The sequence below is a fragment of the Cimex lectularius genome, unplaced genomic scaffold (genome assembly GCF_000648675.2).
Source record: "Cimex lectularius strain Harlan isolate CLEC.00 unplaced genomic scaffold, Clec_2.1 scaffold5, whole genome shotgun sequence".
NCBI lineage: Eukaryota > Metazoa > Arthropoda > Insecta > Hemiptera > Cimicidae > Cimex > Cimex lectularius.
Genome location: NW_019392993.1, coordinates 603105 through 714229, shown reverse-complemented (window position 1 = coordinate 714229; position 111125 = coordinate 603105). Strand labels below are relative to the sequence as shown.

At 33.9% G+C, this 111125-nt stretch overlaps 5 protein-coding genes across 8 annotated transcripts; 1 reads left to right on the top strand and 4 right to left on the bottom strand.

Moving 5' to 3' along the window:
• Positions 1–2059: 2059 nt before the first annotated feature.
• Positions 2060–23822, bottom strand: LOC106666169 (zinc finger protein 2 homolog). Of its 3 annotated transcripts, XM_014393149.2 has the most exons (14): positions 23214–23822; positions 23012–23152; positions 12012–12157; positions 11688–11934; positions 8761–8819; positions 8532–8697; positions 8302–8420; positions 8052–8208; positions 7704–7813; positions 3501–3651; positions 3250–3438; positions 3095–3171; positions 2886–3032; positions 2060–2700 (listed from the first exon to the last, which is right to left on the bottom strand). In XM_014393149.2, the coding sequence occupies exons 1-14, from the start codon at positions 23299–23301 to the stop codon at positions 2356–2358; spliced, it is 2142 nt and encodes a 713-aa protein (XP_014248635.1). In that variant the 5' UTR covers positions 23302–23822; the 3' UTR covers positions 2060–2355. The 3 variants fall into 3 exon arrangements, with proteins under 3 accessions (XP_014248635.1, XP_014248636.1, XP_014248637.1); XM_014393150.2 differs by lacking the exons at positions 23012–23152; positions 23214–23822 and adding an exon at positions 19426–19768; XM_014393151.2 differs by lacking the exons at positions 8052–8208; positions 8302–8420 and having other exon boundaries at positions 23214–23821.
• A 6610-nt stretch (positions 23823–30432) lies between these two features.
• LOC106666255 (1,5-anhydro-D-fructose reductase-like) lies at positions 30433–35570 on the bottom strand. The gene is made up of 7 exons (XM_014393324.2): positions 35402–35570; positions 34875–35301; positions 34649–34816; positions 34424–34597; positions 34106–34362; positions 30745–30898; positions 30433–30678 (listed from the first exon to the last, which is right to left on the bottom strand). The coding sequence occupies exons 2-7, from the start codon at positions 35085–35087 to the stop codon at positions 30526–30528; spliced, it is 1119 nt and encodes a 372-aa protein (XP_014248810.1). The 5' UTR covers positions 35088–35301; positions 35402–35570; the 3' UTR covers positions 30433–30525.
• Positions 35571–37762: 2192 nt separating this feature from the next.
• Positions 37763–61720, top strand: LOC106666074 (very-long-chain 3-oxoacyl-CoA reductase-like). Of its 2 annotated transcripts, none has more exons than XM_014392967.2 (6): positions 37763–37978; positions 60478–60600; positions 60677–60784; positions 60839–61059; positions 61152–61400; positions 61468–61720. In XM_014392967.2, exons 1-6 carry the CDS (start codon positions 37810–37812, stop codon positions 61561–61563), a joined length of 966 nt encoding a protein of 321 aa, XP_014248453.1. In that variant the 5' UTR covers positions 37763–37809; the 3' UTR covers positions 61564–61720. The 2 variants fall into 2 exon arrangements, with proteins under 2 accessions (XP_014248453.1, XP_014248452.1); XM_014392966.2 differs by lacking the exon at positions 37763–37978 and adding an exon at positions 48216–48418.
• Positions 61721–67203: 5483 nt separating this feature from the next.
• On the bottom strand, positions 67204–70077 carry LOC106666243 (Kv channel-interacting protein 4-like). Its single transcript, XM_024229647.1, has 3 exons — positions 69982–70077; positions 67658–67870; positions 67204–67592 (listed from the first exon to the last, which is right to left on the bottom strand). Exons 1-3 carry the CDS (start codon positions 70075–70077, stop codon positions 67482–67484), a joined length of 420 nt encoding a protein of 139 aa, XP_024085415.1. The 3' UTR covers positions 67204–67481.
• A 21526-nt stretch (positions 70078–91603) lies between these two features.
• Positions 91604–93289, bottom strand: LOC112127973. The gene has a single exon (XM_024229646.1). It carries the CDS (start codon positions 93287–93289, stop codon positions 91604–91606), a length of 1686 nt encoding a protein of 561 aa, XP_024085414.1.
• Positions 93290–111125: the final 17836 nt, after the last annotated feature.

Below are 111125 nucleotides of genomic sequence, written 5' to 3'. Positions count from 1 at the left end.
TTAAAAAATAAATCTGCATGTATTTCAAAATATTTTATAAAGAATGCTGCATATTTTCAAAAGAACTTGGATGTATTAAAAAAGAAATCTACAAGTATTAAAAAGAAATTAGGTTATATTACACAATAAATCTTCATATACTCAATATTACTTTTGGGATATCTAGTTTATAAAAGAAATCTAAAAATATAAAAAAGGAACTTTTGGACATTTTGTAAAGAATTCTACATGTATTCAAAAGGAACTTTTGGATGTATTAAAAAAGAAATCTACCAGTATTAAAAAGTAGTTAGGTTATATTACAAAAAAAAAATCACATACTCAAAGCTTACTTTTCAATATCCACTTTACAAAAAAAAATCTACAAATATAAAAAAAGGAACTTTTGTACATTTTATAAAGAATTCTGCATGCATTAAAAAGAAACTTTTGGATGTATTAAAACAGAAATCTACAAGTATTGAAACGAAACTAGGTTTTATTACACAATAAATCTTCATATACTCAATATTACTTTTTGGATATCTAGTTTATAAAAGAAATCTAAAAATATAAAAAAGGAACTTTTGGACATTTTGTAAGCATTCTACATGTATTAAAAAAAAAACTAAACGTATTCAAAATAAACTTTAGGTGCACGTATTCTAAAGCAATTTTTGACATTTTCCAAAAAAAATCTAACCCTATTCAATAGGATCTTTTGGAGGTATTAAAAAATAAATCTACAATTACTCAAAAGAAATTTTTTAATATTTTTCAAAATCTGTAAGTATTCAAAAGGAGCTTGTGGATGTATTAAAAAATAAAGTGGCACTATTCGAAAGGAACTTTTTGATATTTTCCAAAGAAATCTAACACTATTCAATAATCACTTTTGGGAAGAGTTCTCGTAAATCATTACTGTAAGGTCTGCAAACTGATGAACATGACCAAGGTACATAACTTCTGGTTTTAAAGTAAATATTATTGCGGAATACGGAATTCGTTACCATACAAGAGGAATATATTTTTGAGGACTTGCCATTACCATGATTCATTTTAGAGGTAGAAAACCTACCCAAATTAATTTGATTTACAGGGTCAGATAAAAAAAAAAAAAAAAAAAAAAAAAAAAAAAAAAAAAAAAAAAAAAAAAAAAAAAAAAAAAAAAAAAAAAAAAAAAAAAAAAAAGAGATAAAAGCTGAGATCGGAACAGGGTGCTCTTTTGTTTAAAAATTATTTAATCTTTTTACTTACTTCTATGAGCTTTGTTTGTCAATTCTTGCTTCTGGGAAGGATAGGCAGACCAGAAAGATCAGATATGACCAAACAATTAATAATCTTCATAATTATTTCAATTAATTATTCTTTTTATGCAAGGTCTTGGTTGAGATGAAACAGTTAATGCCACAAGCAGGATTTGAACCCAAGCCGAATGTTCAAATCCTGCTCGTGGCATTAACTTTTTCATCTCAACCAAGACCTAGATAAAAAGAATAATTAAAAATGGTCAGTTAAACCACAACATAAATGGATTAATCTTCATAATATTATATTTTTGTTATCGCAATGTTGGGAAAAAGAGGAGGGAGCAAACAAAATACTTGCTTAAGAAAATCGTAATTTATTTAAAACTAAAAATATTTTTGTCCTAATATTTAATAATAATATAAATTTTATCTTCATAAAAAATTAATTTCAAATTTTTTTCTTTTTTACAAGAAAATTGGACTTAATATCAATTAATTTATTGCTTTTAAAAAACAATAAATCACCTCTTAAATACACTTTTTACACAATCCAAAAGAATTAAAGAAAAATCTAAAAAATAGAAAAAGATATATAAATAGATTCATTTCTCATTTTAAAAAGGAACCATTTCCTTTGATGAAAGGCTACGAAGGAAAACATTTTCCTTAAAAAAGATATTCTTTTGGATTAAAAAAAAAGTTAGATATAAACATGTAAGAAAATATATCTCTAAAAAAAAATATTCTAAGAAAGCTTATCAGAATTAAAATAATAATAATATTTTAAATGTGGAAAAACTTAATTTACAATTCAAAGCTCACTTTTGCCAAAATTAATTGTTGTCGATTGTATAATTTGATAAACATATTTTGTTTTATGTTGTGCTAAAGAAAGTAAAAACAGTCAGTGGTAAATTCTATCACAATTATATATATTTTACAAAAAAGATACTCTTAATATATTAATTGATACAATTATAGAAATCAGCGAGTTACAAAAAAGTTATATTTTGTATTGAAATAAAATTAGATTTAAAAACAAATTAATATATATATTTACAATTATTTTCGCTTGAAAAACAAAATCCAGATTAAAGCTTTCTTGAGTCAAATTAACTTGAACGAGTTATGATTTGGCTAATCTGAGTACATGGAGTATTACTTCATCGACGGATTGGTTGTTGAGTAGTGCTTTGACAGCTGAGTCATCGATGACAACGGTGAAGAGTAACTTGATGTTGTGCCTGAGACGTTCGTGATGAGGAATTGACAACGAAGCTGGTTCGTGACCGCATCGTCTTATGACGGCTTCGAGCAAAGCTTCAACGCCGGCTTCCGGCCAACCTAGGCCTCTTAAAGTAGCCTCATCCACGAGCAACGTCAACAATTCCCTTACAGCATCGGTTAATCCTTTTTCGTCCAGTTCAGCCCTGTCTTCCAGCCCTTCAACTATACTCGCCTCAGCTGCCACCTTTAAAATAAAAACACCATATAAAATATATATATAAAAAAAAAAACTACTGGCTAATTTATAAAGATATTAAATAGTATCATGACTAATAAACGGCCGAAAAAGTCGAGTATGGTCTTTGGTAAATTTTGTAACAACTTTTTTTACTGTAGTGGTGTAAATTGAGTCAATTTGAAATAAATCACCTGGAGCAATTGTTGCTGGAGTTTTTTCTTTTCAGCCTCCGATCTGATTTCTTCCAGCATGTCTCTGTGTTTGTTCCTCATGTGCCTGAGCAGGCAGTCCTGCCTAATGAAAGCTCTTCCACACTCGTCACACGACCTCGGAGGTTCCTTTACAACATTTCAAGTATAAATATTTTAAAATAAATTTGAAAATTTACAAATGAACTTACTTTGGTATGTGTTAAAAGATGGACTTTGAGGGAAGATTTCATGGCAAAAGACTTGCTACAAATTGGGCACTGGTGTGCTGAAAATTAATTAACAATGTATAATTAAGTGTGGATGGAAACAGTGAACATTTATAAAAAAAACAAAATAAACAAACCTTTTATACCAGAATGAATGATCAAGTGCCTATTTAAATCTTCTTTCCTTATAAATGTTTTACTGCAATGGTCGCATTCAAACGGTTTAGCCCCTAGATGAACATATTTCACATGTTCGTTCAGACGCGCTCTTCTATTAAACTTCTTTCCACACAATTCGCATACAAACGCTTCGTTCTGCTGTAAAACTGAAATAAAACAATAACATTAGGAACATATACATTTTCTTTTCCGCCATTTTTGATATTACCATTTTGCCCAGTGTGATAGAAAAGATGGGACCGAAGCTGTGAAGACTGGATGAAACGTTTTCCGCAATAATTGCAACAATGCGGCTTGTAGCCAGTGTGAATGCGAACATGCCTGTTTAGAGTTTCTTTTGCAGCAAAACGCTTGTGGCACTGGAAAATTGTTCATAATATTATCAACAAAATAAAACAATAATATCTATCGAATTTAATTCCAAAATGGTTTGAAGTAAAAATTTTTTAAACTGTTAAACATCTCTTCAAAATTTACTTCATGCAAACAATTATTGTAAACTAGACACATATCTATCTAAACAGCATAAACTTAAGCAGCATAGTAGCCCAGCCATTCAAAAAATAAATATTTTAAATTTTTTTAAGTATTAGTAAGAAACAACAAAATTACTTTTTGAATCAGTAGGTATTAATCAACACATTTACTGCGGTGACTATTTCTTTGATGTATTTATTAGGAGGATATTTTCACCCCCATGGCGTCATCCACAAATCCAATCCAATATATTTAAGAATGTGTGATTTTTTTGTGACTGGTTGTTCAATAATTTGTTGAAGTCGTGAGGAGCGACTAATATGACATCACAATAATAGCAAAACACCTTAACTGAATATGAAATACTCGGTTCAATATTTATATTTACATCTGCATTGCAGTTTATCCAATTAATATATATTTTGTAATTCACCCAGGCCCTGAATTTGACCCTAATAAAGGTTGAAACGTCGGCAAAAAGTGTTTTTCTAAAATACTTCATCTCTGATTGTTCCTCACTTCATCAACAAAATATTTAAGAATTTGAGAACATTTTTTGTGGGTATTGCTTTTTATCCAGATACCTTTAAATCCATCATAAATATTAATACGCATGTATTTTTTTAATATGAAAAAATGCAATTTTTTTAAAAGCCTGGCCAGACAGCGAACTGTCACGCAGGAAGCGATATCTGATCAAGAAGGTCTGTGACCTGACCTAGTTGTGCTATACAATTTACATCATCTCTCAGATTATCACTTCCCTTGCACTTATTTTGTCACAATGATAGAAACAAACGGGACCCAGTTGTACAAAATCACAGAATGCCCATGCGATCGCCCAACTGCTTTGATCCTTTGAGGCACAGATTTTGTTCTAGGTTAAATTAAGCGATCAAACCAGAAATTCATAATTGACTAAGTTGTAATTAAAACATAATTAAATATTTTTAATAATTAAGATAGTATCCCCATTTTTTCTTATTGTCATCAACATCGTATTTTCTTTTTCTTTGAATTTCACAATGCTTATCAAAGTTATCAAAGCTCGTATTAATACAGTAGAAAAAAAGTGTGAAAACACCGTGACAAAAAAAAAAAAAAAAAAAAATTAGGTTTTTATAATATCATTATTGTAAGAGAGGAAAGTGGTTTTTTTTGCCCCAAAATCAAATTTTTATTTTCTCACCTCGATCAGCTTCCTTTTCTTGTGAGGAGGTATGTAACCAAGTTATAAGATGGATAAATTTTTATTAATTAAAAATAACCAGTGTATGTAGGAAATTGGTGAAAATCAACAATGAGTGTTATTATTAAGAGTGTGTATTTAGTGCCGGGGATTAAGTGATAACGCGATTGGACCGAGCCAGAGGTCGCCGAGGAGAAGAGTGCGGTAAACACCTACGAATGGGCAACTGATAGAGATTCTCCGGAAAATGGCTCGTCCGGATTTTTCTTCGTGGGAATTTCCACCGGGTGCCTTCCTCACCAGACCACGGCGAAGAGCAAGGACTGTCCGTTCGTGGTTTTCTGAAAGGATATAGAGGCGGCCCCGATTCTCCGGAGATTTTCTCTTTTCTTTCTCCCAGGAGGACTCGGCGGATGGTCGTGGCTGGATCAACGATTCCCAAGTAAAATTGTTGGTTTATGGAAAAGACTGTATGAAGAAGGAATTTTTGTTTATTTTAGTTTTAACGATTCATTATTGTTAATTTAGATTATTAAGTTTTAATTTTTTTTAAGTTAGTCCAGATCTGGTTTATGGTTTATTTTATAGCTCATTAAGGAAACAAAGTACCTATTTTAATTTTACTCTGTTTAGGAATAATAAATCGCCCCATTGTTAAGCGGATTCTCATTTTTTTAAAATTTTATTTCCCTCCTTATTAATCTACTTTTTTGTTTGGGTTGATTATTTTGCACGGCCAGGTACCTCGTAAATACATAAATAATCATTTAAGCAGAGGGAACTTGAATGCGATAAGGAGAAGGTACGGTTGCTGATCAGGACCCGTCATGTTAGGCTGGCTTTATCCTGGCCCAAGCCTAGTGGCCTTGCCTGGAGTGCCCCCCCCCATGGCGAGTGTCCACCATGTAATAAAGTAAATCATTTATATTTTTTATAGAAAATATTACACTACTTTCCTCTTATATATTGATTATTTATTTATTTTTATCAAATTTATTTAGAGTACAAGCAAGAATATACTTTTAGTTAAAGGAGTTCCCCATTACTCTGGACGCATAAAATGGGGTGGTGCCCAACTCACCAATATTTCTTTGGTCTTTAATATTTATTTTTTTTTTATTTTGTAAATTGTCCCTCCAGTCTTACCCCCCCCACTCACGATGAGCTACCGGGAAAAACTTTGCTCTGACCCGAAATAATTTTGGGTGTAACAACTATAGACAAGCTTCTCATAAGTGGACAACACAGGAATGGAATTTTATTTGCTTGATAGAAGTGTTTGCTTAGCAGCAATAGGAATAATTGTAATAAGAAGGGTCCATAAAATGATTATTAGGTACATTAAATTAAATATTTTTAGTGAATTCAAACAAATATAGCAAGAACTGTAATTTTCTCTTTCAAATGGATAAGGTAAGGAGTCGGCCCCTTCACGAACTTACGAACTATGATTGGTCTATCGTGCAGTTATTACCTAGAACAGGGGATTGCAGTGGTTGAGCGGTTACGGAGCCCAACTCATATTACGAAAGCGGTTCTGGGTATGAATCCGGGCAGATCCCTTGGCTTTTTAGTTGGTTTTTTGTATGAAAAATTCATTATAAAGTGGTTTGACCCCTCGTCCGTGACACCATGTTGGACTTTAAGCCCTGTGAATGACAGAAATTTCTTAATTTTGTTTACCTAGAGCTCTCCGATAAGCTTAACCCATTCAGAGTGGCCTGGTAATTCAATTTACGGCAAAATTTCCTATTTCTAGAAACATTACATTTCATGACCTGCATGCAGGTCACTAAATGTGTTAAGACTTTATCAGATACCAAAGTTTTGTTAATGGATCCCGGGTGTAAACTTCAGGAGTAGAAATCTTAGCCTGCCCACATAGAAGACATGCTTTTACTGTTTCTTCTTCTTCCTGGCAATTCTGCACAGGCTTGGCTCTGCTGCTCCGAGTCTATAATATTCTGAAGACATTGCATCCAGTCAGCAGTCGTACTACCATTCTAACCTTAACGCATCCTAGTTTAGTAGTCCTGAATACTATCCCATTGAACGGAGGACTTATTCCTAACCCATTTGATGGATCTACATTTTTGGCAATTTGTTATGCCATAAAATGGTTCTGACTGAAAGGTGTTGTCATTGAACTTTCTTCGCCTGATTTATCGGCCTCCTCGCCTCTCGGCCCTTTTTCTCTTTCTCACAATTTAACTGGACATCTTGCACATTCTGTTGCATTATGTGACGACCCCATATTGGCTTCTGGTTCACTTTCTGTCTGGCCAGGATTTAAGGTTCAGAAATGAGGTTCGGAACACCCAACTGATTATTTTTAAACATACAAAAATAAAACTAAAACAAAAATCTTAAAAATGCCTTTCTATTCAGACTATTTATGTTTGGTCTGCCATATTGAAAATACAAAATGCCTCTTTTTGCACTTTACCCTGAAACTATCTACAAAAGAGCTTACATGATTTTTTAAATATATAACAAGAAAAAAACAAAACAAAAAAACAAGGCATGCCACATGTAGACGTCTAGTTCATGCTTGATTTGTCAGCCGACATTTGTGCATTATGTTTCATTCCCACATGAGACCTCTTACCTTTTATCAATTCCATCTTTTCAGCAATAAACGAGATTTAGTTAATATTTATTTAAAAACCTCATGTTTTATAATATGTTTTTTACAAATTTCATTTTATAAATAGTTTTAATTTTTTTAAATAATAGAAAACTTACAGTATCACATTCGTACGGTCGTTCACCAGTGTGAGTTCTTCTGTGTTTCTTCATTGCGCCACTTGTCGGAAATCTTTTCGGACAGAAATCGCAGACGTAATGCTTCTCCCCTACAAGGATATGATTTTTAGAAACTTAAAAAAAAGCAAAAAAAAAAAAAAAAGCGCAAAGCAGAAAAAAACCTTTAGTAAAAACCAATAAAAAAGTTATTTTAATATCAGGAAAGAACACCTTGAACTCTCTAATTGGGATTAAGTGTATCATGCAGGATTGCAGGTCTTCGCAAAGCTTCTAGAAGATGCGATAGCTTTGAAAGCATGCTCGACTCAACTCTCATCTTTAACTTACCAGTATGTGTTTTTTTGTGGATTTGAAGGAGGTTGGTTCCACAAAATTCCATTCCACAAAAATCGCATGAGAACAGCTTTTTACGTTTGGTCTGGCCTGCATGTGCTCTCAGATGTTCCCTGAGGTTGTCTTTTCTATTAAATTCACGACCACATACCTTGACGGAAATCAAACAAGTTATTCCTCTCTTTCCTAATTCCAAATTTTCCCTCGCATTTGCTAAATTTTTTTTTTTATATCATTAAATTACCTGACAAGGGAAAATGGGCTTTTCCTTCCCATCACAACCAGTTTGCATATTGTGCCTAACTAGATGATATTTCCTGCTGAATTCCTGTTTACAAACAGGGCAGGAATAGGGTTTAAGGCCTAAAATAACATTTAACCTTAAAAATACAATATCTTACCAATTTTCCCATTCCTTTCTGGCACGGAATTTGGATCTAATATAAAGTATTTAATATGACTTTAATGCAATACCTGTGTGTGTGTACATATGTCTAGCAAGAGTCCCTTTGTCGGGACACCTTGCACCGCATTGGGGGCATTTGTGGCTATCTCCTTGATGTATCGTCTTGATGTGTCGCTCGAGTGACGATTTCAAAAGGAAAAACTTCTTACATTCGTAACATTCAAAATCACCAGACTGAAAAGGAAATTGGTATTTTTCAACTACATGAATGAAATTTAACAGGCTCAATAAACTTACGATATGAGCTGTCTCTAAATTTTCGCCGCAGCATGTGCAGAGACTGTCATCAAGTTTTACTAAAGGAAGAAAATAAATTCACTTCATTTTTTATTTATTTTTTTAAAGAAGACTAAACAGAGGTAAAGCATATTTTGTTTCTTTATTTGTTCAAAACAAAATACACTGCCCATCAAAAAACCAACCACCTGGTTTTTGCATGAAAAAATGTCCAACTTTGGAAATGCATGTTTTCTCAGCCTTTTAAGTCACAGACCTGCACTTGGTCTCATTTTTTATAAAACTTACGCTGAATAAGATGGCTTTTTTAAATGTTTTCCTAGCTTCAGTCATTCATCAGTAAATTCAAAAATTCGGGAACATGTCAATTTTTGCACTTTTTATGAAAACATGAAATGAACTGTGAAAACAGCAGAAACATTCCACATCCCAAAAGGTCAATGTAAGAAAGCCAGAATTGTCGCTACTCTTGAAAAAGTCTTCTGAACAAAAGTGCAGGGTGTAAAACTTGCAAAAACATTACAGTTCAAAATTTATGCATTCTTAAAAATCAAGAAAGAGTGTTTGGTTTTTCCATGAGCACATAAAAAACTAAGTTTTTTGCCCAAAAATAATTCGAAAAGAGTTCAGAAATCGGGTAAAGTGGAAGGTGAGCACTTGAAAGCTTATTAAATTTTCCTATTGATTGCTACATCTGCTCCTGGATGATTATTTGGCTCCGTGTTCCAGAATTTTTGCATTTACTGATAAATGACTGATGCTAGGAAAACATTAAAAAAACCCATCTTGTTCAGCGTAAAACTGTCTAAAAATCAGACCATGTAGTCAGTTTATTTGATGGGCAGTGTATTTGCACAAATCTTTTGTGAGATTTTCTCTTGTGGCCTGTGATGAACTTGCAATTTGGTTGTAACCAATGATTTTTGTTTGCTAATCCTCTTCAGTGTGTGTGTGTGTGTGTGAAAGAGACTGTATAAAGTCAGACTCTTTTATAAATAGGGAGTGGGAGGGAAAAAAATGCTCGACTTCATAAAATCACATAAACACATTGAAGACGGAAGACACGCTTAAATGTGTCTGATAGACAGCAATGATAGGCAGAGCAAAATTATCAGTAACGATCACATTACAAATATTTTTGCTTGACAAAATTATTATTGCACTTTTTTTTGTTAAGTAAAATCAGAAAAATGTCTAGGCTCAATATTTCTTACAATTATTGGAATAACTTAGAAAAATAAACTAATGACTAACTAAATCATGATTCAAAATAATTCTATTTTTAAACAGGTCTTCTTTTCTGTTATGAATACCACAGAACATTCACAAATGCTGACAGGTTTTTGAAAACAGTTTAGTTTACAAAGTTTACTTATCTACTTATGGGAAGGGCGAAGTTCAGATGGTTACATACTTTCTCAAACTAGTATCAACAACAAATTTTAAATTCACTAATTTCGTGGTCCGCTTGACCAATTAATATATTTATAATTAATTAAGGTTTTTAGTTGAGATAAAAAAGTCAATGGCACGAGCGGGATTCGAACCCCCCCCCCAAAGGTGCGGTTGAGAAGAAGAAGTTGGTGCCCAAGTGGATCGAGGTGGTAGAGCAGCGGCGTATCAAGCCGAAGATCGTGGGTTCGAATCCCGCTCGAGCCATTGACTTTTTAATTGACTATTAATTATAATATATTAATTGGTCAAGCGGACCATGAAATTAGTGAATTTAATGATTGAAAATGAAGTATACTTCACTAAAGCTCTCCGTGGCCATTTCATTTGTCGTCGAGAATCCAATCCGATTACACATTTGAAAAATGGCAAAAAGGAGGGAAAATTCAAAAGGTGCGGTTGAGATGGGAGTTGGTGTCCGAGTGGATCGAGGTCACGATAGCTCAAGTGGTAGAGCAGCGGCGTATCAAGCCGAAGATCGTGGATTCGAATCCCTCTCGTGCCATTGACTTTTTATCTCCACTAAAAACCTTAATTAATTATAACAAATTTTAAATTAAATTATAAAGGCAGTGACAGAAATTTAACCCAGGATGCTTTATTAATTTTAAGTTTTTCCCTTTTTAAACTAGTCCTGTTAATCCTAACAGCCCTGTTCAGATTAAATTAACGATAGATTTATAGATACAAGTTGAAAAACCGGTTTCGTAGACACACCAGAGCAGGTGATATTACAAATATATTGAACAATATGCTGTAAGTTGTGGAAAAAAGAAGGAGAAGAGTGATAGTGCAGTTACAGTTTTATGTCAGTTCATCCTCGCTCTTATCGGTTTCGTTTCGGCTTTTATGTTACAATTGTTTTGGGTAAAACTGACTAATGAAGACGAAAAAAAGTCTAAATACATCTGACAGACCAAAGCAATGTTGTTAGGCAGTACAAACTACAGGCCCATCACCCTGCAGGTATCACTATTTATGGATGAAAGTGCAGTGAAAAAGCGATAGTTGTTTGAAATGGGCTGAACACAACGGCTCACTATAGTGGTCGTAAAGATGGCCACCGCCTTTAGTGAATAGTTGCTGAGCCATCTTGAGTTATTTATGACCATCCACACATTAGTTGACAATGGACATCTTTTTTTGTATTTACAATGCTTTTACACAAATAAATATCTTTGAGAAATGATTCCACTACATCATAAAAAGCCCATGTGGGTTTGTAGATATCATCTTCCTCGGCTTAAACTGTGCTCTAAATGATGACTTTTTTTAAAGCCTTTTATCAGTATACCTTTAATAACAACTGCAATGCACCCCCATGGGGTTAACATAACACCTGTGAAAATTGGAATTAACAACTTTCTACGTCATTTTCTCAAAACGGACGATTTTAACATTTGTAGTTCAGTCATTTCCACTCAATTTGGTAGGTTTTCACAATTAAAATATATTTAAAAACAAAGAAATTATACCTATCATTTGATCAAAGGGTTGGGATGGTGTATTTCTCTCATATTCTTTGTCATTTAACATCATCTCTACACCATTTTGGACTTCTTGCGATGAAGATTGGTCCATTCCATTAGTACACGGCTCTCTGTTCACCACAGATGATTTGATGCCATTCGTCTGTAATTGGGTTGTTTTTACCACTGAGATCCTAGCTTCGCCGTTTTCTGTGGGTTTCAGTTTACATTTCTTCTCATGTATTTTAACGCCCTAAATTGCAATAATGATTATTAAAAAAAAAAATAAATAAATAAAATTTGGTTGAGATGTTTTGTATTATCACTCACCACGATAGATTTGAATGTTGTCATACAGTAACCACATTTCGCCTGTTGGGTGAATTTATTCTCTTCATCGTTGCTAACGCTCCCAGGGCTCTCAGGGTTTACCTTTTTACTTCCCGTTGCTCCCACAGACATCTTCTTTTTTATGGCTGGAAAAAAGTTAACATAAATAATGGGGATGCTAAAATAATTTAATATGGAAATCATTTGATGATTTCTCATCATCTGGGTCTGATGCATGTTGGAGCAACTGATGAAACATTCAAGTCTGCAGACAAAACCACTGAGAACAGGCAGACCAAGATGATTGTTAACCATCTAGCTACATACATTTATTAAAGAAGTAAACAGAAACAGAATAACATTATTTATGTATACATTTTTATTCAATCAATTTTAATTAAATCACTAGATAATAAAAGTAATTTTTGTTTATAGAGGGCTTAACGCCCAAACCTGTTGGGTATTAGACAAGGAGTCGAACCACTTTTTTCTCTCTCTAAATTATTCTAAAATAAAATTATATGGGGATAAAATTCAGAGCCGCTTATGTGGCAAATACAGGACACCCTAATAACTAAGCCTCCACATATATCTCTGTTCAATAACTTGAATTAAAACTGAAGTTAAATAAGGCAGGAAAGGCTTTTTAAAAAGAAGAATTTTTATAATAAAAGATTACAACAGAGAGACCAACACTATAACGGACAGAGCGTTACAATAAGAGTAACATAGTAAGAGTTCCCTTTCTAGTTGATACAAGGGTTTATATACATATTTATCTAATTGGACTAATTGGCCTAAGGGCTGAAGTGTTTGATTACAGATGCTGCTTTGCTTTTTTGCCTTTGGCTCCTAGATATCTGGCACGTCTGACCCGCTCGACTTATCTGTCGTGCTGGTTATCTACATGTAGGATGTTTCTATAACTCCTCCGTCCCTAAGCTCGAAGCTCCTGCAAGAGAAAAAGTAGTCTTGAGAAAGCGGATGCAGGTGTAGTCTGAGCATTTCCATCTTGGTGAGGGTCTTTTATTTGTTGAATCCATCTCTTATGAGGGTCGATTATTTTTCTTTTGACATCAGCGAAGATACGCAGTCATGTGTACAGCTGACAGGATATTATAAATATATATTTGCAACCTTCAAGGGAACATCCTCTAAAATATCCAACAGTTGCATTTTTATATTTACATGTACATTTTCAAAAGATATATTGGTTTTTGCTTGATCAAACACATTGTAAACAAAACTTTGGTTTCTTTAAACATTGGTATTGTCTTTTCATTTAACAATCTTTCATTGCTGCCTAATTTCATAAGACTAGTATTAGTTAAGAATAGTTTCTTCGGTATTGTTTCTACAAGTACAATTTTGTTGGTTTCATATGCTAAATAATGGTCGATAAAAGCTACATATTTAATAAATTGGTCTGCTTGATGTAACAACAGTCTTACAATTAAGAAGATTTAATCATTATTAATTTTTATTTATTTGTACAATAAGTAAATTCTCTTATTTCTAAGCATGTAGGAGTGAATAAGTCATCCATCGCTTTGAGAATTAAGGATGGGTAAGTGTATATTGTCGTTGCTTGATAGGTTTTATGAACTGGATAGGATAGCAGGAAATAGGCATCAAAGCTTTGGCTTTGTAATGGTATATCAATAAAATAATAAATATTATTGACAACAAAAGAGCAATGTAGTACATGTTTAGTCAGTTGCCAAAGTGTACTAAGATTAGGGGGATATAAATGTAATATTTTTGGTTTTCTTTAGAAACTCAAGATCATCATATGTTAAAATAGAAAATGTAATGTTTTTAATTTACAAAATTCTACAGCGTTTTCTATATCGTCAATTTTATTTTTTGGGAAAAGGAGTATAATGCTTAAAGTTTGATATTTTCTAAATCATTTAATAAAGGATTTGCTAGTAATTTTATTTTTCTATTGTTTTCTGGTATGGTATGCATATCGTGATTAAATTCATTGGTTAATTTTTGTTGATTACCATTTGGTTTTTAAAATTGTGTTGCAAATGAAAGGAGTTGCTCTGGATTGCATTTATTGCTTTGTCGTATCTCGTCATCAGTCTATATTTCCAATGATCCAAGATATTGCCTTGCTTAAACCATTAACAAGTCTTTGTGTTTTTGGTTCATTTATAATTAAGTAATCAAATTTCTTTTTCGTGTGTAGATACATTTTTGATAAAGATTCTGGTTTGCTAAGTATGAATTTTAGTGTTTTTTGTATGATCTAGTTTTGTTTTTATTAGTTCTAAGTTGATTACATGAATAAACGTGTAAGATTTGTCTGTCATTTGCTTGTGGCAGTTGTATGGCAACAATCCCAGGTCCACGTGTCAGATAAGTTATTTTAATAGATTCGACTCGTTTTGCCAGTGTCACGAGGAATAGTGTGATTAACAACATTTCCATCTGTAACAGAGATAGGCTTTGCAAACTTACTGTCTTTTAATTAGGTTAGGGTGTATTTTTAATTGTATTCTGTGCATTATGGCTAATTTTGTGTTACTCGAATAGTGTGCTTTTTTATATTTCGGTTTGGCTTTACCGAATTGTTTATCTTTAAAATAGATTTCTCCTTTTGGAAGCTCTATTTTTTCACGCGTTTGATTTAATTTATTTGTTTTGACTTCTTTTTCTTTATCAATTTGTTATTTTAATATTAGTTAATTATAAGTTTCCTACTATCATCATTATTTTCTTATCTTTTTGTTTAAATATAATATCTTCTGAATTGGTGTTTTCACTTGGTCCAAAAGTTATTTCCTTTAGTGTCATTTTTAAATTTGAGATTATAGCATTATTGTATGCTATTAGGGAAAGTCTTAACGTTTTAATCAATGTGTAATTTCTGTCATGTTTTTTGATGTTTGAGGAAATTTTCAATTAATATATTTTTGAATTCAGTGCCATTATCGAATTGGATTATTTTCAGACCAGGAAATGTAGTTAAGTATTGTTCTGATTATTTCATCGACATTTGACGCTTTTATCAAATATGCGGATAATCTTTCACAAAGCAATCTATCAATGTAAATATCAATTTCCCTTTTAAATGAAAAATGTCACCTTGCAATTTTTCAAAAGGTATTTTGAGAGTTATCTCGTTAACTTGTATGATTGGTCGCCTATTGTATTTGATTTCTTTGTACAGAGAGCAATTATTAATTACTTTTGTTATCTCATCTAGCATATTTGGCCTTATTATTTGCTGGTAGACGTCATGAATTCCTATATCAACGGTTTTTCCGATATGGTAATTTAAGATTATTGTTTCTTGCCTAGAGGGGTCTGAAACGTGGAACTTCTTTTTAAAATATCTTTTAATCTTTATAGTAGGATAATTCTTTTTAATAACATTGGACAGGTGACTAAATATTCAGTCATAGATCTTTTCATCTATAGCCTTTTCTATTACAGGAGAAAAATATATTCCATATATTTTTCCTGGTTGTAACAATTCCATGCAATTTTTTTCTAAGTCTTTAGAATGTGGATATTGTGTGTACCAAAGGTATCTATTTTTATTAAATGTTTTTCATAATGTTATATTTTTTTTTTTTAATTTCCCGTAGTGATAATTTGGCGTTTTTCCACGTTCACACATTTTGTCTGGTCGTCAAGATGAATATTTGGTCGTCAGAGAACTCTTGTGAATGTTGCGTTTGTAAACTGTCCGTGTCGTCTCTGTATTGTTCACCAAATGTCTTATTTAGATCTTCCACCATGTCTCCGATATCTGAAGGCGAGGGAGAGGATAGGAATTTGTCGACTACCATGTCAGGATCTGGGCCAGCATTTTCAATTGCATTCATGGTTTTTATTGTTGGAGGATTACGTGAGAGCATCGGCTACAAAATTTGTTTTGCCTTTGGCATATTTGATATCGAAGCCAAAATCTGCTAATTTCCATCGTAACAACCTCGAGTTCAGCTCTTTAAGGTTATGCAGCCATTGTAATCATTAATGGTCAGATTGTAAATCGACTACCACATATGTATGGTCTAAAATATTTACATGCCCATACTATTGCTAGTAATTCTTTTTCTATCATAGAGTAATTCTATTCTTGTTTATTTAGTGTACATGAAGAATATGCAATTGGTAGATCTTTTCCACCTACATTCTGTGATAGTACGACCCCAATGGCATATTTGGAGGCATCAGTTGTTAAAAGGTTGTTCAAAGTTTGGCATTTGCAATATTATATAGATTTTGCAATGCTTCAATTAATGTCTTGAAGGCTTGTTTAAATTTGTAATTTGTACATTACCGTTTTTTCTTAAGGGTACTGCTAAAGGTTTTTCAATTGCTTTATTTGTTTTTGGAATGGGAATTTAGATATGGCTTTGAAGTTTTCAGGGTTAAGACATATGCCTTTATTCGATAGTATGTGTCCTAAGAACAACAATTCTTCCATGAATAATTCAATCTTGTCTAATTGAATCTTGAAGTTTATTGGCTTAATTTCTCCAGAACGCTCTTAATGCTAGCCTATGCTTTAGGTGTTCTGTCAGATTGTGTAAGATGATGATGTAAACTAAAACGTTTGTAATTTTTTTTTATACGAAGGTTCGCAACAGCAGAGGTTACATCAACCCTTGGGGTGCCGGTTTTTTTTTTTGGGGGGGGGGATTATTTGTAAGTATGTCGGGTACTAATGTAGGGCCGCTGGATTCGAACCCGGAACTTTTACCTACCACCTAAACTGTTATGGTCATCGACGCCCCTCAACGTTTATAATTCTTGTAAATGTTATATTCATGGCTCTATGGAAGGTTGGCAGAGTATTTTTTAAGCCAAAGGACATTTGTAGAAATTCAATATGCCCATCTTCCACAGAGAATGCTGTTTTAGGTAAGAATTCTGGGTCCATTTCAATCTGTTGGAACTCTTAGGAATATATTGCTGAAAAGTAGGATGCATGGCCTATTTTACCAACAAGATCGTCTATGTTCGGTAATGGGAATTTATCCTCTATTATTATTATTTATCCTCTATTATTTAATCTTCTGTATTCTATTTCCATTCTAATCTTCCTTTTCCCAGAAGCATCGGCTTTCTTGGGTACTGCCCAAATCGAGCAATTGCAAGGTGAATTAGCATGTTGAATTATTTTATTTTTTAGCAATTTATCTACTTCCACTTGAACATCTAATGGTTCACTTGAGGATACCTACAATGTCTAGAATACACTGGTTTTTCATCTGTGGTTAATATTTTATGTTTTAACAAATTCGTAGAAATTAGTTTATCATTCTCCTCCTTTATTCTTTAGTTAATTAATTATTAATAGTTATTCTTTTAATAAATTGATTATTTTAAACTTTTCTTTGGAATATTCTCATATTCTCCGTTCAAATTAAATCAGGTATTTCTTCCCTCATTTCTTTTGAAGCCAAACATTTTGACCTTTCTGTTGGGCAATTGGCTATTACTTAGTCTATATAGCTCATAAGAGTGCTTATTTTGTCTAAAAGATTAGGGCAAATGGCCATTACCTGTTTGGATTCATCACAAATCATCTCGTTCTTCGTGGCTTCAACATTTATATCTATATATTTTTCTAAAGATTTATTATTTGCTTCTGGTGGCTTGAAAGAGAGTCTCAGTGGAATTGTGCCACCAAGGTAAAAAAGAATTTGCACCGTAGGCAGTTACAAGTATTTCACAAAAAAATGCTAGGAAGGGTTCCCATCAAAGAAAGGAATGTGGTCATCTTCATTTGCAATTTTATAGTTAATTTTCTGAGACATTTTAGTGGTTAGGTGATGAGGAAAAATTAATTTGGAAGGCGAAAGATAGCTACTCACTCCTACGTTGTTATTTTTTTCCAAGTCAGCTGATTTCTTCTTTCTTCTTGCTCCGTCTTGAGACTACTTTCACGTTTACTTCTGGATGGGACAAATGGTTGCAGCCGGAGATCACTTCAGTCTTGATTTTGTTCTTGAATCCCGATTTATAGCACCGATATGCTTGCTAAACATTCTTTGGGTCAATTGAACGCAACTGCTGGACAAATGGTCACGACTTTTTGAATTTTAGCTTATTCGCAGTCCCTGTTTGGGCGCCAGTTAAATAATCACCCTGCGGGAACGGCTTTTCCGAATGAAAGGGAAAAGCAGAAGTTTTATTATAAAAGATTACAGTAGTGAGACCGACAGACAGAACGCTACAGTAAGAGTAAGCCCATTTCAAGTTGATACAAGGGTTTATATATATGTATGTTTGTCTAATTGGTCTAAGGGCTGAAGTATTTGATTGCAATAATAGAAGGGTGCTTTTTTGCCTTTGGCCCCTAGACTAATTGGTTCCTAGATATCTGGCTGGCAGATAATCTGGCACCTCTGACCCATAGACTTAACTGATATGCTGGTTATCTACATATAGGTCGTTTCTACAACTTGGATAAGTTATCAAATCAAACTTTACCAATTAAAGGACTTTATTGAGAACAAACTGACATTTCATCTGAATTGAGGATTGTAATTATATTGTATACTGCTATAAAATTATTTGAACAACCAATTTGACATAAGTTGTTTATTTTTTTCATTATATCAAAAAATGACGCAAAAGCTGATGAATCACCAATTGGTTATTTAATTCAACGTCTTTCAATACACAAAATAATTTTGATTTTTTTTAAATTACACATGTTAAAAGACATATGATTTCAGTTTCTATCTTTTGATTTAAAAATGAAAAAAACAAACAAAAAAACTTTCTGTTGATAATTATCCAAAATCCGATTATTTTGAACAATAAGCTACAGCATAAGGTAAAAAAACATTTTTTCTTATTTGGTTTGATTCCCCGCCAAACTCAAACTATTGCGTTGCTACAAAAATAATGCAGGTTTTACGATGTTCAGTAAAATCAAGCTACAATTTAACTTCGATAAAATATATTTGGCTTCTTCACCATTTCTCACACAATAAGTTGTTGAGATGTTTAAAAACGTGATAATCTGTTGAGTGTGGTGGATGTGGTAAAGCCTCGTAACCAAATTCATGAAGTTGTGCCAAGTCCGTTGTGCGACATGTGCAAGCATTGTTGGATAGGACCCTTCCAATTGATTAATACTGACTATAAAAGTCGCAGTTTTCATTTTGTCTCATTAATTTCATTAGAGTTCTTTTCAACAGTGATAGTTTCATCTGGATTGAGGAAGCTGTAACGAATGAATCCTGACCACCAGACAGTGACCACAATGTTTTTTGGATATAAGCTTGGCTTTGAGAAGTGCTCTGGTTTTTCACTCTTATCCAGCCACTGTCTAAAATGCTGTCTATTGTATCATATCCATTTTTGGTCACACATTACTGTACGATTGAGAAATGGATCATTTTTGTTGCATATGAAAAGCATTAAACAGATTTCATACCTGCGATCCTTTTGGCAGTTGTTCGGCTCATGCGGAACCCACTTGGTGAGCTTCTTTGATTTTTGTGGGGTCAGCTTTAACTACAGCCCTTAACTGGTCATTGTCAACAGCAGGCCGGCCACCACCACCTTTGCACATGAGGTCATAATCTCCATTTTTGAATTTTTGAAACCAATGCTGCACATTTATGGTTCCTTGCCCCATCATTAATGTTTCAAGCGGTTTGCGCTAAACTTAGCCCTACTTTAAATTCATAGAAATAAATTTGCCGAAAATCACTCTTAGATATCATTTTGATTGAAAGTACTGAACAGACTGAATTAAAGGATTCTAAGAGAAAGAAAGCGAGATAAATAGGCTTTAAAATGATGTGTATCCCTTAATATAATGGATTAGTTTTGTTTACACTATTGGTATTAAAGTGAAGCGAAAAGGAAAACGTGCATTTATTTTGCATCAACTCAGTATAAAACTTTCAGCTCTTTACCATGCCTGACATTTAGACATGATTAACACAGACCAAAACAAAATTTATTAATCTACATTGTTCTACAATATTTTGTAATTCTGGGAATAGATAGGAATAGTGACTATTCAACTCCTGCCCATCAAACTCCAAAGAATTATGACCTCATGGTCAACCTCAACAAACTTACAATACTTTGCTGAATTTTAATCATTTAATATTTTTTAAATTTATGGAATGGGATAGAATTTTTTGTTGGATTGTTTAATCCAAATTCTCCCTGGTGTAGTAACTATTTTTTTGCAAATAAAATCATAGAAAAACAGATGTTATTATTATTTGAATTATTGAACTAAGAATATTTGCTTTTGACGGATTTGGTCAAACAACATAAGATTAAGAAAAAGAAGGCAAATTTGACATTTATAATTGGATAATTACTCCTTAGTCAATTAAACTTTCTGTCGAAATCCCTTTACCTTCAAAGTTACACTAAGACAGACAGGCTTAGCTCCAGAAAAATTGGTAGATTTTATTTAAATTGGTGCATTCATAAATATTTTGATTATTAGGTATAAACATCATAAAAAGGGGCGATGGTGGCCACAATGGTGTTGACACGGCACTCACTCACGTCCCGGGCTCAAATCCAGCGACCCTGCATTCATACCTGATGCACTTACACAAAAATGGGCTTTTTTTCTCTCAAAAATTCAGGCACCCAACTTATTGACGTTGAACATGTTGATCTAGCACTGGGTCCATCTACACTCGCACATTTTTTTGATAATGCTCAATGCATTTTGGTTTTGTGCCTTCTTCACTGATGAACAACCACTGGACCCCATGGTATATAAGGGCCTACAACGAAACAGATAACTCCTTACTGAGGAGGGTCCAAAGCCGAAAGGTGTTTGAGTAACATCACAAAACATGTGAGTGTAGAATATTGTATTTTTACATTAGCAATTAGAATGCACAACTGATATCGTGACAAATCCCCCCTGATTTTAACTTAAATTACAAACTTCTTTCAGACATTAGCCTATTTTTGCATCCTTTGGTGCTGGTCATCATCCTAACCAGGGTCTGTCACATTCAGGCTTTTGCTTAACAGACGAATTTGTTGGATAAAAATTGCTGTTAAGGAAAAGGTGAGGAACATTCTCGGGAAACTGATTGATCCCGAGTCCCCTTAACGCCTTCTTAGTGTGCTCAGGTATGCATCCTCTTGTACTCACTACTAAATCTGTTAAAGAAATTTTTGTAGTTTAGCTGTATCAGGGCCTCCCTTAATACTCCATATTTATGTGCATTGAGGTCTGCCACCCAATTAAACGTGCCTACACTCTAGGTCACAATATTCCATCCTTGTTGGTGGCAACAATATCTGGCATGAGACACATCTCGTCCAGTAACTGGTGGGGAGTTTAGAAAGAGACGTGGTATCCTGAGTCATGGAGGCTGGTGATTAGGACTTGGAGGCACTTATTTTACTTTCTTAAAATCTTTGCGTGATTCACTGGGAATATATTTTTATGGGCACTTGGAAAGGACAAAGTGTCTCTCGCCAGCCCCACATTTGAATGGTAAGTTCTAGTCTGTCATTGTTGCCTCCCCTGCACTCACTCAATTGGCAAGCATTGATATACCCAGACTCCTGAGACTGATGAATGTTCTAACACCAACCCAGTGCAATCTACAAACATCCATATATTTGCTCAAATTAAACTTAACTAACTAGTTTTGAACTAAGCTTGAAAGAAAAAATATAACTCCAGCACCACAGATCCATTCCGTGTACTGTCATCCTAGCCAGGGCCTGTCGCATTCAGGTATTTTGCTCAACAGTCGAATTTGTTGGATGAAAAGCGCTGTTAGGGAATAAGTGAAGAGCATTCTCGGGAGCTGTTTGATGCTGAGTTTCCTGAATGTCTTCTTAGTATGCTCAGGTATGCAGAGGGTATGCAGGCATGCCCCCAGTACTAGACCCGTTCAATATATTTTTGTGATTTAGCTCCATCTGGGCCTCCCTTAATACTCCATATTTATGTCCACTGAGGTCTGACAACTAATTAAATGTGCCTGCAGTCAGGTCAGTCAAAACATTACATCTTGTTGGCAGCAACAACATCCGGAATGAAATCCATCCCGTATATTAACTGGTGTGGAGTTTAGGAAGAGACCTGGCGAGTCATGGATGGCGATTAGGATCTGGAGGCACTCTTTGTACTTCCTTAAAATCTTTGCATGCTTCACTGGGCACATTGAATTGGTCTTAAGGCGTTGTATACCCAAACTTCAGAAAGACTGGAGGAGGATCTGCAAGATCATACATGGGCCCCGAACCTATACTTGTATAACTAAGTATTATAATACTTAGATAACAAAAACAAACATAGAATCCTCCATCGCACAATGGATTCAAACAAAACAAAAGAAATTGACAAACTCCTAGACACAGTAAACTTATGATGAAACAACCCTCACCAAGAATGGCAAAATCACTGCTGCAATTGGAGAGGGCTACACTAAGAGGAGTGGTAGGACTACCAACCGGTCACTGGCATCTGAGAAAACATCTACACAACATGGGCATATACAACGATGGTCCCATCTGCAGATTATGCAATGACGAGGAAACAGCCACCCGTATAATCTTTGAATGCGAAGCAACAGCTCAATGGAGATTTAACATAACATACTGAAAAAAATCTAGGGAAGAAAATTGTACCAGCAACAGTCGATGCTTGATAATTGTAAGAAGAAAGATTGAGTCTATTGCACTGAAGTAAGGAACTAGGAAGGTACAATAAGCCAAAAGGCTGCAGTGCCTGGGGAGCACAAACCCGCTTCCTAGTATCCTTATGAATGCTCTAACACTAACCCAATACAATCCACATACATCCATATATTTGCTAAAATTAAGCTTAACCAACTAGTTTTGCACTATGCTTGATAGGAAAAATATAGCCCATTCATGATCTATTAACTACTCTATCGATGACCATTATCTACAATTTAAATTTATATTAACATATTTATAAAAAATAAATAAATAAAATGAGATTACCATTTTTCGCTTTGTGGACAGCTGGAACTTAGTTGGAAACGACTTACCTTTCTTGGGTGTTGGTTTCTTCGGTGGATCTCCTTTGGCAGCGCGCGGCTTTCTCGCCCTCGTCATCTGCACGGGCGATTTGTCCTTTGCGATCTCGTTTTCCTTCAAATCTTCTTTTTTCGATTCTGTTTCCAACGGATCTGGAGGAAAGAGAATCGTTTAAGGATATCGCAACCTGGCCAACGTATCGAAACCGATTACCTTTGAGTAAGTTGTTGTTCGTCCCTCTCGTCGACTTGGGCTTCAACGGGGCCCTTTTCGCGGCCGCCTTCACACCCTTAGGGCTCATTTCGGATCGTTTTTAAATACAAAGGGACACCCTGGAAGGATCAAACGGTCCGAAGACGTTTTCATAGAGGAAAACGAAGCTGCCTTTCGAACTGTCACCGACCGAGAAAACCTCGTCCGAGCGAAGGTTTCACAGGTGGATTTTTACATTTTTTAACAGAACGGGCGGATCCGGATTTCTCTTGGAATATTATACGAAGGAAAACGCGGATTTCACAGTGGAAAAACCGTTTTTTGTTGTTGTTTAAAACAAGGGGACGGGTTCTTCACTGTCCGAGGGGAAAGTACAATGATGGCGGATCACGAATCTCCCCGTATTAAAAAAACAACCCGGCCACTGAGTTAAAAGCTCGACTCGTTTAATAAAACAAACGCGGTTTTAAAATAAAGACGGTAAAACGATTTTTTTCTCTTTAAATTATTTATTCGAGTGGGAATGAAAACGGGACTTGGGCGGATTCGGCCGACGACACAATCGCCGTCCGACGGGGGAAAGGCCGTGAACACGTAAATAGGTTAATTCGGAGAGTCGCCTCCTCCCAGGGAGCCTGCAAAGGGCGGGCATGCTAAAAATTCCAGCACACGCGTCCAACTGTGATTGTATCCTGGTGCCCCCAAATCTCTTTTGTTTAATAACTTTTTTTAATAAATAAAAGGGCCACGAAATCTTGCGTTAAACCAAAAAATCTCTCTCGTTTAATTACTCTATTTTTCATTCCTTCGAATTTTTATTTCCTTTTTTTTACATTACTGGCCGAGTTCAATGTCGTATACAATCCGACATGCAGCCCAGGATTCCATGAGACAAAAGTACGATATTTGTTTATTTCAACGATGACGTGGAATGAAAGGATATTTTCTTCATTTTGACGTCAGCTTGCCTTTGTTGGACGAGTGGGGAAAGAAAGGAAATGTCCCCCTCGTCGGTGCACTAATCCATTAAATTTATTTCTACGAGAATACTAAGAAATGTTTATTGTTTGGAACGTCAAGGATTATGGAATTTATGTCTAAGAGAATGTATTATTTATAACTAAAAACAAGAAAAATAAGTACTGTGTATAGATTTGAACATTTGTGTGTAGGTGGTATTGTATATAAAAATACACTCAAAGATTAAAAAAATGTTTATTTCAAATTATATGTATTTTTATGTAAACCATTTTTGACTTATTGAATTTACATTCTCCCGCAGACGGTCTTATTCCTTGCTTGTATACATGGTGACTGGCGATAAGTGTCGAAAATTTCAGGTGGTGTTTCTACTCACTATATGCAACAAAAAACTTCCTATGAACCCCTGTTGCAATCTGAACGGTAAAGAAGTAATTTCAGGTTTTTTAAAAAGATTTTTCGATTTAGGCCCACTAAATTGCTTATAAACTTCAGACTGTAGATCTTGATTGTAGAAAAATCTGTTTTGTGCCACCTGAAAGAACGTCAAATTTGATTTAAGGAAACCTATTTATATTGCAGAATTGTTGAAAAAATTCGGCACGAAAAATTCAGAAAAACAAAAATGTTGAATAATTTTGTGTTGTGATTAGTGACCGTTAATCGATAATTATTAAGAGATCGTGAGATGCGGTCTGGTGTGATGTAGGTTTCAGAAAAACATTTAAGTGGACAGTATGCATCTTTTTGATGTGTGTAAAATTGTTTTAAAATGTGTAGGTATTATGTTGGCAGCACTGAGTTTTAATTGGTGTAATTTTTGTGTTAATGTCTTATGGGCACTCTCAACTCGGCACGCGAGAATGGCACAATTACACAGAAAACAAACTCTTTGAGCCCTGAAGATGATCTCAATAAAGATCGAAACGTAGGCACGATAAAGAAAATGTTTTCCTGAAACCTACATCACACCAGACCGCATCTCACGATCTCTCAATAATTGCTGTACAAAAAAAAGCTTAAGTCCCATCATGGCCCAACTTAGGCTTGATATAGACCATGTTCTCTGGCACAGAATAGGCCGAGGGAGGTCCCACTGGCTCGTGAGACTCGTATCTTGACGACGAGTCGAAAATTTTCTAAGTCCCATCATGGCCCGACTTAGGCTTGATATAGACCACGTTCTCCGGCCCAGGGGAGAAAACTGCAATCCTCTCATAAATTTAATACTTAATATTTAATAAAATTTCAAACGGATTGTATATTTTTAATGAATATTTAATTTACACTTCAAATCATATATATCAGGTAAAACTCAGGCATTTTTAATGAAACAGCAGGGTATTATTTTATTGGCTGATTTGTAAAAGTATGTTGATTTTTATGAAAACAATGGCTTGGTTTCATGAACGTAGGTTTGGTTTATCTGTGGTCAGTTTTTTTAAATGTAGAACAAAACAACCAGCTTTTTTGATAAGTTTTAATTGATTTAATTAGTTATTAATTCTTAATTTTTTAATTACTTATTAACGAAGATTCGTTCCATCTTTTTAAAAAACCTGGCAAAAGTTACAAGAACAACAACTTTAAGAAAAAACGGGATAAATATACAAATTACATTTGTTTTAGTTACGGCGTTTTAACATAGTATAACACGTTTTCTAAACATTAATACATGTACAATGTAATGTTTTGTAATGGATATTCACACATTGCAGAACATAATAATATGCTGTGTTGACATAAGAATTTAAATTAATATTTAAACATTCCTTCAATTGAGCTAAAAACGCGGGACGGTCGTTGTGGTTATATAGTCACAGCAGGACCTAACAGTCGCGCGGGTTGTACAGACTCAGCACCTGAATTTTGGAGTTGATAAACAAATGCGTCATTGCTTAGATAATAATTACACAGAATGTTACATATTGTGGACATTTGTACATCAAAGAAGTTAAAAAAGTGGACAATTATCGCATCAATAAACGGTTTGTTTCTATACTATTTGTCCAATGGTATATTTTATTTTTGACGTAAGAAACTGCTTTTTCTTATGAATTTATTTAAAATTAATGGGAAAATATATCAATAAATTGCTATATTTGTTATAAAAGATAGGTCGTTTATGTGGTGTAATAAGTATTTTCCATTAAGTCTTATCGTTACCGACGGATATCGATTCTCTGTACATTGTAACTTTTATTAACAACGAAAAGCAGGCTATAAAATAAATATAAAACATGGAAATTATCTGTCCATTAATGCGCTATAACTGTGATCAAAATTGCAGTTAATTATTGAAACAGCCAATTAAAGAACTACTGAACGCCAGTAAATACTGAATAGATGGAAAAACGACCATTATAAATTGGCGAACAAACATAAACATGTTTGGAACAACATAAATATGTTAGGAAAGATACCTTGATCAAATAAGCTAACGACGAATGTTTTGATGCGTCAATATTTTCTAAACCTTAAGCGAACTCTGGACGATCAATTATATTGTACAATATTCCGAATTGCGCAATATTTTTGGACCTTTAGGGTTAGTATTGAAGTTCGCTTAATGATGGAACAAAAGTTTGAGCAAGTTTAACTGTTATGGCACCATATTTTTTTCATATGGTTTTTTTATCATATGGTATTTTCGTGTAACTTTCTATGTCTAGCGTTCGAAGGTGTTATCTAGCAACACTAGGTCTTGCTCAAGCGAAAACATCGACGCTTATGGGCTGTGGCGCTTATGGCGTGATAAATTAGGATCAAGATGTCATTCAATACTATTGCACAATGCCGGCCGTTGGTTTTTGCTAACATATTAACCTCATTATGTTGGGGTGATCATGTTTAAAGTAGATTATGACCCATAGTGGTTCGTTGTTGCACCACCTCCTGAAGATTGCGTGAAGAACGTCTGCTGATAAATATACGAGTAGGTCAGCAAATATGATGTTCTAAACTCTAAAGGAAAGTTTGTCACCCTAAAAGTCCTGAATTAGCTGGAGCCGAACGAGAAGGGCCGATGCGTTTTCAACATTGATTTGGTCTAATGTATTTTCGACAGATATTTTTCGTACGCGCAACGTTTGTATTTGAGACAGCAGTAACATCAATAGGACCAAAATCCTTGAAAAGGCTTGCAACTTTTTTTTTTTTTTTTTAAAGATGGTTCTTACTCACAGTTTGTTGTTTTCAACAATCCTATTTTCGAGCATTAAACGCTCATAATCAGGTTGAAGTAGTTACGTCTCTTCACATCAATTGTAACGGTCGATTTCCACACATCAGTGACGTGACAGTGTCGTGACCGGCATTTTGTTTCACCGGCGGGTTTATTCTTAGCAAATTATCCTTCTGTTCCACTCTTGATCCAAGCTTGATCGATCCACTTCCTCCTTTTTTCGGGTTTCTCTTCTTTATCCAAAATCAGTGCGATCAAAAGTTCATCATCTGGAAACATTGCCATTTCGGCCACTCAAGTCCACTGCAAGGCACGAATGAAACACTGACCAGTGTAAATAGAATGCCCTGTTTGATCACAGTGGCCGGGAATAAGGGCTATCACGACACTGTCACGTCACTGACGTGTGTGAATCGACCTTAAGTGTGAATCCGTCGATCCACCGCCAACGCGACGTTCCAATCAGCTTTTAAAATCAAAAGTTTTAATGTCGCTCAATTTTGAACGTGCGAAAAACGTGAATTACAACACAACTATTATACTAATAAATACTGTAAGAAAATGAGTTTAATTTATTGGTTAATTTGTGTATCAAATATTATTTAGGTACATGTTTTGAAATATGAGGTAAATCAAAATCTATTATATTATTTATGCATTTATCTCCATGTGTAATTTTATTTTTTTTAAATTCCAAATTTCTCAAACCAGTCTAGTTCCCTGCTTTTGTTGAGCCTGGGTAACACTGTTGTTTTTAAATTTAGATTGAAATAGTGGTTTGTTTCATTTAGTTGGTTCTTAAATTGAGAAAATTTGTTCTATTTAGGCAAGTATTCTTTAACTCTCGTTTTAATTTCTCTGTCGTTTTGTCCTTTATATTTAATATCGTAATCATTTCAGTTAAGTTCGTAAACCCTGCTTTTTGACAAGTTGTCAACCTTGTCGTAGGTTTTAAGAGGAAATATCTATGTAAACACGCACCTCTAAATGCTACTCTAAAACCTTCTCGTTTAACGATTTTACCTACTTTTTCTGATAGTTCCCCAATTTACGGCAAGCGACGAAAATTTAATGATTCATTTTTGGTGTGGTGGCTGAGCCCGATCGTTGCTTCTTTTAAAGTTAATTTTTTTATTATTTTTATTAGCAATCTATCAATAAATATTTCTTGATGTCGATTGTTTTTAGCCAAGGTTTTAATGGTTCGTAATTCTATTTTATAATTACCAGGGGTTAATGGGAGTTTCAACATTCGGTATATGAGCCAAATAAATCCATCACCTTTGAGGTGAGAAGAATCTGCTGGTATTATGGTGTCTGTAATTTTGGGTTTTGTATGTACGTCTAATTCAATTGGGTTGTTTATCACAGACTGTTTTAAAAAACCATGTTTATTTATTGTCAATGTAAAATTTATGTTAGGGAGTAAAGAATTAATTAATTGGAGGAATTTTGTAGATCGTCTAGTGTACCCGACCATAAAATATCGTTTACATAGCGTTTTCAAAAAAGAACAGAATTAATTAATTTTTATTGGCATAATTGCATAATTATATAGTGTAGGCACTTATTTAAGAGGTCTGTTATATAATTTTTTACAAATTCGTTAATAGAGTTTTCCACAAGATTCTGTTTTATTAATTTAGTATTTCTTTCATTTAATTAACCTTTTTATGTAAGGTTTTGGTTGAACTGAAAAAAGTCAGTGTAACGAGTGGGATTCGAACCCACGATCTTCAGCTTTCAACGACTTTTTCATTTCAACCAAAACCTTACATAAAAGGTTAATTAATTGAAAGAAGTAATTTGGTCAATCAGGCTACTAAATATGATGGATTTAGTTTAGTATATTCTTTAACAGGGATATTTGTAAATAAGTTACTGACATCAAATTGAAATGAAAAAAGTCAGTGTAACGAGGGGGATTCGAACCCACGATCTTCAACGACTTTTTCATTTCAACCAAAACCTTACATAAAAGGTTAATTAATTGAAAGAAGTAATTTGGTCAATCAGGCTACTAAATATGATGGATTTACTTTAGTATTTTCTTTAACAGGGATATTTGTAAATAAGTTACTGACATCAAATGACACTTAAACAGTTATTACGTATATTTATGTTCTTTAACTAATTATCAATTCTAAAAAATTGTTAATACCGAAAAATTTGAAATTAGAGTGGATTTTAATTATTTTATTTATCCAATGTGGTCGAGACATTCGTCCATGTAAAAACTGTCTTTTAAAAAAGTGAAGATATATTCACTCGACCTTCATCATTTCAGTACTCAAATTTGGGCATATAAATTTCACAAAAAAAAAAAAATTGAACCGTATTCTATTTTCATTGAAGCCATACAGCATACAACTGGGAATGACTCTAGATGTTAAACTGTGATGAAAATAATATGTGAAGAAAAAAAAAAAGAATAGAAATAGGTTTAAGGAAGAGACAGCTATACTGGTTGTGACATATCTCCTGTTTTTTTAATATAAATTTGTTGTAATCACAGACAACAAACAACTGAAGATGGCGAGAAGCCTAAACGAGTGGGAGACAAGATGTTACTTAGTGTACCCTGCAACGAAAAGTTTATCATATTTTTTTATGAATTGTAACCTAAGGGAATAATCTGAGGAAGTCTACAGTTGAATCAGCACTACATGAAAGCGGAGATGACGAAATTCGACACGAATATCGTTACTTACACACTTAAATGTTAACATTGACTTCATACGGTGGCTTTGAAAGATCCAGCGATATGATTAAAAATTTTTTTTATCTCGTTATTACAAATATTTTAACTATGTTTGTATGTCAAACCGTTTATCGGGATTTTAACTGTTATCGGTTATTTTTTTAAATCGAAAAGTAATCGTAGATAGCTTTTTGTTATAATTTTCACGGTAGACTTAGGCAGTTTTATTAAAATCTATTGTTACTATATAATTCTCCCTTGCAACCAAAACTTAGATTCGAAGTATTTCCTTCTTATACAACTTTTAAAAGAAATGTATTAAGTATTACCTGCTACGCTAATTCAACATCAAATTTGTTATTCGGTTAGGACGTCAAGTAATTTATTTGTGACTTTAATTCTGGACATGGAAAGAAAATTGAGCACAAAAGACAAACAAAAATCGATTAGTTTCGTTTGTCGGAATTCGGAGGCGCGAATGGATATTCCGGGTGGTCCTCCGTTCCGTCCCAGACGTGGAGGAACATCTGGCCCTGTTCGTTCATATCCAGGTTCGAAAGAGCAGTGACATCTTCCGCGTCTAGGCTGAAATCGAATACCTGAAATAAAAATGAAAAATAAAAAGTAAAAAAAAAAATGAAATCGGGGATTTAAGTTAGACTCACGTTGAAGTTTCGGACGATCCTGTCGGGGTTGCGGCTCTTCGGTATGACGCAAATTCCGTTTTGGATAAGGAATCTCAGTAGTACGTGAGCAGGAGTCTTCTTGTGCTTCCTGGCTATTTTGACGACTGTGGGGTTTTTGAGAGGCATCGGAACGCTGTAAATATTTAATATCACATTTTTTTCTCTCATTTGTTATTTGTTAAAAAATCAAACTTCTGCAATTAAAATAGCAAAAATTATCAATAAAAATAACTCTTTTTGTTTTACAATGTTTTATATANAATACTTTTAGCTTAAAATCTATAAGGTAAGAATTGAATGTCAGATTTTTCTAGTTCGATCTGTCAAAAACTTAATTTTTCTGTATAATTATTATTAATTATTATCTATTGTGTTGCAAGTTGTGACATTAAAAAAAGTAGTGAGAAAGGAGATTTATTGTACATGTGGTTGGAGAAGATTTTTTTTTGTCTGAAAAATGAACTAGAACAAATTTTTTGTCAAACGTATAATTAACTGCCCGACGGGTCTTGCTGTGTCAGACTTACAAAGTTTTAACAAACAGTACGTTAATTGTCAAAGAATTTTTCAAAGGCAATATAAGAATCGAAACCAGCAGTGATACGTGACAAATATGACTTGGTCACAGAAAGACAAAACAAGCTGTGAAATGAACCAGAGCCAACTTACCCTAAAATTAAGTTTCAATCTGAATTAGAGCTAACAGTTATAGAGCGATAGAAATTGAAGAGATGGCCATTCTGCTATTTAAATTAATGATCGAAAGATCAGGTTGATTGGTTCGGTAAATATTGCAAATCAATGATTCATCACAGAATGAATACCTTTATGTACATTAAACTACAAATGCATTAAAAAATTTGCTAAACTTACCTCCATTGAAATATTCAAACAAGGAGAGGCTAGGAAAAGCTCACTTAGGCTCCAGAAACAATTAAATTGGAAAGGAACTAAACAATTCGGGCATAAAACCATAATCAACAAAATCAGACACCCATTATTAGAAATGGGGACTGATGATATGATCCCGGAAACAATCTTCACAACTTCCTATAAAGTCTCAATGGACTATAAAGGAGAGGAAGAACACAGGAGAGCATCAGATACAATCGTATACAGATGGCTCCAAAACAAACGAAGGAACCGGATCAGGCGTTTTCTGTACAAGCTCAAAACATGAGCAAACTCATCAGGGAAATACACTTCGGTCTTTCAAGCAGAAATACATGCCATCAATGCTCGTGCCCTGGAAAATCTTAAAAGAGGTTACACGGACAAAAAATCGTCATAAGATCAGATAGTCAAACAGCCATTAAAGCATTAGCTTGTAAAAGGATCACATCAAAATTAGTCAGTGAATGCATCCCAAATCTCCAAAACCTGGGAAAACACAACAATCTGATGCTATCTGAGGTGCCAGGGCACAGGGGAATTTTGGGTAACGAGAAAGCAGACAGTCTGGCCAGAGGAGGATCTGCAAGACCATACATAGGCTCTGAACCTATACTTGGGATAACAAAAACAAATATAGAATCCTCCATTGCAGAATGGATCCAAACAAAACAAAAGGAGAAGTGGATAAACTCTAGCGGTGCTAGACATAGTAAACTTATGATGAAACAACCCTCACCGAGACTGGCAAAAGCACTGCTGCAATTGTAGAGGGCCATACTCAGAGGAGTGGTAGTACTATTAACCGGTCACTGGCATCTGAGAAAACATCTACACAGCATGGGTATATACAGCGATGATCCCATTTGCAGATTATGTAATGATGAGGAGGAAACAGCCACTCATATCATCTTCGAATGCGAAGCAACAGCTCAATGGAGGTTTAACCTAACCGTATGGAAAGAACTTAGGGAATCAAATTGCAGCAGCGGCAATCAATGACCTGATACTTCTAAGAAGAAGGATTGAGTCTATTGCACTGAACTAAGGAACTGGGAAGGTACAATAAGCCAGAAGGCTGCAGTGCCTGGGGAATGCGAACCCCGCTTCCTAGTATCCTTTTCTACCATACCATACATTTACACTGTACCGTTTATCAGTTGATTTTTCTGTGTATTTTAATGAAAAAAAAAGGACGATAGAATGTGACGAGAAGAAACACTAAACTAAAAGGTTCCCTGTTCGCTTATACTTATTTTTTTATGTCTGGTTTGTATTTTTCATCATGAGAGAAAATAAACACCGACTGACTCAGGCCTACAAAAACTTCTAATTTCTTGAATGAAAAATAATGATTAACGGTGACAATACTCAAGCCTTTTTATTCACCACAAGGTGAACCACACTGAATGGTTTCATACAGTAAAATACTTATGGATACAATTGGACAGAAGACTTACCTTCACCCAGCATACTAAATACTAAAGTTGTTAACGAATATAAAGGTTTAAAATTTGATAGTACAGGTAGTTATTTTCCCTGCTCACTGAACTCAGTGCTTAATGTTAACAGTAAATTATTATGTTATCAAGTATTGGTCAGATTTGTATTAATGTACGCAGCAGTCGTGTGGAGTTTTACCTCTAACACAAATTTTATAAACGTAAAAAGTGCAGAATAAATGTCTAATATCAAGGAATTTTGAAAATATACTCGTGACAACCGAAAATATAAGCGTTGATTTGTACGCAAAAAAGCAGTCTTTTAATCGTTGGAATATGATTATCAGAGCATAAATGAATCCATTGCAATAAAAAAACCAACATTGTTTCCAAAGAGCTACTACAAAAATTATAAGACTGGCATAGCAAATTGGTATCAGTAGATAAGTAATTGACCAGATTTTAATGTCAGGTGGTCGAGTTCTTAGGACGTCTACTTGTCTTTGCCATGCTTGCGGTTCTGGGTTCGAATCCTGGTATAGTCCTTGGAATTTTATTTGGGAACGATTTGCCTAAATGTAAATTTATTTTGACCCCTCGCCCACGACACCTGACATTGGACGTCTCATGTAAGGAAGGAATTACTTTACTTGTACATTACTATACTGAACAACAGGCGTCCATCAACTATCTGACATTCTAAAGGAATGGTAAAGAATTCTTTATCTAAACCATGATTATCATTATACTGTTGTCAGAACACTGTCATCAGTGCAGAAGAAGTCAACGTTAACTATGAAGCCCTTACTAAATGAAGGCCCAAATCGGAATAATTAGAGGACCTTGTCAAATGTGATGACCTAAGAGTGGATCTTAGGGAAAACCGAGTAGTTAGAAATAATGGGTTTCACCTATTAAAAAAACACAGCGATAATCCATCGTGTGGAAAATCCGATATATACAAAAATCGTTAAATAGTTTTAAAAACTTATATGATAAATGCGTACTCTGAGAAATTGAGGTCATGGGACACCAGAAATTGATCTAGCCCAGGAGATCCCAGGGGAGCATAGGCTGTCAGTGCGATCGCGTTGTCCGCACAAAACGACAGCATCTCCTTTTGCTGGTGGTATAAATGCAGTTCTACTTGAATATTTGCTGGTGCTATCTTGGCAAACTTCAAGATCTTCTTCACCTGGGGTATATTGAAATTGGAAACGCCGAGATTTTTAATTCTCCCTTTGCACACCTCATCTTCTAGAGCCTGAAACGAGCAGGTTTTGGTGTATTAATTTTGATCCGGAGGTTTTTTATAATTATCGTACCCTCCAAATTTTAACGTGGTCTGTTTCAGGATCGACGGTGAACTGTCCGTCTTTGTACCGTACTCCAACTGGATAGTGGATAAGGTACAGATCCAAATAACCGGCCTTCAAGTTCTTCAGAGTTTGCCCGACAAAATGCCTCACTCCTTCGGGAGACATACCGTAGAACGGAAGCTAAAAAAACTCTTTTGTTTTAACACGTCAATATTAGTACGACAGGCTTACTTTTGATGTTATGAACAGTTCTTCTCTGTTCAATGCATCGGCTTTAAACATGTTATTTAACGCATGCCCGATAGCGGCTTCGTTCCCATAGGAATAGGCGGTGTCTATGTGCCGATATCCGGCATCCAAGGCGTAAGACAAGCATGACTCTATGTATATCGGTTCTATCTAAATTTGATAAAATAACTGAAATTGAGAAGAAGAATGGAAAATCGTGTAGACTTACCTGCCATGTCCCTATACCGATTATCGGCATGGACAAACCTCTAGTCTCGATCTTGGTCGTGCTTTCTATTTCGGGCAATTGGGACGCGGCCTCCTCGACCGTCGGCTCCGTTTTGGACACGGATAAAATCTCGAGGATTCGTTTCTTTGCCTGTTTCGATAATTTGGATAATTCACCTAGGCGGACGATGGATTTAGCCGGCCAGAAATTCATCGCGATGCTTTTTCACTTAAAATTTGGGACTGTGGTGAATTTGTATAATAAGTGCTTGCTAATCTTGATACATGAGGGTGTTTTATGATTTTTGTCATGCGCCAAAACATGTGGCAGTCATTGTGAAGAAATTTGATTTTCCCAGATGTTTCTTTTCTTGCAAAGAGTGTTCTCACATTCGGCTGCTACAGTGTTTTTAAGTTTTGCAGACTATCTGTAAGCACATTTCTGAAATGAATCCCTCAAAGTCCATTTTCTTTTTTTTGAATAACTACTAGATTCAGTAATGACAATCTTTACGATTTCATTTGTACCTCATTTCATATTTCTTTCCTTCGTAATTAGCCATCATTTACAAATTGTACATCGTGAAATTTTCATACCATTGAATTTTAAGTATTTCGATCTTGTGTCACTTTCTAGGCAATTCTAAGAAAACTACTGTATTAAATTTTTATTTATGTTTAACGAAACATATCATACGGTTAATCGTATTTTTTTGAAAATATTCAGTTGTAATTTATACGACTATTTTTATAGAAATGTGTCAGGTAGTTGGTGGGAATTTAGAATCAAGATTCTTTGACAATCTGAATTTAGATGAATCCTCAAACATCTGCACTGACTGATAAAAGTGCTACAATCATTGAAAATTTGGTAACTTCAGCGTATAAGCCAACAAAAATGCGTATTTAAAACAAACTTTATATCATTCAGAAAAAAATGAAACGTCAAAAACCAACGATAAAAAATGTCAAAGAAGATTTTTTTTCAATATCCGAGGTGCGACTCGGTAGAGTAAATTTTGAACTTGACGAACTCAACACGAAAGGTCGACATAGGAATATATTCCAGTTTATCACAAGTTTGGAGAAAAGACAAATTGAAAAACTATGAAATGAATGTCAGCAAGGATCTGATCTTTTGATCTGTTTCTATCGGCTTTCTGATATCACATATGTTGTACGAGTATCGGGGAGGAGGCCAAAAAAAGAACTTAAAAATAGTCGTCAAGCTTTCGGCCAAACAGCAGATTCAGTTTTACGTTATCTCCGAGGTTTACAATGACTTTAAAATTTTTTTAATGTTAAATGCGTTCTAAAATTGTTTTAATTAAAGTGATAGTCTGTAATCCTAATGGAGGCATTAAACAGGCCGAAAGCTTGACGGCAATATTTTTTTTGTTAGCCTCCTCCAAGATACTCGTACAACTATGTAGGGAAGTTTATTTTAAATTTAAGAATACCCTCTGGTTAATGCCACACATTGATGATGAAATGTCAAATAAAATCATTACCCAATGATCCGAATCGAGGGAAAACGAATCAATCAAGCCTTAGGTGCTTGAACTTTGTCTTTTCATACACAAATATATTTTAGACTACTTTGTTACGTCGCTCGGTTAGAAATTATGTATTTCAAGATCAACGCCATGACTAGATGTAAAAACAAAAAACAAAGTTAATATTCGTTTTTTTCGCTTCGAAAAACCTCTGAATACAAATTTTTGTGAAAAACTAAAAATAATTGTTTGCGATAAAATGTTTCAACTAAGATTTTTGTTCGAAAATCAAACAATAGTCAATTTGAAACGACTCTCACCAATCTACCGGAAAATTTGCAAGAGTGTAGCGCTTTAAAAACCATACGTAATAACAAAATTATTGTCTCTATAAATAAATTAAAACGGAAGATATAAAATAATACGATTGAGGTGTTTTTGTTTATTTCATCCTTTTTTTTCTAACAAAGAGGAAAAATAAACAGTCTATTGTCTCAGAATTCAAATGAGAATTAAATAAATATTTTCAATTCATATCTTTTTTTCAAATCTAATGTAATCTGTTTGATTTCAATTAATTAAGATTTTTAGTTGAGATAAAAAATTCAGTGTCACGAGCGGGATTCGAACTCAAGTGGTAGAGCAGCGGCGTATCTAGCCGAAGATCGTGGGTTCGAATCCCGCTCGTGACTCTGCATTTTCTATCTCAACTAAAAACAATAATTAATTGAAAGATATTAATTGGTCAAGCGGACCACGAAAACTAGTGAATTTAATAAGTTAAAATGAAGTATACCTTCACTAAAGCTCTCTGTCGCCATTTCATTCGTCGCCGAGAATTCAAACCGATTACACATTTGAAAAATGGCAAAAAGGAGGGAAAGTTCAAAAGGTGGGGTTGACAAGGGAAGTTAGTGCCCGAGTGGATCGAAGTCACGATAGCTCAAGTGGTAGAGTAGCGGCGTATCTAGCCGAAGATCGTGGGTTCGAATCCCGCTCGTAACGCTAACTTTTTTATCTCAACTAAAAACCTTAATTAATTGAAAGATATTAATTAGTTAAGCGGACCACGAAAACTAGCGAATTTTCAAATCAGTAAAAAGTAAATATTGAACAAGCCTTTATGCTTGTTTTGGATTAAGGATTAAGTGTATTTACCTCCCAATTTAAAAAATAGCATAAACAAATATTTATCGGTAAAAACAATAAGACAGATTAAGGGAAAAATTTTCTTTCATTGAGAAAATGCAAAAAATCAATTGGGTCGAATTTTTTGCCTAGCAGTGTATTTATTAATTTTTAATCTAGTCAAGAACGAAGAGGCCCTAATCTTCAAAGGTTGTAGTGGGGGGTGACTAAATCCATCTTAATCTGGTGGGGCGTTTGTTGAGTAACAACAGAGCGGTTCATTGTCATTACGCCGCCGGCTCCCGTTCGAAAATGTTCTGCGATGAGTACATAGGGAAATTCCTTACGATCCTCGGCGGCCTCTACCTTTTGAAGTGTACAGTCTCCTTTCTGTTCAAGTTCTGGTTCGGTTTTAGGGCTTATTTGTGGAGCCGGATCGCACCGAGAGCTGACTTGAAGTCGAAATACGGCCCCTGGACTGGTAAGAAATCAACTCATTGTTAGACTACATTCTTATTGGATCTAGCGAATTAAAAAAATATGTATATTTATATTTTCTGAATATCAACAATTATCAATTAATTATCAATGAACAACGATAAAGAAGATATGCTGGCTGTCCCTTTTCATACCGACCAGCCACATTTATTGTAAACAAAGCAAGCTATAAACAAAATTAATTGTAACCATCCTTTATGTTTTGTAAATCTATTTTTATTTTAAGAAAATTTTTTGTTTCTACCACAGATATACAGGATATCACAAATTAACTTTTTTTTTTTTTAATTCAACCCTGTTTTTTTTTCTGCACACTCTTAAAGCGCATTGTTTTTACTTTTGTATGTTGTATATGAATTTTGTTTATTTATTTTTATTTTAAAAATTTCTTTTTTCTACCGCAATATACTGGGTATCACAAATTAACTTTACTTTTTTTAAATAAAATTCAACCCTATATTTTTTTGTTGCATATTCTTAATGCACATCGTTTTTACTTTTGTATGTTGTATATGCATTTTGCTTATTTATTTTTATTTTAAAAATTTCTTTTTTCTACCGTAATATACTGGGTATCACAAATTAACTTTATTTTTTTTAATTCCACCCTATATTTTTTGCTGCATATTCTTAATGCACATCGTTTTTACTTTTGTATGTTGTATATGCATTTTGTTTATCTATTTTTATTTTTAAAAAACCTTTTTTTTCTACCGCAATATACTGGGTATTACAAATTAATTTTTTTTTTAATTCAACCCTATGTTTTTTTTCTTCACGCTCTTAAAGCACATCGTTTTTACTTTTGTATGTTGTATATGCATTTTGTTTATCTATCTGTATTTTTAAAAAAACTTTTTTTCTACCGCAATATACTGGGTATCACAAATTAATTTTTTTTTTAATTCAACCCTATGTTTTTTTCCTTCACGCTCTTAAAGCAGATCGTTTTTACTTTTGTATGTTGTATATGCATTTTGTTTATCTATTTTTATTTTTTTTAAACTTTTTTTCTACCGCAATATACTGGGTATCACAAATTAACTTTTTTTTTAATTCAACCCTATGCTTTTCTGATGCACACTCTTAAACCACATCGTTTTTACTTTTGTATGTTGTGTATGCATTTTTTTGGCCAATATAGGTCAAGGATTTTGCAAGATACAATTTAAAAAAATTAGCACATAAGTTCTATTTTTTACTCTAATCCTTCTTTTCTTTCAACCAGACGTGGGACTGGCTTTGGCGGAATTAAGAAAAGAAACTTCGAAAATTTACATAATAAACACAACCAACATAGTACAAAATTTCAGAAAAGTACAAGACGAAACTACAACTATTAAAGATAAAAACGAAAAGTCTATAAACTAGAAATAAAAATTAAATGTAATGAAAGTTTCAAACTACCTTCCGCTTTTTAGCCACCCCGCTCATGTTTTCCATCCTTCCGGTAAGGATTTCTCGTAATTCCAGTAGACTATTTAGGGGATGTAAATTTCCATAAACTTGATTTTTATGATATCCCCAAAGAAAAAAAAAATGGAATGAGATTAATTTGGGTGAACGTGCTGGCCAAGAACAGGGCCTCGGGGAAATACTTGACTACCTTGGCGTTGTTAGCAGGAAATCCATCGAGCTATACACAAATGTATCAATGTAAAATCTTAAAAAAATGGATGGCGGATATCACTTATAATGAACTGTTCGCTATTTAAACTTTTTGATCATAAATGCCTGTTCCTATGAACACCGTATATCCTATTAACCCACAACCAAATCTTGGCTGCAAAACGGAGAGGATAAAATCCATTTTTCATTAAAAAAACTGTCCTTTAAGAATATGCAACAAAAAACATTAGGTTCTTTGAGCGCGATCCTGTACGCTGCCATAGAAAAAAGTACAGAAAAAAGTAGATATTTTACAAAAAATAAAAGGTTACAGTTTAAATTTTTTTATAACATATGTGATTAAATGTAATAAAAGTGTTTGGTCCGTATGAAAAGAGACATCCGTGAACAAACGTTAATATTTTATGAGGTTATCCTACATGTAATACTGTACTAAAAAGTCCCTATTGTTCCTAAACTTCAGCAGATCTCGTAAATTGTTAATTCTACTGTAAATTTGTTTTCACTAATAGCAAGAGCATTGAAAATTGCTATTAATTTTTTTGTCACCTGAAGCAAACAAAATGCAAAATTTCCTTGCATAAATTATAAATTTTTACGAGTTTGCAAAGTTCCTGTTTTAAGTTTAAGTAATTGGGAGCGTCGGTGGCCGCAACGGTTTAGCTTTGACAAGGCGCTCATCACTGTGAGGTAAAGGTCCTGGATTCGAATCCAGCGCCCTGCATTCGAACCCGACATAGTTACACTAATTACTTTTTTTTTTTTTTTACTTCATTTATTTGTATCTACAACTGTACATGTATAATATATGAGATGGGAAGTTAGTGTCCGAGTAGATCGAAGTCACGATAGCTCAAGTGGTAGAGAAGCGGCGTATCTAGCCGAAGGTCGTGGGTTCGAATCCCACTCGTGACACTGACTTTTTATCTCAACTCAAAACCTTAATTAATTGAAAGATATTAAAATTGGTCAAGCGGACCACGGAAACTAGTGAATTGGACATAATAATACAACAAAACTTTTCAAAATTAAATTAAATTTTCAAAATTTTTACCTTCTCGAGAATGCAGCCTCACATCGTTTTCTGACAGATTTTGAACATTAAATTTATTTTTTTAAGCTTTGTAGTTACTTCAATTTTGTACCTACAGTCTTGTATGTTTATTTTGTACTACTCTCATTTTTTTTTTTAACAAATTGTCAAAACTAACGATGAATGATATTTTTAAAACCGTTTGGTGATAATTAAGTGCATGTATTTAGTATTCATTAGAAGGAGCAACTTTTATGTTCGCTCAATATCTGCCAGTACTTACACAACCAAGATAGTCTTACTTAAACTTTACGCAAAACTTTGGAAGTAAGTAAAATTTTATCTTATTAGTGAATTTTTTATTCTTTGCTTAAGGTTACAGTAAAAAAAATCTCATGGGGATTTTAGTGCTCTTTCCATAGTGAAATCTAATTTACCCAAGGGTGAACATTCCAAGAGATACGGGGGACTTGATGGAAAAAAGTTGTGAAAGGTTGAAGTAACCTGAAAGTGTAAATATCTCGAATACAATTGATTTTGGACAATTAGAGACTTTTTAGTTCAGTTTGACACGTAAGATAATCTTTTGAAGAATAAAAGTCTGCTCACTAAACACCCTATATACTGTGAGACCATGAGTTCTATATTCGATCCCTTTATTTTTTAATACTATAAAAATTGGAAAAAAGTGAAAGCCACATTTACCTAGTTTATTTTAAATTATGTGTCTCACTAGTATCTCTTAAAATGACGGAACACCGAAATAAAACTTGTGTTTTTTAAGTACTTTTTCTTCAGAGAACAACCCAAAAAGAAATTTTAAAATCTGTCACGTTAAACGAACCACAGAGTCTAATTTATAAAAATTGTTATTTTTCTCCTGAGTGTTTATGCTATGTCATTTTTATGTACAGATAATTTTGTTTGATTAATTAGTCACCATTTTTGTTGGTTTTATTAAAAAAATTGTGTACAATTAAAACAAGGATGCGTCACTAGTGTCACTATCACTGTCATTGACTAGAGATCTCGCGGGCATCGCCTCTATCGGCGAGGAGGGTTGAGTGAAATCGCCGGGATGAGAGTTTTTGGATATGAGAACTTAAGTAGGTTGGGGGCGGATTTTTCGGACTAAAGAAATATTTAGGTCTGTATAGGTAGTTTTGTTGGTCACATAAAATGGAGCGAGATTTTTCTTAGGATTAAGGATGGGGAACTTTGGATGCGGCGGATGTTAAAATTGTTTATTTCATTTACAGCAACTTCCCAATTATTATACATATGGATAATACAGTATAATTGAAACATATAATTGTTATGTATACAGAACAATCAACAATATAAATTTCCTTGTATAAAAAAACCCTCTCTTTCTTTGTTTTATTTATGTAACTATAAATATCAATAATTTGACTTCATAATTCACATTTGTTTGGGTTTGCTTTTAAATTGACAATATGTTGGCCAGTAATATTTCTGCTAAGGAGCGTCGGTGGCCGCAACGGTTAACTAAGTTAAGCTGTTGTATTTCGTCGCGGTGCGTATTTGTAAAAGTCTTTTAAAAGCCTTTTTGTCTTTTTCACTTTTTCTGCTTTCGACTTCTGTAGTTTACATGACATAATTTTTCTTGAAGGTAAAACTAAGAAATAATCCTTAATGTACTATGACACACACACATAATTTTATATTCTTCTTATAATTTTCATCAATGTAGACATCTTTTTTTTCAACATTGTGTTTCAAAATTCAGGAGGCTACTTAGATATGTAACCGGTCAGTTGTTTTAAATATCCACAGTTGAAGCATAATACGTACATTTTTGTTGTTTTTAATAAGCTTAAAACATCTCGCCAATTTTTGTCAATGAAAGAAGAACTGTGATTTGAATTACTAATGTCATATTTTTTTGTTGTTATTTTTTTCCGATTATTTGTCCATTCAATATAAAGAAGCAATCTTTCTTGTTGTCTTTCTTCTTTATATGAATATGTATGAAAAAACGTAGTCGGCCTTTATTTATATTTTTTTATACTTCAAATTTCCACCAGAAACGTTAAAATGTTTTCGGGCTTTATAAACCATAATAATGGCAAAAACCTTTCCTCGTTAAATAAATTAAAACCGGATAAATAAAATTAAATATTTGAAGTTTTTTTAATCATCTTTATTTTTCTAATTTATAACAAGATAAAATCGTTCAAATTTTATAGAATTTAGAAAAGTTATTTTGATGTGGAATATAGGACATCGTCGAGAAAAAAAATTGTCCCAGGCGAATCCAACCCAGAAAGATATATTTTCTTATTACGATAAACATTCTTATTTAAGGTTTTTAAAGGGTAGCTGGGAAACATTATCGAGCTATATTTTCCAACATTCAAAATCAACCCTGGTTTGCAGTCGGGGGTAAGGCGTTCTACTCCAATATATCTCGCCTTAGGACAGGGCACGGTATATGTGGAGCATATTTGTATAAAATAAATTTAAGCCCCACCCCTAATTGTGCTACATGCGATGAGGTCGAGGATCTCAAACACATAATTTTGATCTGTAACGAGTACGAAGTTCAGAGAGCGGACTTATTACGGAATATTGCTGGGTGTAAAAGTGTTGAACGGCCTTTCAATTTGAACACTTTAATTGGTACTAGTGATATAGATATATATACTCATATATTTGATTTTCTGGTATCATGTGGCATTGAAATTTAAATTTAAGGATTAGGCTAGGTTGGGTGTGGCGGTATTGGTCGGGGGCGAGTGGGGGGGTCATTGACGGGGGCTTGATTTTTATAAAGCCCTTTTTTCCCCGCTGGGTTGGCTTGGGCGGCTTTGGTCCTCCTCCTGGCCCCTTTGGTCGTCTCCGCCTCATCGGGTTTCGTATAGTTATTTCTTTGGCCAATGCATAAAGTAAGGTAAAAAAAAGGAAAAAAGTGTACTTAAAACGAACGCAAATAGTTTTTCTACCAAAATAAAAAGTTTTTTGTAACTTTTTATATAGTTATCTGATTTCCTTATTAAAATCTGTAATCCGACATCCATAACCTGCCTTTGTTAATATATTTGATGCTCTGAACAATGTAATACATTTTTGACTTGCTAAAGAGGCAATTTTTCTAACACTTTTAACGGTAACATATTTTTAGTCTTACCTCAGTGTTTTCTTTCTCCAAATCTCTCAAAATTTAATGGAGTTTTTCACATTAAAGTAAGTATCAAAGTAAATCTTGCGATTTTTGTAATTTTTTGTTAGTTTTAATATATGAAAGTTCTATTTTACACCGCGATGCGATGCGAAAATATGTCTAGTCAACAACTAGGTTCCCGGAATCCGTAGGTCCCGGAACTTTTCTGTAATATTTCAAACTGCCACAAAAAACGGAACAATTGCCGAATGGATCAAGTTAAAGGCTCATAGTTGGAGTATCAATCTTCATAAAATTTGGTCAAAATATCCACAAACAATTTATGAAACTAAGCAAATATCAAAAGTCTAAAAAAAAATTTGAAAAGTATATTTTTTTTCGATATATCCAAATTGACGACTCGGTTGCGAGTTAGCGACTTGGGCCTGTTGCTACTTCAAATTGATTCCCTGTATCAATCATCATAAAATTTGGTCAAAATATCCAGAAACAATTTATGAATCTAGACGAGAAGAGGACCCAAAGATTCGCCTAAACTTAAAAGAGGCTACTGATCACAATTCTGTAATTAATTGTTAGTAATTATACAGCACAGTAAGTAATAAACTATTATATTTTATTTTTAATATAATTTTTATATTTATTTCTTCATAATCAAAGTATAGATAATACAATATGTGGTGATTAGTGTCCGTTAGTCGATGATTATTCGGAAATCGTGAGATGCGGAATTTACGAATTTAGAATTTAGAAATACTTTGATGGAATATAATTTAAAAAAAGTATTTGTTTGCATTGTATAAATTACCTTTTTTCCACATCCTACATTTATTTGTTAAATTTAAACAATGTTTGTAAATTCCAGTCCCTGAAGATGATCTCAATAAAGATCGAAACGTTGGCACGATAAAGAAAATGTTTTTCTGAAACCTACATCACACCAGACCGCATCCCACCATTTCCGAATAAGTATAGATAGAGTTTGAGAATTGTGGGTTATTATAAATAAAATATTTAAAAAACACTCGTTCAGATCACACACACAAAATGTTTTGAATACAAGCTATCGCATGGGATCGCACGGCGTCGTCCGACTACACGGCGGTGTAAACCGGTGGCATACTGATCCATGCAAAAGCAGTAACAGCGCTTTTATTTGCGATTTTAGCTTTTTCTCGTACGATATCAGTTTCAATGAACCCTTGCACTGGTTTATCTATTAATAGCGGAATCTACTAGAAAGATTTGTTATGAATAACTGATCTGATGAAGTACTATTATCGAGTTTTTTAATTCAATATTTTATTTTTTACGATTATTTTCACTTTTATTTATATCTTAAATTTTTTGAGGTTTGTACGGAACGATTCGATGTAATTTACTGCTTTCGTATCGTTTTTCACGTAATCTCATTTTACTTTTAAAACGATGTTTAGATTGCTAATAGTACAGAAATATTTGGTAAGAAACAAGATGTAAGGTCATAGGTTTTTTAATTAACCCCCCATTTCTGAGTAAAGAATCCTAATTCTTAATCCAAATCTGATTTTCAGATAATGATAACCTTTGATAGTTTTCACTCTGAATTTCTTTCTCTTTTACCTAAACTGTATACACTATACAGCTTTAAATATCTTTCCGTTTATCGTAAGAAAATCTATCTTATTTTTCTTTTAACAACAACATGTATGTAAGTTGCATGTTTAAAGAAAATATTTCCTTTTTCTTCTGTGTATGTGAGTCTGTTTTTATTCAATGAAATGTATTCAATAGAAGGCAATATGTAAATTCTATTATGAATTTTATTTGATTACAACATGGTTTTTCCTCCATTTGGAATCATAGAGATTTCTCATTTTAGCACTTTTGACTATTGTATCAATCTCTTCTAATGAATTTCCGGGAAGATGTTTATTTCTTTCATGAAGTTCTAAGGGGTATTTTTATAAAGATCTATGTTGTTCAAGAACAGTTTTTCTTGGGTACCATATCCTCTTCCTAGCTACTATGAGGCAGTTGCATAGGAAACGTTCTGATGTCTCTGTCTCTTCTAGACATCTGTAGATATGTCAATATTTGAGGAGAAAGTTTAATTTCTTTCTGCTGAGTATGATTTGCTCTTTTTCCCGTTAGGCGGTTTTTGCGAGTAGTCTTTTTGTTTGCTTCATGCCTAGTTTACGGAGTATTTATGGTGTTGTTTAGTTATCCTCCTCGTTTAGTTATGCCTCAAATGGATTTGGGCCATTTTTTATATTTTCTGTCACGTTGCCTGAAATTCTCTCATGACCTGGGACCCACTTTAGTGATACGCGATTTGTAGCTTTTTTTAGGGCATGTTTTGAGTTGATCTGGTGGAAAGCTTTTAGAAGTTACAATTAATTAAGGTTTTTGGTTGAGATAAAAAAGTCAATGGCACGTGCGGAATTCGAACCAACGATCTTCGGCTAGATACGCCGCTGCTCTACCACTTGAGCTATCGTGACCTCGATCCACTCGGTACTACACACTAACTTCCCTTCTCAACCCCACCTTTTGAATTTTCCCTCCTTTTTGCCATTTTTCATCTACATCACATTCCTTTTTTATCTCAACCAAAAACCTTAATTAATTGTAATATATTGGTCAAGCGGACTACGAAATTAGTGAATTTAATGCTTTTAGAAGTATTTATTATTGTTGCACCCTCGATATTTTTATTATATATTTCATGTGCACATGTTTCTGTGGCTAGTAGTTCGGCTTGAAGGATGATTGTGGTGAGACCAAGAGCTATGTGGAGCGCTTAGTTAGGCCCGTTTACCTCCATACCCGTCCCGACAACATAGGTCCTCATTGTATTATTTTTATGCTCGGGAAGTATTTTCACATACAATTTACAATATGAGCCCACTATATGAAAGAAGCGAATTTTGTTTATCTATTATTTTTTTAAAAAGTCTAGTTTTTCTTTCACATCAAACCGATCTTGTAGTTCTGTGATGTACGGTTATCGGAGGATCTATTATTGCAATTTCAATTAGTTTTAAATATTTTTTTTAAAATGTCATACTTGTATTTATGATGTTATGTTATTACTATAAGAAATTGACTTATAGAAATTTAAAAAAAAACACTTGAAAATGTAGAATTTGAATTAATTTACTGTTCTTCTTTCACTGGCTTATGAATATTGCATTTCTATTGCTAATGGCTTTTGTATTTAAATTATGAGCTTGACGTAACATTAAATTATTAGAAATGATAAAGGTGGGGAGAGTATGCCATGTAATCTTTTTAAAAGTAGTTATTCAGATATCGTGAGATGCGGACGGGTGTGATGTAGGTTTCAGAAAAACATTTTCTTTATCGTGCCAAAGTTTCGATCTTTATTGAGATCATCTTCAGGTTCTGAATCTCAAATCTGAACAACTATCGATTAACGGTCACTAATCTCTACACATTTTTAAAAGTAGTTCCCGCTCATAGTTTCCTGTTTACAATTATCCGGATTTGAAGCTTAAAGCTCATCATCAGGTTGAAGGAGTTAAAGCACGTCTCTCGACAATTTACCGTTACAATTCATGTCGAAAGGCGTGCTTGTAACTCCTTCAATCTGATGATGAGCTTTAAGCTTGAAATCCGGATAGTCGAAAACAACAAGCTGTGAATGGAAACTATCTTTTAATGAGATTAATATTCAATTGCTTTGAAATTTGTACAAATAATATAATCGCCCATATACTTATAATTTTCTGTATTAATTTCCGAGCAATTACACTTCATGGTATATTGTTTTTACGATCTTCTTTTGTCGTTGCTGGTCGATTCGTTATTTTTCTTCTCGCACAAATCGATTTTTAACTTTCTAATGACTCTAAAAATGTTCCCTGATGACATCGGAATGGCCGATAAAACAAGTATGACAAACATTTTTGTTTTGTGCTAGTTTCAACAAGAAGGAATTAATAATATTTATTGTTTGAATTTCTTCCTGCTATTTTTAGCAGAATCTGCAGGTTCCTGGTCTTTGTTGACTGACCAATATTTCCAATTCTACGAGCTTATGAGGCAATCGCCTGTCGATCCGACCTTGGATAACATTTACACATGAAAGTATTGGAAATCAAATTATAGATCAATATGATAATTTCACTTTGGTTTGTAAAAAAAATACGAAATTAAACCGACTTTTTTAAATATTATAATATATATATCAATGATATACGTATTGATTGAAACAAATGATTTATTATCTATTGGTCCAATAAAACGTTATTGAAAAATGGCCAATATTTAGGGAAGAACCATTTCATCTAGTTGTTTTTAAACTACCAACTATTAAAAAAAAAAAAAAAAAAAAAAATTCGCGTCGGCGTACAAAACTGTCACTAAACGAAGATCTCCATAGAGATATAAGACGACAGTGGGGGGCTTGGAGGGCCACTTGCGGCTCGATTTCGGTATGCCGCTGGTCGAAGGTGTTTTCAAGTCGAAGTTCATATCGGCCGTCGGCTCTTTCTACGTCCTCAAAACTTTAACGTCTTTCAGCCATCAATGTTGGTCAGGGTTCAGGGCGTTTGTCTGGGGCAAGTTCGGCCCGAGGATCGACTTCAAGACAAGATACGGACCTTGGGCAGGTGAGGTACACCAGCAGAGAATCAACTCTTTGCGGGATATTGCAAAAATTTCAACCGACTCGAAAATATCTATAAAATGAACGGTAGAGTATAAATCGGTTCACTGAACTTCAAGCAGAACAAAGTAGGAAGAATAAAAATCAAATAATTTTTCAATTTTTAAATCAAACAATTTATCTGACAGTATTGTCCAACCTAAAGTGAAATAAATTAATTTCTTCTTCTAAATATTAATTAAATAAGCAATATTATAATTCATTTTATTAATTAATTCAATTACTAAATACAAGTTCAACTTGATGTTATTGTTATATATTTTATTTCTTATATTTTTTTCTTTCTGGTTGTTGTTTTTAGTACATTCGTATATTTTATTGCTAAATAGGCCTTTTTGGCCGAATATCTCAATTAATGCTATTAAATAAATAAATAATTCTAGTAAAGTAACAATGAAGTTGAATTTATGAAGTTACTTAGTTTTATTGTTCCTGAAGGTACTCTGTTTTATTGCTGCCTATTTAGAAATAAAAGTAATGTAATAAGTTCTATACCCCACATAATTAATTAGTTAACAAAATAAATGTTTTATTAATTTAAAAAATATATAAATACGTTTATTATAATAGTTGTTGAAGTCATTTGTCAAGGTTTTTTTATACTTTTATTTTAACCTCTATGGTTTTAAATTTCTTATTTATATTTTTACTACATAAGAATGAAATTATACTTTTCATTTTTACAAACTAGATTTAACTAATTATTTTCAGGGAAGAACGTATAGAGTAAGGAAACGAGAGATTCTGTTACCCTAACAGTCGTGAATGTAACTTTGCTGCAGCGACAGAAAAATTAATTAGTAGGATTAAAATGCGAGAAGGAAAGGATAGATAGCCAGATAAAGTCATTTATTGTCATATATATAATTAATGGTAATATGTAAATTTCCTTCATAAAAGACATACGCAATGGCAGTTGTTGTTTGTTTAAAAATAGTAAATTAAATGCATTAAAAAGGAAATAAAAGTATTAGACATCCGATAAAAAAAGTAAAACTAAAATAAATATGCTAATAAATAAGTCTTTTCCATTTAATTTTAACACAATAAAAAGAAGATAATAGCTATATAAGAATTACTCAGAAATCTTCAACTAATTCATGAGTGCATAAAAACAAACCGGAAACTATCAACGTTTTCCATTTTCCAAGTTTACAGTGTTGCCAAATTTGGTTATAGTTTCCATTTAGATATTCAATTAACTCTTGTTCAGAGAAATCTGCTTTATTACGTCTTAATCCGTAACACAATTTACAATGTGTACAGATTAGTAACCGTTAATCGATAATTATTCAGAAATCGTGAGATGCGGTCGGGTGTGATGTAGGTTTCAGAAAAACATTTTCTTTATCGTGCCAACGTTTCTATCTTTATTGCGATCATCTTCAGGGCCTGGGATTTACACCCCTTCAAAACCAAACATATATAAACATAAAACAGCAAAATCTCACTGGCCCTCTCAACACGACACGCAAGGATGGCACAATTACACAGAAGACAAACACTTTGAGTGAGTAGAAATACTTTGTTTGAATATAAAATATATTTTGCATTGTATAAATTCACTTTTCCACATCCTAAATGTATTTGTTAAATGTAAACATTGTTTGTAAATCCCAGGCCCTGAAGATGATCTCAATAAAGATCGAAACGTTGGCACGATAAAGAAAATATTTTTCTCAAACCTACATCACACCCGACCGCATCTCACGATATCTGAATAACAATTTACAATGATGACAGTTTCTAATTTCTGAACATTGTACATAGAATGTTATATTTTTTATAATTTAAATCAAGTAATTCGCCCCTGATATTCTATCCAATATTTATTGTGTAATTATCATTAAAATAATTTAAAAAAGTCGTCATCATTTAGGCGTTTATAAATAATATTTCACTCGAATTTTGAGCCTTACTTAAGGATAACATTTTACGATTTGTATAAATTTTTTCTTTGCATATTTTAAATTAACGTTCCCAATTGTTATAGTTATCAAAATCTAGGTTAAATATTTAGCTACTTTCGTTTTTTATATTAGGAAGATCTTACTAGAATTAAGAGTTTTTATTTATTGCTTCCAATGCTATTAATTTAAAAAAAATGTAAACAATTGTTCTATTCGCGCACCATAACTCATAATCGCATGATTTACAATGTTGAAAAGTACTATTTTTGTCGAAACAGGAATTTTGTTATGCAAGTTCCAAACAGAATTTATACCATTTTTTGCTTTTGATAATTTGACATCGAAATGTTTATATAAACTAATTTGTGAAGTTAACAAAGACCAAGTAAGAGTTTACTTCTATTTTCTTTTTGTTTAAATGACGTTTTTCTGAATGAAAATGTCTCCACCTATTACGGGAAAAAATAATTTTAGATTTGATTAGGTTTATTTTTATGTTCCGATTATGGCAATATTCCTCGATAAGCCAGCAATTTTATTTTTGCACCATTTATATTTATACCTCTTAATAACACTTTTTCCATGTCATTAATGGAAAGCGTGAACAATAAGGGACTTAATATTAGAAGAAAAGGAGTAGAATAGTAATTGAGAGGGCTGGCGATGGAAAATGTAACTCGGCCTAGCCTAAAAACAACCCAAATTTTGAAAAACCTTAGGAATTTGGTTGCCCTTTGACCTTCTAATTAGTTAAAATTCTAATTAAACAGAAATAAATATTTAATATAGAACAATTTAATAATATTGCTACCGACTGAATAAAGTTTTGATTCCATTTGACATTCAAAAAGGATTTTTTATCCATTTGTGACAGACTTTGTACTTTTTGACACATGCGTTGTATTGTTTGAACATGACAACTCTTAAAAAGCCGTGTACACAGCATTCCTTCCACTACGTCTGTTTGTCAATATACCAGAAAAAGACCAAGAGAGGTGTCAATTAGTTTATTTCTTTCTCACAAGTTTTGCCAGCGTAGAAATTTTATCGGACGCCGCCGGGATTATTTTCAAGTTTTAACACGACACAATTTAAAGAAGACTGTCTCGACTGTTAAATGTCGAAACGACAGGTCGACTTTATCGATTTTAATGAATATAACACTTTTGCCGGATCAATATCTCCCCGCCTATCATTATTCATTAATATCCCATTTATCAATCTTTAGTATAGCCTAAAAACAGTTCTACAATCTAAGAACGATAATCCATTAAAGAATTTAAAAATATGATTTTACGTAGAATAAGACATGAATTCTTGTATAAACTATTGCCTAGATAAATAAATTCATTATTACAAACCCTTATCAAAACTAGTAATACATTGCTACGAATAGGATAAAACTTAGTGGAGTGATAGGTCTATATACAGGTCACAGGCATCTGAGAAAACGCCTACATTACAAAGGTATATTCAATGATGACCTTAGTTAGAGGTTATGCAATGAGAAGGGAAACTGCCACTCATGAAACTGTATAGAGACATAACCTAAGGTACCAAGAAGACCTGGGAAAACAAATTGATTAATATTTCTTCAAAGAAGGAAAGAAGGATCGAATCAATTGAACAGAATTAAGGAACTTGGAAAGTAAGCTTGCAGTGCTTGAAGAATACCAATCTTCTTTATATCCTCTTCATCATAATCAATTTTTTTTTTTATTGGCCTTATGATCTTGCATATTAGCCATAGTACGAATTCTTGTGTGTTCAAATTGGGGGTTATCGGGAAAAAAGGGCCAGAGGCGACGGTGGGAATCGAACCCACGACCGCGGCGTGAGAGTCTCTCATGCTAACCACTCGGCTACCGCGGTCCCCATCATAATCAATATTTTCCTTCAAACTGTATAGGAAGAGCGTTCGCAAAAATGTTACATCCAAAATAGCCGGTGCATTCAAAACCAACAAAATTTTGTGTAATGAAATGGAGACTGGCCAGAGGAGCAAAGGACTTATAATTGGGATAACCATAGCACACATGGACTCTTCCTCTTTGGGCCCACATAAGCAAAAGGAGAGATGGTCGCATGCTAGACTCGACACATTCCTAGTCGTAGTCAGACAAGGTAAAACTTGGGATTGCATTCATTGGCATCTAAGCATAACGTATGACAATTATCATCAATGACTTGAAGCTTCTTAAAACAAAAATTGAGTCAATTGAACTATGAACTAGGGAACTAGGCAAAGTACAATAAGCCAAAAGATTGCAGAACTCGGGGAATAACAAATCCTCGCTGCGTAGTATCGAATCATATATATCATCTTAATCATCATTGCCACATGGAAACCATACGGTACCCAGAGAGAAATGTTTCGCAAATTGGGGTTTTCTGCCGGGTATACTTAAATCTGTTCCAGTTTTGATATTAGATCCATTGATTGTTGGATCCATGTTTTGTTGCATTATTTGAGTTTTCTATGGTAAAAATACAGTGAAATAGGCCAAAAGGCTGCAGTGCTCTGGGAATACCAAAACCCCGGTTCCTAGCATACTTGTATCATCATCAACATCACAAGGAAAGCGCATGTTGCCCCGAGTGAAATGTTTTACAAATTTATGTGGTGTTTAGTGAACGTTAGTTGAAGACTATTCGGAAATCGTGAGATGCGGTCTGGTGTGACGTAGGTTTTAGAAAAACGATTTCTTTATCTCGTGCCAACGTTTCGATCTTTAAATTCACTAATTTCTTGGTCCGCTTGACCAATTAATATATTACAATTAATTAAGGTTTTTAGTTGAGATAAAAAAGTCAATGGCACGAGTGGGATTCGAACCCACGATCTTCGGCTAGATACGCCTCGGTCCTGAAGATGATCTCAATAAAGATCGAAACGTTGGCACGATAGAGAAAACCTACGCATCTCACGATTTCCGAATAATCGTTTTAAATTAATTACGTTTTACGTTAATTTGACATCACTACGTTTTATACCAAAATTTGTTCCTTTTTTACGTTAGATCCATTGATATGACATATAGGGATGCTTTCTTTGCATTTTCAATGTTACCAATTGGTCCACATACAATAAGGCAAAACGGCCAAACTCCTGTTTCGCACCTTGTCATAATCATCATTGCCTAGTTTATTATTAAGTTCAGAAAAATGCTTTATGTCTTTATTGTTCAAAGTTGTTTTCCTTACGCTTAACTTCATTATAGCTTTAATTTGAATTGTTCCATACAAGTTCCTTAGCTGGGAAAGGAAACATTTCATGTATCTCGCCTCCTTCGTTGATTTTTGATCATTGTCATTATTTAGTTTCTCATATGACTGGCGTGAGAGTGAAATAAGAAGAAAAACAACGACCGTGGGCACAGAAATTACCAGCAATCGAAAAATTGAAAATATAGAATTTTTTTATTGTGTTATTAACGGGGAGGAACAAAAATCGCAAGGTTAACCGTACACAATTTCACGAAGTAGATAAGGATATTCAATCCATTCGTTTGACGGTTTTCAATTTGTACGAGGGAAAATCAAATAATCAGAAACTATTACACGAGTCTTAGTTGAATGAAAACATTTTATAAATGATCGAATAGTGGGGAGTAACAAACGGGAAAATAGCAACGATTAGTATTCCACTAATGCTGTTGACTCCAAGGTTTGCAAATAAACTATTTTTAAATAGTTCCTTATTTTTAAGCTATTGGCCTCGATTTTAGATGAAACGAGGCTTAAATAAATAACTTTGACAGAATGGTTAACCGTGATCTTTTTCCCAATATCAGCGTTTGTTTTAACAGCTTCAAAAAAGTACAGTTAAGTTGTCCCAGGTCAAACAATTTTGTAAGCGTTACCCTGCTGTCTTACCTGATTTAAAAACCTAATGAGAAAATTTCCAAGCCCTATCAGACGCTGTAATTTGTCAAAATAATTGCTCTATTACTGTCAAAATTAAATTCAAATTAAATGTGTTTATCCACCACCAAGAAATTGTAAAAGAAGCAAATCATTCATGTGATAAAAGGTTAAGAACATATGTCGTACGTTTGATTTTTGTTGACAAAATTGCCTATTTTTATGAATAGAACATTATACACTAAAGAAATTGTACTTTTAAACAATTCGGTGCAGATTTTTGTACATTCAAACTAAAACGTTTCAATATGTGATGTATACTGCAATACAGATTTGCGGTTTGGCGTCCAAACGCGTTTCGGCTTCACGCCATCTTCAGTGATGGTCTTAATATAAACACAATCAATACTTTATTTCAAAATAATAATTATAAACTAATAATTTTCACTTTTTTTGTAATTATTTCTGTCATGGTTTTGTCTAAATAAATAAGTCGTGAAGTTCAATATTAATTATGCTGACGAACGAGATTTTCATAAAAACCTATTTATAATTATGATATATATCAGTAATTAATTATCGTTACTCAGTAATTATCGGGTAATTACGAGGGTTCGCAACAGCAGAGGTCATATAAACCCTCAGGGTGCCGGTGTTTTTGAAAAAAAGCCCATTTGTAAGTATGTCGGGTTCGAATGCAGGGCTGCTGGTGTGTCAAAGACTAAAACTTGCGGCCACCGACGGTCCTTTAAGAGCTATTGTATTCCCGTTCTCTGCCTAGAGCACACCGGTGAGTCCTATTTCATCAAGGAACTTTTCAGTGGTTGAATCTCTTCTATAGTCACATTGTAGATCCCAAAGCATTTCCTCCTGCGGGCAAGTATAGCTCCGCAGTTTGTTAGTAGATGTGTTGGTGTCTCCTCTGCCTCTTTGCAGAATCTGCATATGCCGTCCTGGATTATTCCAATCTTCTGGGTCCATTTCGCTTGCAGTGTCCTGTTAAGAATTCTATTAGGATTCGCAGTTGATTCTTGCTCCTTTTGACACATTCTGTAATTTCTTTTTCCGAAATTTGTTAGGAGATTCTTGGATTGCCTGTGCCCAGCGAGAGAATTCCATTGTTCCTTCATTTTCTTTTTAACCTTCTGTCTGAGATACTCATTTATAGTGTGGGTTCCTATTGCCACTGAACGGTTCGAGTCCTATCAGCGGTATAGCAGCCCCTTTTCTTGCAAGGGTGCTTTGTCGTTGCCTTCTACTCCCACACGTCCTGGGACCTAGCAGAGGCTGACTTTGTTCTGCACACCTAATATGTTAATTTCTTTTTGCAGTTCAACACCATCTTTGAACTAATGATATTTGAGGTTACAGATTTGATGGCTTCTCGGCTATCTGACATGATGTTCTTGTGATTTACACTTTGGTCCAGTTGAGTTGAGTACATGTCTCGATTGCGTGATTCTCAGCTTGGAAGGTACTGGTGTATTTTCCCATGGGTTCTGAGTATTTGATTCCAGGACCGAATATTCTTGCCCCTGTAACTTCCTGTGTAACGGTCACTAAATACCACACATTTCTACGCGAGAAGAAAGAAAAAGAACATGGCATTCTTGAACAGATTTCAACTATACATGGACACCAAGCATAGAATGAACATAAAAATCTCTAAGCAACCTATTTATATTCTTCTAATTAATCTACCTAATATATTCCATATTTTTTAGGTTCTACTGTAATGGAACTTTCGGTTTTTAATTATTTTTAATTATACAACCTGAATTTTACCAATATAATTATTCAGAAATCGTGAGATGCGGTCTGGTGTGATGTAGGTTTCAGAAAAACATTTTCTTTATCGTGCCAAAGTTTCGATCTTTATTGAGATCATCTTCAGGGCTCAAAGTGTTTGTCTTCTCGTCACTCTCAACACGACACGCAAGAATGGCACAATTACACAGAAGACAAACACTTTGAGCTATGAAGATGATCTCATTAAAGATCGAAACGTCGGCACGACAAAGAAAATGTTTTTCTGAAACCTACATCACACCATACCGCATCTCACGATTTCTGAATAATTATCGATTAACGGTCACTAATCACCACACATTTTTACCCATATATGCACTTGTGAAAATTTTTACACGCTACAGTTTATATGATTATCTTTTTTTTAATGTACGTCTTTGTGACTGGACCTCAACACGGATCGTTTAGTTAAATTCAAAAAGCTTTTAGTTCTAGTAGATTTCTGCTCCAAATCCGGTGGAACTAAAAGCTTTTCGAATTTACCTACACAATCCATTTATTATCTGCTACTTATTGCATCGAATGAATGCTTGCGTGTATCTGTACAAAAAAAAAAAAGTCAACACAAAATATGCCAAATTATATTTAAAAAATCTTATACCTGTGAAAAAGAATTAAACTAAAAATATAACACGTAAATTAAGAGTTAAATCGTAACGTTAAAAGTTAGAAAATAATAAAAAGCTAAAACGTACACGAACAAGTCGCCCAGGTAGAAAAGAAAACCCAAAACGACCTGTGCTATGCGGACAAAAAACACGACCATAGATCCATCGATCTTTTGTCTATTAAATTAATGTACCATTTCTGGGGTTCAACAAAAACCGTGTGTCAACAAAAATCTGCCTGCTAAATGTCTCGAATCAGCAGGACCCTTATATAAGCCACATCAACTAACAACCCTTAATCTTCTAATTAAACTAACTGGATGTTAGTTGAATAAGCAAAGTATAAAAGAAAAAGGGCACGCTTTTAGCTTGTTCTCCCTTTCGACCCTTTGTGGATGCAAACGTTCCCTGAATTACCGGACCCACTGATTACTAATGAGCGAACCCTTCAATTATTCATTACTTATTATCTCGGGATCGGCTAATTCTTATTCAATTAATCGGCAAATTTCTGGAGGTATTTTATGGCGGAAAAACGATTTAAGAAGTATTAAATAAAAACTACTCAAGGTGAGAAACAACCTCACAAAGAAAATGAATATATTTCGAAAGGAGGAACAAGAATTTCTGTTTTCAAGGATATAACAGTTTCAGATGAAGAATGCTTTTTATGCTTTCCATGCTAACGGAATTTAGTCACGCTTTCGTTTCAACCAAAACTAGTAAAATCAACCAAAAGTTGACGCTTTCATGCTGTTTTTCTTTACTATTAAAAAAATTAATTCTTTTGGCATAATTTTTTCCTATACGTAACACAACGCGACATATTTAAAGTAAAAAGTACATGAAACTGCAGGTTCAACGGTAATTTTTTGCTTTGGTCGTTTATTGTCTCTATATTCCATGTTTATTGTCTCTTTTTTATGTGTTTTGTTTGATTTTTACGTTGAAGTTTATAACTCCTTTATTGTTGTTCTTTTGTTTTGTTTGTTTTTAGTGTAGATATTTTAACCAATTTTTATGCTTGGGTTATTCTAAGTTTATTGTCTCTTTTTTAATGGGTTTTTCCATTTTTCTTTATTTAATTCATTGATGTTGAAGTTTTTTTGCATTGTAATTCAGTATCAAATATATCATTAGCTATTTGATTAGGTGATGTCAGTCCAGGATTGTGACAATGCTTTATTTACTTGTCCTTTCGTCATTTAGTGATAGAATAAATTGTTAGTTAAATTTTAATCTATCATTATGATTTTTCGGTGTTTTGATGAATTTTCTTTCAAACTATCATAACTAAATATTATTTATTACAACTCATGAATTTATGATCTCATTTAATTGAGTTTACATTAAAATAAGCATGTTGTAATGAATATAATGATAATAATACCCACATAAGTTTGAAAAACAACAAAATACGAGTGTCCGTTTTTTTAATCTTTAAATGTATTTAGACGATTTTTTTAATTAAAAAATTCTTTATCGCTTTGATTTGTAGTTTGGGCTTTCTTAAAATAATCTCTTCCAGGGTACTAAAACTCCAAATGACAAAAATATACAGAAATATTTTCTAATATGTAAATTACATTTTCGTATTTATAGTACTTAATACATACTGCAAATAAAAAATATAACTTTTGTTTGGCTTAGAAGGCAGATTTATGTTCTTTTTGTTATTTTTGAGGTATGCACAAAAGTGGGTAATTTTCCTCCTGGCTTCTTTTCTTCTGCCTTCTTCAATTTTATTTTCTTTGTCAGGTCTTCCACTGTATACATTTTGTTCTCCACGTGCTTATTTAATCAGTCTAGCTACACCAAAATAATATTTATCAATAATTATCTGATTTTTGCAGTTTTTGTCATTTTCAATTGAATTTTGTTGCTCCGCTGGTCTGAAAATTTTTGGTGTTTTACTTAAGTGTTTTTATGGACGCATTGATGGCCACAATGATAAGAGGTTGACATGGTAATTCATGGCTGTAAGGCTACCAGGTTTGAATCTCAGAAGCTCTAAATTTGGTTTGCAAATTTTGTTAAAATCATTCTGAATTCAGTCGAAGAATCAATAGATATGCATTATTCCTTATTTTCATGACTGTCTATTTTGCAATAATAAAATTTATGACCCTTGGTGGTTGAAAGCGAAAAAACAAAAAAATATATTCTGGTTTAAATGGCCAAACTTTTCAATTATTCATAACCATTTTTTTTTGTTTTGCGTCTTCACTAATAATGAAAATTATTTAGGATTAAAACGGTTTAACCTCAGGGCATATAAATTTAACTTAATTATCAGAATGTAAATTCAACAGCCTAATGTCTGATTTCATTAAGCCATCTTGTACATCCAGAATGATTGGAATTGCAATAAACCAATAAACCAATAAACTTTTCAATTATTCATAACCACATTTTTTTTTTGCGTCTTCACTAATAAAGAAAATGATTTAGAATTAAAACGAGTTAACCTCAGGGCATATAAATTTAACTTAATTATCAGAATGTAAATTCAACAGCCTAATGTCTGATTTCATTAAGACATCTTGTACATCCAGAATGATTGGAATTGCAATAAACCAATAAATTTCATTGCAGCAAGATGTTTAATTCCAAGTAGAAATGGGTAAAAATGTTAATTTTTAGCTCTTTATTTCTCCCCTTACAATTTTAACTGCCCATCCAAGTTGAATCAAAAATGGAACAAAGAAAACAAAAGCCTACACACATGAGCATTTTTTACATTCATAAACCCCAACATTAATCGGTATCCTTGGTTTTATAATTCCGGAATGACAAAGAAGGACTGTACAATAATTACCAGACTCAGGGCGAACCATGGGATCTGTGGATTTCCAAACATAAAATTGGAAAGTGCGAGAATAGCAAATGTGAAAGATGTTTTGTGAAAGACGATCTTGAACATGCTATAATGATCTGCAAAAAGTATGCGCCACAAAGAGAATGGTGGTTTGTAAAAATATATGCGATGAAAGACATTCAACTACAAAACTTTATTGGCCTCAAAAAATAAAGGCATCTACTTATGTTTGTTAAAATTTATACATAAGTGCACGTTAACCATATGAAAATTAAATATTAACTAAGTGAATTGTTATTGTTATTTATCTATTCGTTTGTTTGTTAGTTTATATATTTATTTATTTGGCTATTTATTTCTTTATTATGGTATTCTCTAGTTGACTTTGAGTCTGTATGGATGACTCTGAACAATGGGGGGAGGTTTCCGGGCTGGTGCCGAGGGGGCTGTCGGTCCGGCTGCTGTTTTCTTGCTGGGTGGAGAAGGGGGCCTCCAGAGCGAAGTTTGCTCTGGGGGTTTGGGAGATGTGGACTTTTCCACATTATTTCGATGTTAGTGGTTTTTATCCACATTTCCGCTAAGACCCTCGTTATAGAGAAAGAATATTCCTAAAGAAGAATACCCAAATGGCAGGCCCGTTGATCCGCCCGGCTGGTTGGTGGCCCTCTTGGTACCGCCTAAATGGCAACCCTCCACATGTTGTTGCACACGAGCTTTAAAGTCCGGTGGCTAATGCGGAAACGTAAAGCAAAAAAAAAATTTTTAATCCAGAATTAATAATAATTTTTTAACAAATGGATTGTTTTTCAAAACCCTGTGGGTTAATATGAACTCATTGTTAAAATTCCTCCATAAAACGTCATTGGTTTATGTGTTTCCCCATGTGTTTGTCTAATTTAGATTCAACCACAAACCAACCATAAAATGGTTTAACAAATTTGATTTACAAAATTTTAATGCTGTTGAATAATAAAATTATTAATCTATATTTTAGTTGTTACTGGAAGTACTGATGGACTTGGTAAGGAGTTTGCACTGCAGCTTGCCAAACAGGGCATGAATATAGTCCTAATCAGTCGAAGTGAGACAAAACTGCAAAGCACCGCAGCTGAAATAAGTAGGTCACATCATTTATTCAAAACTTAAAAAAAAAAAAAAAAACTGCATTGATTAAAAATAAATAAATATTCTAGAGGCACTATATGATGTCGAAGTACAGTACATTCAAGCGGATTTCTCATCCACTGACGCTTATGACAAAATAAGAAAAGTTTTAGATGGCTTAGACATTGGAATTTTAGGTAAGACAATATTTCAACATTTTATTCGTGCGTTAATCATGTTTTAATTTTCAGTCAACAATGTTGGGATATTAAATGAACGGCCTGAATCAATAGCGGACCAAAGTGAAGAATTTGTTAAAACTATAGTAAATGTGAATATTATAGCGACAACCATCAACACGTTGATTGTTCTCAATCAGATGAAAAAGAAAAATAGAGGAATGATTATTAATATGGGTTCTCAAAGTGGTGTTTTCCCAGTGCCGTACATAGGGATTTATAGTTCTACTAAGGTCAGTTCAATTACTTAATTTAGAATTTTTATCAATAAATAATGTTTATCACATTATTAATAAATTCAAATATAAATTTGTTTCAATTGTAGGCTTTTGTCGACCATTTTTCTGCAGTTTTAGACTCCGAACTTGAACATACCAATATTAAAATTAAGTGCTTCAGAGGAGGATTTATCAAGACTAATTTATTGGCGCATATTGACGAAATGGTCAATTTCTACAGGAGATATTTCCCTCCGGCCGTACCAGATGCGAAAACATATGTAGAAAGCGCCATCGCAACATTGAACACAAATGCGACTTTCACGTCTGGCTATTGGGGGCATGGTTTGGTGTTGGTAAGTTAATAATCAATTACTGCATTAATATTTTTGCTTTAATATATTCATGTTCATTATGTTTCAGTTCGTAGTCGAAAATTTCATGAACAATTATGTGAAGGCTAAATTTTCGAAGTTTATAATGACTAGCAAGTTAATTTGGCGGACAAAGAAGAAATAGTACTTGCAGTATTTTTTACACCAAAGTGACATTTTCTTTGTTACATCTGTTGTTAAACGTTTTGTACTATTTAAAAAATGTATTGTTTTCTAGAAGTTTCTACTAACAGTTGTAAATACTTAAGAATAGAATAAAGATTTGAACATTAATAAAAGTATGTGCTGTTCCGCCATCTAGTACTGACTTTGTGCTCTAGATTCATTGACTTATACCAACCTAAAATTGGGCCTGCGTTGGGTTTTTGACTTTCGTTCTGAGTCAGTGAGTGTAAGCATATTATTTTGTGTGGAATCTGGGGACGAAGCATTGCATCAGAGCTTGCACCTATTGCTACCCAACAAGGTTAGAGAGGTAAGCTTCAATCCGTTAATCTGGCAACACTTATGCTCACAACATGGATCTAAGTAAACCAGATCTATGCTCTACTGAGGACATGTGTTCTACTGTGTCTTCTCACTTTTATTCTTTAAAAAATAAAAGACCTCCACTGTCTGGCAATTCTCTCATAAATAAAAACTCTTGTAAAGGCCGACAGGAACAAAATAATTTTATAATGCAAATAAAGACCAAATTGAAGAAAGTTCTACACTTTTGCAAGGTAGTTTATTTTTATTTCACTCGACAATTCAACAATTGCATCGTGTTGGTGACAATATTGCCCATTCCCTTGAACAATAACAGTATTGCTTGGATGTCTTTCTTGATTTAGAGCTGATCTTTGATCGAGTATGACACTTGGGTTTGCTTTGGAAACTGAAGAACATTCTCCCTCATACTATCTCATCTTATATGATGGACTGTTTTATTATCTCATTTTACATATGCATTACGGTTGGTGTTTCTCAGGGAAGCATACTTGACCCATTTCTATTTTCAATATACACTACAGATTCCTATACATGTTAACATTTCAATGTGTAATTCAATTATCACTCATCACTTACACCTGAATGAATGAACAAGGTCACAAAGTGGAAAATGGAGATAAACCTAACAAAAAGCATAGAGATAAATTTTACCTTATGTAAAAATATCCGTCCTGCGGTGAGTATAAATGGAACCGCTGAACTTTTGCATTATCTCTGATTTGGAATCCCCCCAGAAGACTGAAAAGACAAAAATGTTGTTATAAATTACAAAAAAGACTTGATTCATGATCAAAATTAATCATTGAAAATATTTGAATTTACAAGCCAATTATATGACCTCTCTGGTGGTATGAGGTTCAACAAGATTCCAATTTCTAATGTTTCCAATCAATTCAGTCTGAATTATAAATGTTTCCTTTTACATTTCAAATTATTCCATTCATAACGACCTACATTTCCTGTTTGTACATGAACTCATCAGAACCCGAAAAAAATTTTCATTGAACAAACACATAGATTGAAGAGGTTTCAAACTTTCAGCGTGACGGAGTGTTATCACTGGGCAACTTTTCCTACAAGAAACTCAAATGACCAATTCAACATATATGAACATATTTATTTAATACAATATCTTTAGTGGTAAAATGTAATAAAAAAATGGTTTAACACCTTTAATTCATTTTCAAAAATAATTTGTATCCAACACCTGGTTGAGCCTGGTGAAAAAAAGAAAGAAAAGAAATCATCTGAACATACCATCCAAGAAATGGTGGATAAGTCGAAGCTGATATTGACAGTAATGATTGACAGCACTTTGGTTGGATCTCATCCTCTTCTTGGTAGAGTGTGCCAAAACATAAATAAAGCTGGGATGGAGAAATTGATCCATCCTCAACCGGAGATGGACACACCATCAAAACTATATCAAAATAGATGATCTGGGAGTAAAAAATAAAGAATACTTAAGAAGGAGGATGTTGAGGATGCATCATGAGCATCTGGATTAGTTTTGAAACACTTGATACACTGCGGATTTCATGTGCCAGTGGTAGTATTCAGTAAGTCTTCTAAAAATAAATAAACTCCATAATATCCTCTAATTCTGAAAAATAACTCATTTTGTATATATTGAAAGTGAATATATTTATTAGCATGAATGTGTAGTGTGAGAGGGTGATGGAATATTGAGTACCCCTTACACCCTTAATTAGATTAGTTAGACATAGAGTAAAAGTAGTAACAGGAACACAGATGAGAGATCAAATCATTTTACAATACTTCTTTCATTCTATTCTCAATTAAAAAGCCATGAGCAGTGCTGAGATTTGATCCCAGAACTCCTAGCGTGGCAAATATGAGTCCCTAACCACTTAGCCACCACAGTGCCGTTTAGTATGTGAAAAAGGCTGATGGAGATATATGGAGTACTCTGCCATCTAATTTGAGTGAATGTAAATAGGAAATAATGCATTTAAGAGTAACATTTGTCTAGGTTTAAAAGTTGCATGCATAGAGGCTGAGTTGACATAATTTCAGTAGTCGGACAGTTAGACAGTGGTCTGACCCTGGACTGCCAGAACCAAAAATAGATGATTCTCATGGCTTGCTGCAAGAAGTCTTAAATTTGATTCTCTATATTTTCACTCTATGTATGCGCATATATTAAAAATGGATATCTATAAAAAAATAAAAGAAAAAAGTCATAATAATGTCTTGTCCAACTTGTCATTTTATTCTAAAACAAAAGGAAACAAGCAATTTAATATTTGATTTGTTGTGAGATTTCTCTGTTTTCTATGGAGAAATTGACCTGAAATTTGGTCATATCCATCATTTTGGTTTGCCTATCCTTGCTGGGGTGATGTCAGACTTGTTCCGGCATTTCTCCATCTTCAGTGTGCCACTAAAGAAAAGTTTCTAAAAAACCTAAAACTCTTTTGAAGGACTTCTGTGAGACAGTTTTAGTTAAAAAATATGCTAGAAGTGTCAAATGAAAATGGATCAAAATGAAATAGGATAAAATAATTATATTTTTAGATTTTTTCTTGTTTTGCAAGATGATGGATTTGTATTTTGACTGTTGCTCTGCTGATCTGGTCTTTCAAATACTTGTGGCAGACCTCGAGCATCATTAGCTGATAAACCTTGAGGCGATAAATCTGCAGTTTGAACTACCGAAGATGGCAAAAAGCTGAAATTATATATAGAATATAAAACCTTTAACAGTGTGTAAAATATTGAAGGAAAATAAAAAGATTTAATATTTTATTAATAAAAAAGTTAATTTTATTTGAATGTACGATTATTTGAAATTCACACATAGATAAGTACAACTTGGCATTTTTAATGAGTTTTATTATATTAAAGTTGTAAAAAATAAATAGATTATGTACAGTGCTTATTTTTATGAAGAGAGACAAATAAAATTTTAAAAAAAGGTTAAAATAATCATAAAGTCAATTGTTGTACCAGAAAATAACAAATACAATAACAAAAATTATTCTGATTTTTTATTATGAAAATAAGCATATTTTCTATATATTTCACTCAAATGGTTCATCGATGATGAATTTTAAATGTTGATTTAATTTTATTTTGTGTTAAACTGGGAATTTGAAAATTATCCATCAATTTTGATTAAACAAATGTATATAATATATGCATGAACAAACATTTTTATTGCAAGATAATCTCAAGATATAAAACTAACTTTCAAAAAGCTTAAAACCTTTGGCACTAGTAGTCATGCTATATTATTTGTAAAAAATTGCGATGTAAAAGTAAATAATTTATGACAAGCTTAAGAAATTTAGTTTCCTTGTTGTTTGTATCAATGTTGATGTTTCAGCCTGCTTCTGATCCATTCTTCTATAGAAAATGTAGCACCTTTGAAACATCGATAATATTAAACTAACTAGCAAATGTTTAAATAGGTTAAACAGTTTTGGATTTTTAACATAGCAGTAAAAGTGTTTTAAAACATTGTCTAGTCTTTGTTGAATAATACAAAATAAAACAATTGTACAGATTAATTTTCAAAATTCAAGAAATATAGGGTAAAGATTAGGATTAGAGTGGTCTTTTCATGAAGCCAACCCCCAAACCTGATATCAAATCATTTTGAAAATGGTTTGGTCTTTCTACTGATCTCATCTAAAAATGATTACATATGCTGCACACAGTTTTTTTAAAAACTGTTTTCATTTAAGTAGTATAAATTATACTTTGATAGAAAATTATGTAGATTTTGAACTTCTAAATGCTTAAGTATGACTAAAGTCCTATGCCCTACTGAAGAGTTTTAAATAGAGTAGAGACAAATCAGGAAATTGGGCATTTCCAAAATTCTTTTCGTTGTCTGTTTTTGAATTTCGAAATTGAGGGTTTGCTTTAGTCAGTACTATGAACTATACAGAAAATTCAGCGCACCCATAATAAATTAAATTCTTTCTCTCCATCGTTGTTTTTCATGAGACAGAACGTTTTACAATATTTTAATATAAATTTGCCAGATTGTCCAACTGATTGTTTTTAAGGGTTTAATTGCTTTCCACATGCAAAAAATCAGTAGATGTTAATCCCTTTAGTAACAAGTACTAGAGTTTGAATGTTAAAATTTTTCCTTAGCCTGCTTCAACTATTCATCCGCTGGATTCACCAATCTCCTGATTTACGTTTTCATAATTTTTATCATGAATAAATGCCTAATTTACTTGAAGAATATTGGAAAAAGAGTGGCTTTTCATGCAATAACACCACTAATAATATAAAAGGCAATAAAATGTTTTGATATTTAAATACTCAAATCTACATACATATAAGTTGAATAAGGATTTTTTTTTCTTTCAAAATTTTATTTATTTTCTCTGCTCCAATGTCAATTGTAAATCACGTCAATAAAGTTCCTGATATGTCGGTTATGTAGGTCCATATGAATTTTCTACAATTTTTAATCATAGTACAAAATAATACTCTTGTAAATCATTTTTGTTTTGTTCACCTATTTCATAGCATTTCTAATTTTCTATTTTTTTTTGTTTGTAAAAAGGAAGTCACTAAAAGCACTAAGGTTCAGGTACTACTCTAAATTTACAAAGAAGAATTATCTTCAATTCTTCAAACCGCCTCCAGATAACGATTTCCTTTGAAATAGTCATAATTTAAGAGTTTTCTTTTATGACAATTGTTATAAAGTATAAAATATAAATTATTATGTACAGTTGGTTTAACAATGACGGTAACATTTACAATTATAAACATTGAACATACATAACACCTTAATAAGTAAATAGGACAGACTTAGATAAAAACTTTTACTTTTTATTGTTAAAATGACTTTTGTCCCAGAAACTTATCTTAAATGGAAAAACCATTCTTTTTTTGGATTATTTTTACATTAATGGAAAAAATATACAAATGAATGATTTAATCATTTAATCTACTTACATATTTGTTTAATGTCATATATATATATATTTAAGTTAACCATTTAGTAAAATCTGATTTATCACCGTTACTTTTAATTTATAGTGTTTTATTTTTAACTCTATGCTTCAAAAAATAAATTCTCTTCATACCAAATTAATTTCTATGCTTAAGACAACTATATTATTTGATTATTAAGGCTTTTTATACACAACATTAGTTATGTTTAAATGGCTTTTAGTTTCTTATAATTTAGTTTTGTGGAATAAATCACTCATTTTGTGTTTTAAAGGTTAAATTAAAAAAAAAAAAAAAAAAGAAAAAAAGGAAATATAAGTATTGATTTTTTGTTAAAAAAGAAACACATCTGGACCCATAAACCATAGACAAACAATACAACTCAAGACGGTAAATAATGTTTAACAAAGTTTTCACTTTTCCGTGTTAATTATACATTCAGTTTATAACAGTTTGAATGTATTCAACAGACATTTCATTTTTCATGAAATGAAAAGGTTTAGTCGATTCGGAGGGAGTGAGCATCTCCAGAAAGGAAAATCTGGCAATCGAAAGGCGCAGATAAACAAGTAATATTGCTGTTTCATCATCAGTTGGGCCTGGTGATCACAGTACGGTGTCGAGTGTCTCGAGTGACTGAAGTATCCGCTCGTCTCTTGAACACCACTCTACCAATTCGTCTATTGTGACCACTCCATCTTTGTTTGTGTCAATGAGCTGAAAAATGTACAGAACAAAAGTTAAGGATTGACCCAAGGATTTTCGACAGCGGGGAAGCATACATGGAAAATCTTTTCGACGTGATCTTTCGCCGAATGTTCTTCAACTTGAGGATTTGTCGATCGTCCGAGCATTTCGTATATGGACGCTACGACTTCTAGCATTTCTTTTTTTGTTATGAGACCGTCTCCGTTTAAATCGTAGAGGCCGAAGACCCACTGAAGCTTTTCCTGTACACTTCCTCTTGACACTTTACTCAATATGCAGAGGAAATCCTGCAACAATAACAATCAATTATTTTTATGGGTCTACAATTTTGATGTACATTATTATTACAATTTAATAAAAACTGATCACAATTTTTTAAATCTATTTTGAAATATGTATTTCTATAATACACACATGTGAAAGGTCAAATATTGTAAGTTGATAGACCTTAACTGGTCAAGTTTGAAGTTAATTCAGTTATGTGGGTTTACCGGTATAATCAGTCTTACAGTACGTTAACACAGTAGTTAAGAAACACTAGTTAATAACAAGAGTTTTCAGACTAAATATTCTAATATTGAGCTGAAGGTCATGGGTTCAAATCCCACCCATGAGATCAATTTTTCATCTCAACTTGAAACTTATTATAAATAGATAGGTGATTAATTATGAACTTAATGTAAATTATAAATGAGTTTTTGTACATAAGTGTGATCTTTTGTTTAGGATAGGGCAAAGGTTGTTCATTTTACATTAATTTTATGTAGTATTTGTATATATTTAAAAATAGTTATAATACAAACAATACTTTCCAACCAATGCAGTGTTTAATATAGGCTATAGATCCAGCAGTTGATGATAAAAATGAGCAAAGGACTTCCTTATTATTGCTATTCCTGTGAGAAAGGGCTAAGTTGGAAACAGCAGTTAAACACCGACAGCAGGCATATCCAGTTGAGGTGTGCTTTTTATGTTTTTGCTGATTACATCTTTTATTTCTCCCCTACTCGCTGAAATCAGCTTTTGATCAAAAGCTCAAGTTTAAAGAACATATTCCTTCAATAAAACATAGATCTATGAAGATGCTAGGTTTCATCATCCGGAACACCTATGAATTTAAAAATCCTCTATGTTTTGTCCATCTTTATAAAGCTTTTGTACAACCCATACTAGAATATGCTACACCTGTTTGGAACCCATTCTATCTAAATTATCAAAAAATTCTTCAATCTGTACAAAACAAATTTTTATAAAAATTTTCCTACAAACTCAATCTAACTCCGAATTCTGCCTACCCTGGAATCCGCTCTGAATTTAAACTTTTCGAATTGGCACTAAGAAGGGATTACTTTGATATTGTTTTTGTATTTAAATTATTAAACAATCTCATTGATAGTCCTTATATCCTCTTTCAACTACAGCTACATGTCCCTTCGCACTCTCTTAAAACCTATAAATTATTTTATATTGAATTCCAAAGCTCTAACTACATGCTCTCTTCTCCTCTACACAGAATGATGATCAAGAGTAACAACATCTGCAATAGCATTGACTTCTTTAATAGTTCTGTGCAATCTGTGAAAAACCTTATCCTACAACCTTAGTTGAATGCTTTTATATTTCATACTGTACAAAATTATTACAATTTATTTCATTTACTGGTTCAACCAATTCTCGCACTCTAGTCTTATTATATGTTTACAAAGAGCATTATTTTCATTAAATATGTACCTAATTATTGTAGTTTCAATTGTCTTTCAGCTTTATTTTGTTTCCTCTGCCTTATTTGGTTAGTAATTATGTCTTTCATTTTTGTTGTTCAGTTTTTACTCTTTAATTGTATTTTTATATTTATCATTTATATTTACCATTTATATTATTACCATGTATATACATCCTTATTCTTTTTATATATATTATTTGTATTTTTACATATATTATTTATATTTTTTGTTATTGTAAAATGTCTTTTTTTATAGTGGATTTCGATCCGTAAATAAATAAATGTGAAGCGTTTACTAAATTTCTGATCTTGACCAGAACCATAGAAATTGGGAAATAAGACAGAAGCATATCTCTACATCTAGCATGTCCTTCAATTCTTCCATTAAAAATGCTATTATCACAGTATCATCAGCATATCACATTTTGTTTGTGTGCTGAACATTTATGTTTAATACCGTGAGGTTTCTGCGATAGTTCGGAAAAAATCCATTCAACATACATATTGAATAGGACAGGTGATAAAATTCACCCCCGGTGTACTTTCTGATTGTTTCTTATCATTCAGATAACATTAATGTTTAGGCCTTTACCTTTTAAAATACCCATGAATTACCAACTTTAAAAAACCCCTAGGCTTACTTTTAAAATATCCATGAATTTATTGTTGACTTACTTTATCGAATGCCTTCTCTAACAGATAAAGCTCAGTTGGTCTACATTCAAATCTAGACTTTGTTTCGCTAATACCTGTATCTCTAAATAGAGGCATAGAGCTACTTTCATTCCCAGGTTATTCCAGAATCCAACTTGGATTGGTAATATCCATTTTCATTTATTTTTTTGTTTGTTGTAAATAATGAAAGGCTGTGCAATCCCTTGTCTATTTGTTTTCCTACCAGTTGAATGAATTTATTGCATTAATAATGTCTAAAATTTATTTATAAAAAGTTTTAATAAATTACAAAAAAAAATTACCATTTTTGTAAGAGGGAAATTATAAAGCAACCTAATTTTGTGTAGTTTCACTCTTTCATCTTGTATTTCATTAAATTTAGCACCAAATTTAGACACGTTTTGAAAAATGGTCGTTTTATTAATTTAAAAACACCAATTTTCATGAATTGAAAATGGATTGAAAAAAAAAGCCAACCGTTTTTTTTTTTAAATTTGTAAAAGAACCTAGACAATTTTTCTATAGAATGATTAAAAAGCTTGAATTGTTTAACGGGTCTGGTGAATTTTAAGGAAAATCCAGGAATTGTTTTGTAAAAATATTTCTTGGATAAGGAAATTAAAGTACTGTTTTTAATAGCCAAAAATCCCTTAAAAAGTTGAAAAATAAAACCAAAATATGATCATGATTCATGAATTCGCTGTGCATATGGAGCCAAGTTGGTCAACACAAAAACTGGTTTCACCACTTGCTCAGAGATCGCAGTGATCATTCACCTTCGAACGAGTCTTTTAAGAATTCACATTGATATCAACCAATTGCCGTTCCGTTTCCCGGGATTTATTTGAAAATTGAACTTTTATCAAGTCTTTTACTCGGTTTTTTTGGGCTAATGATAAACAGATGGCAGAATTTGTTAAATTAAATGTGAACCGTTTGAACGCCCGGTCCGACGATTGAGTACCTAGTGAGACTGTACGCCGTCAGAGTGTGATTCGAACCGATCCTTCTATGGTATCATATGGGATGTGATGACTGGGTATTCTGATCTTATTCAGGCGCCTGCACCCGTAAAATATGTTACGACTAATACGGCAGGGCAAAACCCAACTGATCCCTAATATAAGGATCAAATAAAAACAGGATTATAGATGATAATATTTATTATTTAGAAATCGTGAGACACATCGTTTGGTGTGGATGTAGGTTCCAGAAAAACATTTTCTTTATCGTGCCAACGTTTCGATCTTTATTGAGATCATCTTCAGGGCCTGGGATTTACAAACATTGTTTACATTTTACAATTACATTTTGGATGTGGAAAAGTGAATTTATACAATGCAAAATATATTTTATATATTCAATCAAAGTATTTCTACTCACTCAAAGTGTTTGTCTTCTGTGCAATTGTGCCATTCTTGTGTGTCGTGTCGAGAGTGCCAGTGAGATTTTGCTATTTTGTGTTTATATACGTTGGATTTTGAAGGGGTGGGGAAGGACTTGTTCACGTGTTCATTTTTCCACATCCAAAATGTAATTGTTATATGTAAACAATGTTTGTAAATCCCAGGCCCTGAAGATGATCTCAATAAAGATCGAAACGTTGGCACGATAAAGAAAAAGTTTTTCTGTAACCTACATCACACCAGACCGCATCTCACGATTTCTAAATAAATATCGATTAACGGTCACCAATCACCACACATTATAGATAATAAAATATCGATGAAGGGACAAAACTGAAAACGGCCGAAAGGATATGTATCTAAATAAACATAACATACCCCAATATATTTTATTAGAATTAATTAAGGTTTTTAGTTGAGATAAAAAAGTCAATGGCACGAGCGGGATTCGAACTCACGATCTTCGGCTTGATACGCCGCTGCTCTACCACTTGAGCTATCGTGACCTCGATCCTCTCGGGCAGTAACTTCCCATCTCAACCCCACCTTTTGAATTTTGAGCCGAAGGTCATGGGTTCGAATCCCGCTCGTGACACTGACGTTTTTATCTCAACTCAAAACCTTAATTAATTGTAATATATAAATTGGTCAAGCGGACCACGAAATTAGTGAATATTTTGTTCGTGTGTGGTGACCGTTAGTCGATGATTATTCAGAAATCGTGAGATGCGGTCTGGTGTGATGTAGGTTTCAAAAAAACATTTTCTTTATCGTGCCAACGTTTCGATCTTTATTGACATCATCTTCAGGGCCTGGGATTTACAAACATTGTTAAAATTTAACAAATAAATGTAGGATGTGGAAAAAAGCGAATTTATACAATGCAAAATATATTTTTTTTATATTCATTCGAAGTATTTCTACTCACTCAGTGTTTGTCTTCTGTGTAATTGTGCCATTCTTGCGTGTCGTGTCGAGAGTGCCAGTGAGATTTTGCTATTTTGTGTTTATATATGTTGGATTTTGAAGGGCTGGGGAAGGGAGTCGGTATAGAAAAGACATTTTTGTGTAAGGCGTCGGCTTCTTTGAGGTGAAAAGATGGGGGAAGATTTCTGAATAATCATATTTTATTAGGTTTCGTGGTCCCCTTGACCAAATTAATTCTTTTCAATTAAGATTTTGGTTGAGATAAAAAAGTCAGTGACACGAGCGAGATTCGAACCCACGACCTTCGGCTAGTTACGCCGCTACTCTACCACTTGAGCTATCTCGATCCACTCGGACACTAACTTCCCATCTCAACCCCACCTTTTTGAATTAATTAATTATTATATTTTTATCTCAGCCAAAACCTTAATGAACTGAAAAGAATTCATTTGTCAAGCGGACCACGAAACCTAATAAAATGTAATAAGCAAAATGAAGTATTCTTCATTAAAGCTCTTCATGGCCATTTCATTTGTCGCCGAAAATCAACAGATTACACGACATTTGAAAACTGGCAAAAAGGAGGGAAAATTCAAAATGTGGTAGAGCAGCGGCGTATTTAGCCTTAGGTCGTGAGTTCGAATCCCGCTTGTGATACTGACTTTTTTATCTCAACCAAAACCTTAATTAATGGAAAAAATACCCCATTGTATTTAGTGGTCTATTGACCAAATTACTTCTTTCAATTAATTAATATTTTTATGTATAATAACATACTATAATAATTATTATTATTTGGAGGTCGTGAGGTGCGGTCTGGTAGGTTTTAGAAAAACATTTTCTTTATCGTGCCAACGTTTTTATCTTTATTGAGATCATCTTCAGGATTTATGAACATAGTTTACATTTTACAAATACACGTGGGATGTGAAAAAAATGAATTTATACAATGCGATAAAATTTTAGATTAAGAAGAAACAGATTTTACAGCACACTATCCTCTTCATACAATAATAAACACGGCCAAAGGGCTACTTCACAGAATTATTACCCTAAACCATGAATCATTTCACTACAAGAACAAAGATATACAAACATATCCTCCATAACAATCACTACCCTAAACACACATCAAATCTATCAAATACAGACGAACCAATATACATATCCACGCCATTCATTCACGGCCTGACATAAATTAAACACATTTGTCTCTTCCGATAACCAGTCACAAATATATCTGACGTAATTTACAAAATCAATTGTTTAAATTGTCCGGCAACTTACATCGGTATTTCATCCCAATATCTGGATAAGAGAATAGAGCAACATATCTATTGCTAAAACCCAAACAAAATCTTACAGCACTGGCTACCCACCATTTTGAACACCAACACAATTTCGACTTCAACAGTCTAAAAATATTACACACAGAACAAAACAAACATAAACGTAACTTTTTAGAAATGGTTTACATCAACGGGGATAAGCACAGCATGAATTACAGAACAGACACATGTAAACTCAGTCGCAGCTACGCTAACATCATTAATCAAATTCAATAACGATAACATACATACATCATCACATCACACAAAACATATAACATATAAAACATTCATCACATTCCACACATCAAACATTTCTACATAGTCTAATTCTTCAATAATTTGTTTTTCCTATCCTTAATTATCCCCGTCTATATAATCCTGAAAGGATAATCAGGCCGAACCATTATTCATTTTTTCCCATTTTCGGCTCCTTTCACCTTAAAAAAGCCGACTCATCATATAAAAATGTTTTTCTTTCCCTACTTCCTTCAAAATCCAAAGTATATAAACATAAAACAACAATATCTCACTGGCACTCTCAACACGACACACAATAATGACACATCTACACAGAAAACAAACACTGAGTGAGTACAAATACTTTGATTAAGTCTAAAATCTCTAGCGTTGTATAAATTCATTTTTTCACATCCTGCATGTATTTGTAAAATCTAAACAATGTTTATAAAACCCAGGCCCTGAAGATGGTCCCAATAAAGGTCGAAACGGCCATGATAAAGAAAATGATTTTATAAATCTACGTCACACCAGACCGCATCTCACGATCTCCAATACTAATAAATTTTCAATTGTTTGTTTTCTATTCCACAAAAACAAAAACAAAACATAGGACCCCTTCATTTGACATAGTCCTTGATTTTGTTATTATTTTTCGATATCAAAAGTTGTGAGTAAATTTATTGAATTCCGTGTGATTTTTCTTACTAAGGACCTTGATAATCAGTAATAATTTTTATAATATGACGCTGTTTTTATATTTGGCTTTAACAACCAAGAAATAAAACTATGCACTTTAAAACGTTTTAAAATATTGAAAAATATAACTATTTTTTTTCTTATATCACTATGGCACGATAAAAAGTTTTATTAATTATTTAGGTCCGTATTAATTTCTGATGGCAAATATTTTTTTAATTACATTAAATATGTCATGCTTCTTTTATCGCGCTTATTTTAATTAAATAGGTCTTTAAGCTTTCTTTAATATATTTTTTTATTCTCTGGGGCACCGTTATAGTATAAAGAATTGAGGCCACAGGTGTGCTCTCGTCCATAAATTACTTCGTTTTCCCTCTGAGAGCCGAACAATTCTTTGTGGTTATCTTCACGTTTATACGCCTCACACCTTATTTTTTTTCTCCCTCTTAATCTCATTATCGAAAATTACGGTCTGTAGATTAATTAATAATCAGTTGTTCAACAAAAATAATGCCGGCCTCTTTTTCGTCGCGTCGAAAAGAAAATAAGCCCACGACTGGGGAAAACTTTTCTTACGCTATTTGTTTTGAAGCTTATCCTTTGTTATTTCCGGTAAAAGGTATTCTGGCTAAGCCCCGAAAAGCAGGTTCCAACAGGGAACTTCCTTATCCTTTTCTTTTGCAAAAGCGTTCTTGACTGATAATCCAAACCGAAAATGTTGCTTTGGTCGTGAATAATTTATTCTTACGTTTAATTTAAATCGATTAAATAGAGTGTCGAAGCTATAGATTTTCAAAGACAATTGGACATATGCGTACATTATTCTTAAGTACATCCAACATGGATCGGTGGCACATTGACATATATAGACTTATATATTACACAAGCAATAGAAAATTCCTTTTAAATCAACCTTCCTCCAACCAAAAGAAGCTACGACGGATGCACTCAGGGTTTCCATCATTCGTCACAACCTCTTTGAAGGTTTAATATTTATAATTTGAAGATTGAAACTAGGATAACCACTTCTAACTACCCTTAGCTGTTTCTAACCAAACCTTAACTACCATCTCAAACCATTCCTACACCTATCACCCACACTAAACCATTGTAATCAAATAGACTTGTTATTTAGAATATTGGGATTTGTGATAAAATAGATTCTATTATTTAAAATGATTATTTGGAGATCGTGAGATGCATCCTGGTGTGAGGTAGGTTTTAGAAAAACATTTTCTTTATCTTGCCAAGGTTTCGATCTTTATTGAGATCATCTTCAGGGGCTGGGATTAATGTTTTCGAACATCGGTAGCCTAAACAAATACATGTAGGTAGTGAAAAAAATGAATTTATACAATGTTAGAAAATTTTAGATTCATAAAAATGAATTTATACAATGTTAGAAAATTTTAGATTCAAAAAATGAATTTATACAATGTTAGAAAATTTTAGATTAAAAAAAATGAATTTATACAATACTTTAGAAAATTTTAGATTCATAAAAATGAATTTATACAATGTTAGAAAATTTTAGATTCAAAAAATGAATTTATACAATGTTAGAAAATTTTAGATTAAAAAAATGAATTTATACAATACTTGAAAATTTTAGATTCAAAAAATGAATTTACACAATGTTAGAAAATTTTAGATTAAAAAAAATGAATTTATACAATGCTTGAAAATTTTAGATTCAAAAAATGAATTTATACAATGTTAAAAAATTTTAGATAAAAAAAAATGAATTTATACAACGTTAGAAAATTTTAGATTAAAAAAATGAATTTACACAATGTTAGAAAATTTTAGATTCAAAAAAATGAATTTATACAATGCTTGAAAATTTTAGATTCAATCAAAGTATTTTCTAGCATTGTATAAATTCATTTTTTTTTATTTTAATTTTTTAAAAATGTTTTCGAACATCGGTAGCCTAAACAAATACATGTAGGAGGTGAATGAAATGAAATGAATTTATACAATGTTAGAAAATTTTAGATTAAAAAAAATGAATTTATACAATGCTACAAAATTTTAGATTCAACCAAAGTATTTTCTAGCATTGTATAAATTAATTTTTTATTTATTTTTTTAATGTTTTCGAACATCGATAGCCTACCATAGATATTTTCTAAACATCAACCATCGATGCTCATCCCTAGCCTGAAGCCAAATTGCCAGAGGGTACAATGTTGTTTGCGTTTGAAAATTGCAAAAGTCTAATTAGGATTATTTTTTCGGCTATATTCGATAAAATATTAAGCAATGAGATTGGACGGTAATTAGTATGATCTTTATCTGGTTTGGGAATACCAATAACTTCAGCTGTTTTCCATAAGTTTGGGACCTTAACATATGTTTTAAAATAATAGTTAAGTATAACATAGCTTTTTTGGGAAGATATTTAATTAGGATAGGCATAATTGCGTCTTTTCTAGGAGCTTTACTAATTTTTAATGTTTTCATGACGTCTGACTTCCCTCATTGATGTCAGCTGGCAGTTTTTATTTCTAATCTTTGGTTTCTCGAAGTACTTACAAACGTACTTGCGTTATTGTGTACCGGTACTGACTAAATAATCTTGTCTCACTGGAAAGCATGTAAAACAACTCCTCTCAGTTATTGTTACAATTGTTATTAAAACCCAACCATTCTCTTTTTTTTCTTAAACCATCCCTATCCATCTTCAACCATCTCTAACCATCCTTACCTACTTATCTTAACCTTAACCTCTTATCCATCTTTAACCGCCTTTACCCCTTTCTATCTCTACCCATCCTCAAGTATCACTGACCATCTCAACCCACCTTTAACCATCTCTGATCGTAACTTTTTTTCCCACCCGACCTTTGCTTTTCGGCTTTGCCAAGGCCTGTCTATCATATTAACTGATATTTAATTTAAGGCTCATTATTATTATTATTTTTTAATTGGCCTTATGATCTTTGCATATTAGCCATTACGAATCTCTTATATATGTTGTTCAAATTGGGGGTTATCGGGAAAAAAGGGTCAGAGGCGACGGTGGGAATCGAACCCACGACCGCGGCGTGAGAGTTTCTCATGCTAACCACTCGGCTACCGCGGTCCCCTTTAAGGCTCATTTCAATTTTTATAAAATATATTCGTAGATAGAAGATCAGATATTTTTAAAGGTAATGCTTGTTTGGTTTAAAAATTTATTCTCACTATTTAGTCCATCATAATGTAAAAAAGTTTGTTCTAGTTTTTTGGTTTTCATAAACTTTTAATTAATAAGAGAATATTTAAGAATTTGGAATGTTGGTGCACTAAAAGTATAAATTTTTATACAAATCACGGCGTTTAATTACGTTTGGAAACAATATTTTTAAACTGCTTCTATAACATTTTTCTGCTCGAAACCTGGTGTTTTTATATTGTTGATGAATTATTTAATCAAAACTTTTGCGGTTTCTATGGCCAGAGTTTTAGTTTTCTTGATTACATAGCAGGACTTATCTGTTTTGTTGTTGACACGAGTCGTAGATCAATTCGTCGTCTAAAATTACAAATTGCGCCAAGTTCATGTACAGGGAAATAAATGTCTACAACTAAGTTTCAGGTGGTGTAACTTTAATCGAAACTTTCACCGTTTCCTAAACTTGGCCCAGGTTGTGGTTTAAAACGGAGTTTGGGATAAGTTAGGAAATTTAATTTATCTTGGATATTGACGATACAGACGTGCGAATGGATGGTTGTTAGGAGAGAGAAAAATGGATTCGCGTCAGTACTTATTTGTAAGTTTGCAGTCGCTTCAATCTAGGAACGTGACCCGCACGCATCAACGTTTTATCACGAGATTACGACATTTGTACCTTTTTATCCGTCCTTCAGAGCAGTTTACTGTGTTTTATTGCAGCCGTTTGAATTTAAGCCCCGCAAGGGTTTCGGTCGGAAAAGTTTTGAAGAGGCAGTGGTTTATAAAGAGTCCCAGCTCTTTATTCAGGCTGCTAGAACAAATTTATTACATGTAGTAGTTAATCTCCATGAAATATGTTTTACCGAGGGGAAATCTCAAAAGCTTTCTAATGGCTCTGAGATAAATCCATTTCCACCGTAGTTCTGTTAGATTTATACACAATAGATTATATAAAGACAAACATGTAAATCTTCTTAACATTCATTGAAAATGAAGAAATTTTGAAATGAGAAAATAACAGTAATAAGTTGCAGCAATAAATAATAAATTACATCTTACATTAGTGATTATTTGGAGATCGTGAGATGCTGTCTGGTGTGGTAGATTTAGAAAAACATTTTTTGATCATGCCATCGTTTCGATCTTTATTGAGATCATCTTCAGGGCCTGGGATTTATAAACATTGTTTAAATTATACACAATTCACTATTTTTCGTGGTCCGCTTGACCAATTAATATCATTCAATTAATTAATGTTTTGAGTTGAGATAAAAAAGTCAGTGTCACGAGCGGGATTTGAACCCACGACCTTCGGCTTGAAATGCCACTACTCTACCACTTGAGTTATCGTGAATTCGATCCTCTCGGGCAGTAACTTCCCATCTCAACCTTTTGATCTCAACCTCCTTTTGAATTTTAAGCGGTTCGAATCCCGCTCGTTACACTGACTTTTTTATCTCAACTTAAAATCTTAATTATTTGAATTATACACAATGTTTATAAATCCCAGGCCCTGAGGATGATTTCAATAAAGATCGAAACGTTGGCATGATTAAGAAAATGTTTTTCTAAACCTACGTCACACCAGACCGCATCTCACTATCTCCAAATAATCGTTAGCTAACTGTCACTAAACACCATTCATTCTTACATTACTGATAAACCTTTATACGAATAAAATGGACTATGAAGGTGATTTCATGAAAAAGAAGATTACAGCAGATACATATAATTAATCAGTTTTCTAATGGCTCTGAGATAAATCCATTTCCACCGTAGTTCTGTTAGATTTATACACAATAGATTAAATAAAGACAAACATGTAAATCTTCATAACATTCATTTAAAATTAAAAAAAAATTGAAATAAGAAAATGACATTAAACTGAAATTAAACTAAACACATTGGGCACAGCGCAAGGGGGGCACAGAACGAAAAAACTGCTATAAAATCTCAACAGAATACAAAGGAGAAGAAAAATTTAGGAGGATATCAGATATATGGTAAGTATGGTATACAGATGGCTCCAAAACAAATGAAGGAACCGGATCAGACAAGCAATCAAACTCATTAGGGACGTACACCTCTCTCATCCAAGCTGACCTACATGCCAAAATGGTTGCCCTGCACACATCAGCCGCTTCCTCGACCTAAGATTTCCGAACAGATCTAAACTAGGGGCTCTGTAAAGTGGCTCATCAGATTTGACACCTATAGACTTCTATCTTTGCGTTTTGAAGAAAAAGGTGTACAATGTTGAGTTATTTCCTATTCTCAAAAGAAGAATTGTTGAAGCCTACGAACTCTTACAGCGAATGTTTGAGAAGTGAAATTAATATTATATATTAATATTAAATTTTTTTTTTCAATTAATTTATTCTTTGTGTGTAAGGTCGTGGTTGAAATTAAAAATGCTAGTGTTACGACCGGGATTCGAACCCACGACCTTCGGCACAATGCGCCTCTGCTCTAACCACTTGGGCTATCGCGACTTCGCATTTTTAATTTCAACCACGACCTTACATACAAAGAATAAATTAATTGAAAGAAGTAATTTCGTCAATCAGACCACTAAATAGAATGGATTTTTTTAAACTTTTGAAATAAAACTTACTAAAATAAACAAAATTACAAAAGCAGATAATTCCTTATAATGTTGAAATCTGACGCCTTAATACAGAAACGGGAGCGTGGTGGCCGCAACGGTTTACGCGTTGACACGGCGCTCATCACTGTAAGGTAAAGGTCCAGGGTTCGAATCCAGCGGCCCTGCATTCGAACCCGACATACTTCCAATGGGCTTTTTTTTCAAAAACACACAAAAAAATACAGAAACTGATAGCATCTCATAGCTTGAAAAAACAGTTGGTAATCATGTGCCACACTCGCATTTTATGAGCGACTTGTGTTTGAGGTACAAAATCGATCGAGGAGTCAATTTTTCATGAAATTTTTCGTGACATTCAAATCTGTTAAAAAAAGTAGGGGTTTCTATATAAAATAAGAAAGGTGATGTCAGTTGCGCAAAAAGATAATTTTTGAATACTACTGAAAAATTTTACGGGGTTTACTGTTGCAACTTTTTGATATTACCAAAATGATAAACTTAAGAGGGGGTCATCTGTAGCTGGGACAACCAGTTTACACTGGCATCTGAGAAAACATGTACATAATTAAATTCACTAATTTCGTGGTCCGCTTGACCAATTATTCGACATTTGAAAAATGGCAAAAAGGAGGGAAAATTCAAAAGGTGGGGTTGAGATGGGAAGTTGGTGTCCGAGTGGATCGAGGTCACGATAGCTCAAGTGGTAGAGCAGCGGCGAATCTAGCTGAAGATCGTGGGTTCGAATCCCGCTCGTGCCATTGACTTTTTTTATCTCAACTAAAAACCTTAATTAATTGTCATGTACATAATATTCATATTACCCAATTTGTAAGTTATGCAGCGAGGAGGAAGAAACATCGTCCCGTATCATATTCGAATGCAAAGAAACCACTCAATAGAGTGGTCACCTGGGATTCGAAGAAAACTTAGAGAAAAGAATTCTATTGAGAATCAGTGACGTGCAGTTAGTATTTCTAGGAGAAGGATCGATCTGCACTGTACTAAGGAACTAGGATCGTACAATAAGCCAAAAGGCTCCAGTTCTTGGAGAAAAACCTCTCACTTTATAGTATACATAATCATCATCATCAATTGAAGTATTTTATTTTTTCGAAATAATGATAATCTTCCTTCGACAGGTATTAGCGACTGAGTGAGGAATTTGCTCCATAGCATTCCACAGTCATAATAATCAAGATTTTTCTTCAATACCACAGAGGGATATTGAACAGATGTGGAGGCCGGTTTTTATTTCAAATTAAATTCCCTTTCGCTCGTCTGTTATTCGATTGGTGAACTGACACATTATTTAGTTTATAAAGGTCATATTTTGTAATCAACGTTTATTACATTTCCAAATATTTTCATTAGGAAAATGTTTTCGTGGTTGATTTTCTAATTTAGAGAAAATGATTTCCTGCTATTTACCAACTTTAAAGCTTTTAAATAAATGATTGTATTTTTGAATAAAAAACATGGTAATTCTATTTTGATTACAGGTTTTATTTTTTACAATTTTAATCCATGTTATAGACAAAATTGAATTAGTTTGTGTTCAATCTTCAAGGGCTAGAGGTCTTTATAAAATATTACAATCTAGCTTATTAACATAGCTGATAACAAATTTTCCTATGAAAAAAATAAACAGGTAATAAAATGTATGAAAGGTTGGGAAGGGAGACGATAATAATTCAATTTTCGAGGTCCCCTATCAATATTTAAAAAAAGTAAGGGATCTAACAATAATAGGCGCCTTAAAAATTCATTTAAAGTATCCAAATATGTCAGGGTAATAAGCAAGTCGCGTCGACATAGATAAAATACGCAGTAATGGAGAAGCATAAAGCTCAGGGTCAATAGCGCTGCCATCTGGAACAAGCCCAAAGTGCAAATCACCTTCAGACACTTTCTTTTTGGCAAAACTCTGGTTAAGCAATCGGCTTGTTATAGATTTTTCTTCAAAATGGGCTGATTGGATTAATTTGAAATTGAACTGATTTGTACACTTATCGTCAAACACTTGAGCTTCAAAACAATACATCATGGGGACTGTTCTTGACGTGTCACAAACGTTTGATTTTGTCATGAGGTTCTCTTGTGTAAACAAAAACGTGTTATTCCGAATATATTGTACCTACAGAACGATTCTTCCAAGTCCATCAAGGAATGGACTACAACGAATCTTGCTTTCCGGAAGCGAGAGCGCCACAGAGAAGTGTTTTCGAGCCGTCTTCAACTATGCTTCATAAATTCCGACTATACCCTCTACACTCTTTGTTTCCTCTGCCGACGACATAGCTGTTTATCCTCCTCTCTAGGCACAATTGTTGCGAATAACCGAATGGAGAAATTCTGACGTTTTAAGGTAAAATAAGTACACCCACGTTACTTTAGAAACAAAACCCGTCTATAATCATCCTATCTTTAAAACTGACTGTGTTCACTACCTCAAGTCATTTTTTTAGCCCATCATCCCGCCGGCAGACCTTATGCTGGTAGACCACCCCAATTAACTACTAATTTTGGTTCTCCAAAAGGGATTTTTATACTTAACGCCATCCTCACACCTTACATGTCTAAAGGTGCGGCTTTTGGAAGGTAAGGGGCTGTTTCTTTTTATCATTTGTTTTAAATTGGAATCCTAAAAATCTCCCCTTGCTATTATCCCCTTTCCGAATAATGCTGAAGACTAGCCCGGATTAACCTAGCTTGTGCATCCTCGTATTAATAATTAGTTATAAACTATACTAATAAATAAATTAATAAATACACTATAGAGACGAATAAGTTAATACTCATAAGCAAATAAATAACAATTAACAAATTAACATACAAGACTAAACCTAACTATTTATAGAAACCTCGCAGATGGTCTTCCTGAGGCTACACATTTTCGACAGTAGCTTCCCGGCGTAAAAAGGAGTAAAGATATCAAATACCAATAATCTAAATATATCGAAAATATCAAAATATATATAATTAATGAAATTAAATGAAATATATAATTAGTAAAATGAAGCGCATCACACGAATGAATATAATTTCTAAGGATCACTGTTACTCAAAAATGATACATATATGGTATATGATATTTTATTATAATCTTTTTATCCTTTTCTGTTTTTGAGGGAATTTTAGGTCTTTCACTTTTAGTGAGTTTGATTCGTTGTCATGGGAATGATAATTTGATGTCTGTACCTATATTAGGACGATAATGGTTTTTGCTTTGATTTTTTTTATTCCTTTTTACGTGTTGGGTCTTTATTGGGAAATGATAAATTTTCTTTTGCTTTTTTAAAAAGTTTTTTTAGAGTCTGGTTTTTAAGCTATTTTGGTGCATTAGCTTATTCTTTAGGTGGTGATGTTTTTTCTTGGCATTAGGTTTATTTGTCTTTTGGAATTGTTGTTTTCATAATTCTTTCAGAGTTTAGACGGAATACACGAATTGCTTATGAGTTTTTAGTTTTGTGTGTATTTTATTACTTTTGTTTTTGATTTTGTGTTTTGTGACTGTAAATATTTTCATATTTTTGTTTATTTTGAGGCTACATTAATCTCAACTCTCTTTCTTATATTCACTAATTTCGTGGTCCGCTTGACCAATTAATATATTACAATTAATTAAGATTTTTAGTCGAGATAAAAAATGGTAAAAAGGAGGGAAAATTCAAAAGGTGCGGTTGAGATAGGAAGTAAATGTCCGAGCGGATCGAGGTCACGATAGCTCAAGTGGTAGAGCAGCTGCGTATCTAACCGAAGATCGTGGGTTCGAATCCCGCTCGTGCCATTGACTTTTTTATCTCGACTAAAAACCTTAATTAATTCTCTTTCTTATTTTTGTAGANATATATATCGGATATTTTCGTTCGTGGAGCTAATGTCGAATCCGATCTTGGGTCTCGGGAGATAACGCCATCATCATAATCCTCCCGAGTCCGTCTACGGAGATAACGCCGTTCCCCACGCAGGTATTTAGCCAGAAAGTGACCTTCTAATTGATTAAGGCATATTTTCAGTTCTCCCACACCATAGAAACTTATCTTACCTAACGTCCTTGTCGACTCACGTCTAATCTCGAACCGATACACACGAACAAAAAGGCAGGAATTAAACAGACATATCGGACTACAACTATACAAATTATTAACAAGAACATCACAAGTATCGACAAAAAAACAAAACAAAAAACAACACTTTATAAGACACTACTGAAACCGATTTGGACATACGGATTTGAACTATGAGGCACCGCCTTCCATAATCCATTGAATACAGTCCTTCCAACCCAAAGTCCCCAGGACCATTGTCAACTCTCACTAGTACGTCTCCAACATCAACTAATCCATAAGAACTTGTCGACATTTCACTGTAATAATCACTTCAAGAACCATATCCAACATAACTTCCTTTTACAAAGCAGTCAGGCGGTTGAAAGCGGAGATGGTCCGGGGACCCCTTTACGAATTGTAAATATATGCTGTGTAAACGTAACTAGTATTTTGAAAGCTGTAGCTATTTAGAAAAAAACAATGGTTGCAGTCTCTCCACAGGCTATATGTAATAATGCGATATGGTAAAATCGTATTAGAATGTACCACAGTGAGTACAGATATTAATAGAATATAAATAACATTAGTTTCATACAAACCTCGAGTGGACCAAATCTCGTTGTTAGATATTCCTGATGACAAATTAATGATCAAGACTCATACTGAAATCTAGTTTTTTTTTGTTGATGAAATGTAAGAGGCGTGCTACCCCCGGGCACAAGTTGACGAAATATGAAAATCCCAAGTGAAAGTTGAATCAAATAGTCCAGAATTATGCATTCAAGATGTTCAAATGTGGATTTTTTTCTAAAGATTTAATAGTACAAATTCATATACACAAACAAAACAATAGAAAGAAAATATTGCCAATTCTTGCTGTTTGTTAACAGTCAAAGTTAGTTTTTAAAAATTCTTAGAAAAAAGCAAAAATTAATTGTTTACACGACAATTTTATTTTTGTATATTTTAAGGTTTTGTTTTATTTAGTGCTACTGTAAATTACACTAATCGTTTGACGCAGGAAGATCATTTAGAATAAATATTTATTTAGAAATAGTGAGATGCGGTCTGGTGTGATGTATGTTTCAGAAAAACATTTTCTTTATCGTGCCAACGTTTCGATCTTTATTGAGATCATCTTCAGGGCCTGGGATTTACAAACATTGTTTACATATTACAATTACNAAAAAAAATGTTTTTCTGAAACCTACATCACACCAGACCGCATCTCACGATTTCTAAATAAATATCGATTAACGGTCACTAATCACCACACATTTAGAATAAAGGAAAATTCATTAATCCGATTAAAAAATGAATAAAAAATATATACTTTTTTCATATAATAATCTTTTTCCAAAATACAGTTCTCCCAAAATTGGGAGTTGTTGATTACGTCATGTAAAATGAGGTCATCACCGAATCCCTCCACTTCGACATCAACGAAATGCTGTCTTCTAAAATTCCCTATCAATGATCTGAAAAACTGAAAATCGTTGCGACAACTCCAAACTGGAGGTTCGAGAGTCTCCTTGAAGATTTCCTCCAATTTTTGTAAAGTTTGATTCATTTCACGGTCTCGAGCACTTGCACGAGCAAAATGACGTTCCTGTTGAATTATCTGCGTTTCTTGTGCCGATAAGGAGCCTTAACATTTTCTAGAATTGGGAGATTATAAAACAGCGGCTTATACCGTTTTCTGGTCATACAGGAAATCGACCAGAACCCGCTGAAAATCGTGTTGGGACTTGACAGGAGTGGCTTCTCTTTTTTTTGCAATTCCATGCTCTCAGGCGTGTAATGGTGGACCCAAGTCACATCACAAGTCACTAGGTTCGTACACAGCATTTTGCTGATAAAGAAAAAGTGGAGAGAGTCGTCACAACTAGCAGATACCCGCCTCATTTTTTTTACATTGACGGAATTATAAAACCTCCTAATTTGTTCAGAGATTTGCGTTTTTTATAAAGGTAATTATGTGAAAGAACAAGATATTATTAGCCAATTATTATTATATTAGGTTAATTAAAAAAAATTCTCTTTTATATTTGATTGATCCTCGTAGCTTTTTTTGAGTGGAAGACAAATGTATTTATTTAAGTATTGTTGTATAAAAATTAATGGCTAGGGATGTTTATATTAATTAATATCATTTTAGAACCGATTTAAAGTATAAAGTTATAAATATTATACATTTATCACTTCAACCAATTCAAATTATTTTATTAAATTAGAGGTATTTGTTGAATTTTAGTAAGAACAAATTACCTATAAAGTAATTTTTTCTAGTGATATCTAGTTTTGAAAAAATAATAAAATCGTTTACGTATTCTGCATTTCCATTTATATGGTAATATATTGGCGTATTGAGAGTAATGTATACAGGATGAACCTGTAATACTCGCAAGATTAATACTAGTACCTCAGTATTAAAGGTTAACGTTTGAATTAATTTGACTTTAAAATGGAATATATTTATTCTTTCAGTAATACATATTATATAAAATTACAAAAAATCATTTATTTATTTACAACTGCATTGATTATAACTATCTTAAAAAATAATTTGTTTTTATATCTGGTATTTAGAGATTTTTTTTTCGAGCATGGTTTTTCGTAGAATAAAAGTTCTATAATAAAGTGAGTATAATATTACCGTAGTGAAAAGCTAAAAATATTATTAAATTATTTTCTTTAACCCCAAAAAATTAAGTATAATCTGCACATTGACTAGATAAGTCCTGTCGTGAGATTTCTCCCAAGAACATTTCAAGTGGTCGGAGCGGAAAGATAAAACGAAAATGCGAATCCAGGGTGTAAGACGCGACCTGAAGAACCTAAAAAGAGATCATCAAAGCGGAAAAAATAATGTTTATTTTTGTTAAAAACATTTGTTTCCTTTATGTATTTATTTATGACAAAAGTATATACATAATATAATACACACCCAATTGCTCATGATTTTGTGTGATTTTAATTACAGTTTACATGTGTATATTGTTATGTATATATTCAATGATATTGTAGTATCTTATGGGTAGAATGTAATCTCAACCAAGACCTTACATAAAAAGAATAATTTATCATTTACTGTTAAGCTGAAACTCGTCTCACCTTCTGAATCAGAGTAGGTGTTTTGTTAATTAATTAAAACAGGTAAAATAACTCAATTGTGAAACAAAATTATTACTATTTTACTAAAAGTCGAGCATTTTGATCTTTAAAATAAATGTTGTCATAGAGCAAACATATATTGTATCAGATTATTTGCGAATGGAATTTCATAATTTGTCCGCGTTCGTGTGTCAATTAAGGCCCTCTGTAATTTTGTCGCCAACAACGCAATTAGCGTTAATTACGTTAGAGAAAACCGATCCCACGACATCAAAAGGTTAAGACTTTTTATTTTAGTTTATCTTCAGATGATTGTACGCTCTTGCAAAACTAGGTTTAAAGTGCACTTAGAACTGCAATTTACCGACGCATATTTATTTCCGTTGAACGGCGATTAGTGGTGTTTGGTTAAAGGTCTGTTGAGAGTCGTTCGTATTGATTGGAGCGCCACTTGTTGATAGGTCCGCTAACATTATCGCCTACATTGGGAGCTTTCGCTCATGTTACATTCATGACGTTCGTAAAGGTAAGATTTCCAGGTTCATGTTAAACATGCAAATGCCTTGAATTTACACCTCCATCTTTTCAAAAAGCACGTCGCTGCATTGAGCCATAATCGAAAAGTTTATTGCCTTTTCCGCTCTCTGTTGATTACAATCCGCGCTAATAACATTTTGAACAATTACTTTTTATTCTCGGATTTAATGCGTTTTTTCTTCATAAAATAACAGTCCAGCGTCCACAAGTATGCTTATAAAATACACTTTTTAGACGAAATTTTAATCTATAGAACAACCCATTTCAAGTAAAGCTTTGAAATACATGCCAGAGCTTATTCGACTTGTTAATTTTTAATATTTTTTTTCAGCCATGCTTAATGCCACATTATTTATTAAAGGCATGCTTGATAAAAAGCCTTAATAAACTTCTTTTGATGTATGTATGCCAATTACCTTAGAATTTTTTTGCATATTTTTTGTTTCGTTTTTACTTTCCTGGGTTGATTATATATTTAAAGGTGTTTTTTATAAACACTCTGCCAAGAATACACAGGTAACAGCTATTTTATCTTTCATTCTTTTAAGAAATTTTTCAGTTTGGCAATGTTTTTATCACCAATGATTATCTTTCAGGTAATACGGAGACAAAACTCAACTGCAATATTGAAAATCTTACAACCAGACAATTGAGAAAATAAATATATAAACTAACTGCTATAATCAATTTTTATAGAATGCATCAATCATTCAAAAAAATTGAATTAAAAGATTCTCAGAGTAAAGATTGGATTTTGTTCCAGAGACATATTTAATATGTCAAAATCAAAAAGTTCTCACAATGGGAAGAAATATAATCAAACATTATGAATAATGAATTGAAAGAAATCAAAGCATCTCATAAATCATTTCTTTCTGTCAAGAAACAATCATCAGATTACAAATAGATTATTTGAAGATCGTGAGATGCGGTCTGGTGTGACGTAGGTTTTAGAAAAACATTTTCTTTATCGTGCCAAAGTTTCGATCTTTATTGAGATCATCTTCAGGGCCTGGGATTAATAAACATTGTTTAAATTTCACAAAGACATGTAGGATGTGGTGTGTATGTATTAGTAATATTTAAATAATGTTTGTGAATCCCAGGCCCTGAAGATGATCTCAATAAAGATCGAAACGTTTGCACGATAAAGAAAATATTTTTCTAAAACCTACGTCACACCAGACCACATCTCACGATCTCTGAATAATCATTGACTAACGGTCACTAAACACCACACATTGCAAATAGAGTATAACAGACTGACTGTTATGAGAGTCCGGAGTAGGAGAGTCCAATGTGTGAAACTTGTGTCGTGTAATTAAAGCTCAATAGAAACTTAACCTGGGATACAATAAAAAGGAATGGAGAGAATGGAATTGTAGTAACGAGAGTCAATAACCCACCACTTCTTAGGACAAGCTTCGAGTCGATTGCACTGAACTAAGGAACCAGGAAAATACAGTAACCCAGACGGCTGTAGTTCTTGGTTAACAAAAAACCCGACTTCGTAGTTATTTTCGTTGACTTGTATCATAGTATCCATCACCATCAACCTTTTCAAAAATTAAAATCATTAAAGAAAAATTAAGTTTACGTTTGTTGTATTTTAAATTATCCAGTTTATTTGAAAATGAGTATATTTTTTCTGTCCGGTCGTCATCGAGGCATAGATTAAAACGTCTTTAATTTGCAATTCAAGAGAAAACTTTTTCTCTTCTCCTCGTTTACAGACAAGTTGTTCCCTATTAATAGTACAGGTTATATGCTAAAAATATACGATTATATAGATTATTTTTGGTATAAGATTTGATCTTCAAAGTTATTTTCTAGATAGCGTATAAAGTTTCACATAGTTTTTCGATTATATTACCAACATAATTGTTTGAGTGGCGTTTAGTGACCGTTATTTGGAGATCGTGAGATGCAGTCTGGTGTGACGTAGGTTTTATAAAAACATTTTCTTTGTCGTGCCAACCTTCGATCTTTTTTCAATTAATTAATCTTTTATGTAAGGTTTTGGTTGAAATGAAAAAGTTAGTGTCACGAGCTAGGTTCGAACCCACGAAATTCGGCTAAATACGCTGCTGCTCTAACACTTGAGCAATCGTGACTTCGATACGCTCGGACAAAAAAAAAAAAAAAAAAATTGAAAAATGGCAAAAAGGAGGGAAAATTCGAAAGGTAGGTTGAGATGGAGAGCTGGTGTGTGTTTAGGTTTGAATCTTGCTCGTGACACTAACTTTTCATTTCAACCAAAACCGTACATAAAAAGATTAATTAATTGAAAGAAGTAATTTGGTAAATAGACCACTAAATATAATGGTTTCGATCTTTATTTTGTGACCAGATGATTGGTCTAGTAATAGTGTGCTATAACTAATTAATTAATTATTATTATAATTCATTATAATTAATTATGGTTAAATAATTTGGAATTAACTTGGAACAGAAAATAAATCTCAAAACCCCCCTTAAAACACACCACGAAATAGACACTGCAATAGAAAAATTCACATTATCAATAACTCAATCCATCAGTGATTCAACAATTCACACATCTAGAAAACACTTACTCTCAGCACATTAACGTACCGCTTTATATTCGCTACCTTATACGATCAAAAAGACAAACTCGTAAAGAATCGCAAAGAACACGTTACCCTTAAGATAAATGAAAACTGAATAAACTAACGCATCAGCTGACTACGGAATTGCAAGCATATCGTTCCGACCGATTCAGACTATTTATTAAAGCACTAACAACAGAAAACAAATTGCTTTGGGCGGCAGCTAAAAATCTTCTATCTTACCTCAAAATATCTACCCCGCTTCGCCAAGTCGATGGCAGTTGGGCCAAGACAGACGAGGAAAAAGCGAATTGTTTTGCCCCTTACCTGAACACAGTGTTCACCCCACATGTCAACATTATAAACAATACTTATTCACAACTTATCAAGGAATATTTACACTCACCGATTCCATTATCCCTCCCTCCTAAAGCTTTTTCACCTACTGACGTTCATTCTACCATACAACAGCTAAAATCCAAGAAAACTCCAGGTTTTGATCTTATTACCTCAAAAATTCTCCAACACCTTCCCAAAAAGGCCATCATACTCATTGGTTGCTTCTCCACTTCTTCAGCTCGAATCCCCCTTTCTTTAATAGTTTAACTAGCTCGTTTTGGAGACTCAGGGCTTCGTCAAGAGAACACACGCTAGTTAATATGTCATCAACATAAATAACATTCATCAGCACGTGGGATGCTTGAGGATATCTCCAACCTTCATCTAATATGAGTTGATGCAGTGTGCGTATAGCGAGAAAGGGAGAGCAATTCAGTCCGAATGTAACTCGGTTAAGCCTGAATCGCATCGTTGATGTTAAAACGATACACGAAATGTTGGAAGGCGCGATTTTCCGGATGTAATATGATCTGTAGATACATCTGGCAGATGTCGGCTACCAGTGCAAATGGGTGCAGTCGAAATGCTAGCATGACATCCTTTATATCGTTTTGAAGTTTTGGACCAGGACACATATAATCATTAAAGAGATCCGGACGAGGTTGGAGCCGAAGCGTCGTAAACTATTCGCAAACGGGTTGAAGCGCTGTCCTTTATTACTCCATGGTGCGGAAGAAAATATCGTCNAAGAGAACGCACGCTAGTTAATATGTCATCAACATAAATATCATTCATCAGCACGTGGGATGCTTGAGGATATCTCCAACCTTCATCTAATATGAGCTGATGCAGTGTGCGTATAGCGAGAAAGGGAGAGCAATTCAGTCCGAATGTAACTCGGTTAAGCCTGAAGTCCTGAATCGCATCGTTGATGTTAAAACGATACACGAAATGTTGGAAGGCGCGATCTTCCGGATGTAATATGATCTGCAGATACATCTGGCAGATGTCGGCTACCAGTGCAAATGGGTGCAGACGAAATGCTAGCATGACATCCTTTATATCGTTTTGAAGTTTTGGACCAGGACACATATAATCATTAAGAGATCCGGACGAGGTTGGAGCCGAAGCGTCGTAAACTATTCGCAAACGGGTTGAAGCGCTGTCCTTTATTACTCCATGGTGCGGAAGAAAATATCGTCCCGGAGTATCAATAGAGTCGACGTAGCCAGGTGAGAGGTATTCCTTTATAACTTTGTCGTACGCGGATTTTAAATTCGGGTCCTTTTCTAATTTGCATTCCAGCCTATGGAGCCGATTCATGGCTGTAGTTCGCGAATTATAAAATTCTGGCGGAAGCGTATGGAAGGGAAGTCGCACCACGTATCTTCCGGACGGATCGCGTTGATGTGTGCTTACGAAATGTTCCTCACAATACGCGTCACGCGGATTTACCCGATTGGTCGCTGTAACTTCCTCAATCTGCCAAAACCGCTCCAGGACTTCTGTTAATGTTGGCGTAGTGACTACAGTTGCTATGAGCATTCGGTCAGGTGTATCATGATGGGTGCTTGGTAAACGACTCATGATGACACACCCAAACACCGTTGAAATCGCTGCCGGCCAATTAGTGGGTCTTTTGTTGAATCCACTATCAAGAATGTATGGAAATAGATCAGCCCCTAGTAGAAAATCAATGGGACCTGGCTGCCCGAAAGTAGAATCGGCTAAATGCAGATCTTTGAATCCTGAAATCACGTCTTCGGCCAGCTTGTATGAGGGCAGAGGAGAACTAATCCGTTGTACGACTACGGCATCGGTGAACAGGGTAGGGGAGGTTTGTTGGGCAGCCGAAATCGTGCAAGCCACCTGAGTCTCTCCTCCGCTTATTGGGTTATCCCCCAATCCACAGAAACCATGGGGATTGGACCGTCGTTTAAGGCCCAGCCTGTCTGCAAGATCGGTGGTAATGAACGATCGTTGTGCTCCGCTATCTATCACCATGCGGAAGGAATGCCATTTCCCGTTTTTGTCGCGAATAAGAGCTTTGGCAGTGCCTAAAAGCACATTTAATCGGCCTCGACCGGCTGTTGAAAGTACAATTTGACGTGCCACATGAGGGACGTCTTCGGTTCTGCTTATGGGAGCGAATTCATCTTTATCAGCCTGGCGAGTATCATTATGCTGCGGTCCAGTAGGTTGCGGTGGGAGTGAATCTATTTTGTCCGTATGTAAAAGCGTATGGTGTCGCCTTCCACAAACACGACATCCATAAGTAGAATTGCATTCTGACGTTAGATGTGTAGAGGATAAACAGTTGAAACACATTCCTCGCCGTGATTTTAAGAAAGATATGCGGTTGACTACGCTGCAGCTTTTAAACTGNTAAGAGCTTTGGCAGTGCCTAAAAGCACATTTAATCGGCCTCGACCGGCTGTTGAAAGTACAGTTTGACGTGCCACATGAGGGACGTCTTCGGTTCTGCTTGTGGGAGCGAATTCATCTTTATCAGCCTGGCGAGTATCATTATGTTGCGGTCCAGTGGGTTGCGGTGGGAGTGAATCTATTTTGTCCGTATGTAAAAGCGTGTGGTGTCGCCTTCCACAAACACGACATCCGTAAGTAGAATTGCATTCTGACGTTAGATGTGTAGAGGATAAACAGTTGAAACACATTCCTCGCCGTGATTTTAAGAAAGATATGCGGTTGACTACGCTGCAGCTTTTAAACTGAGGACATTTGAATAATAAATGGTTTTGAAGGCAGTATGGGCATTTCGCAGCTGGCGAGGATGAAGCTTCATGAGTGTAAAGAACTCGTTTTGGCTCCCGATGAGATTTCGGTGAGACAGTGCTCAAGGCTGATCCGGTAGCGAGGAGTTCCGCCTGACTACTTATATTCTGCCTATGCATAAAGTCAGTAAGTTCTTTTAATGTTGGTATAGCGTCCGGATCCAGTCTAGACGACTCAAATCGCTCGCGCAACTGCGGTGTAAGGAGGTGCAAAATAAATGTCATCAAGATGAAGCCGCCTTCATCCTCGAGACTCAAACGCCTGAATGATGTAACGCTCTCTAATGCAACCTCCGTTAAGTCTTGCAAGGATTCCAATGTTGTTCTAACCATGGGCTTGTAGGAAAAAATCTTAGTTAGATAATTAGCCGCCTGTAACCTCTTGTTATCGTACTTTTTGATAAGAGCCTCCCACGCTTGCGGGTACTCCGAGTTACTCAAAGGTATGGTAGCGATTGCTTGAATTGCAGGTCCTCGGAGTGACGACCTCAAGTAATGGTACTTTTGAATACCTGAAAGTCCTTTATTTGTGTGTATTAAAGCATGAAAGGTATCCTTAAAACTGTGCCATTGGTGCATATCGCCGTTAAATGTGGGAAGATTTATTTGGGGGAGGTGAATATATGGCTGCGTGGAATCTTGGCCGGTTGTAGCGGTGAGCGCGGAAGATGTATGCGTACCCATTGCAAGGGCCTCAAAATAAACTGCGGTTATCTTTACTTTGGCTGCCTTGTAATCGTCCATTGAAATATTAGCGGACCTACACAAGGACCGAATACTGCTGTAACGATCTAAGTATTTTTCATAGGCAGAATCCAGTCGTGACATACGGGCCTGGAACAGCGGGGCCTTCTTTTCATCCTTAATGGCTGCCAATCCAAGATCAAGAGTGTTCTGGATATCATCGGCTAGGTCTTCCAATTCATCGTGTAAATCTTCAAAGTCATCCTTGCTTTTAGACGTTTTAGGCATTCTAAATTCTAGCTATCCGGCCCGGAGGACCAAATGTTGGGGTTTGGGTGACCGGTTCCAACTTTTTTTTTTGTAAGAAATTTGGGCGGTAAACCTTTCCCCGGCGGTTGCCGGAACTGTAGATTCAGAATGTCCTTTGTTAATGAATTACAACAAAAAAATTGTTTGCGTTGGTTCACAAATAAAGTGTGTATTAAGAAAAAAATAGATTTTATACAAAATAATTAATAAACAATATTACTTCTCAGTTAAAATTAATAATAAAACAAAAAAAAACTCTTCAGTTACTTTCTGATTTAAAAAAATTAAAATAAAACAAGGCAAAATAAACTATAAAGTCTTTCCTGGTTAATCAAGAAGGATCGGCAGGCAATAACGCTGGATCACAACTAACTTCCTCCCGTTCCCAATCGCTTGCGCGTTCACAGTTCGGACCTGTGTTTACAGCCCGAGCATTAACAGTTCATAAACACAGAGTTCTTATCGCGTTCTGGCCGCTTTTCCATCTTTTTAACGTTTTTAAACTAAAACGAACTGCAATGATTTATTAAATAATTAAAAATGACTTCGATAAAAAAAAAGAATAATAATAAAAAAACGAATGAACTTATTCAAACCCGAACACTATGGTTTCAGATTATTTCCAAATTAACTTTAACAATTTACGCGATGATAATCTTTCTAAATATTGTTATTACTGCTGACATCTCTCTGTGGTCAACCTAATATTATTTACATTATAACAGTCATGAAATATGGCCATAGTGATCATTTATTGGCTTATATGTACAATCTCGCTAAATGTGCTTTTGAAGTAAAACTTTTGAATTCACTGGTTTGTAGATGTTGGATGAATGAGTCACACACTCAGTGGATCCTGACAGCGCCTGTGTGCTTCTCGATGCTCGCGAGCCTCGGCTTTCTCATAAACGTCGTTCGAGTCTTGCTGACAAAGCTGCATTGTAATTCAGCAAATCCGGCTCCGATTGGCTTGAGAAAAGCTGTCAGGGCGGCGCTAATATTGGTCCCACTCTTCGGAATCCACCACATTCTCATTCCCTTCAGGCCGGAGCCGAACGCACCTGGAGAAAGAGCTTATCAAATATTTTCTGCACTTCTCGTCTCCTTACAGGTAATTATTTCTTATAGGTACAAAAATACTGGCAAAGTTTTAATGTTTAAATGTTTGTCTATATCGGATAGAACTGCGACAATAAAACCTAATTTTAATTAATATAAAATATGTATACATATGTATTTTGTTGTCGACTACAAATTCTTCATCTATGCCTTCCTACACATTTCACAACGTTGAACATGTTATGTAAGTTTTTATAATGATATTGTGTCATTGATCTTTAGTAGTAGGAAATGGTCACTTCTGGGACCCCCTCGCTTCCCTTCCCTCCACACTCCCTCTCACGACCTCTTCTCATGTGGTCTGGCGGTGTGTAGACTCCCCCCTCCACTATCTTTGGAGATACTAGGACCCCCTCACTTCCCTGCCTTCCCAATTCCTCTCCCGCCCGGTCAACTGGAGATACTAGGACCCCCTCACTTCCCTGCCTTCCCGGTTCCACTCCCGCCCGGTCCACATGTTTTCTGAGGTGTGCCCCCCCCCCACCGACCCTCTTTGGAGATACTGGGACCGCCTCGGTCAAAGTCCAACTTTTCGGACCGCTTCACACCTCACTCATGGGATCTGACGGGGACCGCTAGTTCAAAGGGGCTTTGGTGAAAGATGTAGTCAATGCATTCGTGGGTGCAGATATGTCAAAATTGCCTGCTTTTGTGACGTCCCTATCGGCATGCAGTTACTTGTTTCTTTTTTTCTCTATCTAATTATAACTTTTTTTTATATATGTTTAGGATATGTTTTTTTCCATTTTTATATGAGAGGGATATTTTGTAATTTCCTTATCATAGGTACTTAGAAATAAATAAAACATATTTAAATTATCAAATAACAAATTTGTATTTAATCAATTACAACATAACAAAATGAACATTTATCTAACAAAATCTATATTATATCTTTTATTTTCAAACCCGTTGTATATTATATTAATCTTTCGGTGTGATTGTTCGTACTCTTCGATCATGACGTCTGTGAGGGCTTCGACGATCCTGCTGGGGAGAAAAGTTTTTCTCGTATACTCTTCATCTAGTGAATAAGGTCCGACATATTCTATATGTGCAATAACTGTATTGCCGTATTTGGTATTTATTCGTTGGAATTTTTCGATTTCGTATTCAAATCCAATTCGCAATTGTGAAAGTTTACCAATGTTGTTGTCTTTTTTCGCGATCGTTGACAAATATGATGTTAAAGAGGACATCTCGTTGGTTCTTTTTTTAATATATTGTTGTTCTTTGCTATAAACAATAAGATAAGTTATAGAAAAATATTAGTAACAATACCATTGTAAATTGATTATAAGTTAAAACTTACTTACCAATACGTGTGTGTGTACACAGTTCGAAAGTCGCTGATATAGTGAGTCGTGGGAGACAAGCATGATCATACAAGTGTATTTCGTCACACCCCTCTACATACCCAACCATCTCCCTCTTTCATATGCGATCGTTGCTCCCTCTGTACACAAACCCATGTACTTGGAAGACTGGACTCGTTTAATTCGCATTCCTCCGGAGGTTTGAAAACCCAATGCTGACTTGAATAGTGATCCAAATCTAAAATTGACAATTCTTTATAATATATGCATTCGTGTTGTCCACAAAGGATCTTCGTATTCCTTCAGCAATGGTAACCATTCGTAAGATCCTTGAAGGCTAAATCTTTTCCAAAACATTGTTTTTATGGTTCTAATCGCTCGTTCTACTATAGATGCTTTAACATTACTGTAGGTTGAATAATGATTTATACGGAATTTTTTAGACAGAGAATTTGTTTCTTTATTGCCTCGATCAGTTTGCGAATTTCTTGGTACACGACCGTCGGATGATTGTAAAATTTTTTTGAACGCGGCGTTTATTTCTTTGCCCGATTTCCTTTTTACTTCCATCGCCCAAATATATTTTGAAAAACAGTCAATCACTATCAATATATATTTGAAACCTTTATTTTGTTTACTGTAAGGTACCATCTCTATCAGGTCCGCTTGCCATAAATCGTCGATTCCCTTCAATATTACCTTACGCCTTTTGAAATTTCTTCTAGCAGGTCGATGAATTTCTTCTACGATTTGTCGTTTCACCTCCGACATGTTTGTTATACAGATTCAAATCAGGAAATGATTCATATTCGCATGATATGGAAGGTTTTATACAATTATACGAGCATCGCGAAGTTTATTTTCAATGTATTCGATTTCAGATTTACTATTCTGCTCTCGAGAGGTTAATAAAAATTTTAACCTTTCAATCATGTGATTATAATCTACTACCCCGAAACCTCGTTTCGGTTGTGGAATCTTATGCAGCCCCGTTTTTGACTTTTGAGGCTGGTATTTGAACATGGAGGATATCACAGGCCATTTAGGATGCGAACGAACAGCATTTATATCTCCACTGCTACTGTAATGTTTCCTGTGAGCGTTTGTGTGCGTTAGAATATTTTTATAATTTTTTCTATCATCAGCATCTATAAGCGTGAAATTCGGGTTTTTCATGAATATCAATTCCATGAGTCCGGGTGTAGCTATATATCTTTCTTCACCAATCTCTAATTCATTATTTCCAATCGTGACTATACTGTCACCCATTGTAAATTGTTTTCCATCGTAACGTACCCCATAAGTTTGATCCAACCCTCCTAGGTCATTATTTAAAAATTTCATAACGTACTTAGATGGAGTCTCACCAACTTTTTCCAAAAAATCGAAAGCCATTTTTATTCCTTCAGGAGTTCTAACTTCTTCGCTCACTTGCTCCAGTATAGGTTTACACGGAGTGAACTCAAACACGTGAGGTCCAGAGAACATCGGTTGCAGTTTCTCATTGTCATCGTCGGTGTTTTCAATGATTCCGGGTGAATTTTGGGGGCTTTTAGGCTCTGTTTCTTCTTCATCCTTATACGATGGGACCAAATCTATGTCTTGGAACAGGGATCTAAATACGTTCAACACACTTTGAGTTGAAACAGGCGTCTTTTCGAGCGGAGTCGGTATGTATAATCTTTTCGGTCTCTTAGGGTGATGGTCATCTTCCGCTTCTCGCTTTAGTTGGTTCGGTCGATTGGTGTATGCTTCTTTTATGGCGTTAACAATAGGTTTATATTTAACTTTGTGATATTCGTCATTTTCCTCTTTCACTCGTTTAAGAGCATTATATTTTTTCCTAATATTCTCTCTTATTTCGGCTATTTCTCGCATCAAACATGGAGATATTGATTTTTCCATTGTTGATGCATGACTGATTTCTATTATCCGTATCAAAGCAATATATACATATCGAAACCTTTACGGTAACGCCCATTTTTCAACGGAGAATCCTTGTTAATTACAAGAAATCCGTAATTATTATCGTCCCAGCACTTTCGACAAATATAAGAAAATTCCTTAAATGACATCCGAGTTTACATGATCTTCGTATATCCTTCTCATATTTAATAAATCTTGTTTGAAAACAATAAGTAAATTGACATTATCTCTTATCAAATGTTTGGGGACCCTCGTGTAACTTTGACATAGGTAAAACGAATCTATACCACTATGCCGTCCCATACAAAAATAGGATCTAACCCGATCTTGCTTATCACAAGCAATGTCGTCAAATATAATGATAGAATCGGAAAGGGCCTTGTTTGGCTGGGGCACTTGCTCATTATTATCAAATAAAAATAAACGAATATTATTAAATGTGGAGAAAATGTTTTTCATTTTCACATATTTTGGCTGATTAATGGATTTGCTAAAAAGATATATATTTTGAAATTTCAACCCATCTAAATTATATATCAAATTTAATATTAAATTTGTTTTCCCACAATTGGAAGGACCACAAATGAGAGATCTAATGCTATTCGGTAATAAGGGACTATGTTTAAAAAATCGACTATCCTCTGAATCATTATCGACATTCCTGATCGAGATCGAAACATCCTGATTCTTAAACCGCATCATGTCAACTGATTTTTTTTTTTTTTTTTTTTTTTTTTTTAATAACTTCGTATCTCTCTTAGTATTTAAGCCCCCTCACTACGTCAAAGTGGAAACACATCAAGGAGGTTTATTTGAAATAAATTTCAGTGTAACATTAATATAATATTTCTCATTCATACAGGTTTACCAGGGTATTTTACCACCTCTCCAGTGGCCATACAACCAACGAATCAGTGTCCATGTATAGAATTCGGATTCTATCTTTAAAAATAGGCACCATTTCCTGGTAGTGAAAGTTATACATTAATGTTTTTGACAAATCGAGAACCGCCATTCCCACGAAAATTGGTTTGTTTTAAAATATAGATTCACGATTCAAGTGAACGATGCATAAATTTTCTGAAAAAATGGTTCTGTCTTCGAATGTTGGCTTTGCTATTAATTTGCGCACTCGTTCTTCGCTATTATCCATCGGTAGCGCGCCTGGTGGCCATAATCTAAACTGAGCTGATTTTTGTAATTGTTTTCGCCACGTAGGTGCATGATCGAGCATGTCAATCCCTTCCCTCCAATTTTACCAACTTGTCTATGCATGCCTCTCCCCTTCCACCTCTCGCCATTGCTACTCTCACTCACATATATTCGATCTGCGAAACAGTGTACACGTCTTTTCCATTTATAGGCTTGAATGAACTTAATTGTTTTGATAAAACAGTTTCATTATTTTGTGTTGATAAAATTGTTTCATTATTTTATTTTGATAAAATAGTTTCGTTATTTTATATAATACTTGGATATTTTTTATCATATCCTTTCATTCTTTTGATTTGATCAACAAGTTTCCTTTTTCTTCTTGTTTTTCGCCCCTAATATTTCAAGATTTCATTATTGTTTTGTAGTTCGTTTGTTCTCTAAATTTATTAAGATGGATAATAATAAATTATGTAATATTTGTCATAAAAGGTTCAAGACCTGATATCCGCACTAGGCATAACAAAACTTGTCATTCATCATCAGAAACAATTTTGAAATGTATAAACTGCAACAAACGTTTCAACAGGAAAGACAATCTCAAAAGACATAGCAAATATTATTGCTTTAAACGTTCTTCATCATCATACTCTGATCATTTTCCCCACGATGAGTATTTTTTGTCTATTTGCATGTTTTGCGGAAAAGCATTTGATACATACACATTGAGAGAAAAACATGAAGCAACATGTCAACTGCAATATAGTTCCATACAAAGTCGCCATGGCGATATCCCTACTTTGGTAAATATTGGAAATGTATCTTGTCAAGTACATGATAGTTCATACAGAAACCCCATTCCATCCACCTCATATGATCTACCTTTTCAATCGTCTTTCGACGAGGCATGCTGGCGTATTTGCGGAACGTGCGGCAAACCATTTGATAACGTCAAAGCTAGACATGTTCATGAGTTGCGTTGCGTAAATTGGCGTGAAAATAGAAAAAACAAATTGCATGTTGTTACGAAAAAAAGCTCGTCTCGATATGGATTCGGTCGATGATGACAGATGCATTGAAATTGAAACGGCATTTAATAACAATCTGAAAACATATTATTTAAAAAACACGAAAAACATCAAAGACATTACCTTATTTTTTGTTGCTAATATTTCAGTGATTACAACCAAAATAGCATCGGTTTTAAAAGAATTTAAAGCCTTAAAATTTAATTTTGTTTTGGAATGTCAGTATATAAATCCACAAACCATCGATATTTGTGATAGAGCTTTTAAAATAAAAAACCAAACTGTATTAATCACGTCAGATTTATCAGAATTTATAACTTATTGTATTGATAAAATAATCACTGAGGTAGAAGAATGTCACATGAAAGGGTCTGGATGGGTGTTGGATAAAATAGATGGTTTGCTAATAAGAATAAATAGATATAGACCACTAAGAGGATCTGGGTACATAAATATACCAAAACGTATATCCGTAACAAAGTCCATTATAAATGTTAATAACGCAGATGGTTTTTGTTTTAAATATTCTATACTCTCTAAATTCGTGCGAACACATCCAGAAAGAGTCTCGTCTTACTCTAATATGTTAAATCGTTATGACTTTTCATGCATTAACTATCCGACACCGTTAAAGGACATATATGTTTTTGAGAAGGTTAATAACATCTCGATAAATGTATTTGGTCTTGATGAGAAAAATTATGTTTATCCTCTAAAAATTGTCGAATGCGAGTTGGAAGACCACAGGGACTTACTTTTCCTGGAAAAAAATTCAATATCGCATTACTGTTACATTAAAAATTTTCAAAGACTTGTGGGAAGACAAATCAACAAACACCAACACGGATTTCTCATTTGTAAAAGATGTTTTACTCACTTCGACAGAACAAACGAAAATAGTAATGAAAAATACGAATCTCATAAACAATATTGTAACAAAAATAAACCCACCCGCATAGTTCTTCCTGAAAAAAACGTAGATCATGTTCCAGTAATTCAATTTGAAAATATGCAAAACACTCATCGCCTACCTGTTCTGACTTTGAGAGTATTCTTTTGAAAATTCATTCGTGTGATCGTAACAACAATCAATCGTTCACGAACAGGGTGCAAAAACACGAACCTAGCAGTTTCGGAATTTACGTAAAACTGTCTCACGAAATTCCATTATCAAAAATACCTGATGAAATTCGGACAAAACCAATTATATATAGAGGCCCCGAAGTCGTTGAAAATTTTGTTAGCACACTAACAAAAATAGCTCATGGAGTTAAAATACTGTATGAGAGTAACGAGACGATAACACCTCTAACTCTTAATGAAGAACAAGATTATAATCACAGTCAAAAATGTTATATTTGTGAAAAATCTTATACGGAACATGATCGTAAAGTTCACAATCATAATCATCTCAATGGAAGGTATATCGGAGCAGTACACAATTCGTGCAATCTTAAATTAAAAACACCAAGTTTTGTTCCGGTTTTTATTCACAACTTAAGCAAATACGATGGACATTTTATTATAAAAGCATTAGCCAAAGATGGTAATAGAATTGAAATAGTGCCTAACTCTGAAGAGGTGTATATTTCTTTTTCAAAACGTATCAATGGAATAAGAATTCGTTTTGTAGATACGTACAGATTAATGCCTGACAGTCTACAATCGTTAGCAGACAATCTGCCTGGAAATCAATTTTCAAATGTTAAAAGTTTATTTAACGATGAAGTAGTCAAATTAGTCACAAGGAAAGGCGTTTTTTTGCTATGATTTCATTGATTCACATGAGAAATATGATTACCCATGTCTTCCAGCTAAGCATCATTTTTTTTAATTCTTTAACTGGTCAATCTGTTTCTGATTAAGATTACCAACACGCTTCTAATGTGTGGAAAACATTCCATATAAAGAATTTGGGTGAATATCTAGACCTATATCTGAAGACTGACGTTTTAATCTTAGCACACGTTTTCGAAAATTATCGTGATGTGTGCATGGGAATTTACAAATTGGATCCCGCATATTATTTAACTGCTCCCGGATTAGCCTGGGATGCAGCGCTCAACCATACAGATGTTTCCATTGAGTTGATAACCGATTATGACATGCATATGAAGATCGAGAGAGGGTGGTGTGTGTCAAGTGTTGAAAAAACATTCGATTGCCAATAACGAATATTTGCCTGAATACGATAACACAAAAAAAACTACGTTTTTACAATATTATGATGTTAATAATCTATATGGGTGGGCTATGACCCAACTACTGCCTATAGGTAAATTTGAATGGGTTGATCCAAATATTATCATCGATGATATAGAAGACGAAGGAGAGTATGGTTATTTCATTGAAGCGGATATCCACTACCCTCAGGATTTATTGGGTTGTCCGGAAAATAATGCAGGATTTTNCCACACGTTGGGAGAAATGTATTGAGAGTATGGGAAATTATTTTGATTAAAGAACATTGCTTTAAAGTAACTAGTTTCTTTTTTTTTTGTTTAATACCAAAATCCTGCATTATTTTCCGGACAACCCAATACATGATAATCATAAAGATTTCCCTTTATTGCCAGAAACGAAAATCCCCCCAAATGGAAAGTATAAAAAATTGTTAACGACCGTAGAACATAAAAAAAATTATGTTGCTCATTACAAAAATGAGCCATGTGCTTGGGATTAAAAATTACTAAGATCCACCGTGTTATTCGATTCAAACAAACTAAATTGTTACAAGGCTATATAGAATTGAATGTTGAAAAACGAAAGAAGGCTAACAATAATTTCGAAAAATCTTTTTTTAAACTGATGGTTAACGCAATTTTCGGAAAATCGCTACGAAAATGTTAGAAAACGATTGAAAATGAAGTTGGTTAATAGCGAAGAACGAGTGCGAAAATTAATAGCAAAGCCAACATTCAAAGACAGAACCATTTTTTCAGAAAATTTATGCATCCTTCACTTGAATCGTGAATCTATATTTTTAAACAAACCAATATTCGTGGGAATGGCGGTTCTCGATTTGTCAAAAACATTAATGTACAATTTTCATTACCACGAAATGGTACCTATTTGTAAAGATAGAATCCGAATTCTATACATGGACACGGATTCGTTCTTTTATGAAATACAAGTAAAGATTTTTTTAAAGAAATGAAAAAAATTCTACACAATTTCGATACCTCGGATTATGAAATGACTCATCCATGTTATTCCAAAGAAAACATGAAACAAATTGGGAAATTTAAAGACGAAGCAGGAGGAACACCTATTCTAGAATTTGAAGGGATACGTTCAAAGATGTACGCTTACAAACAAAAAAACAAGGAGACGAAAAAGATCAAAGGTATTTCGAAAATATCCGTCGATCGAAACATCTCATTCGATGACTATCTAAAATGCATTTATAAAAAATTCCCTCTCCGTACGAAAATGAGAGCTATTCGATCTCATCACCATGAGGTATATACTGAAGAAATAAATAAATTAGCATTGAGCCCCCTTGATGATAAAAGGTGTCAAATAGTAAATTCAGTAGATACACTACCACATGGCCACTATTCCATGTACGATAATTACTCGGGTAGTTAATCATTACTTTGATAATCTACGGTTATGTTTTTAACCGATGTAACTAAAAAGGAAATATATCTTTATTTTATTATTGTTATTATTTGGTAGCTTTATCAAATGTCTTTTTGGTTATGAACAATTTCCATTTATTTATAAAACGAGAGTTACTTTACTTTAATAATTTATATATATTTATTTATCTATAAAGAAATACATATTATAGAAAAAAACTTGTACGTTACAATTAATTTTATGATTTTTTTAATCGTTATAATTTTTTTGTTGTTGTTTGATATAAATTTCAAGTGTTTGGTAATAAATATTTTCTTTGAACTAAATTTCATGCAATAGTAAGTGTGGATGTAATAATATAATAATAATAATAATAATAATAATAAGTTTATTGCACACAAGAAGAAAAAAGAAAATTTACATATAATTCAAACAAGAAAATAAACTTAATACGGCAAGNTGCTTTTTAACCTTATCAACCTCTCTATGCCAGACAGCTGCTTTTTTAATTAATTCGATCAAGAGGGTTACTGCTCTGTCAGTGGGATATTGTTCAACGTCGCATTTCTGTACCTCTCTGGTCAACATTTCCTGATAAGCAGCTTCCCTCCCTACACGCCACCTAATTTGGGGAAGCAAGGGAGTGATTCCTCCATCAAGCTTCAATGATTTCAATGAAAATGTTACTGGGAGATGATCAGAAAAAATTTCACACCCTATAGAGAAGTCTTGAATAATGGGGAGTATATTCAATGAGACGCAGCACAAGTCGATAACTGAACTACCTCGAGCTCCTATATACGTGAAATCACCGTCAGGGTCATTCATAAATTTCATGCAATAGTAAGTGTGGATGTATGGTCACTGGCGAGGTGGTAAAATACCTGCAAACATGTGTGGTTGTATGGTCACTGGCAAGGTGGTAAAATACCCGTAAACCTGGGTGAATGTTTGGTCACTGGCGAGGTGGTAAAATACCCGTAAACCAAAAGTATTGCATTGAAATTTATTTCAAACAAACCTCCTTGATGTATCTCCACTTTGACGTAGTGAGCGGGCTTAAAAACTAAGAGAGATACGAAGTTATTAAAAAAAATTATTAAACTCTACGATGGCTTTGTAAGGACCTACTGACTAACTATGTTAAAAACACCAGTGGATAAGCAGGGATCGAACCCGCGACCGTCAACGAAAGAGTGGTACCACATCTCTCGCATCAACGACCCCACGATATTATTTTAATGCGATAACAAGGTAACTTCTACGAGTTAAGAAATCCATCCAAGCAGGAAGATGGTTTTCGACCCCTAATAAAAGTATATCCCCCTACAGATTAAAATTATGGAATTTATTTTATTTAACAGTACGTTCGCCACTCTTTAATGTAAAATAAATGCCATTTATTTAAGTTATTAGAGACAATTTTTAGAAGAGTTCTAAAATTCAGTCGGAATTCGAGATATGATCAAATACATGGGTTTGTGTATAGAGGGAGCAACGATCGCATATGAAAGAGGGAGATGGTTGGGTATGTAGAGGGGGTTGTGACGAAATAAACTTGTATGATCATGCTTGACTCCCACGACTCATTATATCAGCGACTTTCGAACTGTGTACACACACACGTATTGGTAAGTAAGTTTTCACTTATAATCAATTAACGATGGTATAGTTACTAATATTTTTCTATAACGTATCTTATTGTTTATATCAGAGAACAACAATATAATAAAAAAAGAACCAACGAGATGTCTTCTTTTGCCTCATATTTGTCGACAATTGCGAAAAAAGACAACAACATTGGTAAAATTTCTCAATTGCGAATTGGATTTGAATACGAAATCGAAAAATTCCAACGAATAAATACCAAATACGGCAATACAGTTATTGCACATATAGAATATGTCGGACATTATTCACTAGATGAAGATTATCAGAGAAAAATTTTTCTCCCGAGCAGAATCGTCGAAGCCATCACAGACGTCATGATCGATGAATACGAGCAGTCACTCAAAAAGATTAATATAATATACAACGGGTTTCAAAATAAAAGATATAATATAGATTTTGTTAGATAAATGTTCATTTTATTATGTTGTAATTGATTAAATAAAAATGTGTTATTTGATAATTTAAATATGTTTTATTTATTTCTAAGTACCTATGATAAGCAAATTACAAAATATCCCTCTCATATCAAAATGGAAAAAAATACATATCCTAAACATATTTAAAAAAAAAAAGTTATAATTAGATAGAGAAAAAAAGAAACAAGCAACTGCATGCCGATTGTGACGTCATAAAAGCAGTCATTTTTGACATATCTGCACATACGAATGCATTGACTATATCTTTCACCACAGCCCCTTTGAACTAGCGCACGCCGGCACACTTCACGACTTGTGAGGCGGTCCGAAAAAGTTGGACTTTGACCGAGGCGGTCCCAGAACCGGCGTTTTTCCTCTACTGCCATACTTCCATGTCGTGTCGTATGCCCTCTCGAGGTCGAAGAACACAGCCACGCCATGTTCCCTATTCAGGAACGTGGTCTGCACCTCGTCCTCGAGAAGAACCACTTGGTCAACGGAAGCATGTCCTCCCCGGAATCCCGCCTGATGTCGGCAGTAGAGTCCCCGAGCCTCCAAATTCCATACTAGTCTTCTGTTTATAATAGACTCGAGAACTTTACCCAAGCAGGTGGTCAACGATATCGGCCTGTAGCTTGATGGTTGGTTGGGGTCTTTACCTTCTTTGGCGATCGGTACTATGATGGCTTCTTTCCATTGCTCCGGATATGTTCCGGCGCGCCAAATGCTATTAAACAACTCTAAGAGGCGACGCCTAGCCACCTCTGGGAAGTGGCGAAGCATCGCGTTAGGGACGCCGTCGATACAAGGAGCTTTGTCTTTTAGATCGTCTAAGGTTTCTTCTAGTTCAGCCATCGTTATTGGTCTGTTGTACTCTTCCTCGTTTTCACTAGTAAAGTCCAGTACAAGCTGTTCCATTCTGCGCTTTTCTGTACGGAACCTTTCGGTGTATGACCGATCGCTCGACACTTCCTCGTAGTGATGAGGCAGCGCATCGGCCACCTCCTTCAGCTCCGTGATGATTCGATCAGTCACTTTTAGTGCTGGTATTATTGGTTTTTTTGTCTTCCACGCGATCGCTTTTATTTTTCCCCATATCTGTATCGGCGATGTTTCGTTATTTAGCCCCGATACATATTCTTGCATGCTTCTCTTTTTCTGTTGGGTCAATAACCTTCGCTCTTTTGCTCTTTTTATTTTAAAATCTTCTAAATTGGCCGACGTGAGACTTCTTTTCAATTTTTTAAGCGCCCTTTTCTTTTCTTTGTTTGCCGCCTTACACTCCTCAGTCCACCACGGCACCCCCTTTCGACGAATGGGGGTTCCTCCTGTTTTGGGCACTGAGTGCTCGGCGGCCTGTTTTACATTTTCTGTGAGGATGTGGACGTCTCGTTCCACGTCCCCACTCATATCTGAAATATTCAGGGCANGAGTCATCTTTAAAATCCCCCTCTTTTTTTTCCATGATCCAGTATCTTGTGAAATTCTTTGTCATCTGGTCTTCACTATCACTTCCGCTCTTTTCTTTTCTAATTCTTTTCCTTTTTTTGGACTCCGGCTCAAATGGCTGCAGTGTCCTCACTAATTCGGTGTTACCTTTTCCGTTCCTAGCAGTATCCATACGTTGGGTGGCGCTGCTCTCTCCACCAACTCCAACGGGGCCCGAGTGAATAACGCCGAGGGTGGCCTGTGCCCCCGACGTCACCGGCATTTCGCCTTCCGGATATACGGCGTTTTTTTTTGTATTTTTCGGAGCTTGTTTGTTTTAGGCCAGGGGGAAGCTACCCACCCTGGCCCTAGCCGATTAGTGGGGCTGCCACTATAGGTGAACCGGCACACCTCCCCCTCCTTAAAGCCTGGGACGCCGGGAGAAGGAACAGGGAGGAGGTTAGTGTTGGGGAAGGGGTTATTATAGGAATGGAAGGTTAGGTAATGAGGTTAGTAAGGGGATAAAGTGTTACGGAAGGCCACCAGGTACAGGAGGGGTATTGGACGTAGTTTAACCTCTTGCCCGGGAGGTTCTGCTTGTTGATTTTATTTTATTTTTTTTTTTAATTTAATTATCTGCCGCCAGATAGGCAAGTTTGGATGGTTGGTACATGTACGGGAAAATAAATAGCGTTGTAGTGTAATTTGGCCATGATAGCTGTGGTTTTTAATCTAATATTTTCTCCCTAATAGAAAAAAATGTGATGTAATTAATAATAATTTAGTTTTAACTTAACCAGATGGAGGTTTGCTAGACAGAAACTCTACTAAGTTCCTGCATTTAATAGTCTCGTGGATTGTGGTCAGAACGTGACAACTTACAGGTACGTAGTCAAAATTTAAAAAGGTTTGCACATGTTAAATATTTTAAAAAAACCACGTACCTGTAAGTTGTCGAGAATCTGTGATATGTCTATATGTATTTAAAATTAATTATAATTGTTCTCTGTAGATGTTACAAAAGACGAAATATAGGGTGTTCGGCTACTCGCATAACAAACTTTGCCAATAAATTCTACGTTCAAAATTGAACCAAAAAATTCTAATTAACTATGGTCCGAATCTCAACAATATCGGAGTTGTTCCCCTTTTTCTGATTTTCTAAGATTTCACGACCTTGCTTCAAATAAACAATGGTAACTCCAAAACTAAAAGGTTTTGGACAAAACCGTTGATACCATTGAAAACTACATTAAGTTTCCAATAGGATGTAATCAATACTAAACTTGTAAACCTTGGGGAAATAAGCGTTTTAGTAGGTTTTTCAAAGGTGAAAAACTTACTATGGTGACTCTAAATTACTATTTTCAAACCTAACGACCAGCAAATTTCAAAATACGTATTCCCTTTAAAATCTTTTGTAGTGGTGTAATTGCTTTTTTTTTTTTTCAAAGATGAAGAAATTTATGAAGGAAAGGAAAAACCGTGGTTGACGGATTGGTAAGGAGGAAAGATTAATAATAATAAAAAATACAAAACTTAAGGAAATTTTGAACGAATTTATTAAATTTTTTTAAAATTTCGATTCGAAATGCTCTCTATCCTCCGTAATGCACAAACGAGACCTTTTTCTCACATTCTGCAACGCAACAGCTTAATTTAAGTTTACGTTTTTCAGCAGCGGACAGGATACGTTCTTTAACATTACAACATAGTGTTAACAAGATATGACATAGACAAAACTCTTTTATTCCAGGGAATAATGATAAAATAATACAATTACCCTTTAATAAAAGTTGGTAAATAAGTAAACACTTGCACTATTTCGGTTTCGAACCCAAATTAAAAACTGTTTAATAAATTCATTCAATATTTCCTTTTTTATTTTTATTATTATTATTAATCTTTATTTACACAATTTACACTTTACCCATCCGTCAACTAGGTTTTCTACTTTCCTTCATGAATTTCTTTATCTTTGAAAAAAGTAATTAAAAACGCAATTACACCACTAAAAAGGATATTAAATGGAGAACGTTTTTTGAAATTTGCTGGTCTCTAGGTTTGGAAAGAGTAGTTTAGAAATATCATTGTAATTCAACTTTGAAGAAAAACAGTTTTTAAAGTTTTGGCTACTAAAACCCTTATTTTGCCAACGTTTACAATTCACTAATTTCGTGGTCCGCTTGACAAATTAATACATATCAATTAATTAAGGTTTTCAGTTGGGATGAAAAAAAGGTTAATGGCACGAGAGGGATTCGAACCCACGACCTTCGGCTAGATACGCCGCTGCTCTACCACCTGAGCTATCGTGACCTCGATCCANGAGCAGCGGCGTATCTAGCCGAAGGTCGTGGGTTCGAATCCCTCTCGTGCCATTAACGTTTTTTCATCTCAACTAAAAACCTTAATTAATTGTAAAGTATTAATTGGTCAAGCGGACCACGAAATTAGTGAAGAGAATAAAAATTTCTGTTCTGTTCTGTTTAAAGAAGATAGGGTTGTTTGTCCCTGATTGTGAGATATTTTGCCTGCATTTATTTTGTAATAAAATGACTTTTTTTTAATATATATTATTGTTATTATTAGTATCACCCCGCAGACGACAGGAAAAAATTTCACAATTTAAATTTAATTGTACGAAGATAGAAAAGATTAAAGTGCTGATTGTAAATTAAATTTTTTCTCCATCACTATTTATAGCAATCTTTATTAATTATATTAACGTTAAATTG

Excerpts from the sequence above, each read along its gene's own strand:
- LOC106666243 (XM_024229647.1), bottom strand. The coding sequence starts at position 70,077 with ATGCCTCTATTTAGAGATACAGGTATTAGCGAAACAAAGTCTAGATTT. Across the intron at positions 67,871-69,981 it reads TAGAGAAGGCATTCGATAAA|GATTTCCTCTGCATATTGAG; the intron begins GTAAGTCAACAA and ends TTATTGTTGCAG. Across the intron at positions 67,593-67,657 it reads ACGTCGAAAAGATTTTCCAT|CTCATTGACACAAACAAAGA; the intron begins GTATGCTTCCCC and ends TACATTTTTCAG.
- LOC106666074 (XM_014392966.2), top strand. The coding sequence starts at position 48,244 with ATGCCGCTGGTCGAAGGTGTTTTCAAGTCGAAGTTCATATCGGCCGTC. Across the intron at positions 60,785-60,838 it reads CTTAGACATTGGAATTTTAG|TCAACAATGTTGGGATATTA; the intron begins GTAAGACAATAT and ends TTTAATTTTCAG. Across the intron at positions 61,060-61,151 it reads GGATTTATAGTTCTACTAAG|GCTTTTGTCGACCATTTTTC; the intron begins GTCAGTTCAATT and ends TTTCAATTGTAG.
- LOC106666169 (XM_014393149.2), bottom strand. The coding sequence starts at position 23,301 with ATGAGCCCTAAGGGTGTGAAGGCGGCCGCGAAAAGGGCCCCGTTGAAG. Across the intron at positions 8,698-8,760 it reads ATTTAGAGACAGCTCATATC|TCTGGTGATTTTGAATGTTA; the intron begins GTAAGTTTATTG and ends TTTCCTTTTCAG. Across the intron at positions 3,439-3,500 it reads CTATCACACTGGGCAAAATG|TTTTACAGCAGAACGAAGCG; the intron begins GTAATATCAAAA and ends GTTTTATTTCAG.
- LOC106666255 (XM_014393324.2), bottom strand. The coding sequence starts at position 35,087 with ATGAATTTCTGGCCGGCTAAATCCATCGTCCGCCTAGGTGAATTATCC. Across the intron at positions 34,598-34,648 it reads AACTGTTCATAACATCAAAA|CTTCCGTTCTACGGTATGTC; the intron begins GTAAGCCTGTCG and ends GAGTTTTTTTAG. Across the intron at positions 34,363-34,423 it reads ACCACGTTAAAATTTGGAGG|GCTCTAGAAGATGAGGTGTG; the intron begins GTACGATAATTA and ends TGCTCGTTTCAG.